This window comes from Nycticebus coucang, chromosome 3 (genome assembly GCF_027406575.1).
Source record: "Nycticebus coucang isolate mNycCou1 chromosome 3, mNycCou1.pri, whole genome shotgun sequence".
NCBI classification, from domain to species: Eukaryota; Metazoa; Chordata; class Mammalia; order Primates; family Lorisidae; genus Nycticebus; species Nycticebus coucang.
In genome coordinates this window covers 121,124,538-121,268,716 of record NC_069782.1, presented here as the reverse complement: position 1 = coordinate 121,268,716, position 144,179 = coordinate 121,124,538, and the positions used below count along the sequence as shown (strand labels likewise).

Below are 144,179 nucleotides of genomic sequence, written 5' to 3'. Positions count from 1 at the left end.
AGGCTGATGGGGAAAAGTGGAATTGCATCTATGCACTTGAAACCTTGTATGCCTTTCTGAATGCATCCTGACAGGCAAAATCTTTTAAACTTTCAAAGTCTTGATCAGGTGTGGTGGCTCACAACTCTAATTCTAGTGCTTTGGGAGGCTGAGACGGGAGGATCACTTGAGGCCAGAAATTCCAGACCAGTTTGAGCAATTTATCAAGACCTCATTTTTACAAAAATTTAAAAATTAGCCAGGCATGGTAGTGCATGGCTGCAGTCCCAGCTACTAGGGAGGCCAAGGGAGAAGAATTCCTTAGGACAAGCCTGGACAATATAGTGAAACCCAGTCTCTATAAAGACAAAATACAACAACAACAAAAAAATCCTTTAGTGTCTTTTTGTTTCAAGTTGTACTACACACTACCAACATGCAAATCCCACTAAAACATCATTTTATCCAATACTCAGCTTACAATTTCAAATAAAGAATGCCTGCATGCTCGGCGCCCATAGTGGTTATGGCGCCAACCACATACACCGAGGCTGGCGGGTCCAAACCCAGCCCGGTCCAGCTAAACAACTATGACAACTGTAACAAAAAATAGCCGGGCATTGTGGCGGGCACCTGTAGTCTCAGCTACTTGGGGGGCTGAGGCAAGAGAATCGCTTAAGCCCAGGAGTTGGAGGTTGCGAATCCACGGCACTCTACCCAGGGTGACAGCTTGAAGCTCTGTCAAAAAAATAAATAAATAAATAAAAATCTAACAAAGTAAACTCCAAAACAAAGACAGAATAGAGGAACATTACATAATGATAGAAGGATCAATTCACAAAAAAGGCCTAACAGTCCTAAATGTGAATGTCTTTAACACTCCTATAAAATACATGAAGCAAAAACTGATACGATTATTGTACCCTCAATGAATCCCCAACAATAAAAAAAAAAAAAAAGAAATATATGTAATAAAAAAAAAAAAAACTGATACGAAGGAAATGAAAAATAAATTCATGATTGTATCTAGAAATCTCAACATTTCTCTCTACATAATTGATAGAACAAGAAGACAAAATCAGGAAGGATCTAGAGGACAGGAACACTACTACCAGCAAATCTGACCTAATTGATACTTAAGGAACTCTGAATCCAGTAATAGCAGCCAACACATTTTCTTTCAGATGTACATGGGACATTCACCATTATAGATCACATCCTCAACCCTAAAATAAATTGCAACACATTTAAAATAATTTAAGTAATACAAAGTATGTTCTCGGACCATAAAGGAGTTAAGTTACAAATCAATCACCGGAAGAAATTTAGAAATTCTCCAAATATTTAGAAATTAAACAATACAATATACTTCTAGATAACACATGAGTCAAAGAGGAAATCAAAAGGGAAATGAGAAAATATTTTAAACTGAATGAAAATGACCATGGAACATGCCTAAATTTGTGGGTTGCAGCTAAGGCAGAACTTAAATACAACATTAAACATTTTGAGAGAATGTTTTTAGAGAATACAGTGGCAGAGCGAGAGAAGAATCCAGATCTCCCAGACTTTCTGTGTTACCACACTGCCTGCAGTTTCAGAAGAGAGTTTCTTTCTTTTTTTTTTTTTTTTACATGCAGATGAAGCCATCTGGTTTATTGTTGTCAATAGAGCCCCGCCCATAGTAAACAATATAAGGTCCTCTGCTAAGAATCCTCAAACCTCTAACTTACAGGTCTCTAATCATTTTCTTTTTTTTCTTCTTTTTGAATTAAGTTTATTTTTATTTATTTATTTATTTATTTTTATTGTTGCAGTTTGGCCAGGGCTGGGTTTGAACTTGCCACCCTTGGTGTACAGGGCCGGCACCCTACTCACTGAGCCACAAGTAGTTAGTCTCTTCAGGGCTGGCATTTATATTGGAAAGTGCCTGCCATTTAAAGCTGACGCTCTAGGTGGGCTTCCTGGTGTGGGCCCAGTACCCGGCATTTGGTGGCCTGAGGAAATGACTGAATCTGCTGAATGGACTAGACCCTTGGCCTCAGAGCCCAGAGGGTGCCCTAGGTGACCCAGGATGAGAGTTCCTTCATTGCTCTTTGTACTGGTACCAGTTACTTACCCCAAATCTAGTCTCCATTTCTTCCTGGGTACATGCCACCCAGCTAGAGACATTTTCTAGCCTTCCTTGAAGACAGATGTGATAAAAATGACTAAATTTCTGCAGTGGCTTGTGCAACTAAAATATGCAAAAAAAACAATAAATTGTTTGAACTTCCACTCTTTCCTCCTTTCTCAGAGATGGGATGGAGAGGCTCAGCTTCAACCATGTCAAGGAATATAATACCCTAGAGCAGTGTTTTTTTAAACTTTTTTTTTTTAATCTCAAGGCACACTTGAATCTATGGTTAAACATCCCTGGCACATGATCAAACAAAAGAGTAAAAATGGCTGGGCGAGGGGCTCACGACTGTAATCCTAAGGCTCCAGGAGGCTGAGGTGGGTAAATCGCTAGAGCTCAGGAGTTCGAGATCAGCCTGAGCAAGAGAGAGACTCCATCTCTAAAAATAGCCGGGTGATGTGGTGGGTGACTATAGTCCCAGCTACTTGGGACGCTGAGGCAAGAGGATAGCTCGAATTCAGGAGTTTGAAGTTGCCGTGAGTTATGATGCTATAGCATTTTACACAGGGTGACAGAGTGAGACTCTGTCTCCAAAAAAAAAGAAATTGAAAAAGAGAATATAGTTACTGTACTTTGAACATCTTTAGAAAATAATTTAATTAATGATCCTTAAAATTTTTGCAGCAAACCAGTTGAAAATCACTGCCCTAGACGACTGCAGTGCAGTATGATTGAAGGAATCTGAGCTCCTAAACATCCTCTTGTAAAAATGCCTCACCACTCCACATAGGCTAGATTTTTATATGAGAGAAAAATAAAATGTACAATAAATCCTTGTTATTCACGGATTCTGTGTTAGTGAAGTTTCCTATTGCTAAGCTTTGCTTGTAACCCCCAAATCACTAATTGTGGTGCTTTTGCAATCATTAGTGGACACATGCATGCACAGAGTAGTGACATTTTGGAGTCACCTAACATGCTCCTTTCAGCTGAGGTTGAACAAAGCAACATTCTGCCTTTTTGCTTCAGCGCTTATACTTACCTTCTTTTCATTGCATGTTTAGTGCCACGTTGTTAGCATTTTTGTCCTCTTTGTTAGTAGTGTTGCTATTTAAAATGGCCCCCAAGCATAGTGCTAAAGTGCTGTCTAGTTTTCCTAAGGGTAAGAAGGCTGTGGTGTACCTTCAAGAGAAAATGTGTAAAGCCAGGCATGGCTCACGCCTGTAATCCTAACACTCTGGGAGGCCACGGTGGGTGGATCACCTGAACTCAGGAATTCAAGACCAGCCAGAGCAAGAGTGAGACCGCATCTCTAAAAGCAGCTGGGTGTTACGGTGAACTCCTGTATTCCCAGCTACTCAGGAGGCTGAGGCAAGAGAATCACTTGAGCCCAAGAGTTTGTAGTTGCTGTGAGCCATGGCACTCTACCAAGGGCGTCAAAGTGAGACTCTGTTGCAAAAAAAAAAAAAAAAAGCTTTTAATGGAAATACACATAAAACAAATTAAGTATTGATCAGTTGAGGAAAAAGTTGTGACCAAAGGCTTGTAGAAACCTAATCTTACAGAATTTGCTAATTCAGTGTTGACACTGAAGTTATAGAACATAACTACTTCAAATAATAAACATCAACTGTATTTCTTATTTATGCTCCTTTATCCTAAGATTACCATTTACCTTAACTAATACAAGATTCTAGTGCAGTTTTTATTAGTAAAAAATAAATACTGTATTTATTGATTCTGAAGTTTACATTGTATCATCAGGGTCCTGTGGGAAACACACTATACACTCAGAAGGGATAACTGAAGAGTTTAATCAGATTACTGAGAGCAATAAAGTGAGATTCTGTCTCTACCAAAAAAAAAGAAAAAGAAAGCTGTTTATGAAAGTGTGGAATAAGGGAACCGCACTGGGTTGAATAGTCCCCCAAAGATTCATATCCTTCTCGGAACCTCAAAATGTGACATTACATTGAAATACAGTCTTTGTAGGTAATTTACATATAAGGAGGTCATCCTAGAGAATAGGTGGAGCCCTAAATCCACTGTGACTGGCATCCTTATAAGAAAAGAAGAGAGACACAGACACAGAGGGGGGAAGGCCATGTGGAGAAGGAGGCAGGTGCTGGAAGTATCTACGAGGCAAGAAATTGGAGGAATTGCCAGCAACCACTCGGAAATGGAAGAGGCTAGGAAGAAGTCTTTCCTAGAGTCTTCAGTCGGATTGAACATGGTCTTGCTGGTACTCAATTTTAGGCTTTAACCTACACTGATTAGACCTGGCGCAAGGCTCGTGCCTGTAATCCTAGCATTCTGGCAGGCTCAGACGGGTGGATTGCCCTGAGCTTGCAGGTTTGAGACCTGCCTGAGCAAGAGCAAGACTCCATCTCTAAAAATAGCCAGGTGTTGTGGTGGTGCCTGTAGTCCTGCTACTCGGGAGGCTGAGGCAAGAGAATCACGTGAGCCCAAGAGTTTGAGGTTGCTGTGAGCTGTGTGATGCCATGGTACTCTACCAAGGCTGACAAAAGTAAAACTCTGTCTCCAAAAACAAAACAAACAAAAAAACCCCCACTGATTGTGGTACTTTGTTATGGCAGGTCTAGGAAACTAATTTAGGACCTAATCAAGAATGATCGCCTGCCTGGGACTAACAACAAGGGAAAGCTATTACCAGCCATAAGAGAGAGGGGAAGAGTGGTCTCCAGAACAGAGAGAGAGAGAGAGTTCTGGAACTGTAGTCTTAGCTACAGAAACATAACCATTGTGAAATCTGGGCCTGTAGGGAAGGACCTAAGAGAATAAATACCTTAACTTCTCTCTACAACTACTGTTGACCTTCTGTTTCCACCTTCTATGGACTGAACCCTATCACTAGCCAGAGACAAAGAAATCTGGAGGATGCAGTGCTTAGTGGTCAGCCTTCTGGGCTCAGAACAGGGTGGGAGGAGAAGGGTGGAAAGTGATCATCTGAAGGGCGGACAGAGACTATCGACACACGTTTTTTTCTCACATTTATACCTGCAATCATCTTATAATCAATGGCATGTGATTGTTTAATCGGCAGCATCTTTTTTCTTTCTTTGTGTTACATTGAAAACTGCATGTATTGCAATGATGGAGCCTTAGGCTCAATGAAACACAGTAATAAATCTGTGTACAGCAGCGTGCCAGATACTCAGGATTTACAGAAATGCAGACACTTGTCACACATTCTTGTTTACTGCCCCAAGAAGGAAATAGGACTAGTAAGTGAAAAACATATTAACAGTACAGCCCAACTGGCAACTGAACATTTTACAACTAAGTATGTACAGGCTCAACTGATTGATTGAGGACCAGACCAGAGGTCATGCTCATTGCCCATAGCATGAACTCAACACTGCTCGGTTCTGGTTAGACTGTAGCATTATATCCTACTCCAGGGCCAAGAGAAACATAGAAACTTTGAAAAGTATCCACAGGAGAGCCATAAAAATGACACTATCTTTGAAGAAAGGTATGTCATGGTGGATTTCCTAAGAATCAGATGCAAGATGTACTGGGGGGAAATGACTGTAAGGGAGGAAGGGGAGGGTGCGGGGGTGAGTGGGGGAGAACCTCTGAGTCAGGGGCAGGGTGAGGAAGAGGAGGAGGATTGGGTAGGAAGAGCCTTAGCTCTGTGCATTTCTAAGAAACTCTCAGCCATGCCAGTGGGGCCCCTCAGCACATGGATTGTATATTGGTTGAGCTCCACACTGGACAGGAACAGCCTGATTATATCAGGCACATGGGAGTGGTCCAAACAGAACATGCTTTTGGCAAGAATACTATAGTGGGTTCTGAAAGTGGTGCTGCTGGACGTGGTCAGCTAATTCCACTCCTCACAGCCGCTGCTCACTCAAAGGGAGATGTGTGCAGCACATTGCCACGACTGCCATAGAAGTTTAGAAAATGACTCATGTGGCGGCGCCTGTGGCTCAAGGAGTAGGGCGCCGGTCCCATATGCCGGAGGTGGCGGGTTCAAACCTAGCCCCGGCCAAAATAAAAAAAAAAAAAAAAAAGAAAATGACTCATGTTTTGGTTTGGCTGAGGCACGATTTGGGTGTTTTTTCTCCCGCTTCCATAAAAGTGCATCATAGCTAAAAGCTACTGAGTTTGTGGGCAACGGAGGCCAAATGCAGGGATTCAAATCTTGGTATTGCCACCAAGCTACTGTGTGACTTCGGACAGTTCACTTGGGAGGATAAGCATATTACTTTCCCTGTAGGGTTGCTGAGAGGATTAAATGAGATGCTTATATAAAGCACAATGGCTGGCACATTGTAAAGATGTAATAAATACAGTAGAACCTCTGTTAAGTGGACCACCCAAGGGACTGTAACAAATTAACACACAGAGGTGGTCCACATAAGGAACTACGCCTACTGTACTGATATGTGCATGTCCGGTCGATGAAAATTAGGCAACTGGAGGTGGTCGATGTAGGGAGGTGGTCAACTATGGAAGTTCTGCTGTATATCATTAGGGCTCCCATTTCCTTTAGTATACCAATGCAGGCACCTGAAAGAAATTTCACTCTCAAAATGCACTTATGCGAAATGGTGATCAGTAACTCTCCATCTCAGCTGGAAATAACATAACAAGAAATAAACAACGAATGTATAGTTGTAGAAGCGAGAATTATCTGATGACGAGAGCCTCGGAGCGTACTCATCTCCCTGATGCGGAAGCAGAGGGAGTTTGAGACTTCATTCAATGTGGAGGACTTCAAAGGAGATGAGAATGTTTCTGCCCAGGAGTCCGTATGTGGTCTTGGAGGCTGGGGACCACAGCTGACCTCTCAGCTCCGTGGCTTGCTTACAACTTCAAAGAACACTTTTCCTTAGTCGCTGACGAATGCTGACAGCTGCAGGGCTTTGATGGACTTAGCCCAAGTTGTGTCCCTTCTGTGACCTCTGGCTTGCCACATTCAAACTTTCCCCCATTTCAAATTTTAAAAGCAGCTATAAAAGCAGGCCGAAGTTCTCTTCTCCCTTTAAAAGCAAGAAGCCTACTTTAACCACATTAAAGTTACTGAGCGTTCATCATATATAGACAGCAAGCAGTTAAAAAACAGTGAGAAAAAAGATGGAGACTTCACATCTTTTATGTTTACCTGGATGGAGCTGAAACGTATTCTTCTTAGTAAAGTATCTCAAGAATGGAAGAAAAAGTATCCAATGTACTCAGTACTATTATGAAACCAATACATAATCACCTACACTTTCATACGAATGATAAAACTATAGTCCAGAAAGAAAAAGGGAAGAGAAGGGAGAGGGGCAGGGAGGGGGGAGGCAGGGAAGAGGGAAGGTATTTGGTGAGTCCTTATCTATTGTGAATAATGCAATGGTACATTTTAAAACTATTACGAGTAGAGTATAAATGTCTTACCACAACAAATAAGTGAGGTGATGGTTATGTTACAAGGTTGATGTGAGCTTTCCACATTGTATATCAAATTAGCACATTGTATAGTAAATTGTACCCCATAAATGCATAATGTAATATATCATAACTGTGTAGTTATGATTTAATAAAAAACATAATGAGTAGCCTGACCTCTCCTCGGGCCCAAGTACCCTAACCACACAGCCAATCCTACAGACTGTGGGCCTGGCTCTGTGTACAGAATAAATCTGTTTGCTTCTTAGTCTGAAAAGTCAAAAAAAAAATAATGAGAGATACCATTAATAATAGCAATACAAGGTAAAATCTCTCAGAATATACTTGACAAGAAATATGCAAGAGCCACATGAGGGGAGGGGAGTGAATGGGCGGAGGGAGGGTGATTGGTGGGACCACACCTATGGTGCATCTTACAAGGGTACATGTGAAATTTACTAAATGTAGAATATAAATGTCTTAATAACTAAGGAAATGCCTCAAAGGCTATGTTAACCAGTTTGATGAAAATATTTCAAATTGTATATAAAACCAGCACATTGTACCCCATGATTGCATTAATGTACACAGCTATGATTTAATAAAAAAGAAAGAAAAGAGCCACATGAAAAACATAGAAATACTTCTCATAGCAGAGAGGACTTACATATGGATTTATTATTATTATATTATCATTAGAGAAGAAGACTTAACATCTTTAAAATATCACTTACCTTTAGATTAACAATATATAAATTTGAATATGATTACAATTTTATTGTATCAATAGGATTTTGGGCTGTGAGAACAAGGCAAACTGATTCTGAAGTTCCAGTGGAAAACCAAAGTGTATTGGAGAGCTGGAGAGAGATGCAGGGTTATCTGTTTGAGAGAGAAAAAAAGAAAGAAAAATGGTCATGTAAAAAGGTACAACTTGAAATGACTAAAAATAGAGTCGCCCAAAGGAACGTTGGCAGCACAGTGCAAAACAACATAAATGCTGTGGGGGATGATGCTGTTTCTAGGTAACCGCGGGGTTTCCCAGCTATAGGCCCAGTCTTCTGACCAGCACTTCAGTTGACAGTGGCTGCCTTTGAGCTGGGTGGTCATGTGATCGTGGTGGGGTTGAAAGCTCTAAACCTTTGATCCATATGTTCTTTTGTTCCCACACACAATAATTATAATGAGGACAATTCTTCTCCAGATCAAGACAGGGATAGGGCCCTTGTGCATTGATTTTAAGATGTGAGGAGGGAAGTGAAGGGAAGACTGCCAGTGTGGGATTCTCCAGAAGGATGAGATGTCAAAGTTTATGCTTAACAGTCTGTAAGTGTTTCTTGGCAGTGCCACGGGATGCAATACTTACCAGCATTTGCAAGCATTTACTTTGCTCTCTTCTTAACCCTTCCCATTACTGCCCAAGGCTCAGGAATGCACTCAATTAGAAAAAAAAAAAAAGGCAGCAAAGCAGAGCAAAACGACCACCAATGCACACAAACAGAGGGCTGAAACATTTTGAAAACATTCCAGCAGCAGTTGTACCTAGAGAAAAGGGGATGTTTAAGACAGTCTTATCTCTAATTCCTTAGCTGACACCACTGGTCTCAACTCTGTGCATATGCAAACCATATCTTAGATGGGTTTGAACGTTGCTGCAATGCCCTATTAAAATCCACAACACAGGCTCAGTGCCCACAGTATAGTGGTTATGGCGCCGGCCACATACACCGAGGCTGGCAAGTTCAAACCGGGCCCGGGCCAGCTAAACAATAATGACAACTGCAACAAAATGATAGCTGGGCTTTGTGGCAGGTGCCTATAGTCCCAGCTACTTGGGAGCCTGAGGCGAGAGAATAGCTTAAGCTCAAGAGTTGGAGGTTGCTGTGAGTTGTGACACCACAGCACTCCACCCAGGGCGAAAAAGTGAGACTCTGTCTCAAGAAAATTAAAAAATAATCAAATCCACAGCATGAACCTTTGGTAAAATCTGGAAGATGAAACCTCTTTGAGTAACTGCAAAAGGTTGGCATCTAGAATGTTGTAAAAATTTCTGGTGAGCTCCCAGAGTGAAGCAGGAGCTCTGGATGATTGAGGCACATGTGCTGCCTCAGGAAGGCCAGGTGCAGACTGAAGGCTGGAGGGCTTTTTTTATTCCCCCTAAGCAAGACAATTAGTTGCTTGGGACCTGCTGGTAGAATAATAAGAGGAGAGGGACCAGTAAGGGTATTTGGCCATTAGCCACAAAATTTGGTTACTACTTAAATGGTAAATTTGTTCAAAAGAGGAGAGAAGGCCTCCTCTTTTAGTAGCCATGCAGTTTCATTTGCAATTAAAATAACAACACAACTAAAAAAAAATAATAACACAACTATTATTTACTTGTCTAACTGGACATTAATTTTGAACTTGTTTAGTAAATAATTTAGACGTGACTGGTGTGTTATTTTGGTAATGCAATTTTATAAAATTCAATATTAATAACATAAACTTGCCTTGATTAATCATTTTATTGTTTATCTCAAAGTTTGCTATTAGATTCTAATTGAAATTCATTGACTGCCTAGTACTTGGGAAATATTGAATATAAGAGCACAGATTTAGGGTGGCACCTGTGGCTCAGTGAGTAGGGCGCCAGCCTCATATACCAAGGGTGGCAGGTTCAAACCCAGCCCTGGCCAAACTGCAACAAAAAAATAGCCAGGCATTGTGGTGGGCGTCTGTAGTCCTAGCTACTTGGGAGGCTGAGGCAAGAAAATCACCTAAGCCCAAAAGCTGGAGGTTGCTGTGATTCCACAGCACTCTACCGAGGGCAACAAAGTGAGACTCTGTCTCTAAAAAAAAAAAGAACTTTCTGCCCACATTTCATTGTTTTGATAAGTAACTGAATCTTCATTAAATTAAAAAATTATTTTATTGAAAAATTATTTTATTTTCATTAAACGAAAAATTTCTAATGTCCTGTTTGCATATTTAATACAATTATGTTCTACAGATTAGATTAAAAAGTTTGAACAGATCACTTTGAAAATTTTCTTTCTCTCTCCCTCTCCTTTTTTTTTTTTTTTTTCTTTTTGAAGATAATGTCTCACTCTGTTGCCCTGGGTAGAGTGCCATGGTGTCATACCTCACGGCAATCTCAAACTCCTGGCATCACTCAAGTGATCCTCTTATCTCAGCCTCCCAAGTAGCTTGGACTATGCAGTGCCCAGCTCTGAAAATTTTCTGTTTCTTCTTTTTCTTTTCAGCTTTTTTTCTGCTCTGAGTTCCATTTTGATATTTTCTATCACAGTCTGTACTAATAGTTATTCTCAGTGACCTAAGGGATTAAAAAAATGTGATAATGTTCAGTGGGCACAAAATGTGACATAATTTTATTAAAAAAGATACATTTTTTAAAATGTGAAAACACATTTAAGTTATTTTCATACATTTTTATAAAAGTTGCTTTCTCCTAAAATATTAAACATTATGTATATTAAATTAAAGGAAAATACAGATTATAATGAATGAATGTCAAACCTTTAAATCAGGCTGGGCATGGTGGCTCATGTCTGTAATCCCAGCAATGTGAGAGGCTGAGGTGGGAGGATTGCTTGAGGCCTGGAATTCAAGACCAAACTCAGCAACATGGCAATACCCTGTCTCCACAAAAAACAAAAGTAAAATCTAAAACAAAACAAGCCCCTCCCCAAATCTTTAAATCGAACTTGTTTAAATCAAGTTGAAAATGGTTAACTTTTTGGAATTTTATTAAATCTTATTAACCATTTACATAAAAATTATTTCCAATTCTGGCATACAATGTCCATTTCTAGTTGTTAATAGAAAGCGCTATCACATTTCACATATAAGATGTCCAGACCCACATATATACAAATAAGAATAATATGAATTGCTTACTATTAAAATTTTTCTTAGCTGGCATACATATTTGTTAGTCTTTTTCTATTTTCTAGTAGGTCTAACATTTCTTTCTTTCTTTCTTTTTTTTGAGACAGAATCTCACTCAGTCGCCCTGGGGTTACCCTGGGGTCATAGCTCACAGTAACCTCAAACTCTTGGCTCAAGTGATCCTTTTGCTTTTGGAGTAGCTGGGACTATAGGCATCTGCCACAATGCCTGGCTAGTTTTTTTTTCTTTTCTATTTGTAGAGATGAGGTCTCGCTTTGCTCAGGTTGGTTTCAAATTTCTGAGTTCAAGCCCAGCCTAACCATTCTTAAACTCATAGGACTTGTTGGTCTTTCTTTGGCCCCGGTGGCTCTGACTTTTCCACCCTTTGACATCTAACAGTATTGTGAATACAGTACCTATTCCTGAGTACTTCTGGAACCACACATTGGAACATAGAAGAGAAGGCAAGAAAATGTCTCTCAGCATATTGGGAAAGATATATTAATATAATGTTCAGGGCGGCGCCTGTGGCTCAGTGGGTAGGGCACCTGCACCATACATGGAGGGTGGCGGGTTCAAACCCAGCCCCGGCCAGCTAAAACAGCAGTGGCAACTGCAACAAAAATAGCCAGGCATTGTGGTGGGCACTGTAGTCCCAGGTACTCCAGAGACTGAGGCAAGAGAATCGCCCTAGCCCAAGAGCTGGAGGTTGCTGTGAGCTGTGACGTCACAGCACTCTACTGAGAGCAACAAGGTGAGACTCTGTACCAAAAAAAAAAAAAAAAAGTAATGCTCATAATGCAAGAACCTACTACATTTCTGCTATCTAAGAGGAAGGACGTGACAAGTTAGTTTTGCCTCTTCTACCTAACATGGCAACTCTTCCTCATCCTCTAATGTAATTGGATTGCTGGCATCAGGACAATCACATTCAGTCACCTTCTGTCTTAAGGACATTGAACAAGAAATATGGAGAGTATTTTCTAGGGGACTAAAACAGTATCATCACAAAAGTGGTTGTTTCGGACTATAAGTCATAAATAAAAGAAAACAAAAAGAAAAAAGTCTGCTAATGATGGGAGAAGATTAAAAAAAGGGGGGGGCAGTGCCTGTGGCTCAAAGGAGTAGGGCGCTGGCCCCATACCCACCACAGGCCAAAAACTGCAAAAAAAAAAAAATTATAGAGATTCCAGGTCATGCTGTACCAACAACACTAGCCCCTCCCAAATGGCTTAGGTACTTACTTGCTCTTTAATTACTTTTTTATAAATAGGTTTGTGGTATGCAGGGGCTCTTTAGAGTAGGCTCAACTAGAGCCTTTCTCATCTGGCCTCCTTGGGAGCTTATGTACTTTCCTAAGCTTAAGGGATGCATGACTACTGACTCTTTATCCTTGTGCAAGGTAACCCCTGTCTTGTACTACAGGCTCTTTTCAGGTACCAATCCCTGAACTAGGGATTGACAGTCTGGGACTGGTACTGATTTAAAACCGAGAGGGCTGCATTATACACACATGTCTAAGAATGAAATCTCTAAGGGCTACTGCTCTGTTCTCCAGCTTGTATGAAATCTAAACAATGTTCACAAATGAAATCCTTGTTCCTCCAGAACTGTATCACACATACTTGTTTGAAAATCTTTATTGGTAAAAAAGAACTCAATAATAATAGTAATAATTTCTACCATTTGTAATTTTTTTTTTTTTAGAGACAGAGTCCCACTTTATCACCCTCGTTAGAGTGCTGTAGTGTCACAGTTCACAGCAACCTCCAGCTCCTGGGCTTAGGCGATTCTCTTGCCTCAGCCTCCCGAGTAGCTGGGACTACAGGTGCCCGCCATAATGCCTGGATATTTTTTTTTGCAGTTTGGCTGGGGCGGAGTTTGAACCTGCCACCCTCAGTATATGGGGCCGGTGCCCTACTCACTGAGCCACAGGTGCTGCCTATTTGTAATTATTTTTAATTAACAACCTATTTTCTTGTATTATCCTCTTATGTACCTTGTGAGATGGCATATTATGGGTGAAGAGACAAGCTCAGAGACATTCAATGACTTCTCTGAGGTCACAGAGCAGAGCTGAAGCTTGAACTAAGGTCTTTCTCCTACTGCATAGCTGTCCCATCATTAGGCCATAAACCTTGAACACCCTCTATCAATATTTCAGTACTTTATCCTCTTTAAATCCACTATTCCTGCTTAGGCAGAGGGACTTCCTCCCTCCCTCCTTTCCCTCTCTCCCTCCATCACTTCCCTCCCTCCATTTTCTTTCTTTCTTTTTTTTTAAGAGACAGTCTTACTTTATTGCCCTCTGTAGAGTGCTATAGCATCACAGCTCACAGCAACCTCCAACTCCTTGCCTCAGCCTCCCGAGTAGCTGGGACTATAGGCGCCTGCCACAACTCCCGGCTATTTTTTTGTTGCAGTTTGGCCAGGCTGGGTTTGATCCTGCTACTTTAAATATGGCATATGGGGCTGGTGCCCTACCCACTGAGCCACAGGCACCGCCCCCTTCCTTTCTTTTCTGAGACAGAGTCTTACTCTGTCACCCTGGGCTAGAGTGCTGTCACGTGTGTTTTTGAGACAGAGCCTCAAGCTGTCGCCCTGGGTAGAGTGCTGTGGCATCACAGCTCACAGCAACCTCAAACTCCTGGGCTCAAGCAATCCTCTTGCCTCAGCCTCCCAATTAGCTGTGACTACAGGCATCCACTACAACACCACACTAATTTTTCTATTTTTAGTCTCACTATTGCTTAGGCTGGTCTCCAACTCCTCAGCTCAAGCAGTCCACCGGCTTTGGCCTCCAGGAAAGCTAGGATTACAGGCTTGAGCCACCTTGCCCAGCCCAGAGTGACTTTCTTTTCTTTCTTTCCATTGTTTTAAAAAAATGTTCTTGCGGGCGGCGCCTGTGGCTCAGTCGGTAGGGCGCCGGCCCCATATACCGAGGGTGGCAAGTTCGAACACGCCCCCGCCAAACTGCAACCAAAAAATAGCCGGGCGTTGTGGCGGGCGCCTGTAGTCCCAGCTACTTGGGAGGCTGAGGCAAGAGAATCGCTTAAGCCCAGGAGTTGGAGGTTGCTGTGAGCTGTGTGAGGCCAGGGCACTCTACCGAGGGCCATAAAGTGAGACTCTGTCTCTACAAAAAAAAAAAAAATGTTCTTGCTCTGGGAGTCCAGAGTGATTTTCGTATAGTCCCAAATCTATAGATTAAGAAACGTCAGACCTTGCCCTTAATTGGGGGAAATTTTTCTCAGTGATTTTGTTAGGCAGAACTGCCTAATCTCTTCCATCTTGGCCTGCAGAGTTCATTACAGTAACTCTGTCTAATATGTGTATAAAGATGTGTTTGATGAATTGCCATCTTACTTGTAAAATGACGGTCTGGGCCTATATGAGCAGACCTAAAGTCAGTTTGTGTTGAGACTTATATCTGTCTAACCAAAAAATGAGAAAATCAAGGACAATATAGTGGATTTTGATAGCACGAAATTTACCAAATTAAGGGCTGTTCTTTATTCTGAGATTATGCCCTTATTTTTCAGTAGGGGTGGAGGCAGATGGTTTTGAAATATCCTTTCTTTTATAAAAACGATGTCTGTGGCTCAAGCAGCTTAGGCACCAGCCACATACACCTGAGCTGGCAGGTTTGAATCCAGCCTGGGCCCACCAAACAACAACGATGGCTGCAACCAAAAAATAGCTGGGCGTTGTGGTGGGCGCCTGTAGTCCCGCTACTTGGGAGGTGGAGGCAGGAGAATCGCTTGAGTCCAGGAACTGGAGGTTGCTGTGAGCTGTGATGCCACAGCACTCTACCCAGGGTGACAGCTTGAGGCTCTGTCTCAAAAACACACACACACACACACACACACACACAAACGATGTCAATATTCTAGATGGTAGTTTAATAGTTTGATGTCCTCACTTGACAAAGTAACAAAGTGGCAACTTTATGTCTTCCCCCAAAATGTGTTAGGAGGTTTTATTGGTTTTACAATCCCAGGCATCCGGAAACCACTGGTTTAGGAGATAATGTAGTATCTTCTGACTCCCAGGAATATCACCAGTGTTGTTCTATGGCCTCAGTGAGCCGACAGGTAACTGAAATGGGTTCTCCAAATGTCATTTGATTAAAATGTTAACCTCAGCTCAATATACAGCTCTGGCACATAAGTGTCACCAATTTCTCCCAAATGACTTATGAAAATAGTGACAAAGTAACCTGATATATACAAACACCTTCCAATTATACAGGCTCTTTACAATTTAAATAGAGTGAGGACTCCAAACAAGATAGTACTTTGTGTTGAGAACATGAGCTCTGGAGTCAAATAACCATGGATCAAGTCCCAGCTCTCTGTCTTGCCATGTCACATCTGCTAAACAAATTATTTATCCTAAGTCTTCATTTCCTCATCTTTAAAATGGGAATAATACTAATGGTTCCAACTCTATAAGGCTATTCTGAAGATGAAATGAAATATGTATAAAGCACTTAGTGTAGGGTCTGGTGTTTATCTAGCCCTTGGTACACATTTATCATCATAGATAAACATGGAAAAAAGCAACAGGACTATCAGGGGAAAATTCTGAGGTCCATTATGGGATGGACAAAGGAATAGGATTTGGGAAAGTTTAAAAATGTTTTTAGTAGTCACCTAAAAAGAAAAAAGGGAATGGTTTAATTGGGTTTTGGTAAGGGTTACAAAGCAGCAAGAAAATCATTGGGACTTACAAAGGAGGTAAGAAAAAATGAAAAGACTAACAGTCCTCATGGGACACTTGGCTTTGGAGGAGAGAGCCTGGGAAAAGGAGCTTTGTTACATTAGGGATAGGCAGACTCCTGACCAGGGAAGCATCAGTGGTCTGCATAGGAAACCCATCCTTTTAGTTTTTTGTACCAGAAGCTAGGTAACAAAAAGTTTCCTTCAAAAGCTTGGTTTAAAAATGTTCTAACTAAGGCGCCGGCCCCATATACCAAGGGTGGTGGGTTCAAACCCAGCCCTGGCCAAACTGCAAGAACAACAACAACAACAACAACAAAAATAGCCAGGTGTTGTGGCAGGCACCTGTAGTCCCAGTTGCTCGGGAGGCTGAGGCAAGAGATTCACCCAAGTCCAGGAGTTGAAGGTTGCTGTGAGTTGTGACGCCATAGCACTCCACCAAGGGCAACAAAGTGAGTCTCTGTCTTTACAAAAAAAAAAAAAATGTTCTAAGTAGAGACATATCTAGAATAACCATAGCCCCCAAATTTAAACTCTAGAAATATGGTGTGCAGGAGTGGCGCCTGTGGCTCAGTGGGTAGGGTGCCAGGCCCATATACCACATATAAGGTAACAGGATCAAACCCAGCCCTGGCCAAACTGCAACAAAAAAATAGCGGGTGTTGTGGCGGGTGCCTGTAGTCCCAGATACTCGGGAGGCTGAGGCAAGAGAATCGCCTAAGCCCAGGAGTTGGAGGTTGCTGTGAGCTGTGATGCCATGATGCTCTATGGACGGCGATAAAGTGAGACTCTCTCTACAAAAAAAAAAAAAAGAAAAAGAAAGAAAAAAAGAAATATGGTGTGCAGGCTGAAAATAATAATAATTTCAAACAAAATTACCATGAAAAGAAAAGTGCATAACAACTAAATGTAATGAATGAATCTTTTTGTTTTTTTTGTTTTTGGCCGGGGCTAGGTTTGAACCCGCCACCTCCGGCATATGGGACTGGCACCCTACTCCTTGAGCCACAGGCGCTGCCCATGAATGAATCTTTATTGGATTCTGGATTGGTTTTTTTTTTTTTTTTTTGAGATAGTCTTACTATGTCACCCTCAGTAAAGTGATGTACTGTCAGAGCTCACAGCAACCTCAAACTCTTGGGCTTAAGCGATTCTCTTGTCTCCCAAGTAGGTGGGACAACAGGTGTCCACCACTATGACCGGCTATTTTTTTTTTTTTTGGAGACAGTCTCAAGCTGTCACCCTGGATAGAGTGCTGTGGTGTCACAGCTCACAACAACCTCAAACTCTTGGGCTTATGCCATTCTCTTGTCTCAGCCTCCCAAGTAGCTGGGACTACAGGCGCCCACCGCAATGCCGGGCTATTTTTTGGTGGTGGTTGTCACTGTTGTTTGGCAGGCCCAGGCTGGGTTCGAAACCGCCAGCTTCAGTGTATGTGGCTGGTGCCCTATCCACTGAGCTAACAGGTGTCGAGCCATGGATTCTGGATTTGTAAATATTTAGTTAAAAGGCATTTTGGGAACTACTGGGAGAATTTAAATCTGGCATATATATGTGTGTGTGTGTATGTAAACTTGAGATATATATATATATATATACTTTTTTTTTTTAGAGATAAGAGTCTCACTTTGACCCCCTCAGTAGAGTGCTGTCACGTCACAGCTCACAGCAACCTCCAGCTCTTGGGCTTAGGCAATTCTCTTGCCTCAGCCTCCCGAGTAGCTGGGACTACAGGCGCCTGCCACAAGGCCCAGCTATTTTTTGTTGCAGTTTGGTCGGGGCCGGGTTTGAACCCACCACCCTCGGTATATGGGGCCAGTGCCCTACTCACTGAGCCACAGGCACCGCCCAAATCTGGCTTATAGTTTAGGGGATAATCAAATTGGTGTTATAATTTTCTTAGGTGTGATAAATGGTATTGTGGTTATGTAAGAAAATGTACCTGCCCCTAGTTGCTGCATGTGCATTATTTTGGGGCAACTGTCATGAAGTTTGCAATTTACCTTTCGAATAATTCAGAAGTAGTCTCGCTATACAGAAAACCAGTAAAGCAAATATGGCAAATACTAACAAGTGGTGGTGAATCTAGGTGAGGGATATAAGATATTCCTTGTATTACTGCACCACACGTTGAACTTTTCTGTAGATCTGAAAGTTTTCTAAATTAAAAGTTTGGAGAAAAACTAACTGGATCCCTCCTCCATTTACAAATTTTAAAAAGTCATAGAGAAGGGGAGAAAAGGAAAAGAAACAGGGACGCAGCCTCGGTGTTCCGCGCGCAGAGTGTGGAGCGGCTGCCTTTTCACCACTCGGCTTGGGCGCGGGATTCCCTCTTCGGGCGCTGCGCGGCGGCTTCCAGCAGCGAAACCACGTGCATTGATTGCTTGAGCTTCTGGGACCCACAATCACCTTAAATGTTTTCTAAGTTATTTGGATTGTGGAGAGGATACGTGGCTCCGGAGAATGCAGTCGTGGTGATTAAATGGTGAGATTTTATTAACAACGCCCATGGAGTCTGGACGCGGCAGGTCACCCCGGGCACGCGCGGGCCGGGCGCTCACAGGGTTAACGCCGCCGGCGAGCGGTCGCGCGTCCCCAGCCCGCCCACATTCCGCCGCTGAATGCAGGCGGTGGTCTGAGCCCGGTGGGGTGATTTCGGCGCTCGGCGTCCGACCTTCCCACTGGCCGGGCCCGCGTCCCTCCCGGGTTGACCCAGGGCTCCGGAGTCACGTTACCTTCGCCGCTATTCACGGGTGACAAAGCGAGACATTAAGAAGTCTGTAGGCGTCGCAGAAACTAGAAATGCCGGGCTGGAGTATGGGGACAATTACTGGGGCTCTGAAGGCCCCTGCCGCCCAGACTTGTAATCTCACCCTTTCTGTGATGTTTCAGGAGGCCTGTGCTTTGCAGATACTTCTGTCTGAATTTTGGAAATGAAGCGTCCTACATCTTCAGAAATGCGTGTGCGCCCTTTCCTTAAATCCATATCAGCCAAACAAAAAGGAGACACTTGTATTGGCTTTGCCTTTGTCTAATTTTATAAAGCAAACTTTACAAAATATAAACCTTTGGCTTGGTGCCTGTAGCTCAAGCAGCTAGGGCACCAGCTACATACACCGGAGCTGGTGGGTTCGATTCCAGCCCGGGCCTACCAAACAGTAATTACAACAACAACAACAAACAGCCTGGTGGTGTGGCCAGTGCCCAAGTATTTTTTTTGTTGCAGTTTGGCTGGGACCAGGTTTGAACCGGCCACCCTCAGTATATGGGGCCAGTGCCCTAATCACTGAGCCACAGGCGCAGCCCAAATATCCTTTTTTTTTTGCAGTTTTAGCTGGGGCCAGGCTTGAGCCTGCTATCCCGGATAAATGGGGCCAGTGCCCTACTCCTTGAGCCAAAGGCACCGCCGGTTAAATGCTTCCTTTTTATTATGTGACCCAATGACCATGAAAATTACAGAAAGTGTGACTGTAGGTGTCAGGCCATTTTGCATTGCTGTAACAACAGAATAACAGAGACTGGGAAATTTATTAAGAAAAGAGGCAGGTTTATTTCTTAACAGTTCTCGAAGCCAGTAAGTCCAAGATTGGGGGTATGCAGCTGGCAGCTTCTGGTGAGGACCTCCAGCTGCTCCTCATAAGGTGGGGGAAGGCTGAGACCCCAGCCGGCTTTCTTCGTGGCAGACTCACTCTCCTGATAGCTAACCTACTTCTGTGATAACCCATTAGTTCATTAATCCATTCAACCCAATTAATTCCTAAATGGATTAATTCATTCATGAGGGCTGGGACTACTGGCACGCACCACCATAGCTGGCTAATTTTAAAATTATTTATAGAGATGGGGTCTTGCTAAATTGGCCAGGCTGATCTCAAATATCTGGCCTCAAGGAATCCTCCTACCTCAGCTTCCCAAAGTGCTGGGATTATAGATGTGAGCCCCTGTGCCGGGCCTAATACTGTTTTATAGTCATGCTGTTAATATTGTTGGGAATAAGGTTTCACATGAGCTTTGGAGGGAACAAACATTCAAACCATGGCAGTGTTAATAAATAAAATGATTTTTTTTTTTAATCACTAGAGAAAGTAAATTGGCATGCACAGAAGGAGTAAAAGGAAATGTCCAAGTAAAAAATTAATTCACTTCTTCAGTAACTACTAGAGAGCTCATGATGGCCCAGGCTTTGGGGATTGCAGGGTAAGTGGGACCTTAGTTCTGCCTTTAGGGATCTCCAGCACTCCTTAGGAAGAGTGTCAGGTAAAGTGGCCAGTATTGCCAAGGCTAAGTACCAGGTACTGCAGGAGGCTTCAGAGAGAAATAACTAGACAGGATCAGGGTCATGGGGGTGTGGTGATAGTGGAAAAAGGAGAATCTGGGCAGGTTTCCTGAAGGAAGAAATACTGAGTGGAAACCTGAAGAATGAATAAAATAGAAGTTAGACCAGTGGTTCCTCAACTTTGCTGGACATTACAATTGCCCAGGGAACTTTTAAACGCTGCTCTCGCCCCCACATACATGGCAAGATGGCTCATGCCTGTAATTCTAGCACCTGGGGAGGCTGAAGTGGGTAGATGTTTGAGCTCACGAGTTTAAGACCAGCCTGAGCAAGAGTGAGACCCCTGTCCCTTCTAAAAGCAGAAAAACAAGTTGAGCATTACCGTGGATGCCTGTAGTCCCAGCTACTTGGGAGGCTGAGGCAAGAGGATAGCTTGAGCCCAGGAATGTAAGGTTGCTGTGAGCTATGACGCCATGGCACTCTACCCAGGATGACAGTGAAACACTGTCTAAAACAAACAGACAAAAAAACCCGAAACAGCCTAAGGAAGAGTCCACACAAGAAAGCAAGAAAGAATATTCCTTTTTGGGCGGCGCCTGTGGCTCAGTCAGTAGGGCGCTGGCTCCATATACCGAGGGTGGCGGGCTCAAACCCAGCCCCTGCCAAACTGCAACCAAAAAATAGCCGGGTATTGTGGCGGGCGCCTGTAGTCCCAGCTACTCGGGAGGCTGAGGCAAGAGAATCGCTTAAGCCCAGGAGTTGGAGGTTGCTGTGAGCTGGGTGAGGCCACGGCACTCTACTGAGGGCCATAAAGTGAGACTCTGTCTCTACAAAAAAAAAAAAAAAAAAGAATATTCCTTCTTGTTATTGCAGGGAGACAAACCACGGAGGCTGGAAGCTAAGGCTCTCTCCACGCAGGTGCCGCTCTCAAAGAGCAGATCTTTGCCCATCCTTCTCTCCCAGCTCAGCCCTGTTTGAAATCCTGCTGTCTAATGTACCTTGGCATGAAATGGTCTCTTGCAATTTATCTTGTTTTAAATAGTAGTTCCAAGCCTACAGGGACTTTAAAAGGGAGACAAGAAAGAAAAGCTCTTTTAATCCAGGGTGAGACTGTCTGAATTTTCATTAGCTCACTGACCTCGGGGTGTGAACTCTTCCTTAGGGGAAGGGAGCATCATTCTCTGACATTCTAAGAGACCCACAAAGATTTTGGTAGAGAACAGGATGTCACACCACTCGGGGAGAGCCCCAGGGAGTGAAATCCCCACATTCGTTCTACCTTATTAACCTCTAGAAAACTTTAACCTAGTTTTTTTTTTTTTTTTTTTGTGGTTTTTGGACGGGGCTGGGTATGAACCTGCCACCTCCGGCATATGGGACCGGCACCCTACTCACTGAGCCACAAGCGTCGCCCATAGAAAACTTTATATCTAGTAGGAAAGCAGATGCAAGGCATTTATTCTGCCTCATTGTTCCTCCCCTGAAGCACTGGGTCCAACTATGACACTATGGGATTAACAAGGGCAGTCTTGTGACTTAGATTCAATGCACAAAGACTCTCTCAAATGCAGAGGACTCTGGGGAGCCAGGGTAAGGAATGGGTCTGGAGAGAAAGGACATTTTTTACTACTCCCCTATTTTAGGCAGTAAGATGTCTGTGCCTCTGAAACCAGCTGATCGTGACCACACAAAGCCCTGAAAAGTGGAAATGAACTTGAAATGAAGCGAGTCACAAGCAAAGCCATTGACAAGGATGGAGAGTATGTTTAGTAGAAATATAAATGTTCATTTTGGAGCAGACCCCCAAGGGTAGCTGGGAGCTGGTGCTGAGCCCAGAAAATCAATGAGGTTGTTCCAAATGTCTTTCCTCTTGGGCACAGTGAGGTAACGCCCACTCACATTTACATGGAGTTTATAATTTCCCAAGTGTTTTCACAGACATTACCTCATCTGAGCCTCTCAGCTACCCTTCGAGGTCGCCATAGTATACACGATTTTTTCCCCTCTTTTAATGGCGTGGGAAACTGAGGCTTGGAGGGAGTCAGTGACTTGAGGGAAAGACTTGCCTTCTTGAACCCAGATCTGACTCTAAAAGAGTGCTTTTTCTATTCACCGGAATTCTTTGTATCTTGGCTAAGCATTACTATGTCTAAACCAACAAGGAGGCTTGTGAAAAAATAGATTTCTAGGCCTCAGCTCTGACCTTTTTTTTTGAGACAGATTCTCACTCAGTTGCCATGGGTAGAGTGCCGTAGCATCATAGCTCACAGCCACCTCAGACTTCTGAGTTCAAGCGATCGTCTTGCCTCATCCTCCTCAGTAGCTGGGACTACAGGCACCTACCACAACACCCGCCTAGTTTTCTGCTATTTTTAGTAGACACAGGGTCTCGCTCTTGCTCAGGCTGGTCTCCAACTCCTGAGCTCAAGTGATCCACCAGTCTCGGGCCTCCCAGAGTGCTACGATAACAGGCACAAACCACTGTGCCTGGCCTGGAAGCATTACTTTTAAGTTAGGAACTATATAAGATTGTCTACTATCACTATTCCACTACTTAATATTGTTCTGTAAGTACTAGCCTGATGCTATTAGTAAAGGTGGGAAAAAAGTTTAAAAATCTTTTTTTTTTTGAGACGGAGTCTCATTTTGTCACCCTCGGTAGACTGCTGTGGTGTCATAGCTCACAGCAACCTCGAAGTCCTGGGCTCAAGTGATCCTCTTGCCTCTCAAGTTGCCAGGACTACAGGCACCCACCACAATGCCTGGCTATTTTCAGAGACGGGGTCTTGCTCTTGCTCAGGCCGGTCTTGAACTCCTGAAATCCACAAGCCTTGGCCTCCCAGAGTGTTAGGATTACAGGAGTGAGCCATGGTGCCTGGCAAAAGTTAAAAAATCTTAAAGGAGAAAGTAAAACTATTTTTACTTCCAATTGATGTTATCTGAAAAACTCAAGAATATGCCGGAGGTGGCGGGTTCAAACCTAGCCCTGGCCAAAAACCACAAAAAAAAAAAAAAAAAAAAAAAAAAAACCTCAAGAAAATGATGTGAAAAAACATTTCAGACAGTACAAAAATTTAGTAAGGTGGGTGGATATACAATTAATAAACAAAAATTATTAATAATAACCTTCCTGTGTATACACGAAAAGAATTATAAGATATTATGGAAGATTATAAGATCCCATTTGTAATACCAACACAAAATATACATGAGCTGGGTGTGGTGGTACATATTATCTCAGCTACTTGGGAGGCTGAGGTGGGAGGATAACTTGAATCCAGGAGTTTGAGACCAGCCTGGGCAAAATAGGAAAGCCTCTTCACTAAAAAAAAAAACCCCAAATATCACCTGCTTCTTGGAAATCTCCCGGAGTCCTAATTAACTCTGTTCTCAAAGCAACCCACATGATGGGTGGCGCCTATTGCTTAGTGAGTAGGGTGCCGGCCCCATATACCGAGGATGGCAGGTTCAAACCCAGCCCCGGCCAAACTGCAACAAAAAATAGCTGGGCGTTGTGGTGGGCACCTGTGGTCCCAGCTATTTGGGAGGCTGAGACAAGAGAATCGCCTAAGCCCAGGAGTTGGAGGTTGCTGTGAGCTGTGATGCCATAGCACTCTACCAAGGGTGATAATGTGAGACTCTGTCTCCAAAAAAACAAAAAAAACCCCAAACTATATCTATGTATGTATGTATAATAACTCAGAATAAATTTAACAATGAGAAGAAAATATTTAATGTTATTTAGAGATATAAAATAAGACTACAACAAACAGAATATCATATACCATTCTTATACAGAAAGATTCAATAATATAATGATTTCATTTCTCCTTAAATTTACATATAAATTTACCATGACCTAAGAACTACCAACCCATTTAAGGGATGAGTTGGGAAACTATACAAACTGATCCTAAATTTACTATTTGAAAAAATGTACAGAATTCTTATTGAAAACATCTGGAAAAGAAGAATACTTACTAAGGGGATGCTAGCCATATCACATACTAAAATATTGTAAGGGCTTGGCGCCTGTGGCTCACGCGGCTAAGGCGCCAGCCACATACACCTGAGCTGGTGGGTTCGAATCCAGCCTGGCCCGCCAAAACAACAATGACGGCTGCAACCAAAAAATAGCCGTGTGTTGTGGTGGGTGCCTGTAGTCCCAGCTACTTGGGAGGTGGAGGCAGGAGAATCGCTTGAGCCCAGGAGTCGGAGGTTGCTGTGAGCTGTGATGCCACAGCACTCTACCTGGGGCAACAGCTTGAGGCTCTGTCTCAAAAAAAAAAAAAAAAAATAAAATAAAATATTGTAAGGCTACTGTTACTAAAACAGTAATACTGGCAAATAAACAGATTAGTCAACAGATAGATGAGGGAGTCCAGAAATAATCTCAAATCCATAGGATATGATAAACATAGTTGTTACGGATCAAGTCATGTTTCTCCAAGATCTATATATGTTGAAGTCCCAATGTGAGGATGTTTTGAGATGAGGCCTTTGGGAGGTCATTAGGGTTACATGAGGTCACGAGGATGAAGCCCTCATGATGGGATTAGTGAATTTAAAAGAAAAGACACCAGAGAACCCTGCCACCTTCCTTGCCTCCTACCTCCCCTGCCGTGTGAGGACCCAGTGAGAAAGCACCATCTACAAGCCAGGAAAAAGGTCCTGACCAGAACTTGACCATGCTGGTACCCTGATCTTGGACTTCTAGCCTTTAGAATTGTGAAAAAATAAATGTTTGTTATTTCAGTCACCAAGTCTATGGTATTTTGTTCTGGCAGCTCAAGCTAAGACTACAGTATATTATATAATGGTGAAAAAGATAATAATAGTGCAACAACTGGGGAGCCATCTGGTTTCCATCCTTTCACTCTTGAACACCACCAGCACCCACACACTACTTTTAGCTGAGAATCCAGAGTGAGCCTGTTGGCTAATGTGTCAAACTGTCAGGCAGTTAACTACACGTGAGCAGGATGGGGACGGATATGGTCAGGTTATTTTGGATTGGTTTGTGTCAGGCTGACCTGGGCTCTTAGGGGAATAAGGCTGATTAAGATCTTATAGGTGGGTTTTTTTTTGGTGGTTTGTTTGTTTTAGAGACAGAGTCTCACTTTGTCACCCTCGGTAGAGTGCTCTGGCACCACAGCTCACAGCAACCTCCAATTCCTGGGCTTAGTCAATTCTCCTGCCTCAGCCTCCTGAGTAGCTGGGACCACAGGTGCCTGCCATGATCCCCGGCTATTTTTTGTTGTAGTTTGGCCAGGGCTGGGTTTGAACCCACCACCCTTGGTATATGGGGTCGGCACCCTACTCATTGAGCCATAGACACCACCCATTAGGTGGGTTGTTTTGAGAACAGAGTTAATTAGGACCCTGGGAGATTTCCAAGGAGCAGGGGATACTCCTTAAAGTTGTGTACAAAATCCCAAATTGCACTTCCATGGAGCCTGCAGTCATTACGATGGGCCTGGCTTGCTTTGCAAGTCACTAATAAGCTTTTCCTTCCTTGCTAAAAATTTACCTGCTCTTGTCAATTATTTTGGCAACTGCCATGAGCTACCATGCTGCTCTACCATAACCAAGTAACTACTTTTGTTCAAACCCCTGCATTGGCTCCCCATTTGACTTATAGTAAAAAATTCCTTAAACTTTTTTTTTTTTTTTTTTGTAGAGACAGTGTCTCACTTTATGGCCCTCGGAAGAGTGCCATGGCATCACACAGCTCACAGCAACCTCCAACTCCTGGGCTTAAGCGATTCTCTTGCCTCAGCCTCCCGAGTAGCTGGGACTACAGGCGCCTGACACAACACCCGGCTATTTTTTTGTTGCAGTTTGGCCGGGGCCGGGTTTGAACCCCGCCACCCTCGGTATATGGGGCCGGTGCCTTACCGACTGAGCCACAGGTAGCTTTTTTTTTTTGTTTGTTTGAGACAGCATCCCACTCTGCTACCCTGGGTAGAGTGCTATGGCATCAGAGCTCACAGCAACCTCAAACTCTTGGGCTCAAGTGACCCTCTTGCCTCAGCCTTTTAAGTAGCTGGGATTACAGGTGCCTGCCACAACACTCAGTTTTTCTTGTTTTAGTTTTATGGAGTCTCACTCTTGCTCAGGCTGGTCTCAAACTCCTCAGCTCAAGCAATCTACCTGCCTCAGCCTCCCAGAGTGCTAGGATTACAGGTGTGAGCCACCACGCCTACTTAAAGTGCATAGCTTGACCCTAAGTGACCTGCCACTGCACCCCTGTGACAGCATTTCCCACTCTACTGCTGGTTCACTATGCTCTGGCCACTGGCTTCTCCAGAACACACAGGCTTGCTCCCCTGTGGGCCTTTGCACTTGCCATTCTGTGCCTAGAATCTTCTTCCCCCCAGCACTCCTATGATTTACTCCTTTACTTCCTCTATAATTGTTCAGAGGTCACCTTCTCAGAGAGGCCTTCTTAGCCACTTATTTTGTTTTGTTTTGTTTTATTTTATTGTATTTTATTTTTTGAGACACAGTCTCATTCAGTTGCCCTGGGTAGAGTGCTGGTGGTGTCATAGCTCACAGCAACCTCAAACTCTTGGGCTTAAGAGACTCTTGCGTCAGCTTCCTGAGTATCTGGGTCTACAGGCATCCGCCACAACACCCAGCTATTTTTTAGAGACAGGGTCTTGCTCTTGCTCAGGGTGGTCTCAAACTCCTGAGCTCAAGCAATCTGCCCACTTCAGCCTCCCACATTGCTGTGATTATAGGCATGAGCCAGTGCCCCTGGCCTACCCACTTTATTTTAAATTCCATTGGGTCATCCCCTTCCCCTCCAACTCATTCTCAATCCTCCTTACCCTGCTCTAGTTTTCTGTATGGAATTAATCACATTTCAATTCAATATAATTTGCTTCTATTTATTGTCAGTCTCACCCCTGCCTCCAACACTAACAGTAAGTTTCCCAAGGATGGATTCCACTGATGTAGCCAGTGTCTAGAATAGTGCCTGGCACACAGAAGGTACACAATAAACACTCACTAATTGAATGTATGGACTTATCTGATCTTTACTTCTTTTAAAGTCTACTCAGCATGACATGGAGAGAGCAAAAGCTAATAGTGGTCCTCTCAGCAATAACAATAATAACAACATTGTTACTTAACAAACCCACTCCCAGCAAAAACCATAATATCAATAATCCATTACTTTTAACATTCACCACCAATAATAATAATATAACCACAGTTATTTCTTTTTTTTTTTTTGGTTTTTGGCTGGGACTAGGTTTGAACCCGCCACCTCCGGCATATGGGACCGGCGCCCTACTCCTTGAGCCACAGGTACCGCCCACCACAGTTATTTCTTAAATCACTAGACCACCAGATTCGCCAATAATCGCATCGCCATATATCAAATCCCATGTGGAAAATATTATTACATCCATCTTCCAGATGAGGGAACTAGGACTCAAGAGTTAAAGAAACTTGCCCAAGGTCCACGGCCAGTAAGTGGAGGATCCTTTCAAATCCCCTTTCCCACTGTGTTCAGAAAATTCTCCTAAATGCGCTGTGCTCTCCTTGAGCAGTAAGTCAGCCCTGAAGAGGCAGGAGTCTTTCCTCATGGAGCTGGGGGAATGTCAGTAGTTGTCTGCACCACCTGGAGATGAGTGGGTCTTCTCTTCAATTCTTCTGACACCTCTGGTCTCAGTTCATGAGTAATAACTGCTGTGTGCCTCTCTGGGAACTATCATTCCCTCCCCAACCCCGTCAGACTGCGGATTCAGTCAGAGGGGCTTTATGTCCCTAAAGGCAGAAAAGTGCCCTCATAGAGGTGTGGGCCACGAAAGAAGTCAATGAAAATCTGTGTTGCCTTGGTGCCTCCTTTCTTGAAACCAATCCTTGAATCAGCTGAATTATAAACTGTCTGATTTGAGGAACAAATGGGCTCTGGATGAAGCTGTAATCCAGAGGTTGAAACTGATTTCTGTTGACAGTTTCGACCCCACATATCTGTCAATAGTGGGAACTCTACTGGGAGTTTTCTGTTCTGGAAAGCAAAGAATGTTTCTGTTCTGGCCATGAATAAAGGGACAGTGAATCTAGGCAGAAGTGACTTGACTGAGAAGTTTAGTAGATTTAATATAAAAAGGCTAGCAGATTCCAATGGAAGTGAATATAGTTGGTTTGTATTTGTAGACAGGGATTAAACAAACTAATCCAATGGGAGTCTGTGCAGGCGATTGTTTGGAAGCAAGATAGACCTTTCTGCGTGCACAGAATTGTGAATGGGTAACTGGGGGAGACCACCAGTCTCAATAATCAGACATTCACATTTCCCACTGTTTTGTTCTATTGTATCCAAATGTGAGAAGCTGCTTTCCAGTTGCCACTTACAAAGATCTTTATTGGACCTCATTGTGGCATGATCCTGGCTGCTTTACTCAAACTGCCAGCCTCAGAAGGAGTTTTGCTTGATGGTGTCTGGCAGCTTGGCTTTGCCCCCAGGTAGATTTATGAGCTGTGAAAGATGTTCAAATTAATGCCCTAAGCATTCCTGATAGGATTAGAGGCCCACATTTGCATACCACCCTGAAGTACCACACCATCCTTGTGTCTTCCTAGCCCTTCTGGTGGGTTTTGGAGAGGGCAAGTAGGAGGTGAGCCCCACACCCCTCTCCCAGCTGGCAACACAAACGGTCACCATGTGATTCCAGATGATGTTATTGGCATTTAACATCTGATGAGAGCGTCTCCCAATCAAAAGGACTGAACTGAAGTGGTAAATGCATACCTTTCAGGGGTGGCTGCCTATCCTGACTCTCCCAGAGAGAAAGTCTGTCTTCTCTTTGGGGTGGGATTGACTCCTCCAGCCTCCCTTGCAAGCACTTGGGGTGGGCTCTAACACCCATTTGAGTCATCAAATGACATCAATTATTGACTGTTCTGATTATACTGGTAAAGCATATTCATTGCTGAAAATTTGGAAAATGTTGAAAAATACAATGAAGTAAAAATTACCCATCATCTCCATTAATATTTAGGTGTATTTATTTACAGTGTGTTATGGATATATATAGACAGGTAATTTTTACTTTTTGTCTTAACAATGCAAGATCATATTATTTAACCTGAATCTTTTAATATTACAGCCAAAGCATTCTTTCATGTTAGTAAGTATCCTTTTTGGAAAATACTATCTATTCTATCTATTTATTTATTTGTGACAGAGTCTCACTTTGTTGCCTTTGGTAGAGTGCCTTAGTGTCACAGCTCACGGCAACCTCAAATTCTTGGGCTTAAGCGATTCTCTTGCTTCGGCCTCCCAAGTAGCTGGGACTACAGACACCCGGCACAATACCTGGCTAATTTTTTCATTTTTAGTAGAGATGGGGACTTGCTTTTCTCAGGCTGGTCCCAACTCCTGAGCTCTAGGGATCCTCCTGCCCCAGCCTCCCTGTATGCTAGGATTATAGGTATGAGCCACTGTGCCTGGCCTCTTATCTTTTATTTTCAGGGTTAAATTTTTGTTTGTGTTGTTTGTAGTATGAAATAGGTTTTCAGTATCCTAGTTTCTAGCTTTGTACCTATAGAAAATAAACTCAGGCTGGGCACGGTGGCTCACACCTGTAATCCAAGCACTCTGAGGCCAAGAGGCACTCTCAGCCTTTTTCATGACTGTCTTCTTAGCACCCAGCCTAACACTGGGGAGGTTGGTATTAAATGAGTGCAATAATGCCCTTGGAGTTCAGTGACTCAAGGCCTGAGTGACAGCTTATTTAGACCCACTAGTGGGTTTTTGGAGGCCTGGAGGCTCTGAGAACTGGTTCAGCCAAGTTTGGAGGTAACTAGAGAAGACAGGTGAAGATAAACACATGATGGACAACCCCGGTATGTGGGGATTTCGCAGGCACTGGGAGCAGGCTCAGCTGGCCTTGAGTGTAACAAGACAGATTCCATGTGAAAGGCAATTAATTAATCCACGAAGGAACCTGGGATGTGAATTGTAGGAGGAAAGTGACAGGAGGGGCCAATGAAGAGCTTGCACTAGCGACAGGAGTTGGTTAAGCCTGTGGAACCGCTGAGGCACCGTGTTCAGAGCTGTGCTTCCGCTTTCCTGTAATTCCAAGCACAAAGTTGTGCTATAAATCAGGGATCTGGTGGGTACAGCGGTACTCAAAGGGGAGGCCCAGGGAAGATTGATGCAAATTGGGCGAAAAGGGTAGGGAGGGGAAAAGAGGATAAAAAGCTGGCATAGAACAAACAGTTCTGAAGCCAGAGAGAAGAGATTCTTGAATTGGATTTTCCAAGTCACTGTTTGAAAGGATCAAAGGAGGCCAAAGCCTGGCTTTTTTAGAAGAGTATTTGTTTTATTCTGCTTTTCTGGTCCTGAAGCAACATCATAATGGCAGTGCTTGGTGTAAAGGAGAGGGAAGCCACAGTGTAATTCTCTTTTTTTTTTTTTTTTTTTGAGAGTCTCACGCTGTCGCCCTCCGTAGGGTGCCATGGTGTTACAGCTCATAGCAAGCTCCAGCTCTTGGGCTTAGGCGATTCTCTTGCCTCAGCCTCCCTAGTAGCTGGGACCACAGGCGCCTGCCACAATGCCCAGCTATTTTTTGTTGCAGTTTGGCTGGGGCCGGGCTCGAACTCACCACCCTCGGTATATGGGGATGGCGCCCTACTTACTGAGCCACAGGTGCTGCCCCAAAGTGTAATTCTTATATATTTGTTAAAATATCAGGCTGGGTGCAGTGGCTCACTCTTATAATCCCAGCTACTCAGGAGGCCGAGGCGAGAAAATCACTTCAGCCTGGGAGTTTGAGGTTGCTGTGAGCTAGGCTGACGGCACTGCACTCCTGCTCAGGCAACAGAGGTGGACTCTGTCTCAAAAAAAAAAAAAAATAAATAAATAATTTTCCAGAAGTATAATATTTACATTGTTCAAAAATATTAAAGTATAAAAAAGTATTCAACGATATCTCTTATTCCTATTCCCCCTTCACCCAGGTATCCCACATTAAATAATGACTATTGTTCATTTCTTATATACACTATTAGAGATTTTATTTATTTTTTTTTGAGACAGAGCCTCAGGCTGTCTCCTTGGGTAGAGTGCTGTGGCATCACAGCTCACAGCAATCTCCAACTCCTGAGCTTAAGTGATTCTCTTGCCTCAGCCTTCCAAGTAGCTGCGACCACAGGTGCCCACTGTAACACCCAGGTATTTTTTGGTTGTAATTGCCATTGTTGTTTGGCAGGCCTGGGCTGGATGCAAACCTGCCAGCTCTTAGCCCCTTGAGCTACAGGCGCTGAGCCAGAGATTTTAATGCATATACAAGCAAATGCAAATAAATATATATACTTTAACCTCCTTTAAAAATTCTTATTATACACACTGTTGTGCACCTCCCTATATTCACCTCTTCTATCTTGTGCGTCTTTCTATACTGCTACCTAAGAGCACATCCTCAGCCTCTTTACAAATGCATGGTATTTCATTTTGTGAACATGCCATGATCTATTTTACCAGTATCCTACTGATGGACATAGGCAGTGTTTCAAACATTTGTCATCACAAAAAAAAAAAAAAAGAAAGCTCTAAACCTTTGGTGAACAACTATATGGTGAATAAATATATGGTTATATCATGTTTTACATGTGTGAGTATATCTAGAGAATCAATTCCCAGAAGCAGTCATAAGATCAAAGGGAATAAGGAGAAAAAGCCAAAGTGCAATTAAAAAAAATGAAATGTGACCAGGTGTGGTGGCTCACGCCTGTAATCCTAGCTGGTGGATTGCCCCACTCACCAGTTTGAGACCAGCCTGAGTGAGAGAGACCCCATCTCTAAAAATAGCTGAGCATTGTGGTGGGCACCTGTAGTCACAGCTACTTGGGAGGCTGAGACAAGAGGATCGCTTGAACCCAAGAGTTTGAGGTTGCTGTGAGCTGTGACGCCATGCCATTCTACCAAGGGCAACAAAGTGAGACTCTATATCAATAAATAAATAAATGCAAGACCGGCACAGTAGTGTGCACCTGTAGTCCCAGCTACTGGGGAGGATGAAAGGAGGCTCTCCTGAGTGCAAGAGTTCAAGTCCAGCCTGGGTGACATAGTGAGACCCCACCCACATTCCCCCAAAATAAAATCACCTAGTATAAAATTCAAAAGGCATAAAAGGGTATAGAAGGAAAAGCAAGCCTATCTTCCAACCCTGCCACTAAGTCCTCTTGATAGAAGCAACTAGATTATCAACTTCCTATGTATTTTCCCTGAGTCTATATGTAATCAGATATATGTGGGTTTATTCTTTCTCTTCTTTTTAAACATAAATAGTAGTACACACTTTGCCTCTTTTCTTTTGACAATATATCTCCGAGATACTACCCACAGTAGAATGTCTTTCAAAATTAGTCAATCCCCTCAAACCCTGCCACTTGTTTATCTAAGATTCTAAATCCTTTGTGTCATTTCAACATCTTCAGTAGATTTCACTTTCTTTGCTGATCCCTAAGAAGCAACTCCTCATCAGTTCAAGTTTTATCATGAAACTGCAGCAATTCAGTCACACGTCAGGCTCTACTTCTAATTCTTGTTCTCTTGCTATTTTTACCATATCTGTAGTTTCTTCCTTTACTGTTATTTTGAACCCGAGTCATCCATGAGAGTTGGAATCAACTTCTCCCAAATTCCTGTTAATATTTTGATCTCCTTTCATGAATCATGAATGTTCTTTTTTTTTTTTTTGTAGAGACAGAGTTTCACGTTATTGCCCTTGGTAGAGTGCTGTGGCGTCACACAGCTCACAGCAACCTCCAACTCCTGGGCTTAGGCGATTCTCTTGCCTCAGCCTCCCGAGTAGCTGGGACTACAGGCGCCCGCCACAACGCCCGGCTATTTTTTTTTTTTGTTGTTGTTGTTGCAGTTTGGCCGGGGCTGGGTTTGAACCTGCCACCCTCGGTATATGGGGCCGGTACCCTGCTCACTGAGCCACAGGCGCTGCCCATCATGAATGTTCTTAATGGCACCTACAATGGTGAATCCTTTCCACAAGGTTTTCAACTCACTTTGCCCAAATCCATCAGAGCAATCATTATGTCAGCTATAGCCTTATGAAATATATTTATTAAAGAAAATGACTTGAAAATTGAAATTATTCCTTTTTTTTTTAAGACAAGAGTTTCACTTTGTCACCCTTAGTGTCACAGCTCACAGCAACCTCAAACTCTTGGGCTTAAGCGAGTCTCTTGCCTTACCATCCCGAGTAGCTGGGACTACAGGTGCCTGCCACAATGCCCAGCTGTTTTTTGATTGGGCTCAGGCTGGATTTGAATCCACTAGCTCCAGTGTATGTGGCTGGTGCCTTAGCTGCTGTGGCAAGTCTGTTTTGGCATTGAGCCAAATCTGAGTTAATTTTATTATGTATTTTTTAATTCTAAAGACTTTTCAAATATACTTTGCCTTTTTTATGGTGTCATCTAATGGTTTTTATGGTTTATTTCTCACTCTACTCCAATCATTTTTTAGATTATTAAAAATTTTATTTATTTTGAAAAAAAATTTGTATTTATTTTGGAGGTAAAAGTCTTTCTCTGTAGCCCTGGTGAGAGTACAGTGGCATCATTATAGCTCACTGCAACCTCAAACTCCTGGGCTCAAGTGATGTTCCTGCCTCAGCTTCCCAAGTAGCTGGGACTATAGGCATGTGCCACCATTCCACCAAAACCTGCTAATTTTTTTTTTTTTTTTGCAGTTTTGGCCAGGGCTGGGTTTGAACCTGCCACCCTCGGCATATGGGGCTGGCACCCTACCCACTGAGCCACAGGTGCCGCTCCCTGCTAATTTTTTCTACTTTACTTAGTAGAGACCAGGTCTTGCTCTTGTTCAAGCTGGTCTCAAATTCCTAAGCTCACGCAATCCTCCTGCCTCAGCCTCTCAGAGTGCAGGATCAGAGGTGTGAGTCACCACTTATGGCTTCCAATCAATTTAAACACACATACTTCCCATGACTATACTACTTCAACTTTGTGCACAGTGCTAATCCTCCAAACTGTGCCTACTGAATTGTGCTCACAATGGATTATTTTGGAATCTGAGGGGGCCTTGTTTTTCTACAAGAATATGATGCAGCTTGGAATGGGTGTGTCTTCCTTCTACAACCAGGTTACCAAGTCTGTGTGCTGATAATACATACCAGTTATTTTCAAACCAAGATCCCCAAGGACCTAAGGATTTACATACTTTACATTTTGAACTTCTCAAGATTTATTTAGAACAAAGGAATTTGTGTCTAATAAATATTTCAGTATTATAATTGTGTTCTATGTCTCCATGACAAGTGAGAAAACTCAAGCCACTAGTCCTAGAGTAAGCATTAAAAAAATGTTGGCTTGGTACCCATAGCACAGTGGTAAGGGTGCCAGCCACATACACCTAGGGTGGTGGGTTTGAACCAGGCCTGGGAGAGCTAAACAATGGCAACTGCGACAAAAAATAGCCAGGCGTTGTGGTGGGCACCTACAGTCCCAGCTACTTGGGAGGCTGAGGCAAGAGAATCGCGTAAGGCTAAGAGTTTGAGGTTGCTGTGAGCTGTGACATCACAGCACTCTACTGAGGGTGACAGCTTGAGACTGTCTCAAAAAAAAAAAAAAAAATGCACTGAGGAAGCAGTGCTCAGTGGCTCATGCCTGTAATCCTAGCACTCTGAGAGGTCAAGACAGATTGCTTAAGCAAAGGAGTTTGAACCAGCCTGAGCAAGAGTAAGACCCCATCTCTACTAAAAATAGAAGAATTAGCTGGGCATTGTGGTGGACGCCTGCAGTTCCAGCTACTCGGGAAGCTGAGACATGAGGATTGCTTTAGCCCAATGAGGTTACTGTGAGCTATGATACCACAGCACTCTACCCAGGGTGACACAGTGAGACTCTGTCCTTAAAAAATATTTACTGAGGAACCACTATGTGCCATGTAGGCTAGGTGCTGAATCTACTGGTATACAAAGCAGATACTGCTCTTAAACTTTTCAAATTATCTGTGAGGGATCACTTTTTCCCCTAATTTCCAATCTGCTACAGGCCAGTATTTTAATACAAGACATAAATGTTACAGCAATGTAAAATTGCTGTAAAAGCTTTTAGTTTACCCTCATTTGTATTTATCTTTCCATGGGCTGGTAAGTTTGCAGAGCAACCCCATGTGCAGACCACACTTTTTTGTGTAGCACTGCTCTACAGTGTACTGGTAGGCTACTTTTGTGCATTCTGTATCTATCCGTGTTACGGAGATGACAATAGTGTGTGGGTGATAAAGTGGTAAAGACAACTCTATTAACAGTGTCTTGTATGTGAAGAGCAAGAACTTTCTAAGGAGAGTGTAATTAAGTATTTTAGGTCATGGCCTGCCTAAACTAGTAAACATAAAAGGGGAGGAGGAATGAAAATTCAAGAGACAGTAAAACGTGGTATCATAAATAGTCTAACTATAGAAATCTGAGAGTTCTCCCATTGAAAAATGGGTACCAACACTTCCTCTGTTACCCTAGTCCTCTAATAGGACAGGACAGTAGGTAAAAGCAATCAGGAGTACTAATCGTAAGAGCTTTGGGAATTTATTTACGTTTTCTTGCCTCATCAACCTGCAAACAACTGGGTCACATCACACACTGAGACTGGCATGCATACTTGAAACAGCAAACACTGTAATATTATCCCCAAATGAGGCAGGAAGATAAAGCTGCTGAAATATAATTCAAAGCTAAATGACTTATAGATTATTTGCACCATTATTTTCTTAATATGGGAACTAGAGAATTGATCACACACAGGAATCTTAGCATACTGAAATCTAATACATGTAGACTACTATACTTTCTTCTAAGAGTGATCATGATAAACACTACTAGCTTTGAGATTTAGAAACTTAAGTTTTCGTATGACACAGAAATAAAAATACACTCCTATTTATAAGATGAGAAGAATGATTTTCCAGGAATGAGTATTGAGGTTTGCTGAAGTTATGTTGCATGGACTAAATGTTTTGGTATTTTTTGAGACACACTTTATCGCCCTCAGTAGAGTGCCGTAGTGTCACAGCTCACAGCAACCTCCAACTCCTGGGCTTAGGCAACTCTCTTGCCTCAGCCTCCCGAGTAGCTGGGACTACAGGTGCCCACCACAACACCCGGCTATTTTTTGTGGCAGTTCGGTCGGGGCTGGATTAGAATCCACCATCCTTGTTGTGGCAGGCGCCTGTAGTCCTAGCTGCTCAGGAGGCCGAGGCAAGAGAATCGCGTAAGCCCAAGAGTTAGAGGTTGCTCTGAGCCGTGTGATGCCACGGCACTCTACCAGAGGGCTGTACAGTGAGACTCTGTCTCTACAAAAAAATAGTAAAAAAAAAAGAATCCACCACCCTTGGTATATGGAGCCGGTGCCCTACCCACTGAGCCACAGACGCCGCCCACATGGACTAAATGTTAAAAACATCTTATAGCTGCATTTACCATAAATCATCTGAGTAAGTATGGCTGCAACATTCAGTATTTCAATCTTTAAGCTGCGCTCTTTATCACTATTAAACTCAGAACTACTTCGTTTTCCTGTAATTGTGGTTTATTGTAATCTTATTCTATTTTCTCAAAGACCATTCAACACATTTATACTATTCCAGTAAATTACCATCTACCAAGGAAAACAAGTGAACAGTTTATTAAGAATTAAACAAAGGTATGGAATGTGATACAGTACAAGACAGACACTCAATATAGGTATAATAGTACTACTCACACAAAAAGTTAAATTTCACCTCAAAAAACAATCACAAAAGAAAAAGCAATTTCATTGTTATAAAGTAAGATATTCCATGCAAAGTACTAACTCCGCACCCCCAAACCCCAACCTCCCAACAAACAAAGAACTATCTGAGAATACTGCCATGCTAACATATTAACCACAGTATAATCATTCGTGGAAAAACAGTAATTAAGCAATGGATTAGATGAAATAACGAAGTTCAAAATATCATAAACTCATAGACCACAATGATTTTACAAGACAAGCAATTCCAGATTCACTCATAGGGTGAGTTATATGGGCTACATGTTGAGAGAAAAGTATGTAAATATAAACTCCATTAATTTATCTCATTATCTTCTAATTGTAAAAACTGGAAGCTAAGAGAATCTGAAAAATTTATATAAAGTTTGGCATTCTTCATTTGTGTTCCAAGAAATGACTTTAGGACCATCATATCTGCAATTACTAGAGAGCTATATAAAAGCACTTCAAGGTCATGATTTGATGTCTTAAATAATGATCACAATTTACATCATAGAAACAACTCCAGATGTGGATTTACCCTGATTAACTCTTACTCAGGACAAGAAACATTATTTCCTAGCATTTTATATACAAGTTACTGCAAAGGGCCAGTTAATTAGAGACTGAATAAAATGTAAAACAAAAGTAAACTGGTAGGTACACAGCTGAGGGGGAATGTTCTCATTAAATGGATAAAAATCTTTCCTTGATTTTAGAGGGAGATAGAACCAACAAATAAAATAGATTGCCAAGCCATAATGTATGTATAGCTCTGTACCAAGATGCTTGGGCATGCTTCCTGGAAGAGGTTTATATTAGAAAATAGTCAGGAATGGCATTTTATGGGATAGCATTTCCCTCTACAGCTGCCAAACTGAACATAGGCTTGGCAACCATATGGTGTTCAACTGGAACCAGATTGCCAACTGGGGATAATGTCATGGAGAGGTAACCCAGGAGCAGGAAGCACCCGCCTCATTGCATTTGCCCATTCAGGAGGCCAGGAGAAGACTGAGAAAATCTGACTGGGAAACTACCTAGAATTACCCTTCCTAACTCTGAAATTTAACTTCCTATTTATATTCATGAAAAGAATAGCATAATTGTTCAGTAGCAGGATTTTGCCCCTCTAAAAAATATGAGCACTTGCTCTAATTTTCACAGAATCACAGAAAATTTTCCAATGTGAAATTTAGAGTTAAGCCAGTGAAGAAGCTTCTTGAGTAACAAGGACCTACCATAGTTAGAACTCTTTGGAATGTGTGCCTTATACATACAAAGATATCACAAATTAAATCCCCAGAGTATGCATAAAATAAGTTCTTAAATGAGAAAGATTTCTAGTGACAGACAAAAGCTTCCATCAGCAACTTAAATGTGATAAATCAATCTTTCCTAACTAAGTTTCTGCTAATAACTCAACATAGCCTCTGGAATCAAATGCAAAAATCACTCAATTATGAAAATGCAAGATGAAGTACAGGTGAGCAATATGAAAAAAATTCTGTAAACCGCTGCAGTTCTAAAACAGTAGATTTATAATACAAAGCAATGTAAATAAATATTGGGCTAGTACAAAAGCTCTTATTTACAGTTTTACAAATGAAATTGTATTCAGTGTAAATGCTGTGTTTTAAAGAACACAGTACTGTATTAGTAAAATGAGTTCTGTTGAGGGCATTACAGTTTCTGTCAGAATCAATGCATAACGTATAAAAGGTTCAAGTTAATTAACTCTGTTTATAATTTAGTACAGACAAACCCAGTTTAACCTGGAATGGCATCTGTTAAAGTGCTGAAAAACAGGAAATATTTAGAAAACACTGTACATTATTAAAGCTTTATCAAGTCAGAATGTTAAAATTCTTTCACATTTTTTAATCCTTTTGCTATGGACCTGTGGGATGATCTTTTTCAGCAAAGAAGTAAATCCTAGAGGCTGCGAGCTCCTTCCATGATTTTAGGTTCAGTGGAATTAGCTTTGCAAAACAATTATTTATCCATCGACCATACCTTCAGGCCTCACAATCTGATAAGTAATTAAATATTCAGGATAAGCCTGGAAGAGAAAGATTAAAATCAAGTATCAGTATGCAAATTTTCTTGGAAGATAAAGAGACTTTCCAAAAGGATTTCTAATCTTTAGGAAAAGAAGTTCTAAATTAGTGTTGTGGATCAGAATCATCTAGGGGCTATTTTGTAAAACATCCTTACTTTGACTCTAATCCTTTAGATTTTCAATCAGCAGATCTGGAATGAATAATAAGTACATTTGTTTGGTTTTAATACCTGAAGTGATTCTGATATCTACCCTTAGTTCAGAACACTGCTCTAGAACTGCTTTTCACTCAATCTGTGAGCAGGAGAGAATTATATACTACTTTGCTACAGGTTAACTATCAAATAAAGGATTCTGATGACATCAAAGATTAAAAAAAAAATGATCCAGCACAATTGGTAAAATTTGAATAAGACTTGTAGGTTAGATATAATTGATCAATGATATTTTCCTAATTTTGGTAATTTTAAGAGAATGTTCTTATTTTTAGGAAATATATACCACCAACTATTCAAGGGTAAAGGGATACACCTGCTACTTACTCTCAAATAGATCACAGAAAAATATGTACACACATGCCCAAGTGCAAAAGGGGAGAGTGAGAATGATACAATGTTAACATTTAAGAAATCCAGATAAAGGGTATAAGGAAATTTTTTTTTTACAACTTTTAAGTTGCAAAGTCTAAAATTATTTCTATTATTTTTAGACAACAATGAATTTCTCCATGAAATTATTTCCAAATAAAAGTTAAAAAAACCCAATTTCTTTTTTTTTTTTGGCCGGGGCTAGGTTTGAACCTGCCACCTCTGGCATATGGGACAGGCGCCCTACTCCTTGAGCCACAGGCACCTCCCCGAAAAAAAAAAAAAACAACAACCCAATTTCTTAAGGCAATATGAGATTAATCAATTCAAGAGATTAGCAAAAGTTAAATCATGGTTCTATAGCATTTCTGAAGTTGAACAAATAAAACTGAATTACCAGGCGGCCCCTGTGGCTCAAAGGAGTAGGGTGCTGGCCCCATATACCAGAGGTGGTGGGTTCAAACCCAGCCCAGGCCAAAAACTGCAAACCCCCCCCCCCCGCCAAAAACAAACAAAAAAAACTGAATTACCTGTTCTCCTCTGTAAATAACATACTCAGCTAATGCTAGGCCATTTACACTGGGCCGACCAGTGACTGAGTGATGACCTGGAGGAGAATGTGCCATTTTCATTGCACTGAACTGCAGGAAAGACTTTCCCAAGGTTACTCGGCAAAAGAGCAGCTGTCTGTAACAGGAAAAGGAAAAGATCACCCTGAAGACTAATATGACACACAAAATAAGCCAATCTGTGGACGCTGCATAGTTCTTTAGATGCATTTATATATAAACACTAATAATTGTTTTTATCATTTCACCCTTAAAAGAACTTTGAAAGAATGTCTTTTATTCTTATTAATAAAAGAATATCAATTTATTTAATTCCTTATTTTAACAATAAAACTTGAAAAATGTAGTAACTTTATATAGAGATGTATATTTTACCATTTTGTTTGTACATTAGCAAAACCATAAATAATTGCCTTTTTATTAAGTGGCTTGCAAAGTTGGACACCAACTCAAGCAAGTCCAGTTGACTCCAACTTCAAAATACATTTGAAATCCATTCCCTTTTCTTAATTCTACTACCACTATTAATTCCAAGTCACCAAAATTTTCACCTGGGTTATTACAACGGCTTTCCAACCAGTCTTCATGTTTCTACTCTAATTCCTGCCCAAACCATTTTCTATCCAAGCAAGCAGTGATTTAACAAACCAAACATAAATCAGACCATGCCACTTTTCTGCTTAAAACCTTTTAGAGGCTGCTCACTATACTTGTAAGAAAACCTAAATTCCTTACAATGGCTCCAATTTCTCTAATCTTATTTTATGTTCATTATGACCCAGGCACATTAATTTCTTTTTTTCCCCACCAAGGCCAATTTCCTTATGTCATTACCTTCAGCCATATAATTTCCTCCATCATCAGAACAGTATCTATTCTACCAATCTTCTACAGGCTGACACCCATGCAGTTTTCAGGTTTTAGGTAAAATGTTACTTCTTCAGATAGGTCTCCCCTTACCACCCTTTTATTTTCTTTTTATTTATTTTTTTGAGACAGAGTCTCACCATGTAGCCCTTGGTAGAGTGCTGTGGTGTTACAGCTCACAGCAACCTCAAACTCTTAGGCTTTAAGTGATTCTCTTGCCTCTCTTCTGTGTCCCAAATAGCTGGGACCACAGGCGCCCGCCACAACACCTGGCTATGTTTTTGTTGTAGTTGTCATTGTTGTTTGGCAGGCCCGGGCCAGGTTCAAACCAGCCAGCTCCGGTGTTATGTGGCTGGTGCCCTAGCCACTGAGCTATAGGTGCTAAGCCCTTACCACCTTTTTAAAAGATTACTATCCTTGCCCCCCCCAGCATGTGATTGGCTTTTCTTAGTTTCAAAGAACCTTTTAGTATTACTTCATTATTACTCTTTTTCTAAAAGAGAATAGGAGATTTGAGGACCACGTGATAGTTCTATTTTCCAAAGAAAAGAGAGATTACAATATTGCTCATTACTAATAATAAGAACGATTTAGTTTTCAGACTATATATGACAAGTAAAAACAGTAACATTCAACTTACAGAATCTCAGCAAATTATAAGCTTCCTAACCAGTACAATTTATGTCTAAAACAGAAGTGGGCAGAAGACCATAATGAGGAGAATCTACTGTGTAACACCTATGTGAGTCGAAATTTAGGGGGAAACAACAACAAGAACAAAACAAACACAAAACCAGACCCTGTTTCTTTTCAGGACTGCCATCCTTCAGCTTAACAGCCTTTTGAAATTAGCCAGGAAGCTATAAAAAAATCCTAAATGCTGAGACCATCCCTAGACCAATTAAGCAAGAATATCTTGAGGGTGAGACAGTCATTAGTTTTGTTTGTTTTTTTTTTTAATTAAATCATAGCTGTGTACAATAATGCAATCATGAGGTACAATGTAAAGCTCCTCAGGTGATTCCAATGTGCTGTCAAGATGCAAAGTACTGCTTCAGGGTTTTTTTTGAGACAGAGCCTCAAGTTGTAGCTCTGGGTAGAGTGCCCTGGCATCACAGTTCAGCAACCTCCAACTCCTGGGCTCAAGTGAATCTCCTGTCTCTGCCTTCCAAGTAGCTGGGACTACAGGTGCCTGCCACAATGCTGGCTATTTTTTGGTTGCAGCTGTCGTTGTTTGGCGGGCCCCAGACTGGATTTGAACCCACCAGCTCTGGTGTATGTGGGTGGCGCCTTAGCCACTTGAACCACAGGCACTGAGCCTGCTCTGGGGTTTTTTCCTAGATCAATGATCAGAAGCATTCACCATACCTGGGAATTCTGTAGAAATTCCAGTTCTAGGGCCCAACTAGACTTACTAAATCAGCAATTCAGGATGTAGGGCCTAGAAATCTTGTTTTAAACTCACCCTTTAAGTGATTCTGATGCATAGTAATGTTTGATAGTTACTGCTCTAGATCTTTGTAAGCAATGCCCTATGGAATACATCTCATAATTGATCTTACTTGATTTTTTAAATAGCAGATTTTTTTGCCTATCAGGAATTTAGAAATTAGGACTATGTTACTTGAATGATTTTAACTAGAGAGCTAGAAGAGATAATTAAAAGTGGGGAGAAAAAGGTGCAAAGTAGTTATTCAATAATTATTTGCTTTCTAAAGGGATTGATGGATTTTAATTACAACTCTTCCAATGATAGTAATACTACAAACTGAGGATTAGGATCATACTGCAGTGGAAGAGAGACTTCCTTAGGCACTACCATAAAACGTTTATACTTGGCAAAAATGCCATTTTAGCATTTGAAAACTAGATTTTTAAAGAGTCCTATAATATAATATTCAAGGGCTATAATAAAGTCTCTTTCCTGTCCAATGTTATTTTCAACTCAGTATTTTTTTTTTTTTTTTTTTTTTTGAGAAAGAGTCTCAAGCTTTCACCCTGGGTAGAGTGCCGTGGCATAACAGCTCACAGCAACCTCCAACTCTTGGGCTCAGGCGATTCTCTTGCCTCCGCCTCCCAAGTAGCTGGGATTACAGGTGCCTGCCACAACACCTGGCCATATTTTTAGTTGTTGTTTGGCAGGCCTGGGCTGGATTTGAACCTGCCAGCTCAGGTGTTATGTGGCTGGTGCCTTAGCCGCTTGAGCCACAGGTGCGGAGCCTCTATTCAGTACCTTACCAGGCCATTCTTAGGATTAAATGAATTAAACGGGTCCAATGCCTAGAATCATGACATAGCCATTTAATGTTAGCCATTATTATAATTGGTGAGAGGGCCAAAAACAACCTAAAACATGCATTCTTAAAGTTGTCCACATAATGCCCCTCCTCAGAATTTCTCAAATATGGAAATTCCTCATTTCCAACCAGAAACGACAGCATGTGATTTCTTACCTGTGGCAAATGTAACAAGATCTGTCTTTGTGAACTGGACAACCAGTACCTCCTCCAATTCCATATACATATTGATTGCTTTTGGAAGAGTTTTCAGCAAAATAAATCCCAGCTCCAAACATGCCACCTATGTATGCATGCCTTTCATCAAAGCCTTTGTGGATAATTGCATTCACAAAGGGAGACCCTGAAAATACATTTAGATGGGTAACAGTTTAACATTTATCTTAGAAGAAAAAGTAAAGATGAAAGCCTCTCAGAAGTTGAATTCTTAAACATACAGTACCACCAGCTCACTACTTAATTTTATTTTTCTACTATTTTAGAATAAAGAATTGTTTCCCAATTCATGTTTGTAATAAGGTGGTGGTTCAGATGCCAAAAAAAGGATACAGATTGGACTAGAAAAACGGATGACTTGAAATATCAGAGTTATCAAATTCCACATACCAATCATATAATTCTAGAACCAAGAGTCTCTTAATTCCCTTCAGATAGAAAAGCTGAATATAATTAGGTTTTACAGTAATGCCCACCATGCCTGTGTACTTTTTCTAGATATCAAAAGTGTCCGAAATAGACTTTTACATTCTTATCCTCATCTTTTTATCTTTTCTCTTCTATTCTTCCTCTTCTCTTCTATCACCTGCTATACAAGATTCCACCTGCAAATACGGTACTTTCTCTTTTTCCCTGATTATTTTCTTTTCCTCCTTCCTTGTAAGGGGGTGCTTAGCCAAAGAGGAGGTACTGAGTGTGGGAATCAGACCAGGAAGGAAATGGCATCAGAATGGGAAGATGGAAAAAGCCAAAATAACATAGCTAACTGATTCATCAAGATAAGTGTTCCTGTTTACAAAAGAATAGGAAAATATACTGAATTTCACCTTATAGAACTAGAGATGAATACAATGACATTTTAAATTAATTTGGAAAAACCAAAACCATTTATATATATTATAAATCAGAAAGCTCACTCATTATAAACATCATAAGCTAATACATATGTACGTATCATGCTATGTAATAACATATGTGTATATGCATGTGTTATGCTCTCTGCCAAGAGATTATCATGCTTTTTTTAGGTTTTCAGAATAAGAGGTACCATTTACATACTGCACATGAATCCACTCTACTGTGGCCATTCTTCCAGGGGTCTCTAAAATTTAAGTATTGTGTTTTATAGAAGTTTGTAGTTTCTAAAAGTTTTCTGCAATCAAGGACAAAGGAACAGACTGGCGCTACTATGGATAATGTGCCTGATAAATATTACATGAATATCTATATTTAACTTTAGTAAAATTTGAAATCAACACCTGTCAGCTCGTGACATGAAAACTGAAAATTTCAAGAATGATAAATAATGACGTTTTCAATTCAACAAGAGTTATCAGAAACTTCCATAGGTTAATAATAATGGTTCTTTGAACAGTTAAGTTTAATGTGGTATAAACACTCAGTATCAAAGTCAGAATAGGATGTATATGTACTTTTGAGGTAATCCTCCATGTCTCACCTTAATTTTAATTTAATCAATGAGGTGAAACAATTTCATAAAGTGATTTTAATCAACAAAATCTACTATGTAAAGACAAAATGAAAACATAAATTGTTAACATTCTTATTTTCCTATTTTTTCTTTGGCCAGGGCTGGGTTTGAATCCGCCACCTCCAGCATATGGGACCGGCGCCCTACTCCTTGAGCCACAGGAGCCACCCTATTTTCCTATTTTTTCATTATGGTAATTATATTTATCAACCAGTCATCATAAAATTATGCAAATTCAAAAGGAATGGAAAATATGAATATAAAATTTATAGAAATACTAGGTTTATTTATAAAAACAACATAAAGAATATATAGGTCATGGCCTGATAAAGCAAGAGACCCCATTTTGACAAAAAATAGAAAAACTAGCCCGGGGTGGTGCTTGTGGCTCAGTAGGTAGGGCTCTGGCCCCATATACCCAGGGTGGCAGGTTCGAGCCTGGCCCTGACCAAACTGCAACAAAAAAATAGCCGGGTGTTCTGGTGGGCGCCTGTAGCCTCAGTTACTTGGAAGGCTGAGGCAAGAGAATTGCCTAAGCCCAGGAGTTGGAGGTTGCTGTGAGCTGTGACACCATGGCACACTACTGAAGGTGATAAAATGGGACTCTCTTAAAAAAAAAAAAAAAAAAAGAAAGAAAAAGAAAAACTAACCCAGCATGGTGGTGCCACGCCTATAGTCCCACGCTACTCTGGAGGCTGAGGTAGGAGGATTGCTTACGCCTAGGAGCTTGAGGTTGCAGTGAATTATGATGATGCCACTGCACAGTAGCCTGTCAAGAACGAGCCTTTGCCTTAAAAAAACAACAAAAAAAAATGGCCAGGCACGGTGGTTCACATCTATAGTCCTAGCACTCTGGGAGGACGAGGTGGGTGGACTGCTTGAGCTCAGGATTTAAGACCAGCCTAAGCAAGAGTGAAACCTCTATCTATACAAAAAATAGAAAAATTAAATGGGTGTTGAGAGGCTGAGGTAGGATTGCCTGAGCCTAAGAGTTTGAGGTTACTGTGAGCTGTGATATCACAGCACTCTTACCTGAGGTGGCAGGAGTGAGACTGTCTCAAAAACAAAAATAAAAATCCCACAACTATCTATTCATTTATGCATGTCTGTACACACATACACAGAGATTCATTATTATTTCATATTTGACCAAAAAAAAAACCAAACAAAAAACCTTCTATCCTAATGTGGAGAAAAACAGTGGTAGAGATAAGGAAGAGGAATCTTACCATGAAATAGCATTCTTTCATTTGCATGGTTGTGGTTTTCTTCAGAAACTTCTTTTCTCCGGTGGGTATATCTTTCCCATAGTTTCTTGTTACAAACCTTCTGAATCTATAAAAAATGAATCAGAAAAATCAAATTGTTAGGTCTTAATAGTTACTTACCTACTTCTTCATCTTAACCAAAAGCCTCTGAGACATATATTTAGTCAGAAAGAAGGCAAAACTTTTTCTGAAAAGTAAAATGTATTATTTTAGCTAACTAAAAATACTTTGTCCCAACCATAAAGTTGGAAGTTTAGCTACATTTTGGAAATAAAAAACTTCAAAGGGGGAAAAAAAGCTACATGTAGCCATATGCGAAGGTCAAGCATACTGTTAATTGATTAAACTACTTCTATTCTCACTCATTTACAATTACCCAAACACCTCTAAATCAGACATGCTAAGTTCACAAGTTTTATATATAAATATTAGAAAGAGAATAATATCTTTTTTTCTACCATTTTATCTGGCTCAAAGTACCATCTTAACTTGTTTTTAATGAAAAATATTAAAACACAATATTTAATAATTTAAATATAATAAAGATTCTTCACCCCCCTCCCCCATTATTCCCTCTGTCCTCCAATTCCTAAAATTTTTGTCTGACGATTGAAAGATAATGCTGGTCTCATTAGGATTATTTCTAGGGTAAAATTTCATAATCCTAGCACTGTTTCTCAGCTATGTTTAAAGGTGCTACAGCCCCCTGCTGGTCCCCAGAGCAAACTTGGAAGCTGGTGGTTTTAGTCCTGGCTCAAATAACTGAAAATATTTCCACAGACATAATCAAGGACTGTTATCGGCATAAATGCATTTAATTTATGTATAACACAAAAACCCTGTTTTATCACTGAAAATATTTTCATTAAGTATTATGAAAATATTATCATTAAGTATTATGAAAATATTTTCATTAAGTTTTATCACACACCGAAAACATTTTCATTATTTCATTCCTTCCTTTACAGAGGAAGGAAACAGTGTATCTTTCTTATAACCGACTGCTCTAGAAATCAAATACATTCTCTCTCCTGTCCTTACCCTTAACAAACTCCAGACATTTTGTTAATGCTTGCAAACACAGTGGATTTGACTGAAATTTGCCTGTGTAATAGGATACTTGTTTGTCTTAGTAAATATTGTACTCATAATAGCATATCAAGAAATACTAAAACAATAATACAGCTGAAAGATTTGATACTGCTACTGAGTATAAAATTATATATTAGAAAGACAACACTTGCTTAAATTTATGAAAACGGAAAAAATAGACAATTGCTACATTTATAGTCTCAATTTACAATTATTGATAATTTAGTGTTTCAATGTAATTAATACAAAATGATTATTTAAATATGGTCTGCAGTTTTGACTGCTATAGTTAAAAAAAAATAGCAAAATTGGAAAAGGTCTTGAGAAGAGTAACTGAAATCAGTAAGATGACAGGACTGTCACATAATGACTCAAAACATTTTTAAAAGACTGTTGTTTGGAAAAGATGAAGAGAGAGTACTACTAAAGTTTATAAATAGTTATGATGCCTGGGGATGCCCAAACTGTGTCTTAAATTGTCATAGGTAAGATTTTAAAAAATGATTTATCATAAGATAACCCCTGAACTTAAAGATGTTTAACAAGGAATCATTTATTTTTTTTTTTTTTAGAGACAGAGTCTCACTTTAATGCCCTCCTTAGAGTGGCGTGGTGTCACAGCTCTTAGGTGATTCTCTTGTCTCAGCCTCCCGAGTAGCTGGGACTACAGGCGCCCGTCACAATACTCAGCTTTTTTTTTTGTTGTTGCAGTTTGGCCATGGCGGGTTTGAACCTGTCACCCTCGGTATATGGGGCCCACGCCCTACTCACTGAGCTACAGGCGCTGCCCAGGAATCATTATCGATTACTAAAAACAGTATAGCAATTTTGAGAATCTTAACCTTTCAAGAATAAAATTTTCCCTAAAATAGTCCCTGATGCTATCTAGTCAAGGATGCAGTAGGCTGGACAGATCATTATATGTTATGACAGTTACTTATGGCTTCAAGTTTCAAAAACTATGGTCTCAGGAAACTTTATTTTCACTAATTTATTACCTTGAGAATATTGTATCTGTTGAAAATTCCACCTGCATGACCTCCATCTCTGTGCTCTCGAACTGTACTTTGCATCTGATGGAAAAACAATTTGAAATATATGTGCATTAGCTTTTATGTCTTTTCTGATTTGGGGAACATGGTTCTTGACTCATTTAATTATACTTCTGAGAATATAAAATGGGCTTTAACACTTTTGTTGTTCAAAGGATAGGAGTTTTATAAATTCATTAGTACTATTTTCTAGACATAGCTGTTTGCCAACCTGAAACAATATTATAGGTAAAAATTAATGCAAATTAAAGGAAGAAAAAGAAATAAAGAGGATGTAAGGTAAGCTAAACATATGAGGCTAACCACTTTGACATATTAAAATACAAAAACAATGATTTATTTGTTCTGATTTTGGCCTAGTAAATCATAATATGTATTTCATTGAAAATTGAAGTTTCTTGAGTTCTAGAACTAAGTCACATGCTCAACTTTCTATCTCTATGCTCAACTCACACAGAAAAGGGTTTTAGAGTATAAGGAGGGGACTACCCCAAGATTTCAGAGAATCCGAAAGTTCTCTGGAAAGAACCTGGAATTTATCTATTTTCCTAGATAAATAGAGCCACAAGTTCTGAGTCTTGTCTGAAATACAATGCTTTGCAATTACCTCATGAGAGGGAACATAAGCATTTTCTTTCGGATGACAGCACCTTTTCTCCAACAGGATCCTGTGTTAGTGTTAACTATAGTGCTGAACCAAGTAACTGGAATTAAGGTTTACTGAGAAAGTGTATCTTAAATACTTACTTCCAGAGTTTTCCAAGGGTTAAAGAGGGACAATTTTAAAACCATACTACATATTCAAATAGATCTGGAAACTCTGAAGAACTTTAGCAACTGAACCAACAATACATACAGTTGATCTATTTTTCCATTTTTACTTAAGGTATATGACCATACCTCTTCCTCCACAGACTGAAACTCTTTATCATCAGGAGACAGATCTATGAGAATTGTTCCACTACCAGAGGTGTTCAAAGTTAAATATGGATTGAGACCTATGAAATGAAATTTGAAGTTACAAAAAATTGTCAATACAACAATTAACAGCAACTGAAAATAACCACCTGACTTATCTAATGCTTATCATTATTTTTAAAAAACTTTTTATATTGGAAAAATTTAGATTTACAGAAAGGTTGAAACTATAGAGTTCCTCTGTAAACTTCACCTTTCTCTAATGTTACCACTTTATATAACCACAGCAGATTCATCGAAACTTACTAAGTAAATTACATTTTCCATTTTTTCTCACCAGTTTTCCCCACTACTAAACGTCCTTTTCCTGCTCTAGTACTGAAACCAGGACTTCCACCATTGTATTTAGACCCCTCATTTTTTACCTGACAAGTTTTAAGGGAATATTTCAGAAAACCTTTCTCTTCTTCTTCTTTTTTTGGGAGACAAAGCCTCAAGCTGTCACCCTGGGTAGAGTGCCATGGCATCACAGCTCACAGCAACCTCCAACTCCTAGGCTTAAGCGATTTTCTTGCCACAGCCTCCCAAGTAGCTGGGACTACAGGTGCCCGCCACTACGCCTGGCTATTTTTTGGTTGCAGTTGTCACTATTGTTTGGCTGGCCTGGGCTGGATTCAAACCTGCCAGCTCTGGTGTAGGTGACTGGCACTATAGCCGCTTGAGCTACAGGCACTGAACCATTCATTTCCTATTCTTAGTGAGTATGTAATATACTTTCTCTCTCAAAAATACTTCCTTTACTTTAACTACTTATGCAGCCCTTTCAACATTTAATCCCTTTGTTCTTTGTAAATATGAGGAAGAATTATGACCGATACTTGTATAGCTTCAGTTAATTTAAAATCACCTTGAAACGTGAAGTCCACGAAGTTTACTACCTAGCTCTTCAACCCAAGTTGTGATGGCCAGCACCATCAATTAAAGATTATTTTTAACCACTCAGTAAATCACTTCCCTCATAAGCACTTTAAAATAAAGTTAAAATGTGGTTGTGACACTTAAAGCAATTCATATTTTAATACCTAGATCTGGTACATAGGAACTATTAACATCTGTCCAATAATGCAATTTGCATTTTCCTTAAGCATCAACATTAAAGAGACATAAAATATCATTTGACTTTGCTTTAATTTCCTTTGGTTGCCAACATTATTGTTTTCCAGGATTTTTATTCCAGCAACTTATAATTTTAGCCACAAGAGATTCAGTACATTATTTTATAGGCTAACTTGAACATCTAGTTATTATTTATTATATTACCATAAGAAATAAGATACTCAAGTTTCAGACCATTTAGAATCATAAAATTTTAGAGCCAAATAACTTCTGAAATAACATCATCCAACTCCCTAATTACCAGGAGTTAAAACATTATCCCCCAAATTCTGAATGGTCCAGAAATTTTACTTAGGTTCACATAGTTAAGAGCAACAGCTACTTATCACAAGTTTCTCAAATCCTAAAAAGTGCTCCTCTTACATACTTCAAAATTATCATTTAGTACACTGAGGGCTACCTTTGTAGAAACTGTTCAGCTAATGACAATTATTATTAAAATGAAATACCTTGTTGTCCAGAGATAAGTCTCTCAACTCCTTTAATTAGTTTGTGTCTATGTCCATAGGCATTGATTCCAATCTCCTTCAGCTCCTTGTGCCCCATCTCAACTAATACATCTAAAGTGATCTTACAAAAGAAGATCAAACTATTTACAGTGCTTACTCATTTGGTAGACATTCATATATTGGCATTCTCTTTTTATACATTTACTTCAATTATTTTAAACAGCTTAGAAATGAAAGCAAGCCAGTTGTTAAAACAAAATTAACTGAAAATGAAAACTTTGGAGTGAAACAGAACTGAATCATGAACTACTAAAAATATCATTATTTTCATTTAGCATGAAAACCCAGGCAGAACTTAATGAGTGCACAACAAAAATGTACTTTCAAATTAACTACCTTCAGGTATACCATTTTACCTTTTCCTTAATACTTTCCCACCATCACCTTACATCCAACTCTGTTTCTAAAATTCCTTTCAGTGGCTCCTCCAAAGTCTGGAATATGCTAAGTGGTACTTCTGCATCACTGTTCAAAGTACCTTTTTTAAGGCCAGGCATGGTGGTTCATGCCTGTAATCCCAGTGCTTTGGGAGTCTGAGGATCACTTGAGGCTAAGAGTTTAAGATCAACCTGGGTAACATAGTGAGAACTGTCTCTTAACAAAAAAGAAAAAAAAAAAAAAGAAAGAAAGAAAAGAAATTAAGAATTTAAAATTTAGCTGGGTAGCCTGTGCCTGTAATTCTAGCTACGTGGGATACTAAGGTGGGAAGATCACTTGAGCCCAGGAATTTGAGGTTACAGAAAGCAATGATCAGGCCACAGCACTCCAGCTTGGATAAAAAGGTAAGATCCTGTCGCTATAAAAAAATAAAAACAAAAGGCTTGGCGCCTGTGGCTCAAGCGGCTAAGGTGCCAGCCACTTGAGCTGGTGGGTTCAAATACAGCCTGGGCCTGCCAAACAATGACGGCTGCAACCAAAAAATAGCCGGGCGTTGTGGCGGGTGCCTGTATAGTCCCAGCTACTTGGGAGGTGGAGGTGGAGGCAGGACAATCGCTTGAGCCCAGGAGCACTCTATGCAGGGCGACAGCTTGAGGGTCTGTCCTCCCCCCTAACCCCCCAAAAAATAGTAGCCCTTTTACTGCTAATATTCTCATACATTACTTCCACTTTATTCAATTAAAGCCATTCTTTAAAATCCTGTTTCATTTACAAATACATGTTCATGAAACTTTCCCTGAACAGTTCAGCTCTTTTCCTTCTCTGAATTCCTAAAATCTATGCCAAAATTTAACATCTTCCCATAGTAGCTAGCAAAGTATCAGGCTTAAAAATAGGTAGGGATTGACATAACAGTACTTTATAACAGAACTCCAGGGCTTAATAAGCTATTTTACTATTACTACGTGAGAGTCAATTATGTGCTAATTAGAAATTCCAAGATTAAGCCAAAGTACAAGTGACTGATTCTTAGTCTCTTAAAAAACACTTTCCCTTGCCTCTTCTGTCCCTGGAAGGCATCCTCCTTTCCTATCAGGACTATCTGCCAAGATTGTCAGGTGCCATGGCACAGTTCTGAGCATGTCAAGCTGTCCTACCCACAGTGGGATCAAACAGCTGGGGCCTTATTGGGCTTTGGCCTTCTCTCAGGAGAGAGAGAGAGAGAGAGAGAGAGAAGGGGAATACAGAGAAGTAACAGATAAATGTTGCTGTAGGTTTCCCAGCCTAGGGGGTAGGAATGGGTGGGCTCTACAGGATGAGAGAGGGGCATATCCACTGAGGGTCCTCCTTCTATTACTGATACTCTAGCTTTTACTTTAATTTTTAAAAAAAAATAGTCATTTTATGAGTCATGGAGTATCAAATGTGTTGGATGAGCCACTCAAGGGTGGGGAGAGGTGCTGGAAGCCCTGGGCATTAAAAGAACGGAGTGGGTATTGGCATAGAGATGACTATAGAGAATGTTTCTCATGAGGGAGTGTGGTGGATTTTGAAGGTAAGACTTTCTGGGTTTATTATGTTTTAATTTGAGGGACAGGGAATGGTGAATTATTACCAGTTGTCCTCTTATCTAGCCCCATGGAAGTAGGACTCAAAGAACACCTCCTCATCCAAGGAGCCTGGGGCTGACTTGATCGATTCTAGATAGGCCTGTTGCAGGACCTGCTCGTCCCCAATCTGTGCTGCCAGTCACCTTACCATTGTTGCTCCACTGAGGTGTAGCCAAGTACGTCTTATAATAAGAGTCAGTCTCTGGTTTGTACCTCAGCATCCTATGCTGGGGTTGGGGAGGGAATCATTGGTATTGGAGATTACTAGCTATGTTCTGGGTTTGACTTGCATTTGGCTATGAAACAATCTTATTGGCAAAAGTATGTGGAGAAAAGGCCTCTTCCCTCGTGCACATTGAGACAGATCTCAATTGGTCACTGATGTTTTATAGGAATTCTGTCAGTTGAATGCCTAAAGAGAAAGGTGGCATGGCCTTCAGATTGCACCAGCTTAGCTAGCATTGTTAACCAACTGTTGCAGGCTCTAAAAATAAAAAATCTTTAACTCCCTCTCCCCAAAAGAAACTTCATCTCCCTCAACAGCTCACATGGTTCAGATCATTTGAAAGTCTCAAATTTTCTTGAGTTTCCATAAAACACTAAACCAAGCAATACAAGTCATCTACTCACTTGTTCTCTCTCAAATATATCCATTAGGTGCTCAAGCCCAAGATTCCTTACAAATTGAGTTATGCTAAAATCTACTCCTGGAACTAGGAAAAAGAACAAAATTTCACATCAGAATAATGTATTTCAACACTGTAACAAGAAAGCTTTATTATGTTACTATAAGAAGCAAAATTTTAATTAGCCACTTAGGATATATAATACTCTACCCTAACCCCAACATCAAAAATTAGAAAGAGGTGAGGGCATAGTGGCTCACGTCTGTAATCCTAGCACTCTGGGAGTTCGAGACCAGCCTGAGTAAGATCAACACCTCATCTCTACTAAAAATAGAAACTAAGGCCAGAGGTGGTAATGTACACCTGTAGTCCTAGCTACTTGGGAGACTTAGCAACTGAGAATTGCTCAAGCCCAAGAGTTTGAGATTGCCGTGAGCTATGATGCCATGGTACTCTACCCAGGGCGACAGAGTAAGATTGTGTCTCAAAAAAAAAAAAAAAAAAAAAAATTAGAGAGGCTGGGTATGGTGGGCTTATGCCTGTAATCCCTGCACTTCCTTCCTGAGGCAGGAAGATTGACTGAGGTCAGGTGCTTGACACCAGCCTGGACAAAACAGTGAGACCACCATCTGTACAAAAAAAAACTATGCATGCACTGGTGTGCTCATGTAGTCTTAGCTTTTGGGAGTCTGAGGTAGGAGAACCACTTCAGCCCTGGAGGTCAAGGTTATTTATTGAGCTGTGATCATGCCACCATACTTTAGCTTGGGCAACAGAGCAAGACTGTCTCTAAACAAAATTATAAAGAGAAGAAATAAAATCTCAACATTAAAAAAGTTAATCAATGGGGCATTCTTGGGTTAAAAAACCTATTTTTAATTTTGAGCTTTATATTTAACTGTATCTTTAAAAATCAATTTTTCTATCTTTCAGGATGTAAGCTACTTCATAAAAACGTTTATGAAAACAAGTTCCCTATTACTTCAGAGTGAGATGAATTTTGACAAGTAAAAGATTAACATCTACATAATAGGTCAGCAGCGGAAGAGTCATCAACTCTCAACTAGGAAAGAAGGAAACAGTAAAAGGCTAAAACTTTAAGGTTATGCTATTTAATTTGACCCTAATAGTTGTATTTAAGGTTAAAAATGACTTTTTAGCATCCCAAATACGGAGCTATAATACTAGCTAAAAATTTATTTTTGCAGAACATCTCACCTTCTTTTTTCTCTAAACTGGAAGTACTCTCTGTTCCACTTGAACTAACTACTGAAGACAGTTCTGAAAAACTCCCAGATAAGTTGTCAAGGCTGCTGGCTGCAGAAAGGCTTGATGGGCTGGATGGACCTGAAGACAGAGCATCTGCAGTGGTTCCTGGGCTTCTCAGACCATTGAGCACTTGAGGTTTGTAACATGAAGGTAGGGCAGAAGGGGGCATGGCTGCTGTCAAGAGAGCACTGACATCATCGGCCTATGGTACATGTGAGACAGACACAAAATGTCCCATAAGCAAATTTTAAAATTCTATCACATCTAATACAATGTATTTTAAAATATGAAAAAATCTAGCAAATCTGCAACAGAACTGTTATTGTATAGAAAAATTGATTACCTTACTGTAAAAAGTAAAGAAAACAGGTTGAGCACATCAAATCTAAAAATCAAAAACCTGAAATGCTCCAAAATCTTAAACTTTCTGAGTACTGACAAGACAGTCAAAGGAGACACTCACTGGAGCATTTTGGGTTTGAGATGATTAACAGCAAGTATAATACAAATACTTCAAAAATCTGAAAAAAACCCTGAAACACTTCTGGTCCCAAGCATTTCAGGTAAGGGATACTCAAACTATATTCACCTAAACTGTTATTGAATATAAAATATAATTTGTAACATCTCTCCCAAAACATATAATCAAAATAAAACTGTTAAATGTGGCAAAGCATGATCAAAATCCTACATCTAATATCATTACTGAAAAGCACTAAAATGAATTACAGAAATGCCAATTTAAAAAACTAATAGCTTTTAAACCTGAAAGAAGTAATTTAACCTACATGGAACTTATGCAAACATAATTTTTCATTTTTTGGGAAATATTCAGTGATCTTTTTGTTCTTCCAAACTGAAAGGTTTTTTTTTGGTGGTAGGGGTAGTAAAGATAATTTTAACAAATCCACTAGAATGAATAAAGCCCCCAAATTTACTGGTACATAATTTGTCTAATTAGTGACATAAACCATTCTTTCACAATGCTCAACAGGAAACTAAGTATTATAAGCTCTAGTTCTGTATTAAAAAAAAAAAAGACAGTAAGCAATTAACATTCAGCAAGAAGTCAAGTCAGTACTTGTTTTCACGGTTAGTCATTTGTATTGCGTATTCCAATCCTGTACCTTACTCTTCCCCCTAGCCTGTGCATTCCCAGGGCACTCACAGTCTGTACCTAAAATTTGTTCATAATAATAGTACTATTATTAGGTGCTTCTAATGTACCTGATATCACATCAAGGACTTTAAGTATATTACCCTCATTTAATTCTCATGATAACCAGATATATTTTATCACTATTTATATATATTAAATATATATTATATAACCAAAGCTTAGAGGTTAGGCAACATTTAAGACTGTACAAACTATAAGAGGAAGAGCTGGAATTTTGGACCAGGTCTGTTTGAACTCTGGTAAGAGGGAATGGTAAAAAAAAGGACCTCCACAGAAAACTAGAGTACAGGGTTGTTTTAGGAACAGTTTGGTGGGATAAGCAACAAGAACTTTGGGATGAAGCAGTATAGGAGGGAAGGGACTCTCTACAGTATATAGCAGGCTTTGTGGGCAATGTTCCCAGGTGAGTTCTTAAGACCCGTGATCTGTACTATCTGTGCTGACTGTGCACTGTAACAGCAATTGTTGAGGGCCTGGGCCTGTTTAGTTTCCCAAATAATGTAAGCAGTTGTACTATGTACTTCTTTTTCCTATTTCCAAAGTAATCAGTATATATTAATAATTCACTGATAATTGTACACGTGATCTTGGCCAAAAGGCTGAGGAGAGTGATAATTCTATTATTTACTTATTATGTTTTAATATCAAAGAAGTGCTAAATTTAAGATTGGTTTAAAAACTACATTTTGCCACATTCACTATAAAGACATTTTATACAATATTACATGAATTCAAAAAAGTCAGGAAAGCACTGAGATTTTTCAAAGAGCCCATGACTTACTGAAACTAAATCTAAAGGTGTTTGTCCTTCCTGATTTTTCAGAGTAGGATCAGCTCCGTGGGCCAACAGTAAAGCACACAGCTGTGTTCGTCCCTTTTGTGCTGCTTCATGCAAAGGTGTGAAAGCCCATTTGTCCGTGGCATTGACACATGCGTTATATTTTATTAGTAAAGCTGCTACATCTACGTGCTGTAAAAGAAAATACTCCTATTACAGTCTGAAATATTATTTTACTATACTTTATTTCCTAAGAAGAAACTAGTTATGTACTTACTTCCACATTTTCAAACTTAACCTGGAAAACTGTTTCTCCCCAACATCATAATTTATGGGTAGCTGATTAAAAATTATAGTAGACATTTCAATAACTTAAGAAACTAGAAAATAATTAAGAATTCTAGGGCAGCGTCTGTGGCTCAAAGGGGTAGGGCGCCAGTCCCATATGCCAGAGGTGGTGGGTTCAAACCCAGTCTCGGCCAAAAATAAAAATAAATAAATAAATAAATATAAAAAGAATAAAGTATTTGTTTAAAAAAAAAAAAAGAATTCTACATAGAAGAAACTAAACTAATATGATTTTAATGATTTCTAATTTATTCAAATGTTGTAACTGCTTAGCATCAATTTATAAAGTAGTAGCTTTTCTCAATTATTCACATTATATCATTAAAGATGGTCAATTCTGAATCAGGGTTGTTATAAGTTAAGAATTCAGAATCTCTCCAGATTCCTATGAAACCCAATGGGTTTTCTGTTTATCAACAAATAAATATCATCAGTATCTCACTGAAAGTAAGAGACAGGTGTTAAGGAAGATTAAGACAAATGACACAAATATGCTGCATATTACAGAGCAAGCTTACAGTAACAGATTCAGAACTAAAACTCAGACATTTAACTTCTTTAGCTCTCATATAATGACAAAGTCAAACTAAATGTTCCATTTGAACTGCAACACTGACTTTGACTTTCAAAATTCCACATATTTTAAAGGTAAGACAGAAGAACTTACCCCATAAGATGCTGCATTATGTAAAGGAATAAGTCCTCCTTTGTCTTGGGCATTCACATCAGCTCCATGTTGTAACAAGTACTCTGCAACTTCTAAATTATTATAACCAGCTAATTTAGAAAAGAATGAAAATTATTTACTTGTTAATATTAAAAAAGCCATACCCAGTGTATGTATTTATATAAATTTATCAAGCACAGATATTAAGAAAAACAAAGATATTTTATATTATATAAATCTAAAATTTTTCATTGGAATCTACTGATTTATCTTCTAAAAATTCTCCACTGTCCTCAAGCTGGAAGCTTTTGGTGATATCCACTGATTTCAGAGACTCCTGAAATTGTATTGATTGATTTGCTTGTATCTTTCCTTTAAAACCTTCCTACTAAAGTCCTTGTCTTCATGCTTGTTACACAGCAATTCCTGAAATCAAGTACATGGTCTCCAGGGCTGCAAGTTAAAGATATCCAATCATTTAAGGATCAATTTAGGTATGGCAACTGGCTGCAGAGCAGGAGGCAGCACATCCGAGTAGGTCTCAGAGCTCTTTTCCCTAAAAGGCCATAAGAACATGCTTTTTGCTAGAAAGAACATAGGAGTACACATCTCTGCAAGTCTTGTATGTTGCTAAAACCATAAAGCAAAACAGTATTTTGGAAACATGCCACAGTCTCCCAGCTGTCAGCTTGTCAGCTGTCTTCACTCAGTAAATACCCTAAGGTTAAAGTATATTTTATTTGACAAATAATCAGGGACAGGAAGCAAATCTGAACTTAACTCTGCCAACAAAAAAATGGGATGTCACTTAAAAATGGTTCAAATACTTTATTTACATTAATTTTTTTGTATTTTTAATCTTTTTGCTTGAGGGTCTAAAGCAAAATAATTTAAGATAATCAAGCAAAGAAAACACAACTATAAAACTACCATAAACTAAATATTTCACTAATCTAATTAAAAGTCCAGGTCTCATGGTATGATATTTAACACTGCACAAGAAGGCAGAAGTATTTTGTGCATATAACATACTTGTGACTTATAAAGAAAACATGGATGGGCAGCACCTGTGGCTCAGTGGGTAGGGCACCGGCTCCAAATACTGAGAGTGGTGAGTTTGAACCCGGCCCTGACCAAACTGCAACAAAAAAAATAGCCGGGTGTTCTGACAGGCGTCTGTAGTCCCAGCTACTCAGGAGGCTGAGGCAAGAGAATCGCCTAAGCCCAGAAGTTGGAGGTTGCTATGAGCTGTGACGCCACCGCACTCTACTGAGGGCAATAAAGTGAGACTCTATCTATAAAAGAAAAAAAAAAAAGAAAGAAAGAAAGAAAACATGGAAATAAATAGTAATGTCAGATGTTCCAGGTGAAATGCAATAGAGATATAAAAGCTAATGTAAATACGCATAGCACAATTTCCAGTCAAAAGTCAGGTCATATCTTAAACGGACTAGAAACTCCTGATAGCCAGCAGAAGCAGTAAAACTTTTTCTTACATGTTAGCATTTATGAAGTAATTTATTTCCTTGGACAGTGGGGTCTCAACTTACATGGAATGAGAATTTAAAGTAAAATCATACATAATCAAAATTACCTTCTGAACATTAACATACTAAGTTATATTCTAAGACTGAACTGAGAATAGATTCCATCTCCCATATTACAAAGTGGCAGAAACACTGACATTACGTTTTTTTCTTTCTTTTTAAACCACGTTTAAGCAATGCACATTTAGACAAACTTCTATGAATCAACTGTGTCTATGATGGAACTCCAGTGAAGTGAAAAACTTATACTGAAACCACAATGTTACACACTTGCACTAAAAACAAAGGTACACTGTGCCAATTTTATGAGTGAAAACCTAGAACAAATTTTATGGAATGAACTGTGTCTCTCCCTTTCTTTTTTTTTTTTTTTTTATTTCAGGTTAATGTGAGGATACAAACAACCAGGTCACATTATTTGAATTTGTTTAGGGAGAATCCATCATGTAGTTGTGTCTACCACCCAAAAGGTGTGCCATACATCCCTATATTGCGCCCATTAAGTAAGTGGGAGCACACCAATGCCCCTCCACCAAATTCTTATGTTGAAGCCCTAACCCCAGTAAATTTGAAAGTGATTGTATTTGGAGTTAGGGCCTTTGAAGAGCTAATTAAATTAAAATGAGACAGTTGGGGTGAGCTCTAACCTAATCTGACCGGTGTCCTTATAAAAAGAGATGACTAGGACACATATTGATACCAGGTCCTATTTGAGGACATAGCTAGAGAGCAGTCATCTGTAAGCCAAGGAGAGAGGCTTTAAGAGACACCAACTCTTGCTCGTACCTTGAGTTCTGACTTCCACTCCCCAGAAATGTGAGAAAAGAAATTTGTTTGTTACGCCACCTGGTCTTTGCTATTTTGTTAAGGTAGCCCTTGCAAATAAATTATAACAACACATAACTGGAAAGAGATTTATGTAACTTCCTGTGCTTAGTAGAGATCATCAGAAGAATGGATAGCTTTAATTTCCCATGAGGAAAGCTAGTTTAAGCCATTCTAAAGATGATACAAACAAAAGATCTCACACATTAAAGATTATACAAACAAAATGGTGATTTGGAATAATGATTCCCAAAGCGCATAGTGACTGGCAGAGCCTGTCTCAACTGTTCTTACTGAATGCAACAATACTAGTACTAAAGTGAATAGGAACTTGGCTAACAGCTTGAGGTACAGTTGGCCTGGATGAATATATTGTAGACTATAATGGTAGCATTAGAAGATACCTGATTTGAATTTTTCAAGTTTAGGTACAGGAAATATTTTACTCACATAAAATGAATCCTAGATGTCACCAGTCTCTGTCAAACTTCACTCACTCACCTGCTAAATGTAAAGGTGTTGAATGCCGGCCTTGGGTATCACGACAATTCACGTTATCAGGTGAAGACAACTTCTTTACTCTGGCTAAACAACCCTTCTTGGCAGCATCTAGTAAAGCTGCATCTCCCCTAAGTAGATCTTGGATATCTGTATCTCCATCTTTAACAAGATCCAAAGGAGTATTTCCATCCCTATTTTTCTTTGTAGGGTCTGCACCATGCTGGACATGTAAAAAAAATAGGAAGGGAGAGGAATTGGGTTCAGTGCGGCCCTTGGTCAGTGAGAAAATAGTCAAAATCATTTTATACTGAGTCTACCTTAAAGGTTAAGATCATTGTTAATAACATTTAATTTATGTACAGAAAACTAGAATAAAAAGAGAACAGAAGCTGTTAAATATTACTAGGTTTTTTTTTTTTTTTTAGAGACAAGAGTCTCACTTTGTTGCCCTCAGTAGAGTGCCATGTTGTCACAGCTCACAGCAACCTCCAGCTCTTGGGCTTAAGTGATTCTATTGTCTCAGCCTCCCAAGTAGCTGGGATTACAGGCACCTGCCGCAACGCCCGGCTATTTTTTTTTTTTTTTTTGCAGTTTCTGGCCGGGGCTGGGTTTGAACCCGCTACCTCTGGCAGATGGTGCTGGCGCCCTACCCCTTTGAGCCTGTGACAGGCATTGCCTGCCTGGCTATTTTTTTTTTGTTGTTGTTACAGTTTGGCTGGGGCTGGGTTTAAACCCACCACCCTCAGTATATGGGGCCGGTGTCCTACTCACTGAGCCACAGGCACTGCCTAGATATTACTAGGTTTTAAAATGCATTAATATAGTGGCTCATAACTGTAATCCTAGCACTCTGGGAGGCCAAGGCAGGTGGACTGCTTGAGCTCACAAGTTTGAGACCAGCCTGAGCCAGAGCGACACCCTGTCTCTAAAAAAATGTTGTGGCAGGCGCCTGTAGTCCCAACTACCTGGGAGGCTGAGTCAAGAGGATCTCTTGAGCCCAAGGGTTTGAGGTTGCTGTGAGCTATGATGAAACGGCACTCTACTAAGGGTGACAAAGTGAGACTGTCAAAAAAAAAAGTCTCTTTAAAAAAAAATTAACTTTTCATGTTATATTGCTTTTACTTTTTATGAATAGTAAAATAAAGTATATAACATTTTATCAACAGTAAATAAATCTGACTTATAATAATTCACCAAATAATTTGAGGTTAAAGTATTGAAAAATAAAGATAATAATCAAAGAACTATCACATGATGATATTTTACAACATACAGAAATAAGTCTAGGGGTGATAAATGTACTTGAGAATTAAAATATAAAAGTGATTATGACAACTATTTTGAAATTTGGGCATAGAATTAGATAACTTTGTTTCCCATGTTCTTACTACTTTTTAATATATAGTCATTAAAAAAATCATAAACATATTCTATGTAGTTCACACCATCCATAGAAGTACCAAAATATACCTGGAGTAGAAGTTTGCAAATTTCATATTTTCCTTTTGCTGCAGCTTCATGTAAAGGTGTAAATTTCCATAAATCAGCTACATTAACTACTGCTCCATGCTTTACAAGAAGTTCTGCAACTTCATAATGTCCATAAGAACAAGCATTGTGCAAAGGTACAAGACCTCTGAAATGAAAAGTTAAATGAGCAATAATGGCAGAGAAAGATAGGTTTTAAGTAAATATCCTCAATGAAAATTTAAAAATATCCTATATTAAAAATTAGCACTATGCCCAAACAGCTCAGTCAATAGGACGTCAGACTTTTTTTTTTTTGAGACAGAGCCTCAAGCTGTCGCCCTGGTTAGAGTGCTATGGCATTATAGCTCACAGCAACCTCAAACTCCTGGGCTCAAGCGAGTCTCCTGTCTCTGCCTCCCAAGTAGCTGGGACTACAGGCGCCCGCCACAAAGCCCGGCTATTTTTTGGTTGCAGCGGTCATTGTTGTTTGGCGGGCCCAGGCTGGATTCGAACCCGCCAGCTCAGGTGCACATGGCTGGCGCCTTAGCCGCTTGAGCCATAGGCGCTGAGCCAGGACGTCAGACTTTTAATCTGAGGGTCCAGCATTTATGTTCCTGCTCAGGAGCCAAAAATAAACAAACAAAAACAAACCCAGTTCAACTGCAACTCAGACTTTATCTTACAAACTAAAACAAACAAACAAAAAAACCTAATCACATGTACCCTCCTATTAATGTGGGAAAAAAACAAACAAACGCTAAGCCCCTCCCCCCAACTAATACTATAATTGCTGTGATCTCCTTGGCTATTACAAAATTTAAGGAATTATGCAAGTCTTTATACAAATGCTAACCATTGTAAAATCTTAACAGAAATTAAGAAGCAATACTTAAGCCAATGTCAGGAAACGGATTTCCTTTGGGGGGAAAACAGAGCTACCAATTTTCATAAAAATATTTTCAGATAAGGAAAAGAGAGGCCACAACAGTTGCTGGTACTTGCCCTTTATCTTTAGCATGCACATCGGCTCCATGTTGCAGCAGATATTCTACCACAGATACTCTATTATACCCCGCTGCAAAATGGAGTGGTGTAGACTGACGCCCTTCAATGTCTCTGCAGTTGACACTCTGAACAGTACACAGTTTCTGTAGGACAGAACACAGTATACACATGATACTATATATTCTCATTTCTTGTTTCAATTAATTTAGTAGAAACCTCAAAATGTCTGACTTTTCTTTTCTCATTAAATCTGTATTCCATAAACTACTCACTATTCTTTTTTTTTTTTACTTCTTTTTGAGACAGAGTCTCATTATGTTGCCCTTGGTAGAGTGCCGTAGCATCATAGCTCACAGCAACCTCCAACTCGTGGGCTTAAGCGATTCTCTTGCCTCAGCCTCCCAAGTAGCTGGGACTACAGGCGCCCGCCACAGCACCCAGTTATTTTTTTTGTTGTTGTTGCAGATGTCATTGTTGGGAGCCCACCAGCCTCAGCGCATGTGGCCAGCACCGTAACCACTGTGCTATGGGCACCAAGCCACTAGTCACTATTCTTCTTTCACCTTGTTATTTATTGGGAATCTCTCTGGTCCCCTCATCTATTCCTGAATATTCTGCTTTTTCTAAAGTTAGTAGGTAAAATTCTATCATTACCACTACTATTTACATAAAGTTAACCTAAGTGTCAATTATCAACCAACTATTACTTCCATTTTGTGGCAAATTTACTTAGAAATACACTGGATCATAGTAGTACCAGAATCATGAAGAGGCTTTTTAAAAATTCAGAATCTTGGATCCATACTGAGTCAGAACCTGCATTTTAATAAGATCTGCAGGTTATCTGTGAGCACATTAAAGTTTGAGAGGTGTAGGTACTATGCTAGACCAAGTGGTTCTCAAACTTTCATGTGCAATGGTTCCCACTCCCAAATTTTCTATTTCAGTGTGACTGTGGGAGGGCCTGGATGATACTGATGGTCAGGAACCACACTAAAGAGAATCATACTGCACAATATTTAATAAATTAACTAACAGAATACTAATGGTTATGTACAGTCCTTGGGAGAATTAAGGGAACAGTCACTCAAGTAATTTGCTGTGTTCTTTGGTTCAGATGAGGAAGCCTGGGTGAGAAAGGCTGTTAAGAGTAACACTCAAAATACTTACTTAAGAGTATTTTGCATGAAAAGCATGTAAGTGTGGGGAAGAAAATCAACATAGATAATAAATCACAGTGTTCAAAGAGTCAAAAGAATCCCAGTATTGGTAAAAACTCTTTCCCCCTTTTTACTAAGCTATGCTAAAAGCAGGCATTCTTTTACGCTCAATAAACCAAAGGAGCCAGCTATCAGTGGGCTTACCTGAAGGGGTTTAATCACTGGACTGGGAAAGGTTTCCTGTGCTACCCAAATAAGAACTTGTTAGATACACAGATTCAGAGTCCCAGTCAAGAGATGGTATTTCAGCAGGTACAAAGTTGGGTCTCCAGAAATGAATATTTTTTTTTTTTTTGTAGAGACAGAGTCTTACCTTATGGCCCTCGGTAGAGTGCTGTGGCCTCACACAGCTCACAGCAACCTCCAACTCCTGGGCTTAAGCGATTCTCCTGCCTCAGCCTCCCGAGTAGCTGGGACTATAGGCGCCAAACTATCTCTTGGTTGCAGTTTGGCCGGGGCTGGGTTTGAACCCGCCACCCTCGGTATATGGGGCTGGCGCCTTACAGACTCAGCCACAGGCGCTGCCCAGGAATGAGTATTTTTAACCCGGGTACCAGGTGCTGCTGGGCTTGGTAGTTGTCATAGGTTATTTTATTATCTATTTCTCAGTTTAATTTTGTCCACTTTGAGACAGGTTTCTAATAGTAGGTGCCTAAAAAAAGTTATCTAGCCTGATGTTTTAAGGTTGTACCACAGAACCACAACCAAACACAACTGAGCATATATTCAAGTATTTACTGGGTAATATGCAGATGTTGTCCCATGACTCATACAGAGTCATCTGCCTAGAGATAGACAAGAAATGGAAAGGCTAATAGAGATGAATTTCCATCAGGTGATTTTAAAAGCAGCAGAGAAGATAGCCTGATGCCTATCATGGGGAGAGACAGTCTTTCTCAATCCAATGGCCTTTTTCTGTTCTCTAAGTCCAATTTCTGCCCTAATCTCATCTTTTCATCCATCTCCTCCTCTAGACTCCCTCTATCTTTATGAAAACAAGGTTTAGAAAACAAAAGTTTTGTTTATTCTAGTTTTATGCTCTTCAACATATATTAAGTGAATGAGTATTTTAAATTTTGTATTACTCTCCTTGTCCACATACACAAAAAAATAAGCTAGCTGCCCTTTACCTAGTTGTTTTTAACTTAATTTTCATCACATCTCTTGCAAACAAAAAACCCCTCTGCTCACTAGCTTTTAACTCATGTGCTTTGTTTTCGCACAAGTCATCAGTAACAAACAATATCCTTTTAACCTCTTATTAAAGAAAGGTGACTATTAAGGGTGAGAATAAAGCAAGTCAAATAAAATTGCATTATACTATCATTTTTTTTTTTTTGAGACAATTTCAGTATGTCATCCTCAGTAGAGTGCCACGGCATCACAGCTCACAGCAACCTCAAACTCTTGGGTTTAAGCAATTCTCTTGCCTCAGCCTCCCAAGTAGCTGAGACTACAGGCGCCCACTACAATGCCCAGCTATTTTTTTGTTGTAGTTGTCGTTGTTTAGCAGGCCTGGGCTGGGTTTGAACCTGTCAGCGCTGGTGTTATGTGACTGATGCCCTAGCAGCTGAGCTACACTGAGCCTTTTTCTTATTTTTTTGAGACAGAGTCTCAAGCTGTCACCCTGGGTAGAGTGCCATGGCATCACAGCTCATAGCAAACTCCAACTCTTGGGCATACGAGATTCTCTTGCCTCAGCCTCCCAAGTAGCTGGGACTACAGGTGCCCATTACAATACCTCGCTATTTTTTCTGTTGCAGTTGCCATTGTTTTTTAGTTGGCCCAGGCTGGGTTTGAACCCGCCACCCTCGGTGTATGTGGCTGGCACTCTACCCACTGAGCTATGGGCGCTGCCCAACATTTTCTTTTTCTTTTCTTTTTTTGAGGCATGGTCTTGTTCTGTCACTTAGGCTGGAATACAACAATACAATCATAGCTAAATGCAGCTTTGGACTCTTGAGGTGCAAGCTATCCTCCTGCCTCAGCCTCCTGAGTAGCTGTGACTACAGGCACAAGCCATATCATACTACTTTCTTACTTTTTATAGACCTGGAGGGTCTTGCTATGTTGCCTCAGGTGGTCTTGAACTCCTGTTACCAAGTGATCCTCCCACGTGGCCTCCCTATGTGGTAGGATTACAGATGTGAGCCACCATGTCTGTGCAGCATTTATCTTTGAAAAATGAATTTAAAAAATAAAAAACCTTAAGTTATTTGAGACGTCTACACTATCCACTATTCAAAGTAACAGGAAAGGATCACACGAATTTTTAAATCTATTTCTAGAAAGCTCTTCATTTAAAAAGACAATGAATAAATTCCCTTGAAGTTCCAGTTCAAGTAAGACCAACATTTATATTTCTTTCTCTGGAAATCTAAAATTACTGATTTTGTGGAATGGATCTGTTTAGGATTGAAACATTACACAGAAATAATAAAATTTTCTCAAATTGGTACTTCTGTGATCAACAAAACCAATACATTTAACTTTTTCATAAAACGTATTACCTGTCAGGTAGCACCTTTGGCTCAGTGAGTAGGGTGCTGGCCCCATAATACTGAGGGTGGTGGGTTCAAACCTGGCCCGGCTAAACTGCAATAAAAAATAGCCGGGCATTGTGGCAGGTGCCTGTAGTCCCAGCTACTTGGGAGGCTGAGGCAAGAGAATCGCCTAAGCCTAAGAGCTGGAGGTTGCTGGGAGCTGTGATGCCACAGCACTCTACTGAGGGCAACAGAATGAGATTCTGTCTCTAAAAAATAAAAAAAAAAACAAAAAAACAAAAAAACTTATTACCTGTAAGTGACCTCTCAAATAGGACAAGTGCTCTTTTGAAAGTCTCTTACAGCAATCTTCTTAGAGTAATCCTTCCTCAGATTGTTTTGACGTTTAAAAAAATACTGAAAAATATCTCAGCCTATACAAATTGATGATTACTGGGAGACAGTGACTTTGAGAAGTGGAGCATTACTACTGTACTAAAATACTGGATCCTCACAGGTAGAGTGAGCAAAAAAAAAAACAAAAAACAAAAAACAAAAACAAGTCTGTAGACAGAAGTGACATTGTTTATTCCCTTGTTTTATGTGTCATATGTAAACATAAGGTACAATAATTTGATACACTTTATTCTTTTATAGAAACAAACGACAAGGTTCTTTAAGCAAAATCCATTTAGTATTGCCATGTATTCATTTAAATTTGTGAAAGTGATTATTTACTGAGATGAATGTGAAACTGAAACATATTTTTCTTATTTCTCTCATATCTTTTTCTTTTCTTTTTTTTTTTGAGACAGAGCCTCCAGCTGTTGCCCTGGGTAGAGTGCTGTGACTCTCACAGCAACATCCAACTCCTAGGCTTAAGTGATTCTCTTGCCTCAGCCTCCCAAGTAGCTGGGACCACAGGCGCTGCCAAGACACCTGGCCAGTTTTTGGTTGTGGTTGCCATTGTTGTTTGGCAGGCCTGGGCTGGATTACATACACTCAGCTCTGGTGTATGTGGCTGGTGCCTTTAGCTGCTTGAGCTTCAGGCACCAAGCCTGAAACATTTTTTTCCTTTCATTACCCAACGTTACTTATTTGCAGAGAAGAACAAAATTATATTACTAAACTTTGCTAAGCATATAAATAACCAGGCTTTTTGTTATAACGGGGCAGATTCATTAAGCAATGTCAAAATGAAAACCCAAAGTTAACAAAAACATAAGATTACATCTTACTTTTACAGTTTCTACATCTCCAGCCTTTGCAGCTTCCAGCAATTGTCTGTCTGCTTCTGAATTACCTAATGGGATACCCTCTAAAGAGAGAGGGAAAAAGAATAATTAAATTCTATTTAGAAGATGGAGCCAAGCTTTACAGAAGGCATCTTATCAGAAAGTAAAGTTCTTTTACAGTTTGGTAGATTATGCAGGAAATTTCTATGTAGTAGTAAGACACTTTAAAAACTTTAAAAAATATAATACAAACAATATATGTAAATGTGCATAATAAACATAAAATGTGATATAAGCAATCTGACAGAACACAAAACAGATGATGAAAAAAAGCCTGCTTTATAACCAAGCTGTGTGGAATGATGGTAAAGTATTAAATTAGGAGAGCAATGGCCATAAATCTAACCATGGTTCTTTGATTAACTTGCTATCTGAACTGGGGCAAGTCACCTAAATTTCCCGGGCCTCCAATTTTTTCAGTTCGAAAGAGAAAATGGACCAGAAAATATCTAATGTCATTTCCAGCTCTAAAATTCTATGTTTATTGTTCATTTAAAATCTCAGAAAATGAAGAAAACATCTCACTTGTACCTGAGAACAAAATAAACAAACATATTTGGAAAAATATGTCAGGCCATAACATAGCATTAAATAAAAAAATGGAAAAAATCATATCATAACATGCCATCTCAAAAGAGAATATATTTAAATACATAAGGTGTCTTTATGAGATGAATACCATGGAAAGCCTCAACAGACAAATGGGCTAAGGACATGAATAAGCAATTCATACATACTCGAAACACACTAAAATATGCTCCAACTTACTTATAACCAGAATTGCAAATTAAAATGAGATCATATTTTTCATTCACTATTAGGCAGAAAGGAAATGGAGAGCTACATCAACAGTATTTCTCTAGTTTGCACTAAAAGAAGTATCTTTTCACTTCTGTAATTCACACATGAACATTCACCCAAGGAAAATATTAAGAATCACAATGAGGCCAGGCACGGTGGCTCACGCCTGTAATCCCAGCACTCTGGGAGGCAGAGGCAGGTGGATTGCTTGAGCTCACGAATTTGAGACCAGCCTGAGCAACAATGAGACCCCCTTCTCTACTAAAGATAGAAAAACTGAGGCAAGAGGATCACTCTAGCCTGAATAGGAGGTTGCTGTGAGCTACGACACCACGGCATTCAAATAAATAAATACAAAAGAATCATAATGTCCAGTGGTGACAGAAAATAGTTGCTTTCCTACACTTTTACTGAGTGTAAAACAGTGCATATAACCTTTCTAGAAGATAATTTAAGAGTTACATGCTACTCTTTGACTTGGATACTCCACTTCAATAGTTTATTCTAAGAAACTAGTTGAAAAGATATATGTAGTAATACTTAGCATAAAACTGGTAGGACTGTAAATTTTATCACTAGGCAACTGGATAGGACTAGTGTTTTGACCCCAAAACTGACACTGAAATGAATGCACCATATATGAGGAAGTAAATGAATTTTGAAAGTAGGCTTGTAGTTAGTTTGGTTTTGGCAAACTTCAGAGGGTTGTATCTGCCTTCATCTACTCAAGCAACGTTTCTCAAAACGTGGTTTCTGTACCACAGGCATAAAAATCATCAAGAAAGACTATTAAAGACAGAAAGGTTTGATCTATTACATTTCTTCTCATCTGAGCGCTGAGATGTCAAAGCTACTCCATTAAATTCTAATAAAAGCTAGAGATGTAGGCAAATAGACTTGAACATTTATGAAATTAGACTGCTAGGTTGAAATGTTTAATCTGTGCCATCTGTGTATGTATTTGACCTAAATATTTTATAATGTACTGAATATGAGTGCATTCACTTGTTAAGTACATTTTAGTAAGCCACACAGTTGATTACCTTATACAAACTCTATATGCCTTAAATAAACAGGGTATTAAAAAAAATAAAGGAGCAGAGCCAGTATTTAGGGTATTAGTGACACTAGGGTTGTTAAACTAAGAGATTATCTACCTTTTGAAGTTGTCCTTTCTTTAAACAGAAATAGCAACTACTGTATCTTATTCTTAAAAGCTCTCTTAATAAAAATTTGAGAGCCAACCTATTTAACTTAGAGAAAATGGGCAGAAAATGCTACTGGAACAAAATCAAAATTATCAATTAATGACATTTGGGCACTGATTGTGAGTTGATTAAATGTGCAGTAAGTTTAGAAATAGCCAAAAATTCTCAAAACTTTTATTACCAACTCCTACTTGCAATACCTGATACATGAAAAATTATAAAGGTTGATTCGAAAAAACTGACTTCCTGGAAGCATTTAATACCTTGAAGCAGTTGCTGCACATTTTCATTTCCCATCTGTAAGGCAGTAAAGCCCTGAAGGGATATGATGTTAGGATCACATCCATAGCTCAAGAGTAGGCGGCAGGTTTGCAGATGACCACAATGTGCAGCTCTGTGCAAAGACGTCTGACCAAGGTTATCCAGAGCATTAACCTTAAAAATGCAGAAAAAGTTGAAATCAGCCTGCAATGCAAACTTTAAAACAATCCAATTATATTTTGAACACTTGCTACTGATTTAAGTCTCAATTCTTTGATGAAGCCTATTATAGAGTAAGCAAGTATTTTTGCTAAAATCTAGAGCATAAATTTACCAATTCATGAAGGCTGACATCAGAAGAAAGACCTAATTTGGGTTAAATGTAAGATGCTGAATATCAGTTGTGTTTAGCATTAAAGCATTCACAGATTCAATCACTGTGAATTTAAAGGTAAACACATTGCCTAAGAAAGTTGAAGCCATGTATTTTTATGGATCTCTGAAGCATAAAAATGTGGTTCACTCCAAGACAGACAACAGTCACTAAAAAGCCAGAGATATATTAACATTTAAACACTTGTTTCTACTGGCTTAGTTTTCTACCTTATTTGTTAGGTAAAGTAAAATCTGTACAGATAACTATTTTATGGTACATATACATAGTGGAATACTCCTCAGCAATAAAAAGGAACGAGCTATTGATATGTGGATGAATCACCAAAGTATTACATGGTGTGGAAAAGCTTACACAAAAGAGTGTATTTTGTATGATTCCTTGGATATGAAGGCCTACACTAGGCAAATCTTATTTATGTCAGAAAAAAATCAAGGTGGAGATTGCCTGGGACAGGGTAATACCTCTGAGAGATAATAGTCCATATTTTGATAGTTTTGGTTATACAGGTCTATGTACACAGCATTAGTCAAAATTTAGCAAATGAATATTTAAGATGAGTACATTTCATTGCATGTAAATTTTATACCCAAAGATCTACAAACTAATACTGAACTCTAGCTGATGTGCATATGTTAGCATTTAGGAGGAAGTGTATAGTAATCTGCAATTTACTTTGAAATATGAAAAACAGATATATTGATAAGTAGAGGGAGAAACCAGTATATAATAAAACAATACAGTAAAATATTAGTGACAGACCCTAAGTGGTAGGTATATAGTTATTCTCTATAAAGTTCTTTCAACTTGGCTGTATCTTTGAACATTTCCACAATAAAAAAAAAAAATCACCTATAAGATTGCCCCATTTCATCCTCGCCCCCACCCTTGTCATGAAAATAATTCTTCACAACATAACCAAGAAATTAATTCTTCAGTAATCAATCCTGTGGACATCGGAGTGTTTGAGACACTGGCCAATTCATATTCATTGAATGAGAGAATATTTGAATAGCAGTATAGCCAAGACCTACTAAATGAACCTAAAACCTGAAACTGAATAGCTTGTCCCCATTCTCACAGAACCTGAAAAGCTGATTAAAAATGCTCAGGGCAAAATTATTTATTCACATATCCAAATTCACTGAAATAGGAAAAATATCCACTTGAAAACATTACTCAGATGCCACTTTGTGTTAAGGTTAGGGTTATCAACCTGTCCTATTTTGTCCAGGACTTCTCCAGGTTAAAGTTCTGTGTTTCTGGGAATTCCCAGATCCTAGACAAATGTGGACAGTTTATTACCCTAGACAAGATTGTTTCGTTGAGTTTCACAATTCAAATCTAATACGTGTTCAGATAATCTTCAAATAATGTACCATATGTACAAAAAAAGGAATCAACAAACAGTTAAGAACAGAGACAAATGAGATATGCCAAGCAGTCAAGAGGAAATAAACTTTATTTTATTTAATAATTTACAATAGGATAGATCAAGATGATACATTATCAAGAATTCCCCCAATCAAAGAGAAATCAGGACACTGAGAAACAACACAAAAAAATCTGGAAAATTCTAACTGGTTTCTTTGAAAGAATGGAAACCCAAGAAAGGACAGATGAGAAAACTATTCTGCAAAGATAATTTAGGGAAGGGCTGCAGGAGCCACCCAAGGGAAAGGGTCTCTATTCCTTTCTTCTCCCTTCATCCAGAGCAGTTCCATTCTTTTTCTGTTATAGAATATACTGAATTTCAATTGAAGATTTTTTCTAAAGAAGGCAAGGATCTGTGGCTAAACTGCGAAAACTGCTGAATTAGGTGAATGTCATCTCTTCCAATCTGGAATGTTATGTGTATCTTTTACTGAGTAGCTTTCTTCAAAGTTCCTGGGTAAGAAATGATTTCTAGCCTTTATGAAAACATAATTATTCAATGAATAAAATGCTTAGTGCGCAAAAGCCAATTAAAGAACAGTGAGGAACTATAATGTTTTTAGTCAAATTATTTAAATAGCTTATTTCCTTCTTCTCAAGTTTTTAGACTTAGTTACAGAAATAAAAGAGGGAAAGAAAAACTGGCTGGAGTAAATAACAGCTAGAGCAATCAAGAAATAGAAGATTTAAGTGAGTAAAGACTACTAGAAAAGAAAATAGGTCAGAATCAGTATGTCTCCAGCTGGCAATATTCTGGAGTATGGACTGTCAGAAAAAGTTCTTAAGGGTATCTTTGACCAGTGTGGTTAAAGTCAATGGAGAAAGGACCTGTAAGAATATGGTATATTTGAATAAACCTATAGACTTTCTAGCAAAAATTTGGTTATCGGTAAAGTTATTTGTAAGACTACTTTTAAGTGTAGATTAAGAGAAAAATGCAATACTTATGGGAGAGTAAATAGTTTACGAAGTCAGGCATTTCATCTGCTAAATAAAAAATAACTCACTGGATTACTAAAGATAACCAAAAAGAAAGTATACCTTTGCTTCATGTTTCACCACTACTTCGACAACATCATTATGAGCTTTCTCAGATGCCACGTGCAGAGGAGTCAAGAATCTTAAAGAGAAAAAGTCAGCCAGACAATAAAGATATTTTCCAAAAAATAAAATGTCAATAATATTTAATTATTAAATATATACTTACTCTTTAGTCTTTTCATTGATGTTTGCTCCTTTTCTTAGCAAGAGCTCACATATTTGCTTTCTTTTGGGGTATGGAGATGCAGCAGCACAATGCTAAATGATTTAAATTGCAGCATTAATCAAAGACTACACATAACTAATTTTTACTTAAGAACATTTGGGTTTCCAATCAAGAAGTTATTTAACTTCTTTGTTTTATTTTTGACCTAACTTTGCTCTTGACTTCTGATTGGATAGTGTATAGTAATTATCAAATTCTGGCAGAGACTGAAAATCCTATCTATTAGATGACATGTAATATTCAGATTTAACTTCATAGTTGCCCTGTATGTTTGAAAAGCCACTATTGGGTAAAAAGTTAAATTACCTGGACCAACGTCCCTTTCTGAACACTATTCTCAAACAGTCTTGTGTTTATGTAATGTTTAAAGGGTTAGAAAACACCCCAAAGGTTGGGGCTTCTTTACATGACAAAATAACAAAATACTCATCAGCTCTGGATTCTGCTTGGTAATCACACTGATGGAATAGCTGATAAGCTAAGCAGTTTTTACATCTTTCTCAACTAGCTGCTCCAGCATAATAAAGTGCTTGCATTATCTGTTTTGACAAAATTGGTGGTAGAAAATTGATACAATCTGGAGTTTGAAACTGCATTATCTATATACAATGTATTGAGGAAAAAGGGAGAAAGGAGGTGGGCATTTGCCTAATATCTATCTTATGGTCACAGCCCTCATCTTTGCATCCCCAACATCTAGGATGATACTCATGCACAAGAGGTGTTCCATAATGTCTGAATGATAAATGACTAAATCACTGTATATACGTTACAACGGAAACCTAAAAAAAATCCATGAATAAAAAGTTCTGGGTTATTTTTCAGCATATTATACATCTAAATATACAGTAAACATGAAATTTGTTCTCTGACTTTAACCTGTTGTTAATCATAAAGCTTATCTATCTGATCCTCATGACTTTGCTGCAGATCCATTCTTTGATGTTTCTATCACCAAAATAATTTCTTTACCCTCAATGTTTCTAATTGGTGAACATAGCTTCTTTGATATGCTATGGGTATCATCATCCCAGGACATCTATCAGGAGAGCAAAGACAGCAAATATACCTGCAGTTTATTTCCAGAAGTTCTTTATTACATCCACCTGAAATTGTACCCTACCATGCCTGTGACCTCTAGAAATGTGGAAAAAACTGCTCCTGCACCATAACTACCAACCAGTACTTAATTCCTAGTATGTTTTAAGGTTAATTACAAGAATAGGTTGTTTAATAGCACAGAATATTCAGGGGAGAACATTATGTAATATCAGCTTTTCGGACCAGGAAATATTCCATAATGTCAGTCTTTTCAAGTTTCTCTGTACAGTTTTAATGCTGTTGTGGTTTCAATTTTGCTCTAGCATTTCTTATTAATAGCTATGCTATTTTTGTTTTTACTTGAATGTTTCTTACAAGTAACAAAACCGTCCAAAATGTCTCATAGATGGGTTTCTATATAAATTTCACAGAGTTTACTTACGGCATAAGGAAGCACTTTTACCATAAAGATACTAGGTAAGTAAGATTACCATGAGTGAAATCTGTTCCTAAATATATTATCTTCTCCTCCTCAAAGCACATTGTGCAATTCATATAATAGGACTTTTTTCTTTGAAATTTCTACTTCTGAGGTAGTGGCTGATTACACCATTTCTTCCCCTATCTCCTGTCACCTATTCCTACTAGCTCTCATTCTTTTCTGACTGCTTTTCCTTAAGAGTTCTCTATTCATATCGACTTTGTTACAGCTCCACAATTATTATTACCTCTATCAAGGAAGTAGCTTCTAAAATACTGTGTTCACACTTTACACCTAATTTTGAAGAAAACTGCAATACTGGAAATGAAATATACCATTTATCATAAAAAAAGTTACATATAGTATAATATATACCAGAATACATTTTTTTTTTCTCCTGGGAGGATTCTCAAACTAATAATGGTATTGCCTTTTAGGGGGTGAGGTAGTATTTGACATGTATGTATGTACAGGCATTAATTTAATTTAAAAAAATTATATATTTTTTAAAACAATGCTCTTACTAAACAGAGGAAGGAAATTATTATTAGTTTGGCATGTTTTTTGTTATTGTATTTCAAAAACTTAAATCTGAAACATTACCAATGCTGTTTCATGCGTTTGAGGATGTTTGAAATTCACCATTTCCAGAGAGAGATGTTTTTTGATTCGTGTAACATCAGCTTCCCGTGCAGCCTGCAGCAACGAGTGGCCTTTAAATTCATCTAGGTGAAGAAAAAGCACTTAAATCTACTTGAGAATTTTCAGATTGATAGTGGGGGCTTATCTAGTATTTTCCTTAAAATTATTTTCAAAATAATCTTCCAACATAGCCAGAATGAAGTTCTAAAAATGTTCTCCAGATATAACCCCCGAAAATGTAGACTGTGGTACTTTAGTTCTCAATGGCCCAATTCATTCCTGAGTGTACACCCAGATTTAGCCCATGCAGATTCATGGTCTGCTCTAATTCATAATTGGTCTAGAGCAGAGGTTCTCAACCTGTGGGTCGTGACCCACAGGAACTGTATTAAAAGGTTGTGGCATTAGGAAGGTTGAGCACCACTGGTCTAGAGATATCTGGAGTACTGCACACTATTCCTAGACCAGAGAGTTCTCAGAATTTTTCAAAGCACAAAACTCTTTTATCGGTAAAGAAATAAAGGATGATCATAATCCCTATACTGACATTATGGTGGCAACAGATAGTTTTGCTCATACCTATCGAACAATTAGAAACTAGATAAGCTGGTTATTTCTAAGAGCCACCTATAATGATCAAATAAAAGAGGGTATTTTCACAAGATTTCTCTTTTACTCATCAGACTTGTGCAACTACCCATTAACCTTTATTATTCCAGAATAATACAAGTCCAATGCAAGTTGCCTATGTGTAAGTATCTAAACTAGATGGTTATTTCTCACTACATTTACTTCAACTATGGTCAGAAACCACTGAACTTGGTCCAGGTACCAAAGAATATTAGATGTTAAGATCTGGAGACTATGGTTACAAGACAGCAGTCTGACAACAATGTAATATCATAGCTTCATGAATTAACCAGAAAGTAATGTCAAAGATAGAAACAATTCAAATGCTTTGTTTTTAAAGGATACCATCTAATAAAACAGTCACATAAAAAGCATAAAACTCAACTTGAAAAAATTAAATATATTTTCATAGTATCTAAAGCAGAAACTTTCAAATTATTAAATGTTAGTCTAAACAACAATAGATACACTATTGTTGACTAAGAAAAAATATTCTTTTTCTAAAAACAAGAAAAAAAGTTCAGTTTATTGATATCATAATACCATAGCTGAAAATTCGTAATTGTATACTCACATGCTAATCTTTCTTTTAACTGTGGTGTGGGAGCCAAGTCGATAGCACTTTTATTGTGACAATTCAGCAGTGTTGGATCTGCACCATAACTTAAGAGAAGAGAACACACTTCAACCCTGTTTTTAGAAGCTGCCTCATGAAGAGGAGTGAACTGCCACAAGTCCATTGCGTTTACACAGGCACCATGCTGGGGAGGAAAAAGCATAAATTTAATGCTCAATTTTTGAGAGAATTTAGAATTATTGGTACTGTGCAATATAATTATTATGTAAGCTTAAACAGGTTATGTTCCCAAAGTTTACTCTTTTAACTAATTTTTCCAAAATGTATACATTCTCCAAATGGAAAAACAGTAGTGTCCCATCCCCAAGGGCCTATTCAATTCCTTTAGTCAGAAGAGCTAAAATTAAGCTTTACATTTAACCTGTATCTTCTCCAAGTACTGTTTTTTCCCCCTCTTTTGAGGTGTAATTTACACATAGTAAAATGCACAATTCTTCAGCATGAGTTTTGACGGATGTACATGTCCGTAATACCATCACTCAAATCAAGATCTAGGGTACTTCCATCACCCCAAATGTTTCCTCATGTTCCTTTTATAAGATAATTCCTGTTCCCATTCTGACTTTTAGCACCATGTATTATATCTACCCATACTTGAATTTCATAAAAAGGAAATAATGTATTTTTCTACAATATATACTTGAGTATCTAGCCTTCTTCACACACATGCTTCTGAGGATCATTGAAGATGCCATATTAGTTCATTTTCAGTGCTGAGGAGTATTTCATCATATAGATATATCATCATATACTTATCTACTATCCTGTTAATCAGACATTTGGACCATTTATAGTTTCTGACTATAAGTTGAGTATCCCTAATGTGAAAACTCAAAATGTGAAATGCTCCAAAATGCAAATTTTTTTGACTGCTGACGTGACACCACCAGTGGAAAATTCCACATCTGATCTCATGCGCACACCTGTTTTGTGCACAAAATTATTAAAAATACTGTATAAAGCCTGTGGCTCAAAGGGATAGGGCGCCAGTCCCATATGCTGGAGGTGGTGGGTTCAAACCCAGCCTCAGCCAAAAACCACAAAAAAAAAAAAAATACTGTATAAAATTACTCTCAGGCTATGTGTATAAAGTATATATGGAACAAATGAATTTTGTATTTAGACTTGGGTTCCATTGTCAAGATACCTCATTATGTATTATATATGCAAATATTCGAAAATCTGAAATACTTCTGGTCCCAAGTATTATAGATAAAGGATACTCCACTTGTATTATGAATAAGCTGTTACAAACATTCCTATACAAGTCTCTTCACGGACACATGTTATGACAGATAATGTTTAACTTTATTAGTAAATGCCGAACAGTTTTCTAAAGTAGCTACCTCATTTTCTATTGCTATCAGCAATGTTTGAGTTCTAGTTGCTCCCTATCCTTACTAATACTTTGTGTAGTCAGACTTTTTAATTTTAGTCATTTCCAAATGTTGTAGTTGGATAAACCACACAAGTCATACTAGTTCAACTTCCCATCAAACAAAATCCCTTCTACAGCATACCTAACAGAGAAGGCAAACCAGCTACTTTTTTAGTTACTTTCAACAATAGGGAGCTAATTCTCAGCTAACATGCATTAGATAACTCCTGTTGTTAGGAAATTTCTTTCCTTCTACATTAATTTGTTCTATGCACTTTTAACTTTGATACATTTGTTTTATCTTCTTTAGAGCAAAATAGATTAATATTCTTCTTTGCAGCATTTGAGGGCAACTTTCATGTTTAACCTCTTCAGTCTAAATAGCTAGATTAAAGTTCTTTCATCCCTCCTTCATATCAGATAGTCTCTAGACTTATCCTGCTGGTTCTCAACTAAATATACCTTAGTTTAAAAAATTAATTTAAGGCGGGAGGATTGCTTGAGCTCAGGAGTTTGAGACCAGTCTGAGAAAGAGCAAGATCCCATCTCTACTAAAAATAGAAAAATCAGCTGGGTGTGATAGTGCCTGCCTGGAGTTCCAGCTACTTGGGAGGTTGAGGCAGGATAATTACATGAGTCCAGGAGTTTGAGGTGGCAGTGGGCTATGATCACACTATTGCACTCTCCCTGTGGTGACAAAGTGAGACTGTCTCCAAAAAAAAAAAAAAAAAGTTGTACATTCGTTATTTTAAATTAACTTTAAATTCTAAGAAGCTGTCCTACAAAGTTGAGCTTTGTTAGTTTTTCATATATATTACAAATTTATCTTTTTGGATTTAATAAATGCTTTCATATAAAAAAAAAAGATACGGGGTAGGGGGTGGGGAGCCTAAAACGACAACAGATTCCCATATGGTTTGACTGTGTGGAGTACAATGCATCTATTATATTTGCTCTTAAAGCTATAATTCTACTATTGGCACAAAAATTACAATAGCTTTTTAAGTAGTCACGTTTCAATTTATACATAAACTGAATTAGTGGGCAATTTAAGAGCTCTGGATTCTTATTATTTTTAGAGACAGGTCTTGCTCTGTTGCCTGGCTGCAGTGCAACGGCACAATCGTAGCTCCTGAGTAGGCATGAACTACTGCACCTGGTTTAAAAGCTGTAAAAAAAAAAAAAAAAAAAGCTTTTTTTTTTTTGGGCCAGGGCTGGGTTTGAACCCGCCATCCTCGGCATATAGGGTTGGCACCCTACTTCTTGAGTCACAGGCGCCACCCATAGATTAGTTTTTAAACATCAAAGTATGTTCTCCCATACCTTTTCTTGTATAACTTATTTTTGTGAACTTAAGTCTCCTTATTGATCTCCATTAAATTTCATTTTTCTGGGTGATTAACCCAAGCTTAGGGCCTATGAAAATAAGATGGTTTTGTGCCCTAATTCTTTTTTTTTTGTTTGTTTTTTATGAGACTTTGTCTCACTCCGTCACCCTGGGTAGAGTGCTGTGTCATCACAGCTCACAGCAACCTCCAGCTCTTGGGCTTAGGTGATTCTCTTGCCTCAGCCTCTCGAGTAGCTGAGACTACAGGTGCCCGCCACAACACCTGGCTATTTTTTGTTACAGTTTGGCCGGGGTCGGGATTGAACCCGCACCTGCCACCCTTGGTATATGGGGCTGGCTCCCTACTGACTGAGCCACAGGTGCTGCCCTGTGCCTGGGTTCTATCAAGGTAAATATTAGTTATTCTTCCCAACTTTATGGTAATCTGCAAATTGAATAAGCAACTCTTCTAATTTTTCATCCAATCAATGATAAAAATTTGGACTACAATAAAGGCACAGCTAGCATTTATGGAGGTCCATTAGAGGTCCTAACATTCCCTTCTAAGCAAAGAAAGATCAGTGAGTGCTTTCTGCACAATGGCTTAATCAATTATGAATCTACCTGACAGAAATTTTCCCTTCATTCTAGCCAGATCCATCTACTACTAGCTTCCTTGTACTTGGCAGCTATGAAGAAGATCAAAGTTAAGAGAATTCCTTGTTATTCTTGTGCCTTTTATTGCTAGACCTTCATTATTTGAATGCTTTGTTCAAGGATGTCTTAGCAACTCCCATGCCTAGCACAGTGCCCTGGTCACAGAAAGCAGTCACTGAATGCTTGCTGTTAAATACCAGCTTCTACTGGCCTGACTATATTTACCAAACGATGATGACTGACTCAGCATTGCCCACAACCTCTGCCTATATTCTCAATCCCTGACTTTTCTGAATTTATTATGTTTTTTGTAGAGATAGAATCTCACTTTATTGCCCTCGGTAGAGTACCGTGGCGTCACACAGCTCACAGCAACTTCCTACTGCTGGGCTTAGGGAATTCTCTTGCCTCAGCCTCCTGAGCAGCTGGGATTACAGGCGCCTGCCACAATGCCTGGCTATTTTTTGGTTGCAGTTTGGCTGGGGCTGGGTTTGAACCCGCCACCTTCAGTATATGGGGCTGGCATCCTACCCACTGAGCCACAGGCGCTGCCCGACTTTCCTAAAATTTTCAGCTCTAGTATCTACCTGCATCTCACAGTTAACCTCCTCTCTAACTATAACCTCTATTCAGCCTTCCATTTTTATTTAGGAAAATACTAGGACTTAGGAAAATACCACTCAGTTTTCTTTAAGTCCCAGTGCAATTTGTTTGATGTTTTATTCTCACCCACAGTAACATTCAAATGTTCTGTTCAATTCAAGATTCAATTTTTCAAGAAGCAAAAACATTATCACTACTAATGTGTAATGTAACAGCCATATTATAAATTTAAAAAGGCTTATGCGCTACTTGGAACACACACATTTGAATATAAAGTAGTGCTATCATCTTATAAATAACAAATTAAGTGATTCTATAATTTGTAGCTAAAGGGGAACTTTCAAAATTCTGAGCCTTCCTCTTAAAAAATGGTATGCTTGGATAATCATTATAATAAAGTTGTTTCTGTGGGAAAATGTATCTCATGGTTGATCACACCCCAAAGGATGCATACAGGCACTGGAAACAAGTGTCCTCTTCTCCTTTCTGTGACAGCTGCTGAGACAATGAGGAAAAGTACTGAAGGGATAGACTAGGTTTAGGGTACCGGAAGTCTCGAGACTGTGGGCAAATACATGTATATGTAAAGACTGAGGGGCTGAAGGACTGAAGGAAATAGGTGTGGCTAACATGCTGGGATTCACTCCTAGTATCTTATAATCTCATTCAAGAGGGGCCAAAATAAGTGTCTTGCTGGTCTTGAGAATCTGTTTATTAAAAAGCTGCTGAGCATACTGGAAGAAGTAAGCTTACCAACTGAGCTTGCTCCAACTCAAAATATGATTGGCAAATCTTGCAAATATAATCAGTGGTTTTAATAATAGTTTTAAAAGATTATCTTCAGCTAAAAATTATAAAATTGCCTAAGAAAATGCTATGAAGGCTACGTGGAACAGTTTGATGAGAATATTTCAGATTGTATATGAAACCCGCACACTGTACCCCTTGATTGCCACTAATGTACACAGCTATGATTTAACAATAAAAATAAATTAAAAAAAAATTAGAGGGCAGCACCTGTGGCTCAAGGAGTAGGGCGCTGGTCCCATATGCCAGAGGTGGTGGGTTCAAACCCAGCCCTGGCCAAAAAAAAAAAATAAATAAATAAAATAAAATCTTAAAAAAAAAAAAAATTATAGAATTGCTTAATCTTTTATTTTTAAGATGACAGCACTACTTTATATTCAAATGTGTTTGGTATCTAAAAAGTCTCAAAGCACTCAGAAACAGACATACCAATCACCTATATTTTATAAGTACTCCTTATTCTACGAAGCACTAAGACCACATAAAAAAACAAGAATGGAAAACATATTTCAAGTAACCTTATACAATTATAGAAAATAATTAGGAAAGTACAAAAGGACTAACCTTGACCAGAAGTTCAGTTACTTCATAATGACCATAAGAACAGGCATTGTGTAATGGTACCAGATCACTACAATGAGAGAGAAAAAAATCCAAAGTTACAGAATCCCTAGAGACAGGGTAATTTATAAATTAAAACATTTAATTTTAATTAATTACTTAAATAGAAAAATGGCTAGGTGACCTTCTATTTAAAAACATACAAAATTTAGTAACATCTACTTAAACCTTAAGTCCTAACAATTCTAACTATCAGTCTCTTTTAGATCCTTCTTCCTTTTTTCCTCATAGCGACTACCAATGCCTTAGTTTGGCTCTATATTATTTCTTCTCTGCATTACAGAAATAACCCCTATGCCAATTTACTCTCCCATTTTTCTAAATGGTAAATCTGCTATTGGCTATACCTTATTTCAACATCCTTAGTGGTTCTTCTGTGCTTTCAAGAGAGGGTTCCAAGTTCTTAACATGGCATACTGAATGATCTGATCCCCCCTGTGGCCTTACTTTTGAATAATGGTATGCTAAACTTGTAGTTCCCTCTATAAGTTTGCTGCTCCCTGGGTGTAGGACAGATTTCCTTCCTTCTGGCTGGCTCACTTTTACGCTTCTTTTCTAGATTCTACTCAACACTGGCTTTTCTCAGAAACTTTTTAAAGATCTTGTAAGATAAACCGCTACATTTCTTAAAAAACTGAAACCCATCCCCAAATGGCAGATGCTGGTGCAGATGTGGAGAGAGGAGAACACTGTTACACTGTTGGTGGGACTACAAACTAATCCAGACTCTCTGGAAAGAAGTATGGAGTATCTTCAAAGAATTAAATATAGACCTTCCGGGGCTTGGAACTTGTAGCTCAGTGGCTAGGGTACCGGCCAGACCACACTGGAGCTGGTGGGCTGGAACCTGGCCCGGGCCTGCTTAAACAATGACAACTACAATAAAAAAATAGCTGGGTGCGATGGCAGGCACCTGTAGTCCCAGCTACTTGGGAGGCTGAGGCAAGAGAATCGCTTAAACCCAAGAGTTTGAGGCTGCTATGAGCTGTGACACTACGGCACTCTGAGGCAACTGAGGATGACATAGTGAGACTCTGTCTCAAAAAAGTGAATAAATAAAAATAAAATAAAGTAAAATAAAAAGTAGAAAAAAAAAACCAGACCTTCCATTTGATTCCACAATCTCATTACTAGGTATCTATCCGGAAGAAAAAAAATCGTTTTACCATAAAAACATCTGAACTAGGTTGTTTATCACAGCTCAATTTACAATCAATAAGATGTGGAAACAACCTAAATGCCCATTAACCCAGGAAAGGTTTAATATGTATTAATATATGTATACCATGGAATATTATTCAGCCACAAAAATAAAAAGATGGAGACTTTACATCTTTTGTTATTAACCTGGATGCAGTTAAAACATTCTTCTTAGTTAAGGCATCACAAGAATGGAAAAACAAGTATCCAATGTACTCAATACTCATGAAGCCAGTAGATGAACTAATACATGCCCACACAAGAGAAAAACACAATTTAATTCAAGTTGTGGGGCAAAAGGGGTATAGGAGAAGGGAAAGGGGAAGAGGGAGGGGGATTGGTGTGCTCTTCCCCACACCTCCTGGGTGCAGGACACAACTACAACAGGGACTTTACCTAACAAATGTAAATATTGTAAACTAATTATACTGTCATACTAATCCGAAAATAATCTTTACCCCCAAAGAAAATAAATTCTTATATCAAAAATAATCTTTACCCTCAAAGAAAATAAATTCTTATATCAAAACAAACAAACAAGACCCCGAAACCCAATTATTTCATGATGGGAATAGAGAAAGAGCTTTCTGCATGGGAAGGTACAGTAGAGTCTCAAAATTCTGACTTCTGCCTTTAAGCTTCTTCTCTTTGGGATCACTCCTTTACAGCCACAGCATCCATCCTCTGGTCTCTGGTAAGTTATGGCCACCTGAGATTTAGTCTTTAATTCTACATGCCCTCTGTTTAAAGGCTCATTGCTTTCCAAAATACCATTTTTGAACACAGGATTCCTTACTTCCCTAACCATCAATTTCATTCCCAGTTACCTACTAGATACTTCTACTTATGTATGTTATTATCATCATCTCATGAAAGAAAGAGTTGTAAAAGTGAGCTCAAACTGTTTCCCCACCAATTTTCATTCCTATACTTCAATGTGTGTATCACTGAATTTAACTCAGCTTCATAACTAGAAACATAGTTTTCTTTTTATTCCTTTCTCTCTCATCACATCTAGACATTCAACAAATCTCATCCATTCTTACACTGTAATACCTCGTTTCCATGCCTTCATTTTCTCTGCCACACTATGGACCCCCATTATACGTGAACACTCACTTTCCTAACTGCTCTTTTTGTCTCTAGTCTCTTTCCTCTCCAATCTATCCTACACATTGCTCCAAAATGAACACCCAAAAACTATTTTAGAATAGTCACCCACCCCTTGCTTCAGCTCACAGAATGAAATCCAAATTCCTTAGGATAGAATACCCAAGTCTTAAACGAATCCAATTCTCTAACCCTAACCTTCATTTGTCTCCCACATGAATTAACTGCTCCACCCAAGCTAGTTGTTCAGTTACTGTTTCTTAAATGTGCTATAACGTCTGCTTTAGCACCTCCATTTATGCCAATTCCCTTAGAGGGTAATGTTCTCCAAACTCTTTGCTTTCTTCAATTGAGACCTGCTTTTACCTCATCAAGTACCATTTCCTCCCAACCACTCTAGTCATCACTGACAATTTCCTCCTGAGAATTCCTGTAGTATTATCCCTCTCCATTTATCACCTGGCACTTGGGAGAGACCTCCTGGAATATCAGTTATCTTTTCTTGCCCTCTAAAGTGTAAAGTAAACCATACAAGTAATAGGTTTAAGGTTTTATAATCCTAGTTAAAAAATGATTTTTATGTATGTTACAGAGACTGTTAATAAGGATAGTACCATTTAAGAAGTCCTCATTTTGTTCAAACCCTTACCCTTTATCTTTAGCATGGACATCAGCTCCATGTTGTAACAACAGCTGTACAATCTTTACTCTGTTGTATCCTGCTGCCAAATGCAATGGAGTTGACTGAAATATTAATCAAACAAATTCATGTAATTCAAATAATGGCTGAATAAAATGTGTAAAAAGGTAAAAACTCAAAACCATAGAATCCAATTATAACGTCACTGTCTAAATAAATAGTTATTAATTTGGTTTTATAAAATCCAACATATACTGAAGGCCTATTGTGAAAGTTTGTAAGTTCACCACTGCATACAGAAAGGAAACAACTAAATGTTTATTATCAATAATGTTTTGCTAAGTTTAAGAATTAATCTGAAATGTTGCTTAAAAGAAATCATCAGTACTTTTTTCAAATATATTTTCAAATATATTTTGTAGTTAAGATAAACACTTCTTCATGTTATGAGGAGGTAAGCATAAGCATAAAGTACCTTTCTCCCATCACTTGCATGGCAGTTGACATTTAATGGTGTAAGCAGAGCCATCATTTTTTCCTCATTGCCACTCCTAGAACACAAAAAGATGTTTTAGCAACTTGCATTCATTATGAGATTAAGCCTCAAGATATGTATTGTGACCATTAAACAAAAAAATCATTCTCTTTTAAAGTTTGCTTATTGTAAAAAAAAAAAAAAAAATTAATGGTGAAGTATTTATGTTATGTATTTATACCATTAGTACATACCTGGCACTTTCCAAGAGTTCATCTTTCTTATATTCACCTGTGTAAGAAAGAAAATGAGCAGAAACTTAAAAAAAATTAATGGCAGTTTCATGTAAAAAAGATGCCCATTGAACTGTATTTAAGGTAGACAAATTTGGAAATAAATGGAAAATGGTTAATTAACAGAATATCATATAGTTCAAAAATATTTATATGAAAAACATGGAATGTCTTTGTTATGGAAATAAAATAGAAATGATTCAATATTATATAATGAAGTGTGCCCCCAACTATAAAACAACAATGTACACAGAAAGAGGAAAGCCCTAAAAGAAATATACCAAAATATTAACAAAACTTGTCTTGGGTGGTAAGCTACTAGTAAGTTTTTCTCTTCTTCTATCCCTTTCGATTTCCTAAAATGAGTATGGTATTTTTGTAACAGATAAACAAAATGTATCCACAACCTCATTCAAAACCTACATAAAATCCAATGTAACACCAACATTACAGAAATGATGACACAACCTTTAGCATCAATGATTAAGCATAATCGCTAACATTTTTATGAATCTAGAAGATGTTTCAATACAAAAATCACCTTTATTTGATACTATTTTAAATATATAAAACCATAAAAGGATTAACTACAAACTCTATGACTATGGCTTTTACCTATATGAGTATAAACAAAACTATACAATTAATAAAATTTAAATTAACATAATGACTTGCTGAAATGACATCCAAACTGCTGCCCATAATGTAAATTGTGTACTGACTGCAAAGGCAAGGCTTCTCTTGAGCCCCAAAATTTTTTAAAAAGATAAAACCACGGAATAACATGGAATAGTGACGGAGGAAATGAACACAGAAACGATAGCCACAATAATAGCTCACAATTCTGTAAGTGTATTTAGTCTAAATTTTCTTCAGCAATGCCAGAAGAAACAACACAAAGCTCACAGCAAAGTCCTTCAGGTTCTTCCCTTTTAGTTTAGACATGATTCTAATTGTTATCATCCAGTAGGTAAGAATCTAGTAAGTAATACGGCAGAGCTGCTTAAGAGCAAAGTGCACTGACAAGGGCAAAAATATGTGAAGCAGATACAATTCAGAAAAGCTTGTCAATCAAAACTATAGCCTTACACTATAGTCAAGAACATGATTATAGCAAGAGTGCAATAATTAGCACTCTTCATGGTACTAAAGAAGTGTGCGTCCAGAATCCTGTTTTGTAAAGCAAGAGAATGGTTAGTGCTTTCTGACCAAATGGTTAAAAAAATACACACACACAAGCACACACACACATATATTTACTTTTGGGGATTCACTGAGGGTAAAAGAAACCAGGTTACACTGATTGCATTTTTTTCCAAGTCTTGAAAGTATGATGTTGGTATCTTAAATAGGGATGGCACTGAATCAGTAGATTGCTTTGGGAAGTACAGACATTTTAACAATGTTGATAGGTAAAGTCCTTCTTACAATCGTGTCTTGCCCCCAAAAGGTGTGGCACACACCAAGACCGCACCCCCCTCCCTCCTTCCCTCTCTCTGCTCTTCCTTTCCCCCACCCCTCCCTCCTTTCTCTCTCTGCTCTCCCCTTCCCCTACCATGTCATTAATTGTCCTCATATCAAAATTGAGTACATAGGATTCATGCTTCTCCATTCTTATGATGCTTTACTAAGAATAATGTGTTCCACTTCATCCAGCTAAATACAGAGGCTGTAAAGTCTCTGTTTTTTTAAATGGCTGAATAGTATTCCATGTGTACATATACTACAGCTTGTTAATTCATTCCTGGGTTGGTGGGCATTTAGGCTATTTCCACATTTTGTAAATTAAGCAGCAATAGTCTAGTGCAAGTGTCCTTATGATAAAAGGATTTTTTTCCTTCTCTGTAGATGCCCAGTAATGGGACTGCAGGATCAAATGGGGGTCTAGCTTGAGATCTTTGAGGATTCTCCCTACTTCCTTCCAAAAAGGCTGTATTAGTTTATAGTCCCACCAGCAGTGTAAAAGTGTTCCCTTCTCTCCACAGTTTTGAGATTTTGTTGTGTGGGTCATTCTTGCTGGTGTTAGATGGTATCTCGGGGTGGTTTTGATTAGCATTTCTTTAGTAATTAGGGATGATGAGCATTTTTTCATGTTTGTTAGCCATTTGTCTGTCTTCTTTAGAGAAGGTTCTATTCATGTCTCTTGCCCATTAATATATGGGATTGTTGGCTTTTTTCATGTGAATTAATTTGAGTTCTCTATAGATCCTAGTTATCAAGCTTTTGTCTGATTCAAAATATGCAAGTATCCTTTCCAAGTGTGTAGGTTGTCTATTTGCTTTGGTTGTTGTTTCCTTAGCTGTACATAGCTTTTCAGTTTAATGAAGTCCCATTTGTTTATTTTGTTGTTGTTGCAATTGCCACGGCAGTCTTCTTCATGAAGTCTTTCCCCAGGCTGATATCTTCTGGTGTTTTTCCTATGCTTTTTTGGAGGATTTTTATTGTTACATGCCTTAAATTTAAGTCCTTTATTCATCTTGAATCAATTTTATTTAGTGGAGAAAGGTGTGGGTCCAGTTTTAGTCTTTTACGTGTGGATATCCAGTTCTCCCAGCACCATTTATTGAATAGAGAGTTTTTCCCCCAAGGTATGTTCTTGTTTGGTTTAGCAAAGATTAGGTGGTTGTAAGATGTTAGTTTCAGTTCCTGGTTTTCTATTAAATTCCAAATGTGTATGTCTCTATTTTTGGGCCAGTACCATGCTGTCTTGACCACTATGGCTTTGTAGTACAGCCTAAAATCTGGTATGCTGATGCCCCAGCTTTGTTTTTATTACTAAGAACTGCCTTAGCTACATGGGTTTTCTCTGGTTCCATATGAAACACAGAATCATTTTTTCCAAGTCTTGAAAGTATGATGTTGGTATCTTAATAGGGATGGCATTGAATCAGTAGATTGCTTTGGGAAGTATAGACATTTTAACAATGTTGATTATTCCCATCCATGAGCACGGTATGTTCTTCCATTTGTTCATATCCTCTGCCATTTCCTTTCTTAGGATTTCATAATGTTCTTTATAGAGGTCCTTCACCTCTTTTGTTAGGTGGTATTTTTTTAGGTATTTCATTTTCTTTGAAGCTAAGGTGAAGGGAGTTGTGTCCTTAATTAGCCTCTCATTTTGACTGTTATTGGCCTATACAAAGGCTAATGACTTGTGGACACTGATTTTGTATCTTGAGACATTACTGTATTTTTTTGATGACTTCCAGGAGTCTTGTGGTTGAGTCTTTGGGGTTCTCTAAGTCTAAGATCATATTGTCGGCAAAGAGGGAGAGTTTGACCTCCTCTGCTCCCATTTGGATGCGCTTTATTTCCTTGTCTTGCCTAATTGTATTGGCTAGAACTTCCAGCATATGTTGACTAGTAATGGTGACAGAGGACAACCTTGCCTTGTTCCAGTTCTAAGAGGAAAAGCTTTCAGTTTTACTCCATTCAGTAAAATATTAGTTGTGAGTTTGTCATAGATAACTTTGATCAATTTAAGAAATGTGCCACATATGCCTATACTCTTCAGTGTTCTAATTAGAAAAGGATGAAAAGAATGCTTTTTCTGCATCTATTGAGAGGATCATATGATCTTTATTTTTGCCTCTGTTTATACGGTGGATAACATTTACGGACTTGCGTATGTTAAACCAGCCTTGCATGCCTGGGATGAAACCTACTTGATCATGATGAATGACTTTTTTGATGAGAAGCTGTAATCTATAGGCTAGAATTTTGCTGAGAATTTTTGCATCTCTATTCATTAGTGAAATTGTTCTGAAATTCTCCTTTTCAGTTGGATCTTTTCCTGGTTTTGGTATCAGAGCGATGTTTTCTTCATAGAACGTGTTGGGGAAATTTCCTTCCTCCTCAATTTTTTGGTATAATTTCTGCAGTACGGTAATAAGTTCTTTCTTGAAGCTTTGATAGAATTCTGGTGTGAAGCCATCTGGACCAGGGCAGTTTTTTGTTGGAAGATTTTTTTATTGTTTCTTTAATCGCAGTGCTTGAAATTGGTCTGTTCAGGAGCTCTATTTCTTCCTGGCTATGTTTAGGGAGAGGGTGTGATTCCAAACACTGATCCACTTCGTTCACATTGTCAAATTTCTGGGCATAAATTTCTGGTAGTATTCAGAGATGATCTCTTGTATTTCTGTGGCAGCAGTTATTATTTCCTCTTTATCATTTCTGATTGAGGTTACTAGAGATTTTACTTCTATTTCTAGTTAGTCTGGCCAAAGACTTACCTATTTTATTTTTTTAAAAAACCAGCTCCTTGTTTCATTAATTTTCTGAATGATTCTTTTGTTTTCAATTTTATTGAATTCTGAATTTTTAAAATTAAATCATAGCTGTGCATGTTAATGCAATCATGTGCTGGTTTTATACACAATTTGAAATATTTTCATCAAACTGGTTAACATAACCTTCCTGGCATTTTCTTAGTTATTGTGTTAAGATATTTAAGAACTCTGATTTAATTTTGGATATTTCTTTTCTTCTGCTGGGTTTAGGCTTAGATTGTTCTTCTTTTTCTAATTCCATAAGATGGCTTGTGAGTTTGTTGATGCACTCTCTTTCTGTTTTTTGAATATAGGCATCTAAAGCAATAAATTTTCCTCTCAGAATTGCTTTTGCAGTATCCCACAGGTTTTGGTAGCTTGTGTTGTCATTGTTGTTATGCTCAAGGAAGTCAGTGATTTCCTGTTTTATTTTTTCCTACACCCAACTGTCATTCAACAAAAGGTTATTTAATTTCCATGCCTTTGTGTGGGGTTGAACGTTTTTGTTGGAGTTGAGTTCCACCTTTAGTGCCTTGTGGTCCGAGAGGATACAAGGTAAAATTTCAATTATTTTGATTCTGTTGAGGTTTGTTTTGTGCCCTAGGATATGATCAATTTTGGAGAATGTTCCATGGGGCGGTGAGAAGAATGTACATTCTTTATCTTTGGAATGGACTGTTCTATATGTGTCTATCAAGCACAGTTGTTCCAGGGTCTCATTTAAATCTCTTATATCTTTGTTTAATTCTGTTCAGAGGATCTGTCCAGCTCTGTAAGAAGAGTATTAAAGTCCCCTATTATTATGGTGTTATAAGATATCATATTGCTCAGACTGAGTAAGGTGTGTTTCAAGAATCTGGGAGCGTTTAAGTTGGGTGCATAAATATTTAGAATTGAAATGTCTTTTTGTATTTTTCCCTTGACCAATATAAAGTGACCGTCTTTGTCTTTTTGGACTTTAGTTGCTTTAAATCCACATGTATGTGAAAATAAGATCGCAACTCCTCTTTTCTTCTGAATTCTGTTTGCCTGAAAAATTGTCTTCCAACCCTCAATTAACTCAAGAGTTTTAATTTGTCTTTGGAAGCTAGGTGTGTTTCCTTCAGACAGCGAATGGATGGCTTGTGTTTTTTAATCCAGTCAGCCAATCTATGTCTCTTCGGTGGGGAATTCAAGACATTAACATTTATTGAGATAACTGATAAGTATGGTAGTGTTCTACTCATCTTATTTTGTGAGAGTCCATTGCTTAGTTTTATCTTTTGCATCAGTGTGGAAGTTAGGTTCTGTCCTTTAATTTCTGAGTTCTTACTTTGTTGCTGATCCATTGTGATGGTCAGGGTGAGAACAGGTTGAAGTATTTCCTGTAGAGCTGGTCTTGTTGTGGTGAATTTCCTCAATGTTTGTATATCAGTAAATGATTTGATTTCTCTGTCAATTTTAAAACTTAGCTTAGCAGGATATAGAATTCTGGGTTGGAAATCGTTCTGTTTGAGTAGATTAAAGGTAGATGACCATTGTCTTCTTGCTTGGAAAGTTTCATTAGAGAAGTCTGCGGTCACTCTGATGGATTTACCCTGGTGCTTACTCCTGGCAGCTTGAAGAATCTTTTCTTCTGTCTTGACTTTAGACAGGTTCACAACAATGTGTCTTGGAGAAGCTCGGTTAGAGTTGAGGTGACCTTGGGTCTGATATCCCTCTGAAAGGAGTGTGTCAGAATCTTTGGTGATATTTGGGAAATTTTCATTTATAATATTCTCTAGTATGGCTTCCATTCCCCTGGGGCATTCTTCTTCCCCTTCTGGGATACCTATAACTGGTATGTTTGAATGCTTCATAAAGTCCCATAATTCTGTGAGTGAACGTTCTGCTTTCACTCTCTTCTGTTCTGTCTCTTTAACTATCTGAGTTATCTCAAGAGCTTTGTCCTCTACCTCTGAGATTCTTTCTTCTTCGTGGTCTAATCTGTTGTTCATACTTTCTATTGCATCTTTAAGTTCCCTAATTGCTTCAGTTCCTTCAGCTCTGCTATATTCTTTCTTATTTGATTCTGTTTTTGGATTTCCTTTTGGTTATTTTCCACTTTATCGGCAGTTTCCTTCATCGTTTCCATCATCTGTCTTCTAAATTTCCTTTCTGTCATTTCTAATATTTCTTTATAGGTGGAATCCTCTGCAGTAGCTACCTCACGGTCCCTTGTGTGTGTGTGTAAGGGTTCTCTGGTCTGGTTTTTCATGTTGTCAGGATTTTTCTGCTGATTCTTCCTCATGAGTGTTTTCTTTTATCTGTTTCCTTGCCCTAATTTTCCTTTCACTGGGGTTTTGATGAGTCCCAGTGTGCCAAAACCAGTCTCACTCTACGCCCCTGAGGGCCAAGGCTGTAAGGCGTCTCGGTTAAAATGTATTTTAAAAATCACACAAAAAGAATGGTACACGTTGAGTTTCTTTTATCCAAACTGCTTGAGACCTATAAGTGTTTTGAATTTCAAGTAAGGAAAGTCACGTAAAATGGTAGGCAGGGATCGTTATTGGAAGCATTCAAGGATATTTTTAAAATACCCTAAAAACATGAGAGCAAAACACATCTGTCTATCATCCCATACCCAATAAGGCATTAATGACAAATTTAAAAGTCAGCTAGAAAAAAAAGAAAAAAAGCTTAATTTTTCTTAGGGTGAAAATCAATTATCAACTGTCTAGAAGTAGAAAAGAATAGCAAACAAACTGATATTATTTTAAAATCTGGTTGAGGTCATTAAACACAGGAGACAGGCTGTCTATCTAGCAAACTTGTTGTTTATATTTGTCCTGGAGGAACCAAAGAAAGGACACAAACTTACCAGTTAGCACTGCTTTGGCAGATGGGTCTGCTAAATCCAATGCTGTCCTTCCATCTGTATTTCGGATAGTTGGCTCTGCTCCATGCTGTAAGAGCACTGTAAAAATAGCAACACTACCTTGTAAAATGATAATCATGACAACTGGATTTTAGTAAATCATTTTCTCAAAAATTCTCCAGAAGTCTCAAAGGATACTTCATATCCTGATAGAATGGTAATTGTTACACTTTAAATATAAGAATATATACAATATTACATTATTTAATGCATTAAAGACACATTAAATAAGTTTACCCTCAGTTCAAGGTGAGATTTTCCTTTACTATTTATAGAGCTGGTAAGAAGTGACCAAAGACAGTTAAGAGTGTATAAGGGAAAAGGGGTGGTGGTGCCTGTGGCTCAGTGAGTAGGGCGCCGGCCCCATATACCGAGGGTGGTGGATTCGAACCCGGCTCTGGCCAAAGTACAACAAAAAATAGCTGGGTGTTGTGGCGGGTGCCTACAGTCCCAGCTACTCAGGAGGCTGAGGCAAGAGAATCGCCTAAGCCCAGGAATTAGAAATTGCTGTGAGTTGTGACACTACAGCACTCTACCAAGGGCGATAAAGTGAGACTCTGCCTGTAAAAAAATAAATAAATAAGTAAAGCACAGAACTGGCTCTCTTTATCTGTTAAGAATTTCAACTGCACCTGATTTGCATTAGGAAAATGGAACTCAGGTTGCAAGCAGTCCAAAACCCTCTAATTCAGGGGTTCTCAACCATCTTAATGTCGCGATTCTTTAATACAGTTGCTGTGGGTTGTGACCCACAGGTTGAGAACTGCTGCTCTAATCCGTTAGGCTCAGAAAATTAAATATCAGGTTAATGAAAACACTCAAGCAGCCTTCTCATACACTGCATAATTTTCTTAGTTTTCCTGCAATTCCCATTCTTCTATATCATAACCCTAGGTCATGCCCTCATCACTTCTCAGCTGGCTTATTCTATAGCAGCATTCTCAAGCTGTGGGTCGTGACCCACAGGAACTGTATTAAAAGGTTGTGGCATCAGGAAGGTTGAGAACCACTGTTCTACAGCTTCTTAACTTTGTCTCCCTGATGCCATCCACCCTACCCAACCCCCTACCAGATTAGTCTAAAATACAATCATGTGTTGCTTAATGATGGGAATATATTCTGACAAATGTTTCGTCTGTCACTGAGCAAATATCATACTACACAAACCTAAATGGTAGTTTACTACATAGCTAGGTACACAGTATAGCCTTTTACTTGTGCTTTAAGCTAAGTGTTATTACAAAAATCAAAATATTATAAAAATATTAAAAGTTTATAAGGTAAAATTTAGGCTAAATTTTACCTAGGCTAAAAACCTGCACAGTATATTACTAAATATTGTAGGTAACTGTAACGGAATCTTAAGTACTATGTATCTAAACACAGAAAAGGTAAAATGAAAATATGATATAAAAGATTAAAAAAAAATTACACTTACATGCACTTAGCATGAGTGGAGCTTGCAGGACTGGAAGTTGCTCTGGGTGAGTTTGTGATTGAGTGGTGAGTGAAAGTGAAGGCCCAGGACGCTACTGTATACTACTGTAAATTCCATAAACACTGTATACTTAGGTTATGTTACATTTACAAAAAAATTATTTTCTTTTTGCAACAATAAATTATTTTGGCCTGGTACAGTGGCTCATGCCTGTAATCTTAGCACTCTGGGAGGCTAAGACAGGCAGATTGCTTGAGCTCTGAAGTTCAAGACCAGCCTAAGCAAGAGCAAGACCCTGTCTCCACTAAAAAAAAAATATAGAAAAATCATCTGGGAGTTGTGGTGGGTGCCTGCAGACCCACCTACTTGGGAGGTTGAAGCAAGAGGATTGCTTGAGCCTAAGAGTTTGAGGTTGCTGTGAGCTACCCAGTGGGACAGAGTGAGACTCTGTCTCAAAAAAGAAAAACCAATGAACTATTCTTAGATTACTATAAATTTTACCTTATAAACTTTTAATATTTTTATAATATTTTGATTTTTGTAATAACACTTAGCTTAAAGCACAAACACAATGTACAACTATACAAAAAAACTTTTCTTATATCCTTATTCTATAAGCTTTGTTCTATTTTTAAATATGGAATGCTTCACAAATTTGTGTGTCATCCTTGCACAAGAGCCATGCTGGTCTTCTTTGTATCGTTCCAATTTTAGTATGTGTTACTGAAGCAAGCACTTTTTTTTAACCTTTAAAACTTTTTTTGTTAAAAACTAAGACACAAACCACAAAACTACAAACACACACCAGTCCAGGCCAATACAGGATCAGGATCATCACCATCACTGTCCCCCACCTTTACATCTTATCCCACTGAAAGGTCATTAGAGGCAGTAACATGCATGGCTCTTTCATCTGGATGATAACAATGCTTTTGGAATATCTCCTGAAGGGCTTGCCTTAGGCTGTTTTATGGTTAACTTTTTTTTTTTTTGAGACAGAGTCTGACTTTGTTGCCCTTAGTAGAGTCCCATGGTGTCACAGCTCACAGCAACTTTAAACTCTTAGGTTCAAGAGATCCTTTTGCCTTAGCCCTCCCAAGTAGCTGGGACTACAGGTGCCTGCCACAACACCTGGCTATTTTTTTAAAAGACTGGGTCTCACTCTTGCTGGGGCTGGTCTCAAACTTGTGAGCTCCGGCAATCCACCCACTCAGCCTCCCAGAGTACTGGGATTACAGGTGTGAGCCACCACACCCACCCAGTTAACTTTTTTTTTAAAAGTAGAAATACACTTTAAAATAATGATAAAAAGTACAGTAAATACACAAACAAGTAACATAGCTGTTTATTATCCTAACCAAGTACTACATTCTGTACACAATTGTATACGCTATTAATATATTTTATAAGAATGGCAGCACACTAGATTTGTTTACAGCAGCATCACCACAAACACCTGCATTAGAAATTTTTCAGCTCCATTGTCTTACAGGACCACCCAGTGTACGTGGTTCACTGTTGATCAAAACATTATACAGAGCCTAACTGTACACCATGTACTCTCATCACACTCAAAAATCTTTGGTGCTACACACTACTTATACAGTAATCAAGCTCCTTCATCTGGTATTTAAAGCTCTTCATAAAGAAGTCCTTACCTACCTTTTTAACCTTTTTCCCACTATCTCCTAGAAAGACTCCAGGAGGTAGGTCCTTGACTTCAGTCACTGTATTCATTATCCTCTAACACCCCCTGCCCACTTTAACCATGCCTTTATCTGGTTCTCTGTGTGTCTTGTTTCCCAAGGAAATGCAAATTTTTAAAGAATAGGAACTTTGTGCTCTATTCTCCAAAGAAATTTAGGCTCAGTACCATACACAAAAGACATTTCATAGTGGTTAAATTCTTAAATACTTAAATCCAGCCTGACAGAATGTAATGATATTAACAAATGAATTCATTTTAGATTCATAATAGTTAGTTACAATATCAAGAAAACTCTGAAAAGTAAACAGTCTTACCAATGCAAACATCAATCTTTCCTTTAATTGCCGCTTCATGAAGAGGAGTATAATTCCAATTATCTCGAGCATTTGGGTCTGCTCCATGTCGCAAAAGGAGGTTAACTACTTCGGCATGACCAAAAGAACATGCATTATGAAGAGGAATAAGGCCCCCATCATCGCGTGCTTGGACGTTTGCACCATTCTGAAGCAAATATTCAACTACATCTTTCCGCCCAAAACCTAGAAGAAAACATAGTCCACATGTAAGTTCAACAAGGAAAATGTATCAAATTAGAGTAAGTACCATCTATGCTAAAATGTTTTAGGATGGAAAATAACATCAGTAACAGATTTAACAATTAAAGAATTGGTGAAAAGGTGATCTTAAATATATCACTAACTAAGCTTAATGATAAAGCCAAAGGCTAGCTCCACTAACTGAGGTACCTTAGTAGTTTTTTGGGTGGTACTACTACTAACTTCAGAGAAAGTAACTAAGTGACTGAAAACTTAAAGTTCAAATGTTTCCCATTCTACATTAGTAGTTCTGCTTGCAAATAGAGTTTGGTATGTTTAGTGTGTGTACATTTTCAAATGTTCAAAGTATATAACTTAATATGCAAATCACTACCTTATGAAGCAGGGACAAAACTCTGGTTGGAATCCCTTCCCCAGATCTATCTCACAGAGTGTTTCTGCTAAAATGGAGACTGTGAGATAGCAACAAAAAAAAGAAATCTGTTTACAGACTGTATTTGTCTATGTAGGGAGATAGAGAATGGTGACTCCAGGCAAAAGTATGACGTCAGGCATCTTCAAAGGAGCCTATACTTTGCCACTTGCATAACATAAGCAACTTCTTTCCAGGAAGGAGGCCTCCTTTACATAGCCATGTTCTACAGTTTTGCTCAATTGCCCCTAAACCAAATAAAACAAAATAATCTGGTAACTAACCCTCTTATATTAGTTTACAGCTTTAGTACCAATGAGTTTCAATCTCTTACCATTCTCATACAGTAGTACCTAAAATATTTAATTGTAAAATGAAAAGGATTTCAGGCATATGTTAAAGCAGATGGAGAAGTATATATGTGTTGGGAGAGAGGGAAGAGAACTGCTTACTCTTTTGAAATTTCTCCAGAATATTCTTAAAACCTCCAAGCCTGAATGCAGTACTTCTAAGAAGACTAGCATATGAATGGATAAGAAAGCAAGGTACAAGTCTTTGCAAGGTGGATGCCAGAGATTGCTGACTGTGTCTGTGAAGGAGTTAAAGACAGGGTTGGGCCTGTGCCATGGCTCCCGCCTATAATTCCAGCACTCTGGGAGGCCTAGGCAGGTGGAATTGCCTGAGCTTACAGGTTCATGAGCTGGAGCGAGACCTTTTCCCTAAAAATAGCCAGACATTGTGGCTGGCGCCTGTAGTCCCAGCTACTTGGGAGGCTGAGAAAAGAGAATCACTTGAGTTCAAGAGTTAGAGATGGCGGTGAGCTGTGACACCAAGGCACTCTACCAGCAGTGACAAAAGTGAGACTCTGTCTCAAACAAACAAAAAAAAAGATTAACAGGTTTTCTTCCTTTTCTTCCTTGTTTTTTTTCACTTCTAGCCTCTGTGATCACAAAGATGAGTGTCTTTGTACTCATCTTTGTCTTTGATTCTCCCTTCTCTCAAAGATCTCACAATTTAAGATGTGGAGAATTATGAAAGAACCAGTAATTTTAATACAATATAATTGCTATAAAGAGTACAGACAAAATGCTATTAAGTTCAAAGAAGGAACTCCTAAATTGGGAGAAAGCAGAAATGGAAAGGACATGCCCAGAAGAGAGTCCAGCAATGACATCTGAGCTGAAAGAGTATAGAAAAAGAGGGCATGTTATAGAATAAAGAGAGGAGAGGGTGGGGAGAAGGAACTGAGCAAGGGAAGGGCACTGCTGTCTAAGCAGAAGAAATAAAATGTCCAAAGACATGGAGGTGCAAATCCTCCATAATTACCAGAACACAGAATGCCCAAGTTGGTAGATGCTAACGGTATGTCATGCTTAGGTGGCATCTAGACTTTATCCATAGACAAGGGTTTTTAAGCTGTTTTCAGATAGCAGATTTCAATGAAATCTTAAATTTAAGAGTCCAAAACACATACATCAGTTACTGTTAAATACTCAATGCCTAGGACATATTAACACTTGTATTATGTCCTACTAATTAAGCTGAATAAAGTAAAAACTACTCTGGTTGAATCCTCCCCCTTCCTTTCACAAAGACTCAAGAGAAAATCCCTGTACCCCTGATCGCCTCTAAGAAATAGTCTGAAAAACACTGCTACAACTCATCAGTAGTCACTGAAGGATTTAGGGCAGTGACTCCATTTGTAAAAAGATCACCTTGGATTGCTCCTTCCTTTTCACTGTGGAGAGTCCAGGTGTGTATGCCACGTTCTCAGTAGCCTGCGACCTGCAAGTACTGAAAAATCTGTAAGGAGGATGCTGGGACAACAAGGAAGCCGGGAAATGGAGCTGGTGACATTCAGAGATACTACCATAGAATTTACTGCAGAGGAGTGGGAATACTCAGCGGAATTTGTATAGAAATGTGATGTTAGAGAACTACAGAAACCTGGTCTCTGACCTCAAGCTGTTGTGCTGGGTAGAGTGCCGTGGCATCACATCTCACAGCAACGTCCAACTCCTGGGCTTAAGCAATTCTCCTGCCTCTGCCTCCCAAGTAGCTGGGACTACAGGTGTCCACCACAATGCCCAGCTATTTTTTGGTTGCAGCTGTCATTGTTGTTTGGCGGGCCCGGGCTGGATTTGAATCTACCAGCTCAGGTGTATGTGGCTGGCGCCTTAGCCGCTTGAGCCACAGATGCCAAGCTGGCTGATCCATTATTACTGCACCTGGTAATCTTACACTAGAGTGTAATGCAGTATTCTACTGTCAAGTTCTCTAGTCCCATGGCCATTTTAGGGTCATCCCTATATTCAATAGTCCACATACATCTCACCGAGGACCAACACTACCCCAATTGGATGAGGAGTAACACCCCAGATTCTCCCTAACAAAACATTCTTATCCTTTCCTCATATTAGTGGACTTGTGTTGGTGACCTCAGCAATTGTGATACCTAAATGTAGAAAGAGCCAAGACACTAAAGGAAAACTCAGATGAATCCCGTTTGTCAGAAGTGGGTGACTTATTGGAGAATTTATGAACAGGTTGCATGGTCATGGGTGGCACCAATATGGGTGGACCTCCATGCTCTTACACCCCAGGTTATGTACTATTGGAAAAGTGTGCACACATTAATGTGCAAGAGTATTAAAGTTGGCCTTTCTGGGAAAAAAAAAAAAAGAAAGATCACTTTGGTGATTATGTGGATAAATGGATCAAATGTGAAGACAGGAGGTTGAGATTTCAAGATTTTAGAAGGTTACTGTCATAGTCCAGGTGAAAGATAACAAGGACCAAAATTAAGACTGCTGTGGATAGGTTATGTTACCCCTATGGATCATGTAAACAGGATAGGTAATAGTCACATGGGTGGGAGGAAGGGTGTACTGTGAAGCCTTCCACCCCGATTACCTGCCTAGCCTCCTAGTTTCCTTCCTTCTGATTATCAATTTTCTAGCTTATATCTCTAAAATGATTTTACATATATACACACGCATGTGCAGATACTAATATTTTTTAAAGATACTGTTTGTATCTTTCGTCTTAAAAAAAATCTAATAATCCTGGAAATCAACTCCTGTCAGTACTATAGATATTTTTTTAATTGGAAGTATTAAAATTTAACTAGTTCCAATCTCATAAATACTGTATGTACTTTTTACTACTGCACACAATGTTGTCAGGAATAACAAAAGAGAGTTAGAAGAGAAAACTGACAGGATCTAGTGATTAATCTGGTGAAAGGGAGAATGGCTATGGATGACTATCAAATCTGAGATAAAGGAAAAACAAGAGGTTTGGTGGGATTACATTAGTTTTTGGAAATGTTGAGTTTGAAGTCCATGTAGCACAAATGCCCTGTATGTAGTGGGTTCTATGGATCTTGAATTCAGGAAACTGGTCTGAGGTGAATACAGACATTTTGGGGTCATGATCATAAATCCTTTCTCACCTTCTTAAGAGCCCTCTACTAAATCATTCCTAATTGTATGATTCTGATACATTTCATTTTATAAAAAATACTCCTTGAACTTACATTCCCATTTCTCTGCTCCCTTGCACAACCAAATGTATAAGGATTATTATAAGGGTTACCCCCCATTCACTCTTCATACAACTGCTTTCAACAAAGTCACTTAAAATCTCCATATTGCCAAAACCAAAGGACACGTCGGTCTTCATTTGACTAGACCTTTCAGCTTTTAACAACTGACTACTCCCTCCTTCCTGAAACATCTTCTCCAAAGATTCCATGACACCATCCTCTCCTGATCTTACTCTTGTCTCATTCATTCGACAAATGATTAGAAAATACCAACTAGTGTATGTGCCAGACATAGCAGTGAACAAACAGACCAAATCCCTGCCTTTGAGGAGCTTCTCCTCCATGGGGATGAAAGAGATGAACAATTAATATAAAAAATAAGTATGTTAGAAAGTAATTAGAAAAAGGAAAGCAGATTAGTGATTGAAATGTGTTCATGGGAGGGGATTCTAAAGTTGACGGGGTTATCACTGAGGTCACTGCTGAGCTGGTGACATTTGATCAAAGACTTAAAGGAGATGAGGGAGTTAGCCTTACTAGGTAACCAAAGGCAAGGCAGTCAAGAGTGGCTGGAGCACAGTGAAAAAGGGGAAGCATTGCAGATGTGGTTAGAAGTAAAGAGGGACTGACTTTCTTTTTTCACTCTGAAGAAAACAGAGAGTCACTACAGAGTTTTAAGCTGATAAATTAACATATGACTTACATTTGAAAAGTATTCTTCTGCTGTTGTGTTGGGACTATACTGTGGGGGATTACGGGTAGAAATAGGTGAGAGATTACGGTGAATTAGACCATAATCTGGCGGGACTTGTCAGAATAATGATATATGGTAGATTCTGAACACCCTGAAGGAAGAACCAGCATAGTTTTTCATAGATTGAACATTGGGTGAAGGTGAAAGAGAATAAGATAAGACCCATGGAAGAAGTCACAGATGATGCCAAGGTTTTTGGCCTAAGTATTGGAGGAGCAGAGTTGCCATCAGCTGCAATCGGGGAAGGCTGCAGATGAAACAGATTTGTGGCAGAAGATGTTTAGTCCAAGTTTTAAACATATTGTATCTCACTGGGGGCTTTTTGCTTCCTCTATTTCTAAATGCTGGGATTCCTGAAGACTCTTATCTACTCCTGTGGCTTTAAATACCATCTAGATAGACAACTCTCCAATTTAAATCTCCACTCTAGACTTTTCACCTAAATTCCAGAATGTTTACTCAATATATCTCTTCCTGGATATTTCAAAGGCATCTCAAACTCAACATGTTCCCACTTCTCTCCATTTCCACTGACTCTGCCCTGCTCTAACCAGCCTGAACTACTGCAATAGCCTCCTAAGTGGGCCTCTCATGTCCACTTCTGTCCCCAGAGACCCTTTTAAAGAGACCTTTAAAAACAGCAGTGTTGCCCCACTGATGCTCTTAAAGTAAAATTCCCTCTACTATGGCTTTCTAGGCTCCCTGTGTGTACTGGCCCTCACCTTCTTAGCTTCACTTCATACCACTCTTCCCTTTCCCAAATATTATAAGGCTTTCTTTCAGTTTGTCAAGTGTGGGTGGGACTTGGTACATGGTGCCCTTCTGCTTGGAATGTTCTTCCCCTGCACATAGCATACTCAGTGCCTAGTCTGTTTAAATGTTACTACCTTAAGAAGGTCATCCTTGACCATTCTATCCACAGCAGTACATTTTGTTCATCCACGTTATTTCCCTCTTTAACATAATTTATCTGGTCTGTCTCCCTCTCTCCTTCACTAGAATGCAAACTCCATAAAAGCCGCGACTGACACTTACTAAAATTTATAATTATTATTTCTTGGATTCTTAATTCCAAAAGGGGCAAGAGCCATGTGTATCTTAGTTCATAATTACTTTTCTCAGCATCCTTCAGAGTACACAGCAATTTGCTGATATTTGCTATATATTTGAATTAATATATCACAGTATAAGAGAAGAAAGGCAGAGATGTAAAATGAAAGAAAGGCATTGTAGAAGCCAAGTAAGTCATTAGCCCTGACTTGAGTCTTCCTTATCACAACCCGTGCAAATGTTGATCATATTGTTCCCCCCTCAAGTAGGCCATCCACTACTGCTCCAATCAATGGTTCCACTATCCTTAATACTCAGCACCCACCTGAGGGACATGCTTTTAGAAAAGGCTTTTTAAATTGGAGAGTAAGAGAAAAGGAATAATAATAAGGATAAGCCAAGGGACCCCTCCCTTTGTAAAGGTGTCTGATGTACCCAAGCACTACTAAAAGAATCACTATTTCTTAAGTGGAAATAAGTACACGTGAAGCAATCAAAATGGTGATTCAGGCTAACTCCCCCCAAAAGGAGAGTTAGGTGGGCATATAAATAGTTGTTACAAGAGACAGTGTCAACTGGGAACATATTTGTTCTAAAGAATTAGTGATCTAACAGAAGGTCTAATGCTACCCTTTTGTCAAAATTTTGCCAAATAACTGGCAAGAGAAGAGGGTTGCTTGACACCAGAGTTTAAGAGAGAGAGATCATTGACACTGAAGTTATAGCTGAAGAGATATAGCATGGGTCAAATCATTCCAAGACACAGATGACTTCTATGTCAACCAGTTTGTATCAACACGATTCCCTAGTCACTAAGATGTCTGAAACCAGTTTGGAGACTGACAGCAGAGATCAATATGCTTTCACAGCCACATTGTGAGAATTATAATATGTGAGGCGAGGTAATCTGCTATGCTGAAAGAGCAGATGAAGAGTCTGAGATTTTGAATGTTTGAAACTACATCTTAGTAGTAAAGGAAATTATACAAAATCAGAAGGTAGTTATTTCAAATAAGAAACCCTCCCACTGTTGGGAGTTTGGTAAAACCTTTAGATTTAATATGCCTCCCCAACTCTGAGGGTAATCCCTGATTAAATCCCCCTTCTTATGATCTCAAAAATAGTTCAAAGTGATTCTGTTAAGAACCCATTTCTTAAAGGAAAAACAGCTTTGTAGGATATATTCTGATCATGTACACACTGGCCAGGTAGAACATGAATAGGCTTATCTTTAGAGTCGATGCCAATCTCTGTATCTGTACTTTATTTTATAATTATGGGATTTTAATAGCATTCATACTCATCTTCAAACACCACTCAACATGTGAAAATTCATATGAAATCATACATAGAAAGAAAAAGAGAGAGGAAGAAAGGAAGGGAGGGAGGAAGGGAGGCAGGGAATAGAAAAAGAAAGACAGATCAAACATCAAGAATGAACCTGCTATGAAATACTGACAGTGAAGCAAAGCAGACCAATTTGGAAAGTAAATTTGGTGATCAAAACTGTGTAGCTTAATGGCAGGTATTATATCCTCTTCATTTCTGTGTACTCAGGGACAAGGCCAGTGTCAGCATATAGTAGGAATTGACAAATACTTCTTTAATACATGTCTAACACTTTGTTGGAATAGCAACAAAAGGACCCTCTCCTTGAGCCCAGGAGTTTGAGATCAGATTGGGCAATATAGCAAGACCCTGTTTCATTTAAAATTAAGAAATAAAAGAGTGTGGATGCATTTTGTGCATCTCTCACAATTATGATGTTGGACTACAGCCAAAGAAAATGCCATTGAAAGGTTTACTGGAGGTCTTCAATAATATTCTGGGAAAGGATATAAATAGTAATTACAAAAGCCAGTAATCTATGGTAGCCACGATGTCAAAACCTCCAATTGGGAGAATCATTTCACTTTCTTTTATCAATCAGATTATAACTTGTTAGTCAAACTGCTCACCCTATGCAGAAATCCTCTATACATCATCTCTGAAAGATGCCAATCCAGCCACTGCTTAGATATTTCCAGCCATTTCTACTGCAGAAGAGATTGTTAAAGGTGGTCTGACTCTTTGTAACCTTGTCTTAGTTTTGACTGCCAAAGCCACCCAAGTCATATCTGCTCATTCTTCTATGATTTTTCCATATATGTGAAGATAGTAACATAGTGTATGTAGTCATCTTTCATCTCCAGAATAAGCAACTCCAGTTTTCAAATCTGTTGCCTGTACAATAAATTCCAGATGCCCTAATTTCGCTTTCCTCCTCTGAATAAAAAAAATCCCTTCTTAAAACTGAAAATAATCCAAGTTCAGCTTAATTGGTCCAATGTACATGGCTCAGTGGCATACTCAAATGTACAAATAAACAACATACTATAAAACAAGTGTTAACCTTATTTAGCTAGGACTCTACAATACCACTTCTTTTTAATATCAAGAGCTTCCACCATCTATATACCTGATTTTCTTGAACCTAACAAATGATTTTATATTTTTCTCTCCTGAATGATACCATTCTGCACACTCCAAAGAATATTTGAGGTTCTCAAACCATGGAGTTCTACCCCCATTCCCAAGAGTTCTAGGATTATAAGGAATGCTACATATTCTTTCTTTTCTATCATGCATTGGTACTAAGTTGTCTTTCTTCCAAAGTTTCTGTGTTCTCTTCATTTTTTCAAAAATAAATTCAGAAAAGCAGAGGCTCTTTACTGAAATTCCATGTTTTCTCAGAAGATACTCTTGCTTTTAGTTAGAGCAGCTGCCACCCTACCACCAACTCACCTCTATCTATGAGTTCTGTGACATTTCACAAAAAATAATCATTCCTATCTTGCATGTATCTGTGTGTGTGGTGGGGGGCAGGCAGTGGGTTGAATGAAAAGCAAATAATTTTCAGAGTAATTTTTCTCCTGAGAAATGACTTCTTAAACTATTATCGAGAAGAAAAGTAAGTAGTCTAGTTCAATAATAAAAAACAACTCCTAGAAGAAAAGTTACTGTTCACATTGATTACCTTTTTCATTAACTGAACTTCACTACTTTGGGGCTGGCAACTGAACTAAATTTTTTTTGGATGAAAAGACAAATCTTTTCTAAACTGTTCTTCATTTTCTGTGGTCTGCACATACTTCTTATTCCTAATGTTCATTGGTAATCAAAACAAAAAGATAAAAACATGCCTCCCACCTGATAAAACCTACAAAGTTTAATCAGCTAAAAATTTTTAAAACAATAATGTCGACTAGAAAAAAATTAAAAAAAACCCTAACAACAACAACAACAACAAAAAACAATAATGTCTCACCTTATCCCTTCCAATAGCTTACTCTATGATGTACAAACCCAAGAAACTGCTTGGCAAGCAGTTACATAATACCACCACCTATACTGAACTTCCAACAGTACGCTTACATGAATACTAACATGACTGTAAACTCACTACCTACAAGAGAGATTATAAAGCATATTCTCTATATATTAAGAAAACTGCAGTTTGGTGCACTCAAATAATTTAAGAAACAGATGCTCACTGATTAATCCAATTAATAAATTTAGATTAAACTTAAAAAGCCAATTTTTAAAAAGTTTCCTATATGCCTGGGTTTAAATTTTAAAGGGAGGATTTTTAAAGCTCTGGCTGAATGTAGACACCTTAGTAACTTCTGCTTTATTACTCCATTTTTATACATTAAACTTTTTTTTTTTTGCAGTTTTTGGCCAGGGCCAAATACACCTCCGGTATATGGGGCTGGCGCCCTACTCCTTGAGTCAAAGGCACCGCCCTATACATTAAACTCTTAATCTTATAACCTATCCATGATAATTTCGGTAAGTTGTGGTAGGCGAGTTTAAAAAATTAAATTTTCTATTTCAATCTAAACAAATAACATGAAAGCTATGTAAAAAGTGCTTTGAAATGTTGGGATAGAACTGAAGGTGAGATGGTAGAGAAGGAATAAGGCTGGTGAGAAGCTAGTAGCATAACTTTATACCTTGAAGTATTACTATTTTCAGATATGAACTCATTAATACACCAAATTCTTGAAAGGTAGCAACTAAGATCTTCCTCGGTTATTTTTATCCCACAGATCAAGTGAACAGAATCTAAGTAACACTACCCTTTGGATTATGTATCAGTTGGTTGTGACAGTATGCCAAATCAGTTGCCAAATCTTGACTACACGGTCAAACAGGACAATCCAAATTAGCTGAAGAACGGTGGCAATGACCACCAAAATGGCTAAGTAGGTGCGATTTCTTTTCAGTATTTCTCTCCCTTCTCTTTCCATTGCCCACAAGCTATTTCTAGTTCTCCCACAAAAGGTCTTCAAACCTTTTAAAAAGGCTTCCCTTCCTATGAGAACCTAAAAAAGGTGCCATTGATCAAGAAAGCATACCCTCTGGTAGTATTACATTTTAAAATGGGAATAGGTTAAAGCAAATAAATTTCCAATTGGTAAAAAGTGTAAAAACAATGTCTGTGAACAAGGAAATCTTTCTCATGTCCTTTTCTGCTCATCATTTCTGCCCCCAGAAGAAGGTAGGCACTTTAAAAAAATCATGAAATAGAAAACCAGGATTATCAGAGGTGAGGTCTTAATCCCATTTTCAATAATGCATGGCTCACTTAAGGTTACAGATGTTCAATCTTTCCTCTTTAAAATGGAAAGCATAAATGCTTTATGGAAATGAAATGTGTCCCATCTTTGGTTCTTTTAAATTCTTCAATTAAATTTAATATGCTTGTATCATAAAGTGAACCTAATACACATAAAAAGACAGTAATTCAAATGCCCTAAATCTCAGAATGAGGAAAGGTCAGTACCAATTTAAATCCCAGATCCAAGCTAAACGACTTATACCACCTTTTTGCTCATCCAGCTACTTTCCCCAACTTGGGGGGGGGGGGGGCGGGGGGAGCAAAGACTTCCGGCACCCAGGGTAGGTCAGATTTGTTCTCCCAAACTTGCCAATTTCCATTACTAGTCTTTCCAGAAACATACTAATGACTGGCTACTCGGATAAACCAATTACCACTAATGTGCCAATGGCCAATTAACTACCTCTCCCAAATTACATCCTTGCATTTTACGAAGGCCTTTAAGATGTTAACCCCAGGATTGGTAAGAGTTATAATGGAATTTGCAAGACAGAGTTTGGAAATAACTAGTCTTTCAAATCACTTTCTTGTGTGGAGGGTCCTTTTAGGCCGGAAGTTAGTACAGATATTGATACTGTAAAACAAAACAAAGCCAGAAAACCCACCCTAGGCCCAACAACAACTTCCAGCCAGGGCAGCAGGCTCACCCCACCTCTAATCTCCTCAATGCCCACTCTCAGAGGGCGAGATCACCAGGACCAAAGTCCTGGGGTGAAAGGTCAGGGGCACGGGAGTACTGCTTAGGTTCGGGCCTGCGAGGCCCGGGCGCGCAGGTGGGGTCTGGAGGGAGGAAAGGCAGCGCTGGCATGGGTTACCTGCGGCGAAGTGGAGCGGGGTGGATTTCCTGCCCGCCGTGTCCCGGCTGTTCACCTTCTCGGGCGTCACCAGCCTCTTGACTCGCTCCACATCCCCGTTGCGGCACGCCTCGAACAGCTCTCGGGCAGCCGGCTCCACAGCCTCCGCCACCGCGCTCGCGCAGGCCGCGCCCCCACCGGCGCAGCGGCGGCCCGACATGATCCTGGCCGCCGCCACCGCCAGCAGCAGCGCCAACAAGGGCAGCAGGAGCCCCGGCCCCGCGAGCAGGAGGGCGAGGCCCCCCGGAGGAGATGCGCTCAGGGCCCGGGCCGCTCGGCTACCTGCTGTCACCGGATCCGGCGCAGTCCCATGGCTGCGCCGCAGCGAGCCTCTCGCTCGGCTCCGCGCCCCGCGGCTGCCCTGCGGCGGCGGAGGCAGCGCGAACCTGCCGCCTGAGTCCTGAAGCGACGCGGCGGCGGAAGCTGGCAAGGCCCCTCCTGCCAGCTCCGCCGAGCCCTGGTAGCGCACGTGACGTCACCCGCGCGTGCGCAGTGGCCGGACACTTGGCCGGCGGGTTTAGGCGAGCGCGGCCGCGCGGAAGGGTTTGTGGGAAATGTGAGGCGAGAGCCTTTGGCGCCGGGAGTGGGGGCTTAGTTCCATCGCCATCTTTGTGGTGGGTTTTGCTGAACCTGAACGACTCTGCCTATTCTTTTTTTCAAAGTCGTGGGCTTCCAGTGGAACGTCTCTACTGCTACCCCACTGGAAAAGTTTTGCTCCGATCTCGCACACTCTTTTGGAAGTGTTAGTGTGGAAATTGTCCGTTGTTTTCACCTTCCCATTCCTTTCTTCTGGATTTCTTTTCCGTTTTCTTCGCTGTCTCTAACCTTTCCTCCGAAATTGCTTTTTCGGTGGTTGTTTCTCGTCTCGGAAGTGAGCTAGTTTCTCTCCCTTTAATTACAAGTTTGGACACACTGCTCTAAAATAGTTCGAAGGAAATCAGGAAAGAAAGACATGAAAGTTGATTTCAATGCTAAGTTAACAGAGAGGAGTGGCTCTGATCGATTATTCTTGCCGTTGTAAGTTATTAGCTGGGGACGGAGTACTGTCCATCAATACCGGACGTGCCTGCGATGCGGATAGGCTGGGCACACACATCTCCAAGAACGTTTTCTGAGTGTAATTTTGTATGTTACGAAGGAACACGACAAAAGCACACAATTCATTTTCACGCTTAAGGTAGTTATGTAAAAAAAAAAAAAAGGTAATTATGTAGTTGCTATAGATCGCTCTCTGCTCCATCCCCTTATCTCAAGAAACTGAAAGAAAAGTATAAGTACTCACGTGACGTCATACTCCGCAGGTGTCGACCTTTGCCCGCTGACAAGCGTTTCCCGCCTGTTGTCTCAACCTGTTTTTCAGGAAATCCAGTTTTTGTTTGGGAGAGTTGACTCACTATTGTGCTGAAAAAGGATGTACACTTTTTGGAGCACTTTTATAAATGTACATTCTGTAATCATAACAATATGTTTAGTATAAATGGAAGTTTTGTTGCATATCAATGAAACGAACATCTATAAAGGCCGCTAAGGACTAAAACAACTACCAACATGATTGTGTCTTTTTCCCCTTGTCCTCCACTTCTTAAATGTATTCCCAATTTTTATCTATTATTCCTTATTTACTAATTGTACCTATTATTTTCTTCCCGTGTGTGTATCCCTAAACAATATATTGTTCCATTTTACTTGTTTTTGAGCTATATAAAATATTAGTCTTAAAAAAAATCAGTCTTTGTAATTCTTTTTCACTGAAGGAAGTGTTTGTGAGACTCATTTATTTTCATTGCTTTATAGCGTTGGCATTGTGTTAATAAACCACAAATTTACAATTCTACTGAACATTTGGGTTTTTCCAATTTTTTGTTATTATAAACATTAGTGCTATGAACATTTTTATCCATTCTCCTGGTGCACAAGTACAAAAATTCAACAGGAGGCTTTCAAACTTTATGACCACTACATAGTATAAGAAATGCAGTTGGTATCTTCAACTGGTAAATACACACACCTATATAGAACGAGAATTTCTCCAAATGGTAAAACAATATTTGCTTCTCCAATGTTAAAAAAAAAAAAATGCTAGTGGTGACTCTCAGTAAATGGATTACAGAACTCACTACTGACTGATAACTCAAGATTTGAAAAACACTGTAGGAATGAACCACCTAGGAGTGCAATTGTCGAGTTGTAGGGAATGTGAATGTTTACAAAGCAATGCTGAATTGTGCTTTTAAAGGGATTATTAATGATGTACATGTCCACCAGCAGTATGTAGGTTTTTTATGTTTGTTTTCTAGTGAGTGTAAATGGTGTCTTAGGTCTTAATTTACTTTTTTTTTTTTTGGAGACAGTCTCACTTTACCACTCTTGGTAGAGTGCCACAGCTCACAGAAACCTCAAACTTGGGCTCAAGTGATCCTTTTGACTCAGTTTTTCATTTTTAGTAGAGACTGTGTGTGTGTGTGTGTGTGTGTGTGTGTGTGTGTGTGACTCTTGCTTTGGCTGGTCTTGAACTCCTGAACTCAAGCTTTCCACGCACCGCAGCCTCCCCAAGTGCTAGGGTTACAGGAGTGAGCCATGCTGTGTTGCCTGGCTTAATTTATGTTTTTAAAAATAGTAAATGAGGCAGGGCATAGTGACTCATGCCTGTAATCCTAGCTCTCTTGGGAGCCCAAGGCAGGAGGATCACTTGAGCTTTGGAGTTGTAGAACAGCCTGAGCAAGAGCAAGCCCCTAGCTCTACTAAAAAGAGAAAAAATTGGCTTGGTGATTGTAGCTCAGCGCCAGCCACATACATAGGAGCTGGTAGGTTTGAATCCAGCCTGGTCCAACTACAACCAAAAAATAGCCAGGCATTGTGGCAGGTGCCTGTAGTCCCAATTACATGGGAGGCTGAGGCAAGAGAATGACTTAAGCCCAAGAGTTTGAGGTTGCTGTGAGCTGTGATGCCACAGCATGCTACAGCTGGTAACTTAGACTCAAAATAAAAATAAAAATAGAAAAAATTACACAAACTAGTCCTAGTATATAGTAAACAAAAGAAGATACAAATAGAACACAAGTTCTCACTGGTTGCCAAAAGGTAAAGCTGTGTGCAGTTTCCACTCCAAGACCACACACTCTTGTTTCTTTGCATTCTATGCATACCAAATATATCAAATAACACCATTAATCCAGCCCTCCACACCCATACTCTAAAAATCTAAAAATTACATTATTTTTAAAGGTATAGTCTATATTCTGGACTTCACAAAGCCACAAGAGATCAATAAACAGAGGAAAATCAACTATATGATAAACTTTAAAACCAGAGAAAATGAATAAAAAAAAAATAGAAAAAATTAACCAGGCATTGTGGCACCTGCCTGTAGGACCAGCTACTAGGGAGACTGAGGCTGGAGGATTGCTTCAGCCCAGGAGTTTGAGATTGCTGGGGGCTTGGCTGATGCCAGGGCACTGTAGCCTGGGACAACAGAGTGAGAGACTCTGTCTCAAAAAAAAAAAAAATTGCAAATGATCATTAGAGAAATGAAAATCAAAACCATAATGAAATATCATCTCAAATGTATTAGGATGGCTATTGTCAAAAAACTAGAAAATAGCAAGTGTTGGTGAGGATGTGTAAAAATTGGAATGCGGTGCATTATCAAATGGTGCAACTGTCAGGTAATAGCTAATGAGATTATAAAATATTGCAGCCAGAAAACATTCTTCAAAAATTAAAATACTACCACACAATCACCTCTAGGTATGTATATTCAAAGGATTGAAAGCAGGACCTGAAGGAGATATTCATGCATCCCTGTTCATAGCATTATTCATAATAGCCACCAGGAGCAAACAACCCAAATGGTCATAGTGGATGAACGGATAAACAAAATGTGGCATATACATACAATGGAATAATCATTCAGCCTTAAAGAGAAGGACCTCCTGTCACATGCTACAACATGGAACATTGAGGATATTGTGCTGAGTGAAAAAGCCAATCACAAAATAAATATTGTATGTTCCATTTGCAGTTTGCTAGGACTGCAATAACAAAATACCATAAAATGGGTGACTTAAATATCAGAAATTTATTTTCTCCACAGAATGGAGCCTTCACAGTTATGAATCTTGAAAGTCTAAGAACAGTGTGTTGGCAGGTTCGTTATTGTCCCAAGGCCTCTCTTGTAGATAGCTGCCTTTTCACTGTGGGCTCACATGGCCTTTCTTGTATGGATACACATCCTTGAGGTCTCTTTTGTGTGTTCAGATTTCCTCATCTTGTAAGGACACTGTCCAATTAAGTTAGGGCCCACCCATATGAACTCATTTAACCTTAATTACCTCTTCAAAGGCTGTCTCTTCAAATACAGTCACATTCTGAAGTCCTGGGACTTAGGGCTTCAACCTACATGTTTTGGAGGGATACAATCAGTGTATAACATGAAGCATCTAAAGTAGTCAAAGTCATAGAAACAGAAAGATAGTGGGTAACAGGGATTGGGGAATGTGGGAAATAGTTGTTGTTTAGTGGGTATAGAGTTTCAGTTTTGCAATATGAAAAAATTCTGGAGATCTGTTGCACAACAAAACTTAACACTACTGAACTATTTACAGGTGTCCCTTGTTTTATTGTGATTTGCTTCACTGTGCTTCACAGATACTGTGTTTTTATGAATTGAAGGTTTGTAGCAATTCTTCCTCAGGCAAGTGAATCAGTGCCATTTTTCTAACGTGTCTATTTTGTGAATTTGTCACATTTTTGTAACTCTCATATTTCAAGCATTTCCATTTCATTTAGGTGAGATCCTCCACTGGCAAAAAGATGACAAGTCACGGAAAGCTCAGTTAATTGTTAGCATTTTTTAGCAATAAAATCTTTTAAAATCTTGGCACCCATAGCTCCAGCCACATATACCAAGGCAGGCAGGTTCGAACACAGCCCAGGCCTGCTAAACAACAATGACAACAGCAACAAAAAAAATAACCAGGCATTATGGTGGGCGCCTTTAGTCCCAGCTACTTGGGAGACTGATGCAAGAGAATCACTAAGCCCAAGAGTTTGAGTGGTCGTGTGAGTTGTGACGCCATGTTATTCTACCGAGGGTGACTAAGTGATACTCTGTCTCAAAAGAAAATCTTTTAAAATTAAATTATGCATAGTTTTTACACATAATGCTGTTGCACACTTAATAGACCACAGTATATGAGGTCACACACTGAGCCACTATACACTTACATTGGTAGCACTGTACCAACAACTCTGCAAAGATTTATAGCCTTGGTATGCCATAGTATCAGTGTTTCACAGGTGTGTTTGTGTTGACCTGTGGTGGTGTCTGGAACAGAGTTCATTATTGTTGTGGTGTTTTTGTGTGCTGAATGTTGGAGCTTGAATTAGAACAGCCAGCACACATTAAATTTCCTGCTAAACTTGGTGAGAGTAGAAGTCATCAGGGACACGTTAGTCCAAGATTCTGGGGATAATTCCATGAAGAAAACATCAGTGACAAATGTATTAAACATTTTTCTGAGGAGCGAGAAAGTGGACAGGTCAGGGTGGACAGTAATGAGTGGAACTGACGAAAACATTGCAAAAATTCATCGAATTGTGCATCAGAATCATTGGCTGACTCTAAGAAGTATAGCATACCAAGTAAACATTGATGGAGAAACAGGAAAATCCTAACTGAAAATCTTGGCATGAGAAATGTGTCTATAAAAATGGTCCTGAAGGAGCTCACTGATGAACAAAAGCAAGGGAGAGTCAAAGTTTTCTAAGACCTTCAGAAGGGGTGAGATAATGTCTGGGGCCATGTTATCACTCATGATGAAACATGGGTGTACCAACACAACCTTGAAACAAAACATCAAAGTCCACAATGGAAGTCAATCCTCCATAACCAACGAAGTTCCATAACTCTAAATCAAGAGTCAAAATGGTGTTGCTAAACTTTTGAGGTATCAGAGGACTTTTTCATTATGAATTTGTACCAACTGGATAAACACTGAACCAAGTTTACTATTTGGAAGTGCTGAAAAGGCTGCATGAAAAAGTTAGATGAAAATGATCTGAATTTTTTGCCAACAACTCATGGCTCTTGCCTCATGACAATATACCAGCTCATACTGCACTGTCTGGCTCCCTACTCACCTATTCTGGTTCCCAGTGACTTTTTTCTTTACCCAACATAAACAAAATATTGAAAGAAAAACATTTTGATAACATCCAGGACATTAAGGATAATATACCAATAACTTTGATGGTCATTCCAGAAAAACAACTCCAAAATTGCTTTGAAGAGTGACCTGGGTGCTGGCATGGATGCATAGCTTCCCAAGGGGGGTGACTGTAGAGATCTCCAGCAATGAGGTATGTAGCACTTTTTCTAAGATGAGTTCTCAAACTTAATTGTCAGATCTCATAATATAAACATAAATTTTATATACACTGAGAAAACAAAACATTTGTATGACTTCCCACAAATGCTCTATTTGCTTTATTGTGGTGGTCTGGAACTGAACCTGCAATATCTCCAAAGCATACCTGTACTTAAAAATGGCAAAAAGTTTCTCCTTTTCTAATTCTAGGCCTCACTGGGTTGGTTAAGACCTCAAATACAATGCCAAATAAGAGTATTGATACTACATATGCTGGTCACATTCCAGTTTTCAAAAAGGCACCTAATTTTTTATTGCTAAGAATGATGTTTGTTTGATTGTTTTGAGAAAGAGTCTTGCTCTGTCACCTGGGCTGAAGTGCCATAGCATCCATCATACATCGCTCACTGCAACCTCAAACTCCTGGGCTCCGGAGATCCTTTTTCCTCAGTCTCATGAAAAGCTGAGACAACATTTGTCCATCACCATTTATAGCTAATTTTTGTTTGTTTGTTTGTTTTGTTTTTGTTTTTTAAAATATATATATTAGCTAAATATATATTATATATAATTAGCTAATTATATATATTAGCTAAAAAAATATATATATATATTTTTAATATATATATTAGCTAACAGAATCCAGAAAAGATGACGTGGAAGCAGTGGGAACTTGAAACAAACATCCCGGACAAACTAACATACAGCAAATAACGAATCATACATAATAAGTATGATTAAAGCAATTATGGGACCAAATCTGACAGCAGCTTTCTTAACTTTAAACAGAATACATTCCTTTGCCAACATTTATTTTTCCCTTCATTAAAAAGGGAATTAAACAGCTTGGGCTTCGAAACAGTGAGTTAAAAAAGAAATAAGAAGGTGGCCGAAAAAAGACTATACCAGATTGAAAAGTGTTAGATATTCATATCCATCCAGCATCTCAGAATGTGACCATGGGAAGATAGAGGCAGGAATTGGAGTGATGCACCTACGATCCAAGGAACCCTAGGATTGTAAGCAATCGTCAGAAGCTGCAAGAGGCAAGAAAGGATCCCTCCCTGGAGCTTTCAGAGAGAGCATGGCCCTGCCAACACCTGATTTCAGACTTCTAGCCTCTAGAACTGTGAGAGAATAAATTTCTGTTGTTATAAGTACCACCCACTTTGTGAAATCTTGTTATGGCAGCCCCAGGAAACTAATAAAGATTATGGACTGGGAAATAGGGTGCTGCTGTAACAAATACTTAAAAATGTGGAAGTGGCTTTGAAATTGGGTATTGGATAGAAGCTGGGGTTATTTTTAGGTGCATCATAGAAAAAGTCAACATTGCTTTGAAGCAATTGTTGCTAGAAATATAGAAGTTAAAGGGGATTCTGGTGAGGGCTCAGAAAGAAGAAAGAAGAGGTACAGAGAAAGCATTTATAGTCTTATAGCATACATGTGTTGCCACTAATAGAATGCTTCTAGGAATACAATGCTAGAAGTGCCTCTGGTGAAGTCCCAGACAGAAAAGAGGAGTATGTTATTGGACACCAGAGGAGAGGTAATCCTTGTTATAAAGTGGCAGAAAAACTTGGCTGAATTCTGTTCTACTGTTATGTAAAAATGAGAACTTGTAAAAGATGGACTTGTTTATTTAGCTGAGGAGATTTCCAAGAAAAGTGTGAAAGATGCAGGCAGATTTCTCCTTGCTGCTTACAGTAAAATGAGAAAAGAGATAAATTGACAAATGAACTGTCATGGAAAAAGAAATCAACAGTTGGTAATTTGAAAGATTCTTAGCTATTCAAATAGCATGCTCTGGAAGTAAGGCCAACAGTCTGGTTGGACACCTACAGAGGTTCAGGGTGTGACTGAAGGATCCAATCGATTGCCTCTGTAGCAGCCAGCAACAATGATAGGGTTACCTGGCAAGAACCTGTGGATCTCCGTGACATTCGTGAAAGACTCACGAGGTTTTGAGAATTTTATTCTAAGGGAAACACTGGAAGCCTGGACTTAAAGAGACAGAGACATGACAAAATGAAGGAAGAATGACGGGGAGGGCAAAGCCAGAGAGAAAGGAGCTTCCATCTCCAACAGCCAAGAGGAGAGAGCATCAGGCCACACAGGATTACTCTCGGGCCTTGAAACCTGAAAGAATTTACCCTTCTGGGCTGTTAACTTGCTTTAGATAGGTAAGTTAGTTATTTCTGCCAATGTCTTAGTTTAGGAATGTAAATATCTATCCTATGCCTGTTCTATTGTTGTGTTGTCTTTAGGGATGAGGCTTACAGGTTACTCTTGGGGGTCAAGGTTTGCCTTAGAGGTTAGGAGTTCTCATTATTCTGTTTTGGAAGAAGAGAACTTGTTTTCTAGTTTCAGAGTTCTGTGGAGGGAGAAGAATTTTGCCCTAGAATGAACCATACCCAGAGTCTCACCCATACATGGTTTAGATGATTGAAATGACAGTATTTGGAACTTTTTGAGTTGACGATAGGTGAGATTTTGAATGTAGAAGTTAATGCTGGACTAGATTAAGACTTAGGGGAATGTGCATGAGGTGAATATGTTTTGGGCATGAGATGGATGTGAGTTTTGGGGAGGCAAAGAGCAAGTTGTAGTGGGTTGAGTCATGTCTCTCCCAAATTCATATCCATTCTGGAACCTCAGAATGTGATCTTATTTGAAAATAGAACCTTTGAAGATATAATTAAGATGTATATTAAGGTGAAGTCATGTTGGATTAGGGTGGGACCTAAGTACAACCACTGGAGTCCTTACAAGAAGAGAGGAGGGCACACATGGGAGAAAGTCATGTGAGGGCTGCTGACAACCACCAGAAGCTAGAGTAGCCAAGGAAGATGCTCCCGCAGAGAGCTTCAGAGAGAGCATGGCCATATTGATATCTTCATTTTGGGCTTCTAGTTTCCATAATTGAGAGAGAATAAATTTGTTATTTATGACAGCTTTGTTACAGCAGTCTTGGGAAACTTGTAATTGTGGGAAATGCTTGTCAAATGTAGGCACCCATAGGATTGAAAGCTCATCAAAAGCTTACAAAAGCACAGTAATCTGGGCATGTGTATTAAATGACCAGGTGTTAAGGGCATGCCAGAGATTTACTAAGTGATCTGTACCCACATACGTTGTTGAGGGACGTTAGAATGACAGCAACTGCCAAAGTGATTTATTGAGGAAGCTTTGACTTTTTAAATTTGCTTCCTGATGGGAACTGGATGTATGTCCATTTTTTTTCATCTTTGATATCCCTTTAAATTTTCTTGGTAAACAAGGATCTCTGGACTTTTCAATTTCTGAGGTACTTTTGGCTATTTTATGTTCATGAAAGAAAATGTGGCATGTTTCGTTATTGCTAAAGCTCATAGAAATACATGCACATGTTATTTTGTAAAAAACTTTCATATTTTTTCTTTTTGCAAAATGTTTGTTGCTAAAAGTTTGAAAAACAGAGGTGAGCAAAAGGGAAAAGTATATTAATGAAGGTTAACACATACAAACACATGTTGACTTTTGTGTCACAGCTTGGGTTATTTGAGAAAAAGAGATGGAGACTAACATTCAGGCCATGAGATCAACACTCCCGGGAGGAAGGGGAAGAAAGCAGAATTGGGGTGGGGTGGGGGAGTTAAACTGTGATGCAGTCCAGTCAGCCAACCTGATGACAGGCTCTGGGTCTGGATGATCCTTCAAAATTGTATCAGGTTGGAGCAAGGGAAACAGGCACTTGTCAATCCTTGGATATGAGCTACCCTAGGAAGAAGATATGATTTGGGGGTTGGTGTGACTAAAGAAAACTGAGGGCTGTGTTCCTGCAGCCCCCAAGTCCTCTATTATCGGAGAAGGGATCTGAGTGGCACTTGCAGCGTCTACCACATAGAGAGAGAGAAAACTGAGTTAATTATGTCCCTCAATTTATGGCACTTTCTCATCATTGTTTTGGCAATACTCTCTTCCTTATTTTATTTTTTCCCCTCTAACTGACCCCCCAGTCCCATTCTCTTCCCTTGATATGTCTGTATATATCCTTGGATATGTGTCCATCTTTAAAGAATAAATAATATTGTTTTGTGTATTTATTATGTGTTTTATATTTACATCAGTGGTTATTGTGCTGTAGATTTTTTCCATTTTCTTCTGAAATTAGGTCAATGCTACTGTGCTATTAGTACCTGTAATTCTGCTCCTTACTTTTTTCTAAATCAATGTGATTTATCCATTTCACTGTGTATTCATTTAATATATTGCTTCTTGATCTTCATTTTATTTAGCCATCTTTTTAAGTGATGAATATGTAAATTAATTCCAACTACCATAAATGATGTTTAAACATATTTCCTCTAGATAAAAAAGACTTAAAAGAAGTAGTATTTCTAGGTTAAATTGTATTCATACATTAATTTTAGTGAAACTCAATGCTATAAAAGATAAACCCTGAAATCTCAATGGCTTAATTTCGCACTCATGTGAAGTCTGAGGGTCAGCAGGATGTGGGGCATGGTCCGTGCAGTCATTTAGGGATGTAGGTTGGTGGAGACGCTGCCATCTTTTACGGTGGTTTTAAGAGTTTCTATCTAGGGCGGCGCCTGTGGCTCAGTGAGCAGGGCACCGGCCCCATATACCGAGGGTGGCGGGTTCAAACCCAGCTCCTGCCAAACTGCAACAAAAAAATAGCCGGGCGTTGTGGCGGGCGCCTGTAGTCCCAGCTACTCGGGAGGCTGAGGCAAGAGAATCGCCTACGCCCAGGAGTTGGAGACTTGGAGGTTGCTGTGAGCTGTGTGACGCCACGGCACTCTACCGAGGGCAATAAAGTGAAACTCTGTCTCTACAAAAAAAAAAAAAAAAAAGAGTTTCTATCCAAGCAACTTTGGAGAAAGAGACAGTGAAGGCTTGCAAGGCAGACTTTTATGGGCTAAGCCTGAAAATGGAATTCAAGTTCTGACAGTTAAGTTTGTGAACTCTTCCTAGAAAAAGTGGTACCTACCTCATTGCTGAATATCATTATGGTCACCTTTGAAAGTGTTCCCCCAGGGAAGCCATGCACTGATGCCAGTGCCTAGTGCACCTTTCAAAGCAATTTTTGAGCTCTTTTTCTGGAATGGCCATCAGACTTCTTGTTGTATATTACCCTTGATGTCTGAATGTCATCAAAATGTCTTCCTTTCAATATTTTCTTTATCTTAAGGTAAAGAAAAAAGTCACTGGGGGCCAGATCAGGTGAATAGGGAGGGTGATCCAATAAAGTTGTTTGTTTACTGACTCAAACTCCTTCACACACAGTGAGCTGGTGTGGTGTTGTGATGCAAGAGCCACACTTTTCTCAGGCCAAGATTTTCAGTTAGGGGTAGTGCCTGTGGCTCAATGGAGTAGGGCACTGGCCCCATATGCTGGAGGTAGCAGGTTCAAACCCACCCCTGGCAAAAAAAAAAAAAAAAAAAATTTCAGTTAGGATTTTCCTGTTTTTCTATTGAAGTTTACTTGGTCTTCTCACAGTTGGTTGACAATTTTAATGCACAATTTGATGGATTTTGCAATGTTTTAGTCAGTTCTGCTTGTTACTGGCTGCTCTGATCCTTCTTCATCAGTGACAGCTTTCTCTTCTGTCAGAAGAAAATGGTTAATCCATGTTTCACTGCCGTTTTCTTCATGGCATTATTCTCATAAAATTGGTCTCACATGCCCCTGTTTTCACTTGCACCCTTGCCATGTTTAACAAGACATTTCTAAATGTTTGTTGCCTGCTCTCATTCATGCTCTGACATTCTCATGAGGGCACACAAAAATGTGCAACGACAATAATGAACACCAGTCAGAGAGACAGTGCCACATGTCAGCATGAACACAACTGTGAGATACAGATAAACCAAGCGTATGTAACATTACTGAGATGTTTGTCTAGTGCCACCACTGTCCATGCACAGTGGCAAATTTGTGAACTTAATTGTCAGGCCCCGTAGATTGATACAATCACTTCAGAAAATTGGCAGTATCTGCTAAAGCGGAACATATGCAAATCCCATGACCCAGCAATTCCACTTCTAGGTATATACCCACCCAAAGAAATGTGTATACATGTTAATTCAAGGTACATATAAGAATTTCATAAAAGCATTATTCATAATAGCTCTAAACTGAAGATCACGCAAGTGATCATCAACAATAGAATGAATAAATAAGTTGTGATATACAGTAGTAAAAATAGCATGAATGATTCTCACAAACTAAATGGAAAACAAAAGAAGTGAGATCAGGCTGGGCGTGGTGGCTTACACCTATAATCCTAGCACTCTGGGAGGCTGAGGAGGGTGGATTGCCTGAGCTCACAAGTTCAAGACCAGGCTGATCCAGAGTGAGACCTCATTTCGAAAAATAGCCGGGTGTTGTGGCGGGCGCCTGTAGTCCCAGCAAGTTGGGAGGTTGAGGTAAGAGAATCACTGAAGCCCAAGTGTTTGAGGTTGCTGTGAGCTGTGACAGGATGGCACTCTACCGAGGGCAACAAACTGAGACTCTGTCTCAAAAAGAAAGAAGTGAGATGATTAACATAAGCTTCCAAACAGGCAAAAACCATGTATGGTATTAGGAGTAGGGATGAGAGTCACCGTTTGGGGGAGGTAGCTAGAAGGGAGCATAAATAATCTCCAGGATGTCTGGTAATGTTCTAGTTCTTGATCTTGGTACTGGTTACTTGGGTATAAATAAACAAACAGCATATGCAATTAATAAAGGTAAAATCTACAATTGCACAAAACATTTGCATTAATCTCACTTTCTCAAAATCAATCAAGCCATATGCTTATATTTGTGCACTTTTTTTTTCTTAGAGACAAGGTCTTGCTTTGTCGACCAGCCTAGGTTGCAGTGGTATGATCAAAGCTTCCTGCAGCCTCAAACTCCTGAACTTAAGCAATCCACCTGTCTCAGCCTGCCAAATTGCTGCAATTACAGGCATGAGCCCCTAGGACGGCCCACTCTAGTTTTCTAATTTTTCTACCCAAAACAAATAATAAAGCATTCGAGGAGAAGAAACAATTTCATTGATTGTCAAGAGTAGAAATTGAAGCATGTAATAAATTCTACTCAACAGATTATATTTTTACTTAAAAATACCTTTATCACCTGAAGAAAAGATGTAAAACAAATGCTAACTGTAAGTAGCAATAGCCAATCTCTTCTCCTAAATATTAAAGAACACTTAATTTTTTTTTTTTTTTTTTTTTTGAGGCAGAGTCTCACTATATTGCCCTGGGTAGAGTGACCTCAAACTCTTGGGCTTAAGTGAGTCTCTTGCCTCAGCTTCCCAAGTAGTTGGGACTACAGGTGCCCGCCACATTGCCTGGCTATTTTTTTGTTGCAGTTGTTTAGCTGGCCCTGGGCCGGGTTCAAACCCGCCACCCTTAGGGTATGTGGCTGGCACCATAACCATTGTGCTATGGGTGGAGCCAGAACACTTAATTTTTATAATGGACAAGCATCTTTTGATCTGACAACATAAACAATCATACAGAGATAATTTTTTATGTCTTTCTGTCTTCTGGATAAATTTCTTCTTTCTTTAAGAAAACCATCAACCTGAAACAAAATTTCTCTTATTGTTTTTAAGCACATTACATTTTAACATACTTTTTCCAATGCGGGGGTGAAAGTAAAATCATGGATGGATGCTTTATAGGAGTAAACCTAGTAAATGGCTAACATACAGCTTATTTCTGTGAAAGGTAAGCTTTAAAACTTGCAAATTTTGTCACAAGCTGGCATAGCTCGCACAGTTCTTGGTAAAGATAGCCATCTAGTGGAAATAGTTCTCCTGGCTTTTGAAGGCTGGCAAATGGAATGAATATGAAACCTCAGCCCAACTGCAAACTGCAATGTTGGTTTACCGCTTAAAAGAAAGCATAAAAAAAAATAAAAACAGGATGGACTATTTGGATACTCCTTATTTTATGTCCTCCGTTGGAAGTGGAGGAGGGTGTGTAGGCAGGGAGTACAAATTGTAGGGTAGGGACAGAAATTGACACTTTGTATCTTGGTCCAGGAAATAGAGCATTAGAAAGAGCACTGAACTGAAGGGTGCGTAACTTAGGGTTGTGCCGAATGTGCTCTCAAGGCGACAGGAAGAAGACAATCTGGTGGGATAGCAGGACGCTTTTCCATGTAAGCTGAACAACCAGATCCTAGCTGGGGCGTGGAAAGTTTAGTTGGTAGCTATCAGTGAAGTAAGAGTTCTAGGATAAATATTCCTTCCAATTGATGGTTTAAATAAAGAACACATTGCAATACACCAAAAGCTCTCCCTAGGCTCTCATTCTGACAAGGAATGGTGTAAAGCAGAGTCTGAGTTAGGAGTGGGCAAAGATCTCTGTTAGCTCTGCTTCTGGTGTGTATAATCTCTGTGACTTTGCTCACTTCTTCAAACTTCAATTTTCTTGTTTATAAAAATATAATAGTAACAACTTCTACCCCCCGACTTGTGCCCAGGAAGAGAATGACTCTCTCCTTTTGGTTCCTGGGGTGTTAGTTGTGAATCAGTGGTATCCAGAGGCACATGGTAAAACTCTCTCATCATGGTTTACCATCATGTTAGGTAACATGGCTTAGGTCATGTTTTTTTTACCTAAGGTTTGATGATAGATTCCCTGAACTGTAGGTCAGATTTTAAACACAGGTTTTTTTTTTTTCCTTACTCTTTCTTTTCTTTTCAATTAAAAAGTACTAATTCACAATTATAAATTATCATGGGAACAAGTATTTGAAGACTTTGTCAGATAGTTTTGGACTTTGCATTGAATATGGATCCAGAAATTTGGGAGGGATTTTTCTCTGAACAGCATATTTGGTTCCCTTCTTGGTCAGATGCTGACATTTCAAATGTTGCACACATTTATGTCTAATAAATTCTGTTATAGTGTTGGGTTGTAGTTTTAAAATATACCTTCCCTCTATGCATAGCTCCAGCACTACCAAGTCTACTCTCCATTTTCCATTTCATATACAAACTCACATAGCATAGTTGTTAACCATAAAATCTCTTCTCCTGCATGTCTTTTCAATGACAAACATAAAGTCATCATGTACATTCTATCATCTATATAACATTAAGGTGTTGCCATGGTTTAAATATTTGTCCTCTTCCAAAGTCATGTTGAAATATAATCCCCAGTGTCATAGTAGTGAGAGGTGAGGAATTTAAGAGGTGATCAGATAATGAGAGCTTTGCCCTCACGAATGGATTAATGGATTAATCTTGCAAGGGTGCAACCTGTGGCCCGTGGGCCACGTGCAGATTATTTGAGACCTATTTTACTTACCTGTAGTGTCAGGTACTGCAAAAATTATGCACAGGCCGGGTGCAGTGGCTCATGCTTGTAATCCTAGCACTTGGGGAGGCTGAGGCAGGTGGATTGTCTGAGCTTACAGGTTCAAGACCATCCTGAGCAAGTGTGAGACCCCCGTCTCCAAACAAACAAACAAACAAACAAACAAACAAAATAGCCAGGCATTATGGCGGGTGCCTGTAGTCCCAGCTACTTGGGAGGCTGAGACAAGAGAATTGCTTGAACCCAAGAGTTTGAGGTTGCTGTGAGCTATGAGGACACGGCACTCTACTGAGGGTGACAAAGTAAAACTCTGTCTCAAAACAAAAAGAAAAAATTATGCACAGATATTTTTGTTGCTCATTAGTTTTTGTTAATGTTTATGCATTTAATATGTGGCCCAAGACAATTCTTCTTCTAAAGTGTGGCAGAAAATAAAAAAGGTTGGATATCCCTACAAGTGTTAATGAGTTAATGGGTTATCATAGAAGTGGAACTGGTAGCTTTGTGAACATAGAAAGGGAGAACTTCCTCTAGACTACTCGGATGGCAGCTTGAAAATGACCACCATAGATTCTGGCAATTTTAACTTCATTGGTTTTTTTTTTTGAAGACAGAGTTTCACTCTGTTGCTCTGGGTAGAGTGCTGTGGTATCATAGGTCATAGCAATCTCAAACTCTTGGGCTCAAGTGATCATCTTGCCTCAGTTATTCATTTTTGGTTGAAAGGGAGTCTCACTCTTGCTCAGGCTGGTCTCAATCACATGAGCTTAAGCAATCTGCCTGCTTTAGCCTCCCAGAGTGCTAGGATTATAGGCTTGAGCCACAAGGCCCAGCCTAACCTCATTGATAAAAGAGTATAAAGAGGATTGTTTTTTGACAATAGAAGAACACCGTGACTGGGAACCTTTGACACTAAGATGTTGAATTCTTGGTTATAATTCCCTTGAAGTCATTCAGTTGCTTTTTCTTTGAGTAGATTAGATAACATCAGTTATATTGGAAGCCCAAGTACCTACATTTACTTTTCTAAGAAGAAATGGGAATAGTTTTTAAAAATTATACCTATCCTTAGAAAGAAACTCCCGGATGCATGTGTATAGCATGCGTGTGTGTGCAGTCATACACATGCGTTTACGTTTTTTCAGTTCTTTATTCAGTATATCTTACATATAAGTAAAATGAACCCATCTTTGGATTTATACAGTCCAATGGCTCTATTTTTGTAAACCCCTGTATGAATACCACCAAATCAAGATGAAAAACATTTTCATCATCCCTCATACCCCTTCTCAGTTAATCATTTAACCTCCCTCCAACCAACCCAAGGTAACCACCATAGATTACCTTTGCATAGACTCTGCTGTGTCCGGCTTCTTTTGCTGGCATGATATCTGTGAGGTTCATTTATGTTGTTGTGAGCATTGGTGGTTCTTCCTTTTTATTGCTGAGTGGTATTTCATCTTATATATCATGATTTGTTTATCCATCTTCCTGCTTACAGAAATGTGGGTTCTTTCTAATTTTTTGCTGTTATGAATAAAACTGCTATGAATATTCGTGTGGACCTATATTTTCATTTTTCTTGGCAAGAAGCTTGAAAGAAGAATCACTGGGTTGTAAGGTGAGTGCGATTAATGTTATTAGTAATGACAAAATTAGATACTACTTTGATATTTTTCAAAGTGGTTGTAGCACTATACTTATATATTCCTAATCAGCAATGTATACCAGTTCTAGTTGATTTGCACCCTCTTCAGTATGGGTCGGTTTTCTTTATTCTAGCCATTCTACGTGGCCTATATTTAAGTAAATGAAATTTTCTTACTTCTTAAAAATGCTGCATTTGTGTTTCTGTTTATGCATTAGTCTTTGGATTGCAAGATATCCTGGTTATGAAAGGCAAAATTTTTGATATATTATTGTCTTATTTCTGGAAATACCCTGGTTGCTTTGGAACTTACTGTAGTTTTAGAACATATGTATTTATTGATCTACCTAATATATCTGTCAGGACTAATATGTTCACCTTCAAAGATAAATGTAACTTTAATGGAGTTAACACATGACCAGGAGGTTATGTAAGGAATATTTTTCTTTTTTTTTTATTTGTTGAAACAATCCTTTTTTTTTTTTTTTTTTTTGAGATAGTCTCAAGCTGTTGCCCTGGGTAGAGTACCAGGGCGTCACAGCTCACAGCAACCTCCAACTCTTGGGCTCAAGTGATTCTCTTGCTTCAGCCTCCCAAGCAGCTGGGACCACAGGCGCCCACCACAATGCCTGGCTATTTTTGTTGTTGTTGTAGTTGTTGCAGTTGTCATTGTTGTTTTAGCTGGCCTGGGCCGGGTTCGAACCCGCCAGCCTGGGTGTATGTGGTCAGTACCCTACAATCTTTTTATTGCTGCAAAATAGATATTCATAGTTTTAGGGTATATTTGATAATTTCATACATTCACATAATTTGTAAAGCTCAAATCATTACATTCCGTATATCCATTATCTTAACTATTTGTCTTTTCTTTGTGCTAGAAAAATTTGAATTATTCTCTTCTAGCTATTTTGAAATATACAACAGATTACTGTAAACTATAGTCACTCTACTGCTCTATCAAACATTATGTCTTATATCTTCTATCAAACTATACATTTGTACCCATTAATCAACTTCCCTTTGCCTGCTCCCCCCAACTTCTTGGCCTCTGGTAACCACTACCTTACTCTCTACCCACCTGAGACCCACCTTTTTAGCTCCCACGTAGGAGTGAGAACATGCACTATTTGTCTTTCTGTGCTTGGCTTCTTTCACTTAACATAATGACCTGTGGTTCCATCCACATTGCTGCAAATGACAGGATTTCATTCTTTTTATGGTTGAATAATATTCCACTGTGTATATGTACCACCTTTTCTTTGTGTGTGTTTTTTTTTTTTTTTTGGCCAGGGCTAGGTTTGAACCCGCCACCTCCGGCATATGGGACCGGCGCCCTACTACTTGAGCCACAGGTGCCGCCCCATACCACCTTTTCTTTATCCATTCATCCACTGATGGGCACTCTCAAAAGCTTTTATTCTAAACTACAAAAGGCTGGTTTGTTAATTTTGCACTAAATATGGCTTTTTGTTGTTTTGAGACAAAGTTTCATTCTGATGCCCAGGCTGTATGTAGTGTAGTGGTACGATCGTACCACATTGTAACCTCAAATTCTTTTTTTTTTTATTTTTTTTTTATTAAATCATAGCTGTGTACATTGATATGATCATGGGGCATCATTCACTAGCTTCACAGACCGTTTGACACACTTTCATCACACTGGTTAACATAGCCTTCCTGGCATTCTCTCAGTTACTGTGCCAAGACACTTACATTCCACATTTACCAAGTTTCACATATACCCTTGTAAGATGTACCACCTCCCACTTCAGCCTCCTGAGTAGCTGGGACTACTGGTACCAGCCACTGTGCCTAACTATTTTTTTATTTTTTTATTTTTTATTTTTTGTAGAAACATAGTCTTGTTGTGTTGCTTAGGCTGGCCTTGAACACCTGGCCTTAAGTGATCCTCATACCTTGGCTTCCTAAAGCCCTGGGATTATAGATATGAGCCACTGTACCTGGCCTAAGAGATGGCTTTTGATATAGGAGTTTTCATTTTTCTTTCATTCTTTCTTTTTAATTAATTAATTTATTTTTTTGAGACTGAGTATCACTTTGTCACCTGGGCTAGAGTGCCATGGCCTCACGCTACCTCCCACCAACCTCAAACTCCTGGGCTCAAGCGGTTCTCCTGCCTCAGCCTACTGAGTAGCTAGGACTGCAGGTGTGTGCCCCATGCCTGGCTAATTTTTCTACTTGTAGTAGAAAGGGGATCTTCTTTTGCTCTAGCTGCTCTCGAACTCCTGACCTCAAGTGTTCCTCCTGCCTGGGCCTCCCAGAGTGTTAGGAGTACACGTGTGAGCCACCGTGCCCAACCCAGTATTTTCTTTATAAAAAACAAAACAAAACAAAACAAAACAAAACCCAAACCATAGCTTTATTAAAACAGGTAGATGGAACTCTTTTAAATCCCATTTTACCATGATGCAACCAATTTTTTTTAAAAAGTTAACATTTTAGAGTCTTTACATTTCTCTTCTTCAACAAACAAACAAAAACAAGAAATGAAGATTGTGATCTTGAGCTCATTTTTCTAACCCACAAAATTAAGAAAGATTTCTAAACCTTAATCAAATCTAAGGTTCTTTCTGAACCTTAATCAAATCTAATCAATTCTAGATTCCTTATCTAGAATCTCCATGTTTGTTCATGACTGAGTCAAGAATCTCATAACAAGCCTTGTGTATAAATCCTTTCCTCATAGCTTTGGCTATGTACATAGGAACTCATATAGGAACGTTCATTTCAGCATTATTTACGGTGGTAGGTAATTGGTTGGTCTCTTGAGTGCCCATCCCTAGGAGAGTGGCTAGATGAAATATGGAGATTGTACACCACAGAACGAAGCAAGAATTATAAGCAGCTAAGTAGGTTTATCAGGGCAATATAGATGAACTAAGCTAAAAGCATAGTGCCGTGGAGAGACAAAGGAGAAATAGAAAGATATATAGCACAATACTATTTAAGTAAATTCAATCCATCTTTGCACAAAACAATATATTTTGCAAGAATATCTACAAATAAAAAGATATTCATTCAACTCATTGGCATGGTTGCCTATGGGGGTGGAGTGGAGAAAGGCATAGGGAATTCGGATTAAAGGGAGAATAAATAAATAAAATAAGAGCGAGGCCTTGCACAGATCAATGATGATAATGGGCCTAGAAGTGAAGGATATGATTCACTCACTCCTGTGCACCTGCTGCATCCTCTCCTCCCCCACCGAGAGACCCAAGATAAAAACCACTCCTGCACTCTTTCATCGTGTATTTGTTCTGCATATATATCTAATCTCCCCAAATAAGGTTTTTCAAGCAAGTTTGGGCATACCTGACTTATAAAATCTCAATTTTGAGTTGGTCTTTGACTAGGTGCTGTGAAAGCTTAATTTACAACAGATTATTTTTCTCAAACTACAATAAGAAGGAATCCAATAAGAAATAAAATGAGATACATTACACGATACCAGTTATATCAATTAAAATTATCTGTTCACAAAACGATATATTTTGCAAGAACATCTATCAACAAAAAGATAGTGTATGACACACACATGTGTTCCTATTGGCACATTCATAGTAGTAAGCGTGGAAGTTTAGAGATGGGGAGTGTAGGGGTAGGACTTGAAGGAAATTCACCAGATTTTAGGAGCTGGCTTAGATATATCATGAATATTCTCTAATTTAATCCTTTAGCAGCCCTGTAAGGTGGGTTATTATCTCTATCTTACAAAGAAGAAAACTGAGACCAGAAAAGCTAATCAATTTCCTAATGTCACGCAGAATTGAGACTCAAATATTAATGAATTCTTAGGGAAAAGTTTAAAAAATCTGGGGTTTGCTTAAATCTTTTTGATCTTAGTTCTCATATTAGACAATCAAGGCTTAAATAATACAGATGTTGGTGGAACTTATTTATTATATCAAGATAGCTTGATATTTTGCTGTATCCTCTTGTGATCTTAAGGAAAAAAATCAACCACAGAATACAAAAGTAACTTAACTTGTAATTAGAAGCATTTATTATTTTCAGTTCTCCCAGCTGTGTGGTACTTTTCCATGGTCTTTTAAAACATATTTTAACACAGTTACTCTTTAACTGTGTTAAAAATAGAAAACTTAGTGGTTTGGTTTGTACATATGCTGCAATCAAATTGAGATCTTACTTACCGACTGGTTACTTATTAAGTAGAACATATGATAATCAGAAACTTGACTTTAGAATTGATTAAAGTTGGAACTAGAGCTTTAGATTTTCTATTAAACTCGTGTCATTGATTCCAATAGGAAAAGAGTTCATAGTAGTTCATTTTTTTTTTTTTTTTTGAGACAGAGCCTCAAGCTGTCACACTGGGTAGAGTGCTGGGGCATCACAGCTCATAGCAACCTCCAACTCCTGGGCTTAAGCGATTCTCTTGCCTCAGCCTCCCAAATAGCTGGGACTACAGGCGCCCACCACAACACCCACCTATTTTTTTGGTTGCAGCCATCATTGTTGTTTGGCAGCCCCGCCTGGATTTGAACCCGCCAGCTCAGGTGTATGTGGCTGGCGCCTTAGCTGCTTGAGCCACAGGCGCCGAGCCACATAGTAGTTCATTTTTATTATTTATCATAATGTGATAATTGGCATAATATGAGCATACAGTCTTCCAAAATGAAAGTTTCCTAAGGAAAATTTTTACATTTCTCTTCGAAGTCGATTTATAATAAACATTTAACACATTTGTATTCAGATTTATGAAGAAATAAGTTATCTTTTGAGTAAGATTCTATTCATATTTTGTTTTTATACATTGAACTTAAAACCTCAATTGTGGGCTACTCACAATTCAGCTTAGTTTGTTTTCAATTAAGAAGAAAGAAAAGGGGGGATGCCTGTGGCTCAGCGGGTGGGACGCCAGCCCCATATACCTGAGGGTGGTGGGTTCAAACCTGGCCCCAGCCAAACTGCAACAAAAAAATAGCCAGGCATCAAGGCAGGCACCTGTAGTCCCAGCTACTTGGGAGGCTGAGGCAAGAGAATTGCCTAAGCCCAGGAATTGGAGTTTGCCGTGAGCTGTGTGGCTGTGTGACTGGCGCTATGGCACCCTACTGAGGGTGATAAAATGAGACTCTGTCTTTACCAAAAAAAAAAAAAAAAAAAAAAAGAAGAAGAAGAAAGAAAAGAAAAGAAAATAGATAAAAACGAAAAGCAAAAATCGGAATGTCTTGCCATTGGGAAGGGGGCAGAGGAGTATGAATTTGGCTCTTGCTTTGTTAAAAAATTGTTTTTAAGCTGGTGGGAATGCAAATTAATACATTCCTTTTGGAAAGATGTTTGGAGAACACTTAGAGATCTAAAGGTAGATCTGCCGTTCAATCCTATAATTCCTGTACTGGGTATATACCCAGAAGACCAAAAATCACATCATAACAAAGATATTTATACCAGAATGTTTATTGCAGCCCAATTTATAATTGCTAAGTCACGGAAAAAGCCCAAGTGCCCATCGACCCACGAATGGATTAATAAATTGTGGTATATGTACATCATGGAATATTATGCAGCCTTAATGAAAGATGGAGACTTTACCTCTTTCATGTTTACATGGATGGAGCTAGAACATATTTTTCTTAGTAAAGTATCTCAAGAATGGAAGAAAAAGTATCCAATGTACTCAGCCCTACTATGAAACTAATTTAGGGCTTTCACATGAAAGCTATAACCCAGTTACAACCTAAGAATATGGGGAAGGGGGTGGGGAGGATGGGCAGAGGGAGGGTGATTGGTGGGATTACACCTACGGTGCATCTTACAAGGGTACATGTGAAACTTAGTAAATGTAGAATATAAATGTCTTAACACAATAACTAAGAAAATGCCAGGAAGGCTATGTTAACCAGTGTGATGAAAATATGTCAAATGGTCTATAAAACCAGTGTATGGTGCCCCATGATCGCATTAACATACACAGCTATGATTTAATAATAAAAAATAAATAAAAATAAATAAAAAATTGTTTTTAAGAAATGAGGTGTCTTGGTGAAATGTGTGGGTGCAAACTGAGAAACAATCAGAAGTTTGGCCTTTTGTTTTGGATACTATATTTCCAAGGCTACAAACCCATCCTGGAAAAGCTTACTCAACTTGTTCTCTGCCAAAGACATCAGCTAATGACCGTAATAAAGGAAATAGGCAGTGTCCACATTTGGAGAAGAATATAGTCTTCCTCTTTCACATCATGGACTGGCACTCTCTTAAAATTGGGGTGCCAAAGCTCCTACTCCCTTCCCTTTGGCACATTGGAGGTGGCCCAAGGGAGTGTGCTCCAAATTTCATGATTTCCAAACAGAGGGAACAGGACAGCCAACTAACAATGAAGTGGGCAACGGAGCATGCTGGCTGCACCAGCAATTTTTGTCAATCAGGGAAGCAGACTGTCATAGCCAGCAGGGAGGTAGGTATGTGTTGGCAATCAGTTTTGATACAGCATAAATGCTGTTGGTTGCCAAACTACATTCTGATTTAAAACATATATTTTTGATTTTGTGATGAAGGTGGGAGTGATGTTGGGTATTGGGGGAGGTAAGGAACTAGGTGGGATGGTTGACGTCTGACCAAATGAGTTCTTATGGCTTCTCTTGCCTTTTGGGGAAAGACTTTGCAAGGATTAATTGGTTAAAGTTGGTGAACTCTTGTGGAATTCACCGATACTGATTATACACATAGTGTCTTACTTTACAGCTTAAGCCATAATTTATCTTTGGCTCAATAGATAGCTAACTCTTGAAATATAAAGCATTTGTATTCAAACATTCATCTGCCACTGGTCATGTAAACCAGCAGGTCAGAGGTTCTGCATTCTTTCCATTCAACAAGTATTCTTGCATTTTTACTGTGCTAGCTACTATGTAGGAGAATCATAAAAAAGTACAATGCATTCTAGAGGATTTACTTGTGAGTAGGAAACTTTGAGTCTAATTAGAGAGATAAGTTATAATTCATGTAAAACATTGCAATATAATGAATAGGTATATAGTTTTAAGTGGAAATGAATCTAAAAATTCAAAAATTCAATTGAAAAAAGAACCTACTCTGGTCTGGAAAGGTTTCTTGAAAGAAGATTGGACTTTGAGTTGGGCTCAGAGGGTGGAGCAGGATTTAGATATGAGGAGAGAAGGCCTGTGTCTGGAATAGCCAAGGCCCAATCTAACCTTTAGACAGCAGTCCCCAGCCTTTTTTGGTACCAGGGACTGAGATAAAGAAGACAATTTTCCCGCTGGGAGTGGGGGAGTGTGGTTTTGATATGGGTCTGCAAGCAATTGATTTATTATGGTCACTGTGCAGTCTAACCTCTCTGCTAATGATAATCTGTATTTACAGCTGCTCCCTTGGTGCTAGCATCACTGCCTCAGCTCCACCTCAGATCATCAGGCATTAGATTCTCATAAGGAGGGGCAACCTAGATTCCTTGCATGTGCAGTTTACTGTGAGTTCAAGGTCATTTCAAAATCTAATACTGTTGCCTTCTGACAGGAGGTGGAGCTCAGGTGGTGATGCAAGGAATGCATCAAATGCAATGCAATGCAAATACAGATGAAGCTTGGCTTGCTCACACCACTCACCTCCTGCCGGGTGGCCCAGCTCCTGAAAGGTTAATGGTCTGCTGACCCTGGGCTTGGGGACCATAGCTTTAGAAGAAAATTTATGATGTACATAATTCAAAATAAAACAACCCTAAAACTGTAAAGTACAAAAAGGGGATGTATGATGTAATTAAAACAGTTTATGCCAGATTTTCTGGTTGTAAAATTCTGGATACATCCATTATAGCTGAATTCCACCATCTACCACATTTTCCCTCGACTTTGTCCTAAGTATAATACCTGTTTATTTTCTGTATTGAGTCCAGCACTGGGAATGGAGTGATTAATCGGCTTAGAGGTAGTAAAGAAGAGGACTTATAAGGACAGTTTTTTCTTATTTATTTATTTTGTAGAGACAGAGTCTCACTTTATCGCCCTCGGTAGAGTGCCATGGCATCACACAGCTCACAGCAACTTCCAACTCCTGGGCTGAAGCGATTCTCTTGCCTCAGCCTCCCAAGTAGCTGGGACTACAGGCGCCTGCCACAACGCCCAGCTATTTTTTGGTTTGCAGTTCAGCCGGGGTCGGGTTTGAACCCGCCACCCTCAGTTTATGGGGCCAGCGCCTTACAGACTGAGCCACAGGCCCCGCCCTTTTCTTATTTATTTTTGTTTGAACTGGAAGGTTTAGATTAGGAAATAGTAGAGATAAATTCAATGGATTGGTGTGATTGGATTTTAGAATCTTTGAATGTTAACTGATAAACATCTGATAGATAATGAGAAAGATTTCAGAGTGAGTGGTAGAGTTATGAAAGCAGTGGATTAGGTTATGACACTTGAATATTAATGGAAAGATCACACAAGAAGAATCACAGGAGTTGAGACTGGATGATGAGAAATGAAGATACTGAATGCTTTTTTTTCTTTTGCTTCCTATCCTTCCTGTAATTCACTCCTCTTCCAGGGTTATTTATTTCATGCACAAATTGGTTGGGTTTGTTTCTCCCTTTTTTCTTTTTCCTCTGTCTTCCCTTCCTCTTCATATCTAGAATGTTCTCCATAAAAGAAAAACACTCTTGTCTTCATAAACACATTCATAAGTAAAATAATTGAATTAGTTGAAATAAAGGAACACTTAAATGAACACTACCTTACTTAAACCATAAGAACCCTTATTGTTACCCAATAAGAACTCTGGAAGTGGGCAGTTCCAGGTTTATTTAATGGCACAATGACATCAGTAAGGACCCAGGGTCTTTCTATCTTTCCACCCTGTTGTCCTAATTGGGTTGATTTTTAGTCTTCATACATTTGATCATTGCAAGATGGAAGCCACAGCTCTGTTACATCATCACACCCTTATTCCAAGAAAGAAGAAAGAGACAGGTACAAAAGATTAGCTTCTGAGACTCTTTTCAGTTGAGAAAGGAAATCTTTTAGTAAATTTCCCCTAACATTTCATTAGGCAAAATCAGATCACATGTCTGTTGTTAAACAATCTGCTCTAAAATGGAGTAAGATTGCTGTAACTGGTTTAAGCCAATCACTACTCATCCCTTGAGACTGGGTTAGGTCAATGGCTCGCTTATCTGAACAAAACGAAATTCTGGGGTCATGAAGGCGGGACTTGAGTGTTGGGTAGAAAATGAACAAAATTTACCACAATGACTGACTTAGAAAAAAGTAGAGGAAATGGTAATAATGGTAATATAGTATAACTCAAGTTTGGGCAGAGATCTATAGAAAGTTCATTAATTTTACAAATAATGTTATTAAGCTTCTAGTACATGTGAGGTATTTTAAAAAAATTCTAGGAATGTAGTGGTAAATAAGATACTGTGTGTATGCATATATGTTGTGTTTGTGTTGGGGGATAATAAATAAATATTCATAATATTTAATAATAAATTATGAATAATTCATAAATATTCATAAAATATTAACATAAATAATATAAAGTCAAGTAATAAGTGGTGTGCAGTAAAGTAAGGGAAGGTAAGAGGTAGCATATAATGAGCCATATACTATTTCATATTATTATTATTATTATTTTTAGAGACAGAGTCTCAATCTGTCGCCCTCGCTAGAGTGCCGTGGTGTCACAACTCACAGCAACCTCCAGCTCTCGGGCTTAGGCCAGATCCTGCAAGGCCTTGTCGATTATGATAAGAATATGTATCTTATCCTGCTAAAAGACACTGGAAGGTTTTGAGCAAAGGAATGAGATGATGAAGTTTGCATTTTAAGAAAGATCGCTTCAGTTGTTCTTTGGAAAGTAGATCAGAGGGAGGCAAGGATAGAGACAGAGAAACCAAATAGGAAGTGATTGCAGTGGCTCAGGCAATACATAACACTGGATGAGATGGAGCTGGGGGGGCTGTAGGGGTGACAAATATTTGGCTTTGGAATATGTAATGAATGTGGAACAAACACAATTTGCTAATGGATGGGATGTAGGGTATGGGAGAAAGAGAAGTTGAGGATGACTCTAAGTTTTTGACTTAAGCAATTAGGAGAATGGAGATACCATTAATTGAAATTAAACAGTAGGAGAGGAACAGATTGGGAAAGAAATATCAAGAGTTTGATTTTATATTTTTAAAATTTGAGTTTGTGTTAGATATCTGGAAGTAAATTTTTTTTAAGCTCTCTATTCTTACTGACAATGCAAATATAATATTTCCATTTCTGGCTTGGACAATCAAAATGTGGGGAGAAAGAAAGAAGGTTAGGAGAGAAATGTCTAAGAAGTAATATTATGAAAACTGGAAGAGAAAGGCAAAGTTGGAAGGCAGGGAGTAGACCTTGGGTGATGGTGTGGCTGGAGGTGAGGCAGTGAAGAGGCGAGAATTTGCATTTCTAACAGCTTCCAGGTGTAAGGCTGCTGGCTTGCAGAACATACTTTGAGTAGAACTGCTGTGGATATACAGGATGTCCCAAAAGTTTTCTCAAAAGTTGCCATCCATAGGGAAAATGGGAAATTGAAATACTTTTATTTACAAAATATTTATTACAAAAAGTTTTTTACTTAATTTTTATTAAATCACAACTGTATACATTTACAAAATTTTACAAAACGTTTACAAAATATTCTCTACCTGTTGGCTACTTCTTAGTAAAATTTCCTAACAGATATTTTGTAAGTAAAGATACATTTAGTTACAATGTACATTTCCCTATGTCTGGGGACTTCCGGGGCTACTTTTGGGGACCCTGTAGTATCACTCAGTAACATTTTTAGCTGCAAGAAGAGAGCCTTACACAGATGAGTGTTTATTTTTCTTATGCTTTTCTGGACGTAGGCAGTAAAGGGCAGGTAGAAACATTCCATAACATTACCAAATTCCCAGGTTCTTACTATCTATTCATTTGCTGCATATTTTTTTGTTGCAAGATGGGTGCTGCTATTGCAAACCTTTCCTCCATGGTCTAGGCAGAAAAATGGGGAAAGGGCAGTGCTAGTTACATCTGCTTCTTTTATTAGGAAATGCTTTCCTAGGATCTTATTCAGCCAGAACTATTCATTTAGCTTTCCCTTGTTGCAAGAACGAAGTGATTATTTAGCATTTCTAGCTTCTATAGTAGAGGAAGCCAAGGAAGAAAAGGCAGAGATGAAAGCCAAGTAAGACAACCTGAAGTGGCTGCAATGTGGTTATAACAGACAGCATATGTAATACCACTGAAGACTGAGTTTGTTATCAGCACAGAGTCCACCAGTCATTCCCATCACATGTACTCTGTTCTCATGGTATGTCTTTATTTCAGTAATGCCTATAAAGGCCCGCCCTGGATTTCATTTGGTAATTTAAGCCTTATATCAATTTTGCAGTTGCTGAGTGTGCATTACCTAATCAATTGATTTCTGGACACTTTCAAGGCTGCTCTTCTGAAGAAGCTAATTGACTCTGTGGAATACTGGGCCCTCTTATGTAACCATTGCTGGGCACTTCTGTCTTATGTAACCATTGCTTTTTTCCCTGAAATTTTGTTAGCACAGATAGCACTGGAAACTGTCTTTGAAGCCAATTTAGAGAATCTGGTTTATTTATTTCTATCCTATTATGGAGAGATGGAGTTAAGCTGGTGATATTTTCAGCAGCCAAGGGTGATTCTGGGGCCAGCAGAGGGTCATTTTAGAACTTCCTATTTCTAATGTTTTTTCCACCTTGAAAATATTTGAGAAGGTAGAAGCAGATTTCCTCTCGTCTTCCCAGGGAGAGAACTGTTCAAGCAGGTTTTTAATTCATTCTCTCAGATTAATTGATCCTAACCATGTGAGTTGGAAGATTTGCCTAAACGAGGAAAACATTTAAGACTGAAATAGTACATACCTCTGCCCAGTAAGTGTCATATTTCAATAATAAACAACTGTGAATCATCTATCAATTCATTGATTTAATAACTATTTATTGACTTCCTACTATGGGACAGATTCTGTGCCAGATTCTGGAGATAGAGCGGTGGACAAGAAAGACAGAGGACCTGAGGTTACAGTCTAGAGGGAGATGTAGTTGGCCAAATGGACATGATACAGAATCTACCCAGCGTGGGGGGAGATTTCCTAGAGGAAGTGATGTCTAAATCGAGACATGAAAGATGAGTAGAGAGCAGTTAGACAATGGAGGGGGTTGGAATAAGAGGAAGGAAGTGTGTCAGCTAGAAGGAACAGTACGTGTGAAGGCCCAGAAGTGACACAGAGTATGGGCTTGTCTAAGAACCCAGAAGTTCCAGGGGGACTGTTTGTCAAGTATGACCTATAGGTACAGTACCCAGTGGGGAACAAAGAAGCAAGTGCTGAGACCTACTAGTGCGGGGAGCACCCAGGGTGATTGAGAAAGGTGTTATAGAAGCAATGATGCTTGGCCAGGCCTGGTGGCTCACACCTGTAATCCCAGCACATTAGTAGGCTGAGATGGGAGGATCACGTGAGGCCAAAAGTTCAAGACCAGCCTGGACAACATAGTGAGACCCCACCTCTACAAAAAATAAAAAAATCAGCTGAGTGTGGTGGCACCCAGAAAGATTTCTTGAGCCTGGGAGTTGGAGGTTGCAGTGCAACCACTACATTCTACCCAGGGTGACAGAGTGAGATCCTGTGTCTTAAAGAAAAGTTCATTAGTTCAATAGTTGAAAAAGGAAAAAACCAAATAAACACCCCTACCCTCCAGCCCCTACCCCACCACAAGACCATGTGCCAGGTGCTGGCAGAGTGCTTGGTATAAAGTGATGCCCTGATATCTGTCCTTATTCACTGTGTAATCCAGCCCTAGGGGGAATGAAGGTAGAGGGTGAGAAGTGTAATAGCTCTAATTTAGACCGGGGGTGGTTGTGGTGATGGAAAGCCTCTTTGAGAGAGGGACATTTAAATGGAAAACAGAGAATAAATAAGAGTTAGGGAAAAACTCATGGAAAGTGAGTTGGTAAAGAGAAAATACTTTTGAACTCCTCAAAGTGAAAGAATTTGACATGTCGGAGAACTTGAAAGAATAGCAGTGTGGCTGAAGGAAAATGGGAAGTCAGAGAGTGGTATGAGATGAGGTCAGGAAGGTACAAGGAGCCAGATCAGGTAGCACGTTGGTGAGGATTCTGGACTTTTATCCTAATTTTAATAGGAAGCCACAGAAGAGTGTTGATTAGATTTACATTTCAAAAAAAAATATTTTTCTTGGGGGGCAGGCAGGGTGGCTCACACCTATAATCCTAGCATTCTCGGAGGCTAGGGTGGGAGGATCCCAGAAGCTCAAGAGTTTAAGACCAGCCTGTACAAGAGTGAGTCCCTATCTCTACTAAAAATAGAAAAACTAGCCAGGCATTGTGGCAGGAACTGTAGTCCAAACTACTTGAGACTCTGAGGCAGGAGGATCCCTTGAACCAAGGATCTGTGAGCTAAGGTTGCTGTGAGCTAAGTTGGTACCACAGCACTGTAGCCTGGGCAATAGAATGAGACTTTGTCTAAAAAAAAAAAAAAAGTTGTGTTTTCTGGTAACTGTGTGATGAATGGGCTGGGAAGGGACAAGAGTGGAAGTGAGATTGGTCAAAAGCATATGATAGTAGTGGAGAATGGAAATGGAGGTGGTTTGGACAGAGTATAGGATTGAAATCTACTTTGGAGGTAGAATCAGCAAGAATTGTGATGCATTAGATGTGCAGAGTAAGGTACAGGGAAATATCAATGCTGGATTCTGGTTTGGCAACTGGTTTGATGGAGGTGTTATTTCCTGAGATATGGAAAATTGCCAACAACAGATTTGGATGGGGGAGGTGTACAAAGAATAAGAGTTCTATGAGATGGGAGAAGCTTATGCGATATCCACGTGGAGTTGTCAAAAAGGCATGAGTCTCGAGGCCAGGAAAGAAACCTGGTTTGGAGATAAAAATCTGGGTGTTGGTGGCATACGACTGATGTCAGAATCAATGAGAATGAATGAGATCATCTACTGACACTACAGAGTGAGGACCTGGGGACCTGGAGTGTCTCCATTCCTCAGAGATTGGGAGAGACAGGAGGGCTGGAACAGGGGTGAGGGCAATCAAGTAGGAGGGCAAGGAAGAAACCAAGGAAACTGAAGTTTCACAGAAATTGAAAGACTGTTTCCCTGTGGAGGGCACAACTGTTGAAAGGTTAACAAAGACGAGGATTGAAAGTGTTAATGGGATTTGGCAACCTCACTAAGAAAAATTTAAAAACAAATTTATTCTTTTGGGTCAGTGAAGGGAACAGACGGGGCAAGGATGCAGGCTGAAAAGTGAATGAAAGATGAGGTGGCTCAAGCTTGTAGACCTTGCTCTCAGATGCAGTGCCTGCCTAGAAGAGTATAAAAGCAAGTTTACCAGGGGCATTTGTTGGGGTTGCTGGGCAGTGTGGAGTACCCAGCGGAGATGTCTGGTCAATAACTTATAGGGACAGTAGTCTGCACAGCTGTGTGACTCCTCCAGCAGCAACGGTTGCTTGGGAGCAGACATGTCGGTGGTGGGGTTCAGACTGGGGTTTTGCCACATGAGACATTTGCCTATAAAGATGAGCAGAGAAAGTGGGAGTTGATGAGCATGTGGGGGGTTTGGGAGAAAGTTAGAGCAGGAAGGAACAGGAATAGGGTTGAGAAATCGTTGGGAGAGATGAAGTTTGAAACTTTTGAAAAGAGGAATAAAAATTGTTACTTCTCTTTTGTGAACTTTCCATTCATGTCTTTTTTTTTTTTTTTTTGTAGAGACAGAGTCTCACTATACCACCCTCGGTAGAGTGCCGTGGCGTCACACGGCTCACAGCAACCTCTAACTCTTGGGCTTACGCGATTCTCTTGCCTCAGCCTCCCGAGCAGCTGGGACTACAGGCGCCCGCCACAACGCCCGGCTATTTTTTGGTTGCATTTTGGCCGGGGCTGGGTTTGAACCCGCCACCCTCGGCATATGGGGCCGGCGCCCTACTCACTGAGCCACAGGCGCTGCCCGTCTTTTTCTTATTGGCTATCGTTCTTCATATATTAATAATGTGAACTTTTCATTGGGCTCATTATAATTACATCCATTTGGGGGGGGGCATACATATTTATTCAGTCTTCTTTGAGGCCGGTAGAAATCTAGTTTTTTAAATGTAGTAAAAGTGGAAATTCTTGTTTCTGATCTTAGATAGAATTTTCTGGTTATATTAAAAATTTTTTTCTTTTTTTTTTTTGTAGAGACAGAGTCTCACTGTACCGCCCTTGGGTAGAGTGCCATGACGTCACACAGCTCACAGCAACCTCTAACTCTTGGGCTTACGCAATTCTCTTGCCTCAGCCTCCCGAGCAGCTGGGACTACAGGCGCCCGCCACAACGCCCGGCTATTTTTTTGTTGCAGTTTGGCCGGGGCTGGGTTTGAACCCGCCATCTTCAGCATATGGGGCCGGCGCCCTACTCACTGAGCCACAGGCACCGCCCCTGGTTATATTAAAATTTTTTTATGTATCTGATGAGATGATCACTTGACTTTTATGCTTTTAGTCTGTTAATGGGGTGAATCCCATTAATTGAATTATGAATTAAGGTACACTAAAATATACTGCTAGATTACAATGTTCAATATTCTATTTAAGATTTAAAAACCTTACTTATATGTTAGATAACTATATACTTTCACTTTTTAAAGGTTTTGATCATTATACTAACTAGTAAAATGAACTGGGAAACATTTCTTCTTTCTCTGCACTCTTTAGCATATAAATTATGTATTTTTCCTTAAGATTTGCAAAAACAATCTATGCAACCTCTAGCCTGGTGTCTTTAGGGGAATATTTTTTTACACTTTAAAAAAATTTCCCCTTTGGGGTGGCGCCTGTGGCTCAAAGGAGTAGGGTGCTGGCCCCATATGCCGGAGGTGGCAGGTTCAAACCCAGCCCTGGCCAGAAACTTCAAAAAAAAAAAAAAAATATATATATAAAATAAAACTATCCCTTTGGTTATTATTCTACGATGTCTACCACTTTTTCATCGAAGATTTTGTAATTTGTATCTATATTTATAGAGTTTAGTTGAGACTTAAAAAAATATATCAGTGTTTGTGTCCTCTTTGTCATTCTTATGTTCTGTGTTTATATAGTTTCTCCTTACCTTGATCAGACTTACTGGAGGCAAGTCTTACTGGTCTTTAAAAATTAACTATCTCGGGCGGTGCCTGGGGCTCAGTGAGTAGGGCACCGGCCCCATATACTGAGGGTGGCGGGATTAAACCGGGCCCGGGCCAAACAAAAAACAGCTGGGCGTTGTGGCCGGCGCCTGTGGTCCCATCTACTCGGGAGGCTGAGGCAAGAGAGTTGCCTAAGTCCAAGAGCTGGAAGTTGCTGTGAGCTGTGATGCCACCGCACTCTATGGAGGGTGATAAAATGAGACTCTGTCTCTAAAAAAAGAAAGAAAGAAAGAAAAATAAAATACAGATCTGATATCATCTCTCCCCAAAGACTAATAACTTGATGTTCTTCTTTGTGTCCAGCATAATATTCCTGACCACTCTAGCCTCATGGACACCCTGAATACCCAGCCCTTTCTTGATGCCTTCCCTTTGTGTGGGTACTTCTTTCTTTTTTTATGGTGCTTATGTGTCCTTTTTTCACCTTTGAAAACAAAATATATTTTTCGATGAAACCTGCTTAATTCTCTTCAGTTTCTTCCTTTTATGAGTTGTCATATTACATGGTTTATACCTCTGCAGTCATGGTTAAGAGAGAGGGCTTGGGAATTAGACTGTTCTTAAACTGGATATATGACCTTGGCCAACTTAACCTTGGCACAACCCCACTTCATGGAGTGTTTGTGAAGATTGAGATAATGCACATGAACTATTATACAGTGTCTAGTACATAATAGACGCTGGTAAATGTTAGCTTCATTATTATCATTCTGAATTTTAATTTATCTTCTTATATGACATATTTCTATGCCCTTCACTGTCCAGTTATTCCCCCAAGGTAGAGTCTCTTTCTTAAGCACTTTTACATCCTCTAATGCTGAGCCCAGGCCCTTAATAATCATTCATCACATAAATGATCACGCCCCTGCGCACTACACTTCTGTGTTTGGGGAGTAATCTTCCATCACATAAACTCCCACTCTCCCCTGATTACACCTTAGTGAATGTTCAAATTCTGAATGAGCAAGAGTTGACATTGATTTAAAAAAAAATTGTAGCATACTCACAAGATCTGTAGTTTTTCCAGAATTCAGCAGTTCAAATTTAGATATGTTGTCCTCAAAACAGCTGGAAATGCTTATTTTCCATTTTAAACATGTAATTTATGGCAAAACACATAATTAAATACTTGGAAAAAATGCATCGTGATTTATTTGATTATTGGCATGAATAGATACAGCATTTGATAATAATATAGCAACAGTATAGAAGACAGCTTTTTGATGAAAGGCACTATTTTGATACAAACTATAAATAAATCTGCAGTTCTCCCCAGATGAAGATTATACCACTGGGTATTTGGTTTGACTGATTTTGAGAGTAGTAGTACTGAATTTAGGATTAGCCATCCATAGTCTTTTATCCTGTAAAGTAAAAATAAAATTCTAAGCCTTCAGCCACTGAATGGAACCCCTTTGGGCTAATAGGACTCTGAAAAACCAAGTTCCTGGCCATGATGGGACCAGAGGTCAGGCATGCCTCCTTGTACCCTCTTCTTATGCAGTTTAACACAAGTGACCAGCACTGATGTTAAAATGGAGATCATAAAACTGACAGAATGGACTCTTTGTGGCAATAAGATAACAGATTATGACTGGGACTTGAGGCCATGGCAAGCAACAGTTAAGTTGCGTACCACTACACTTAAAGAATAAACTATGTTTCAACTGCCACAGGGTTTTTCTTTTTCTCTAGGAGCTAAACAAGCACTAATATTGCTTACTGCCTCCAAGTAAGCAATATTAAAGCAATTTGCAGCGTTTATGGGACCACTGACTCTTACCCTCTGTTCCACAAGCCATAACTACAGTTTTGATTGGACAAGAGACTGATTTCAGTAACTTTCTCTTGGTAAGAAGACCACAGACCGTGGACTGCTTCTGACTGGTATTATGGACACTGCACGCTTGAGTGCCTTTGTGTCCTGAAAAGACCTTGTGACGTGTAAAAGGTAGTTGTAATACATTTAAGTGAGTCTGCACCCCAAATTGAACATAGGTTGTAACAATCGAACATATGTTAAGTGGTATAAATATGATTGTTCTGTATGAATGCATCAGGACTATCCTCATGAATAT

At 39.1% G+C, this 144,179-nt stretch overlaps 1 protein-coding gene and 1 non-coding gene across 3 annotated transcripts; both read right to left on the bottom strand.

Annotated features, from left to right (window-relative positions):
• Positions 1-37,047: 37,047 nt before the first annotated feature.
• TNKS2 (tankyrase 2) lies at positions 37,048-108,952 on the bottom strand. 2 transcript variants are annotated; one of them, XM_053583785.1, is made up of 27 exons: positions 108,494-108,952; positions 97,010-97,234; positions 93,493-93,588; positions 86,347-86,383; positions 86,093-86,168; positions 85,627-85,721; positions 82,611-82,677; positions 77,212-77,398; positions 75,969-76,090; positions 73,784-73,875; positions 73,618-73,696; positions 70,751-70,922; positions 68,422-68,501; positions 63,478-63,623; positions 62,476-62,641; positions 61,006-61,225; positions 58,133-58,242; positions 57,121-57,309; positions 55,109-55,361; positions 53,895-53,977; positions 51,217-51,337; positions 49,574-49,671; positions 48,620-48,694; positions 46,491-46,596; positions 43,710-43,896; positions 40,351-40,507; positions 37,048-39,233 (listed from the first exon to the last, which is right to left on the bottom strand). In XM_053583785.1, the coding sequence occupies exons 1-27, from the start codon at positions 108,690-108,692 to the stop codon at positions 39,171-39,173; spliced, it is 3,501 nt and encodes a 1,166-aa protein (XP_053439760.1). In that variant the 5' UTR covers positions 108,693-108,952; the 3' UTR covers positions 37,048-39,170. The 2 variants fall into 2 exon arrangements, with proteins under 2 accessions (XP_053439760.1, XP_053439761.1); XM_053583786.1 differs by lacking the exon at positions 57,121-57,309.
• On the bottom strand, positions 95,619-95,720 carry LOC128582771 (U6 spliceosomal RNA). Its single transcript, XR_008379215.1, has one exon. It is a non-coding gene; the product is annotated as a U6 spliceosomal RNA (small nuclear RNA).
• Positions 108,953-144,179: the final 35,227 nt, after the last annotated feature.

Excerpts from the sequence above, each read along its gene's own strand:
- TNKS2 (XM_053583785.1), bottom strand. The coding sequence starts at position 108,692 with ATGTCGGGCCGCCGCTGCGCCGGTGGGGGCGCGGCCTGCGCGAGCGCG. Across the intron at positions 62,642-63,477 it reads GTGCATGCTAAAGATAAAGG|AGGTCTTGTACCTTTGCACA; the intron begins GCAAGTACCAGC and ends TTTTCATTTCAG. Across the intron at positions 48,695-49,573 it reads TTCAGTCTGTGGAGGAAGAG|ATGCAAAGTACAGTTCGAGA; the intron begins GTATGGTCATAT and ends TTTTTCCATCAG.